The following is a 103,182-nucleotide window of genomic DNA, read 5'->3' as shown; positions in this document are numbered from 1 at the left end:
AAGTTAAGTTTTTGGGTCAACTTTATTTGGTGAATGGGAATATTTTATGATGTTCATGTCAGTGTCGCAGGTTTTATTTAACGTACCTGACCTCATTTTCACTGGCATTGCTCAGTGTAACCTTTTTGTGTTTTTGTCTATTTTTCTTAAACTATAAGCAATAGTTCAAATGAATTTGTTTAATGGCAAAATTGAAATCTGTACATGTCTGCCTGGCATGGTTCATCTGACCTTGACCTCATGGTTCATGCATGTTCATTAGTCATTGTTTAGTTTACTTGGTTATTATAAAAAAGAAGATGTGGTATGATTGCCAATGAGACAACTGTCCACAAGAAACCAAAATAACACAGAAATTAACAGCTATAGGTCACCATACGGCCTTCAACAATGAACAAGCCCATTCAACATAGTCTTATAAAAGGCCCCGAAATAACAATGTTAAACAATTCAAACAAGAAAACTAACGGCCTTATTTATATAAAACTAGAGGTTCTAAAGAGCCTGTGTCGCTCACCTTGGTCTTGTGCATATTAAACAATAGACACGGATAAATTCATGACATAATTGTGTTTTGGTGATAGTGATGTGTTTGTAGATCTTACTTTACTGAACATTCTTGTTGCTACAATTATCTCTATCTATAATGAACTTGGCCCAGTAATTACAGTGGAAAATATTTTCTAAAAATTTACAAAAATTTATGAAAAATGTTTAAAAATTAACTATAAAGGGCAATAACTCCTTAATGGGTCAATTGACTATTTTGGTCATTAAACTTATTTGTAGATCTTATTTTGCTGAACGTTATTGCTGTATACAGTTTATCTCTATCTATAATAATATTCAAGATAATAACAAAAAACGGCAAAATATCCTTAAAATTACCAATTCAGGACAATAACCTAACAACGGGTTGTCCGATCCATGTGAAAACATCAGGGCAGATAGATCTTGACCTGATAAACAATTAAACCCTGTCAGATTTTCTCTTAATGCTTCAGTTTTTGAGTTATAAGCCAAAAACTGCATTTTACCCCTATGTTCTATTATTAGCCGTGGCAGCCATAATGTTTTGGTTGATTGGCCAGGTCACGCCACACATTTTTTAAACAAGTTACCCCAATGATGATTGTGGCCAAGTTTAGTTTAATTTGGCCCAGTAGTTTCAGAGAAGAAGATTTTTGTAAAAGATAACTAAGATTTACGAAAAAATGGTTAAAAATTGACTATAAAGGGCAATAACTCCTTCATGGGTCGACTGACCATTTTGGTCATGCTTACTTATTTGTAAATCTTACTTTGCTGAACATTATTGCTGTTTACAGTTTATCTCTATCTATAATAATATTCAAGATAATAACCAAAAACAGCAAAATTTCCTTAAAATTACCAATTCAGGGGCAGCAACCCAACAATAGGTTGTCCGATTCATCTGAAAATTTCAGGACAGATAGATTTTGACCTGATAAACACTTTAACCGTCGTCAGATTTGCTCTAAATGCTTTGGTTTTTGAGTTATAAGCCAAAAACTGCATTTTACCCCTATCTTCTATTTTTAGCCATGGCGGCCATCTTGGTTGGTTGGGCGGGTCACGCCACACATTTTTAAACTAGATATCCCAAAGATGATTGTGGCCAAGTTTGGATTAATTTGGCCCAGTAGTTTCAGAGGAGAAGATTTTTGTAAAAGATGACTAAGATTTACGAAAAATGGTTAAAAATTGACTATAAAGGTCAATAACTCCTAAAGGGGTCAACTGACCATTTTGGTCATGTTGACTTATTTGTAAATCTTACTTTGCTGAACATTATTGCTGTTTACAGTTTATCTCTATCTATAATAATATTCAAGATAATACCCAAAAACAGCAAAAATTCCCTAAAATTACCAATTCAGGGGCAGCAACGCAATAACGGGTTGTCGGATTCATCTGAAAATTTGAGGGCAGATAGATCTTGACCTGATAAACAATTTAACCGCTGTCAGATTTGCTCTAAATGCTTTGGTTTTTGAGTTATAAGCCAAAAACTGCATTTTACCCCTATGTTCTATTTTTAGCCATGGCGGCCATCTTGGTTGGTTGGCCGGGTCACGCCACACATTTTTTAAACTAGATACCCCAATGATGATTGTGGCCAAGTTTGGTTTAATTTGGCCCAGTAGTTTCAGAGGAGAAGATTTTTGTAAAAGTTAACGACGACGGACGACAACGGACGACAGACGACAACGGACGACGACGACGACGGACGCCAAGTGATGGGAAAAGCTCACTTGGCCCTTCGGGCCAGGTGAGCTAAAACAATGAACGAAAAACAAATATGTAACGCATACACAAACAAACTCTGTTTCTTAGAAACTATAAGCAATAGGTCAACTATCATAGGCGGATCCTGTGATCCTGCCCCACACTTTTTGTGGGAAAAATTTGGATGATTATATAAGAAATCACTGAAGCATGACTAGAGCGTTCTCCCTTTTTTTACAAAAAGTTCTGGATCCGCCACTGACTATTGAGTGTTTTGAATAATTGTAAGGTGTGCATGTATTTCTTGATATCCGGTCAGTTCGCGCCCAATACACTTTTGCACCCTACACGTTCGCACCTCGCACCCAAAGTCCGTTCCCATCTAATTTTAAAGCAAATTCTAGTTGAATGATTAGAAAATCATGATTGTTGTTTAAATTGCTTTGATGTAAATTCTGCATGAATTAAGCTTGGTATGATTAATTCTAGTTGAATGATTAAACTAGAGGCTCTAAAGAGCCTGTGTCGCTCACCTTGGTCTATGTGAATAATAAACTAAGGACGCAGATTGATTCATGACAAAATTGTGTTTTGGTGATGGTGATGTGTTTGTACATCTTAATTTACTGAATATTCTAGCTGCTTACAATTATCTCTATCTATAATTAACTTGGCCCAGTAGTTTCAGAGGAGAAGATTTTTGTAAAACATTACTAAGATTTACGAAAAATGGTAAAAAATTGACTATAAAGGGCAATAACTCCTAAATGGGTCAACTGACCATTTCAGTCATGTTGACTTATTCGTAAATCTTACTTTGCTGAACATTATTGCTGTTTACAGTTTATCTCTATCTATAATAATATTCAAGATAATAACCAACAAGAATGTGTCCACAGTACACGCATGCCCCACTCGCACTATAATTTTCTATGGTTAGTGGACCGTGAAATTGGAATAAATTCTATAATTTGGCATTAAAATTAGAATGATCTTATCAAAGGGAACATGTATACTAAGTTTCAAGTTGATTGGACTTCTACTTTATCAAAAACTACCTTGACCAAAAACTTTAACCTGAAATTTGCACTATCATTTTCTATGTTCAGTGAACCGTAAAATTGGGGTCAAAACTATAATTTGGCATTAAAATTAGAAAGATCATATCATAGGGCACATGTATACCAAGTTTCAAGTTGATTGGACTTCAACTTCATCAAAAACTACCTTGACCAAAAACTTTAACCTGAAATTTGCACTATCATTTTCTATGTTCAGTGAACCGTAAAATTGGGGTCAAAACTATAATTTGGCATTTAAATTAGAAAGATCATATCATAGGGCACATGTATACTAAGTTTCAAGTTGATTGGACTTCAACTTCATCAAAAACTACCTTGATCAAAAACTTTAACCTGAAGCGGGACAGACGGACGAACGAACGAACGAACAGACGGACGGACGAACGGACGCACAGACCAGAAAACATAATGCCCCTCTACTATCGTAGGTGGGGCATAAAAACAGCAAAATTTCCTTATAATTACCAATTCAGGGGCAGCAACCCAACAATGGGTTGTCCGATTCAACTGAAAATTTCAGGGTAGATAGATCTTTACCTGATGAACAATTTAACACAGTGTCAGATTTGCTCTAAATGCTTTGGTTTTTGAGTTATAAGCCAAAAACTGCATTTTACCCCTATGTTCTATTTTAAGCTGTTGCGGCCATCTTGGTTGGGTGGGTGGGTCACGCCACACATTTTTTAAACTAGATACCCAAATGATAGTTGTGGCCAAGTTTAGTTTAATTTGGCCCAGTTGTTTCAGAGGAGAAGATTTTTGTAAAAGATTACTAAGATTTACGAAAAATGGTTAAAAATTGACTATAAAGGGCAATAACTCTTAAACGGGTCAACTGACCATTTCGGTCATGTTGACTTATTTGTAAATCTTACTTTGCTGAACATTATTGCTGTTTACAGTTTATCTCTATCTATAATAATATTCAAGATAATAACCAAAAACAGCAAAATTTCCTTAAAATTACCAATTCAGGGGCAGCAACCCAACAACGGGTTGTCCGATTCATCTGAAAATTTCAGGGCAGATAGATTTTGACCTGATGAACAATTTTACCCTCAGATTTGCTCTAAATGCTTTGGTTTTTGAGTTATAAGCCAAAAACTGCATTTTACCCCTATGTTCTATTTTTAGCCATGGCGGCCATCTTGGAAGGTTGGGCAGGTCACCGGACACAATTTTTAAACTAGATACCCTAATAATGATTATGGCCAAGTTTGGTTTAATTTGGCACAGCAGTTTCAGAGGAGAAGATTTTTGTAAAAGTTAACGACGCCGGACGCCGGACGACGGACGCCATGTGATGAGAAAAGCTCACTTGGCCCCTCGGGCCAGGTGAGCTAAAAATGAAGATTTTATATGAAAAACAAGAAGCGACAAGAAGACTATTAAGCAACAAGAAACATTTTTTTTAATAAAATATAAATAAATATGCATTTATACTTTTTTAATATACGGGCAGAAATAAATTGATACTGTTTTTTTTTTATTATATGCCTAGTATATTGATAGATGAAGAAATTTAACATTTGTGAAGAAGAAAGGGATTGTGTAGGGAACTTTCCTTTGAAGGATTTATTCGAAACAAAAACATGAAATAACAGTACAATTCATTGTTTTTAGTAGGAAATAAACTCATCATAGATACCAGGACTAAATTTTGTATATACGCCAGACACTAGTTTCGTCTACAAAAGACTCATCAGTGACGCTCGAATCCAAAAAAGTTTAAAAGGCCAAATAAAGTATGAAGTTGAAGCGCATTGAGGACCAAAATTCCTAAAAGTTTTGCCAAATTCAGCTATTAAAAGGTAATCTATGCCTGAGGTAGAAAAGCCTTAGTATTTCAAAAATTCAATATTTTGTAAACAGAGAATTTATAAATGTAACCATATCAATGATAATTCATGTCAGCACAAAAAGTGCTGACTACTGGGCTGGTGATACCCTCGGGGAAATAAATCTCCACCAGCAGTGGCATCGACCCAGTGGTTGTTAATAAACTCATCATAGATACCAGGACTAAATTTTGTATATACGCCAGACACGCTTTTCGTCTACAAACGACTCATCAGTGACGCTCGAATCCAAAAAAGTTAAAAAGGCCAAATAAAGTATGAAATTGAAGCGCATTGAGGACCAAAATTCCTAAAAGTTTTGCCAAATTCAGCTAAGGTAATCTATGCCTGAGGTAGAAAAGCCTTACTATTTCAAAAATTCAATATTTTGTAAACAGAGAATTTATAAGGGAGCTACCATTTGATTTTTATGGGGGGGCTAGGATGAAAAATTTTGTCCTGCCTTTTTTTTTAGCTGTAATCTCTGTCCTGCCTTTTTATTTTTCACTCTGTTCGGTCCTGCCTTTTTTTTTTTAGTTTATCCTGACTTTTTTTTACCTAAATTGTCGTCCTGACTTTTTTTTTGCAAGTGTCTCATCCTGCCTTTTTTTTTACTCAAAACTCCTGTCCTGCCTATTTTTTTCAAATTTCATCCTAGCCCCCCCATAAAAATCAAATGGTAGCTCCCTAAATGTAACCATATCAAATCTGGGCTGGTGATACCCTCGGGGAAATAAACTCCACCAGCAGTGGCATCTACCCAGTGGTTGTAAATAAACTCATCATAGATACCAGGACTAAATACAACATTATCTTTAGAACATTTTTCTTTTTTTCACCACATTGACAATGATTGTCAGTTTATCTTCTCTTTATGAGTACGACTGTCCCAGAAATTACTATAGCTATGTTTTCTATGATTATGTCAGTCATGTCAGTTTCTTTGAAGTTTAATTTAGTATGGAAATGCTTCACCAGAGGCGGATTTAGGGGGGGTGCTTTGTGGGAAAATTTGGTTGATTATATAGGGAATCACTGAAGCATGACTGGATCAGGCCCCCTCTTAGACACCCCTGTTCGATTTGACACATGTTTGACATCCTTTTATAAAACAGAACTAAAACATTTTACCAGGTTTTAATGGTTAGATCAGGTTTATTTTATTAAAGTGACTTAAGTCATATGATACTTCAAATTTGAAGCAAAAGTTAAGATATTATAAATCACTTGAATGGTTATGTTTTAATGTAAACATGCTTTTAAAAGAAGATCCTTTATCTGATCAAAATCTTCAGAAATGTACTGCTATACATTGTATGTTGTCTTTCTTACTCTAATTGGTTGATAGCTTTTTCTTATCTTGCAGCATTTTAAACGCTGTCCAACACTGTAGAATAGAATAGCATTCATGGCCCAAATCTCTTTCTTGTGGCAAGCCATTTTAACATTTATTTAAACTTCAGGATATCTTATATTATATACAATATCTCAGAACTGTAGTTTCTAAGATATCTGTTTGCTTATCCTACATTTCAAAGAGGTATAGGGGGAGGGTTGAGAGCGTTGACCCCTCCCAATCCAATGATAAGTGATCTTAGGCTGTTTCCTGCTCTTTGGTCAGGTTGTTGTCTCTTTGACACACTCCCTTTTCCCTTTTATTATTCTTAATGTTTCATGCATATACATGCAGGAACATTCTGCTCACACCAAAATATGATTTTGCATTCATTGTGACACTTTTTATATCATTTTGTGCATATATCCCACAAACCACATATAAAATCCTCATTTAGGGGAGGATACAAAAATAAGAAACACAAATAAAACATATATTTAATAAACAGATACTGTAGCTTTGAAAGTATTATTTATAAATTATTCATAATATATATGAATGTACATTTGTATTAATAAAAACCTATACTATTTTTAACAGTAAAGAACTAGCAGTAGCTAGCTTACATAATTATGTACATTATTTGCAAAATGAAAAAAAGTTTATAGTAGATGTATATTCAGGTAATTAATAAATAAACTAGATGTGTCAAAGCGACACAAATGGCCCTGTCACAAAAAATTGAAAAATCTGCAATTTCAATAACACATGAGGACACAAACATGATGGTTGTCACACATATCAAAATCTGGAGGTGTATAGAAAAAAAGTCTGTATAACTGTGATTTTCAACAAAGTTGTAAACCCTTAATTTTGGCAAAAATTAGTGGAGCAGAACGAAACTTAAACTTGATTTGTAACTCATCATGAGTAACTCACATACCAAAAATCAGTCCAATATCTGAAAGGGTTTAGAAAAAAAGTCTGTATAACTGTGATTTTCAACAACTTATCAAAGTCCATAGCCCGTAATTTCTGCAAAAATTAGCCGAGCAGAACAAAACTTAAACTTGATCTGTTACTCATCTTTGTTAACTCACATACCAAAAATCAGCCCAATACCTGAAGGCGTTAAGAAAAAAACTCTGTATAATGGTTTGTTGCGGAATGACAGAATTTCGGACAAAGGTAAAACTATATGGCACTGACAACTTCGTTGCGGGGCCATAAAAAGTAAATCCTATAATGATAGTTGAAAAAAAAGCAAGCTTTTTAAACAAGGTGCTGCACAAGAACATGATGCACACATGTGCCTGTATCACTGAATCTGGTGAACAAAATAATTAGCCAGTTTACTTATAAGAACTTTTATATGCACATACTTTGGATACTCCTTGCATTGCTGATCATTTTTGCTACAAAAATGCTTACTTGGACCCCCCTTTTTGGCCCCTAATTCCTAAACTATTGGGACCATAACCCCCGAAATCAATCCCAACCTTCCCAACGACGACACAGACGACATGATAGCACATACGGTACATTAAGGGAATAACTCCTTAAAAGAGTGATTGAACAATTTTATCTATATTGACTTATTTGTTTATCTGTCTTGCTGACCTTTTTTTGATATTTTTTTAAAGCAGTTATCAAGATAATGGACAAAATTTGCATTTGACCACTATCTGCTCTATTCAGCCATGTTGACCATGTTGGTTGGCAGAAAAAGTATGTTGGACAGATTTTTTTAAAATATACTGTATTTGTGGCCAATTAAAAAAAATGTACACTACTTTAAAGCTTTAACATACTATGTCGCTAAAAAGACTATTAATTAAATATGAATTATTTTATTTTAAACTATGCTGAAATTTACACACACAATACTTGTGACTTTGAATATGCCATTGACTACACTTAAGTTAAAATAATAATATGCTTTCTTTGGTATTACAAAATTAATTAATTTTACATTGTAATAAAATATATAGGTAAATCAGTTATCTCCCTTCAGTCCCTCCTCTAACCAACAAAGAAGAGCAATGTATATCTAAGAACACTTAATTCGCCTTAAGCTAATGTGGGGACATAAAAGGTTACAATAAACAGGAAATTTTCTTCTTTGAAAATCTGGAATACAGAGATAACAGTAAAATGTCTCTCAAATACTTCAAAAAGATATTTTGATGTAACGTAAATATTCACACTGTAACTCCATTGAAGTTTAGGAATTACATTTATTGATCATCAGCTTGCACTTGTGACTTTGCCTACTTCTGTCTTGTCATCAGTAGTTCCATGAAAATGAATTTTTATGTTGGTGAAAATAAATGGGGAATTTGTCCATGGGACACCGATCAGATGATTCATTATAAAGGCACATAACTCAAGAACGGTAGAAGTGACGCTTCCAATATTTGTACTTGATCTGAGCTTTGTGGTAATAAGCATTATGTATAAGGTACATAACATTTGGTAAGTAATGGAACTGAAACATACAAGTAGCAATTGTAGTGGATAAATATATGTATAGTACACATTTTTACTGTTTTTTGTTTATTAAGAAATTTTTGTTTTGGATTTAGGGTTATACAGCTAACATCAACTTCACTACAGTTACTTAAACTGTCGCACATGAAATATAAGACATTTTGACTGAATCATTCGTTAACTGTTTTAGACAACTTAAAAACTATGAAATGTATTTCTAAGATACTGACCAAAATGCATGATTTCATCAAAGCAACTCTAGCATTAAAATGATACCACATAAAACTCATACCCCAATAGACAGCACAATTTAGGTTAAATTAACATTAAAAAAAAAAATCTGAATATTGTAGGGCTGTAGCAGCTAAATATATTGAAAGTTACTGTGCTTATCCAGTGACCTTTGGGGTATCACATTAGCAAAGACCAAAACAGTTTACCAAATTGCAGTCAGATTTCTACTCCAACTAACTGATCAACTGGTAAAATATTTTAGCAGATTGCTCAAGTGAAATGTTGTTAGTATGAAGTGAGTGCTGTAAATTAAAAAGTTATACTTACCATCCAGATCCAGTCAGTTGATACCTTTGTCAATCATTTCTAACACAAATAATATCTTACTATAGTATGAGTCACTGAATAAAATGGTCTAATTTTAACATGGAAACTTCTATCATAAATAAATATTATAAATGAATAGTTCAAAACATTGTTTTGTAGGTGTATATTCTATAGCTTTGTCTTCTAAGATGAAGTTATTGTGCAATTGTGATTCGAATAACATTTTGTATACAAATTACTGATCTGCTGGCAATAAAGGGAAATAATTTACATTACAAATAATCAGCAAAATTTTGTTCTGTCTGACAAATATCATATTTCCCCATTTATTTCTGTTATTATTTAACTTTTATCCTCTGTTCTAAAACGAACAATGAAACTTATTTAATGATGAAAGACAATTAACAGCTGTTTTGCAAAATGTTGAATTGTTCAAAGTATAAAGGATTGTCTTCCAAGGAGTACAAGATATCTTATAAGCAGTATATGCAAAACCTTTCTAATTTGTGTTTTACATGCCCTTCAATTTCATACTAATTTTGCATTTCATTTTTTTTTTATGAATCTTTTGTAGGCAAAATCATAAGCCTCGTATCATTGATTAAATTTTATGTGTACATTTGAACTCAATATAAATTATTTCCCTTTAATGACAGCAGATCAGTAATTTGCATAAAAAATGTTATTCGAATCACAATTGCAAAATAGCTTCATCTTAGAAGACAAAGCTATAAAATATACACCTACAAAACAATGTTTTGAACTATTCATTTATAACATTTATTTATGATAGAAGTTTCCATGTTAAAATTATACCATTTTATTCAGTGAATCATACTATAGTAAGATATTATTTGTGTTAGAAATGATTGACAAAGGTATCAACTGACTGGATCTGGATGGTAAGTATAACTTTTTTATTTTACAGCACTCACTTCAAACTAACAACATTTCACTTGAGCAATCTGCTAAAATATTTTACCAGTTGATCAGTTAGTTGGAGTAGAAATCTGACTGCAATTTGGTAAACTGTTTTGGTCTTTGCAAATGTGATACCCCAAAGGTCACTGGATAAGCACTGTAAATCGATGTTAAATATCGCATCAAAATTAATATGGTTGTGCTCAATCTTGACGTAAATAAGGCTGTTAGTTTTCTCATTTGATTTTTTTTACATTGTCATGTTGGGGCCTTTAATAGCTGACTATGCGATATGGTCTTTGCTCATTGTTCAAGGCTGTACGGTGACCTATAGTTATTAATTTCTGAGTCATTTTGGTCTCTTGTGGAGAGTTGTTTCTTTGGCAATCATACCACATCTTCTTTTTTTATATTGTAATCTTAGATGCATCTGTGATTTCAATGAATAACATTTGCTGTGGGGGTGACATTGGTCCCTTAAAGGCTTTACATCAATACTTTAAAAAACCAGATGCTCCCCAGGGCGCAGCTTTATACGACCGCAGAGCTTAACCTGAACAGTTGGGGCAAGTATGGACACAAAATTCAAGCTGGATTCAGCTCTAAATTTGGATTGTGATTAAATAGTTGACACAGCATAGGTTTCAGACACAGAATGAATGTGGTCTAATGAACTTAAAAAAAATGTTTTGCCTTTGAGCAATTCACTATGCCTTTCCCTTATTCCAAAACTGATCTCAATTCAAATTTCTAGTGGAGTTTGCAACAATAACTACTCATTTAAATACATCATAAAATATTAAAATGTAAAAAAGTGCTTGTAATCAATGAATGGTAAAGATTGTTTTAATGTTTGTAATACTATTAGTTGGTAGTAAAAGTGAATATACATTGTATATTGTATACAAGAGTGCACACACTGAAATGTCTTGCCTTCTTTACTAATCATTGATATTATGTTGATAGTCCTAAGTATAAAGCTTTATTACAACTGTCACATAAACTTAACATTAACCAAGATAGCTAAACAAAGACCAATGAACCATGAAAATGAGGTCAAGGTCAGATGAACCATGCCAGGCTACAGCTAACAAAGCTTCCATACAACAAATATAGTTGACCTACTACTTATAGTTTAAGAAAAATAGACCAAAACACAAAAACTTAACACTGTGCAATGAACAGTGCAATTGAGGTCATGGTCAAATAAAACCTGCGGGACTGACATATAGATCATAATATATTTCCATAAACCAAATATAGTTGATAAGTTTGTTTCATAAACTTATGATAAATGGTAAGAATTTGCCCTTTTATCATAGAGCACTATGAATCATGTTTTGTTTTTTCATGTGCCGCTACAGGTTAAGCCGTTCATATAATACCAGTGTTGTATGTAAACATTAACTTCATTGTCAGTCATTAAAATTTATAAAAAAATTAAAAATACACCAATAAATTCCATTTTTTATGTGGGGAGTATGAATTCTAACTTTATGCTAAAAAGTTCTGTAAGAATATTTTTATTTTGATGCAAAAGGTTTAAAGCATTTTTACTGGAACCATCAGAAACAAAAGTAATTCCGCAGGTATTCATTAAAGTGTAGTCTCCTTTAGAATTCATTCAGTTGATGAGTGAGAATTAAAAAAAAAAAGGTAAACAAACTCCTTCTAATTCATAATAACCGATATTACAATAACATTTAACCAAAGTTTTTTTATACAAGGAACAATGCTCACAAAATATTATATTGTCTGTTTCGTGTGGTTCCTTAATAGCTTACAACATGATTTTCTTTATAAGAATTTGGACAACTAGTGCTTGCAATATTAGATGTGATAATAGTAAAACATATTATACTTGTCAACTATGATGAATTACCATACACTTATGTCTATAATGAAATGGAAATAAAAACCTCTTCTACTGTAAAAAGTCTTTAATTTAAAAGACAACGGACAACTGTCAAATCTGAAATAAAAAAGCTTTGAAGTATGCCCCATACATACACAAACAGGGTCTAAAATGTTTTAAAATAACAACTTTTACAAGAGCTACTTAATATTATTTGTCTTCTTTTAACAATTTGTATTTAATTCTTTTACTAGGACCAGGTCCATCTGCATCCTCTTCAGAATGAGTCCTTTTCCTGGATTTCAATGGCCCTGGTGCTGACGATGGGAATGGTTGTAACAACCATTGAACATTGTTCTTCAAAAATTCTTTAAGTCCAGGTGGTAATTCTACAGCAGTTAAAACATCTAAATGAGACGGAATTACTTTTCTCAAAACTTGACAACACATAAATTGCAATGAGGTTGGAAATGAACAACATCTAATTATTTTCATTCCACTTCTAGCTGCCGTTGATGAAACCACTGGATAAAGAATCTTCCCTTGCAACCCTGTGTAGGCTATACCTGAAATGTAAACAAAATAATTTCTAAATGATAAAAATTGAGAGAAATAACATGTGTGAGTACAAAGATCTAACAGAATACTGGCTCTGACATCCCACAGTACATAAAGGTCTGAAACAGATGTCCCAACAGACAGAGTCATCTGAATTGTCAGATGCCCTTTTATCACCATATATGACAGATACCTTGAATAGGATACATTCAGTTCATCATACTAATAAAAATAGCAATAATCTTCCAACCCAGCTGTTAACAATTCTACTTCCAAGACATTTAGGATATTGTAATGACTCTAAACAGCATGTTAATATTTTTTTTATAACTGATGCTCAATTAACTAGTAATTCGACTAAAGAAACACCAGGCACTACAATATTTGTACATACAAAATTTGGTCTATGGATTAGAGTGCAAGTAAATAGAATAGAATTTCTTTAAAAAAATTAAAACTATTTCTCTGACTCAGGTTTGAAGGTAATAAGAAACCAATAGCTTCTGTTTCCTTAGGAAATAAACATAGCAATAAGAAGGGCCCAAAAGAACAAACCATTTGGGAGTATATTGCATGGCAATACATAGTCCCCTACCAGGTAAAAATTACATTATACTGGAACAAAATACAAACTTGTTCTGTAACTTGTCATGGTGTAAACAGTGTGAAAAACTGATTGTATGAGTTAAATTTTCATGTCCAAGGACCATAACATGCACAAAATTATCAGACCAAAACAAAAATTTGAACTTGATCTGTAACTTGTCATGAAAAAACTATATACCAATTATCAATCAATATCTTCAAGCATGATGAAAAAAAGTGTGGAAAACACTCTAAACATTGGAAAGGATTATAGTTCTCTAAAATTAGATATGATGTAATAGAATGTATATCTATTTTCAAATTATAATCAAATATAATTAATAGTTCCAACTAATATAGCTTTGTAACTTATCTATAAAATGTCAACAACTTTTATTTACACAATGTAATGTAATGAAATATATACCTTAGGCAGCAACCATTTGATTTTCTGGGTGGGGGGGCTATGGTTTTTTTTGGAAAAAAAAGTTTGTTTCCAGTTTTTGGAGAAAAAAATAATTTGTTTTTGATTCTGAGAAAAAAAAATTGTTTGTTTCACCCTCAGCTGCCACTATATGTAATGCTAAAATTGAAAGAAAAAAATTGTTTTCGACTTGTTGCGAAAAAAATAGATTGTTTTTCGCAGCAGGCGAAAAAAAAAGTTTGTACAGAAAAAAAAAATAGCCCCCCCCAGAAAATCAAATGGTTGCTGCCTTAATAAAAATAGATTATTATCTAATTAAAGGATTGCACATAACATTTTTTAAATTGTATATTAGTCTAGTCAAAATAAAGTTTAACGTCAAACTAATTGCAACAAAAGAAATTTTTGGTCAATTTGAATTATAATGTATGTCTAAACAACATATTATTGCGAACCCTATGATAGTTTTCCATAGATTCACCTGCAAGTTACCTGTCAATTTAAACTTTTGGCAGTTCTATTGTCCCATCTAACAAATACAACAGGTATTGTTCTCTGTGTAGTTTATTCACTGGGACCTTTAAATTTCTTCCAAGAGAAATATATCACTCATTGATTAATTTACCTGAACAAAAAATTGAACTGTCAATGATGAAAAAATACTTATACCAATACTAAGTAAGGACTCACAAAACTGCATGTGGTGTTGTATTTATTCAATACCAATAACTCGTTTTTAATGTGTTCAATATTAATAGTGATTCAAAAATTAAAAGTTGATTTCTGATCAAATATTCAATATTTTTGTGTGTTTGATAATTAAAAATATGAATATTATTATTTTTAAATTAAGGTCTTTATAAACATAAGTCTATAAATGAACAACAAAAAAAAAACATGTAAATTCATAGGAAAATACTAAAAAATGTGTCTGAAATAAACTTTTTATTATTAAACCAGATTTTATATTGAACAGATTGAAAATATATTAATGATATATTGAATAAATATAATATTGTATACAGTTTATGTGAGTTTATAGAAGTATTTCAATAAAAAAAGAAGGTAATTTTTTGGTCAGGTAAATTAATCAATGAGTGATATATTTCTCCTAGAAGAAATTTAAAGGTCCCAGTGAATAAACTTCACAGAGAACAATACCTGTTGTATTTGTTAGATGGGACAAAAAAACTGCCAAAAGTTTAAATTGACAGGTAACTTGCAGGTGAATCTATGGAAAACTAAGATAGGGTTCGCAATAAAAATCGACAAAAATCGATCAGCTAGTATTTTCTTAAAATCGATTTCACATTTGCTAATAACCTTCGTGTAAATTATGTTCGGGCGACCATAGAGTGAAAGAGTTCACAAAAGGGAAATAACTGCAATGTAGCAGACGAATTTGTTATTTTGTATTGACGATTTTGCCAGCATTAGTAAGTATTTTAATGAAATAAAAGACTCTAATAGGTATTGTAGGTATATGTATAGTGTGAAATTCATATATAAACATTCAGGTATGACAATTGTTTGGTCTGTACAATATTTCAATCGATAGTGTACACCTTGACTCCTGCGTCTTCTTCTTGTGAATTAATATTGATTTTAAGCTCAGAAACTGTCATAAGTCGTTTGGTTATTAATAAAACCAATAACTCCTTGCTAAAATTAATCCAAAACATCGAAAAAATAGCATTAAATGACCACTGCTAGCCTACGCTATTTCCGATGAAAAAAAAGTATGGAAAGTCGTTAGCGTCATTATATATTTGCAATTATCGAACTGAACGGTGAAATTTAAATGTTTTAAGGGCAATTCTGTCCATTGCAAGTGAAATATTTTCCATCACTATTTTATTCCATTTGATATCTATTAATATAGCACTCTTTAATAAATTTTATAGTGGAAATTGCCGATTTATTTCCGTTTAATTTCGTTTATATTTTTTTTTGTATTAACTTTTGACGTCTCCAAAGGGTATTATTTATCAAATTGCGTCTTCATACGATGTGAATAAATACATACTATTTAATAGGCAATTGAATAATTGATTATTTGTTTTATATTATTTAAAATCCTGTAAATACAACCAAAAAATAAAAAATCGTGACTCAAAATGACATACATGAATATAGTCAATGAAACAGAAAATTTAAAAGGTTGACTTTTAACAATTTATTATTATTATTTCAGATGGCACAATGGACAACTGTATCTTTTGTGACAAGCTCCTTGAAAACGGCGAACAAACAGTTAAACTTGGAAAGAAAGGGTGTGATAACATCAATAAAATCAGCTCCGACAGACAACAAGACATAACAACTGTTCCAGGTCTTACAGTTCACCATGATTGCAGACGTGATTTCATTAACCTGAAATGGACAAGATGGATAATAGATGTGGATGTAGACATGGAAACTAGTACTCCGGAAAGAGATTTAAGGTCCAGCAAACCAATTTTTAAATTCAAAGAAAACTGCTTGTTCTGTGGCCAAACAGCAAAGAACTACAAAAGAAAAAGAGGATATGACGTTGTTTGTGTTAGAACTTTAGAATTTAAGTCTTCAGTTGAAAGTTCATGCAGAGAGAGAAATGACAAATGGGGAGAAGAAGTCTTAAGCAGAATACAGATGGCTCATTCTGATTTGCATGCTGCAGATGCGGTGTATCATGCACAATGCAACTCAAACTTTAGGACCAGCAAGCAAATGCCACAAACTATTGCCAAAACACCAGAAGACAATTTGAAAAAGAGAAAAATATCCTACAGGGTAACGCAGGAAGACCAAAAAATGACATAGTGGAAAGCGGATTCCAGGCAATTATGTTGAGAATAGAAAAGAACCAAAAGCAAATATCAATCGCCGATATAGAACGTGAAATGGAAAAGTTAAGTGGTTTAGATAATACTTTAATATCTTTTTGGTAATACTTTTGGATTAATATAGCTCTTCATCTTTTATAAAAGCTTTGGATTTCAAATATTTTGGCTAAGAGCATCACTGAAGAGACATGTATTGTCGAAATCCGCATTTGGTGCAAGAAAATTGGTACTGTTAATTTTATTAATATTTATTTGTCCATATGAAGAAGAAAATTCAGAATTACTTTGGTAAATCAATATTGTTTACAGAAGAATAAGGAAAACCAAATGTCCTGACATTTCGAGACAATATTTCGCCGATATTACATAACTTTTATAACCGTATAGGAAAAGAAAATAAGGAAGAAGAAAAAAAATCTATTATATCAACTGCAGCACAGCTTATAAAAGAAGACATCAAGCTAGTAACATCAAAAGACATTTACTACCCGTCTGAAGAAGAGTTGGAGTCCGAGACCACAAATGCTGACTATGTCCCTCGATCCCTACGAATATTTTTGAACTCATTTTTTAGCGAAGCAGATTGTGTCACTAAAATTCCATATGGGGATTCGAGCTTTGCTCTCACCCCATATGGAATTTACTGACCCCATATATACCGTATTAGGTCACTAGCACACTATGTAACTAATACTACTAAATTCGAAATCTGTATATAGAATATAACAGAAAAGAATATTTCATTTTCCAAATTATAAAGGATCTTTAAAAAGCACATGAATCAAGAACAACATTTGATGGTACTAGCTACTACTGATGACACCCCCGCCCAAACATTTCGATAGACAGGAAGTTTTAGAGTTGTGAATCTGAAAAATCATCACACAGTATAACTGACTTATATAAACCTTGAAACCAAATTTAAGAAATCATTGTATTGTAGTTCCTGAGAAAAATGTGACGAAAATTTTCAACTTGGCTGTCATGTAATGAGTAATGAATTTGAAACTCATCACACGATTTAGCCGACTTCAATAAACCTTTAAGAAATCCTTGAAATGTATCTCATGAAAAAGATGCAACAAAATATTTATGGGTCGGATGGACGAACTGACGTATGGGCGGTTGGATGGATGGACAGACAGAGGAAAAACAGTATACCCCCACTTTTTCGAAGCGGCGGTCTAATGACTGGGTCAACATTAAGTCATTACAATACAAATATGATTTAATTATCTTTATAGCACGATAAGCTTCAGTCAAAATCGGAACCAAGACAAAATAGAAAAAAACAAACCTAACACATTGATATCAAATAACAGTCAATATAAACATGTACTACATAATTCAAAAGAACTCACAATGAAATCATAATTTTCCACCCAATAATAGTAAAGTTTTCTTGTGTTAACACCGAAAATTTATCATATTTATCTAACTTTTTAAAGTTCTTACATGTGCTAGAAATAAGATAAGATAAGATAAGATAAGATATTTTTATTTCCAATTATGGGCCCCAAAGGGCATAAACATTACAACATCAATAATTTTTTTGTTATATGAAATATGGTGAAAGAGTTCCTCCCTCAAATTATTATGAAGTGAGCATTCGATTGAAAAATGACGCTCATCCTCAACTTTATCACCTGTACAATACAATTTTTTGAGTATCTGGCATTTTCAATTCTTAATGCAATGGAAGAGCTCTTATTCTGAATTAACATATGAACTTCCTTTCTTAAAATCAAAATATTAATATTTTTATATTAATACTAAAGAATTTCTTTTAGAAAATGAGTTATCTCTCTTTGTATAGAAATATGGTTTAACATACTACTCTTACATTAGATATGGAATTTTTTTTATGGACCATAACACTGGACTGAATCATCATGAAATATTTACAACTGAACATCAACAAGCAACCAACCATCTATACATTTTTTATGGTCTTTTAAGCACAGCCTTATACTACTGTAATGGTCAAATTCTGAACAGTTGGGGCAAATTTGGACACAATATTCAATCTTGATACTGTCTGAATTTGGATTGTGATCAAATTTTTGACAAAATATAGGTTTCCAACACAAAATAAATGTGGTCAAAGATCTAACAAATCTATTGCCAATACTGTGCAAATGAAGATTTCTTCTTGAAATTTTTCAAAAATTTGAAATTTGAAAATTTTTTATAAAAAAATATGAATCCCTTAAAAATAGAAACAAACAAGAGGCTGTCACAACGACAGCAAACCGGATTTATTAATATTTATTTGTGTCATGGCAATATCACAAGAACCATTACTGATGAATGGTGAAAGTGAAAATCGTCAATATCAAATTTGACCTCCATTTTGTCATCAGTATCAACATATTAAAATTTGAAAAGCTTAGATTGAATGGTTCATGAGTAAATGCAACAACGTGAATGGAAACACCATTTTTCAATCTTTCAAGAACCATAACTCCTGAACGGTAAAAGTCAAAATCGTCTTTCTTAAACTTGACCTCTATTTTGTCATCAGTAACAACATAATAAAATTTGGGAAGCTTTGGTGGAACAGTTCATGCGTAAATGCACGGACACGACTGGAAACTCCATTTTTCAATCTTTCAAGAACCATAACTCCTGAACGATAAAAGTCAAAATCGTCATTATTGAACTTGACCTCCATTTTGTCATCAGTAACAACATATTAAAATTTGGGAAGCTTTGGTAGAACAGTTCATGCGTAAATGCACAGACATGACTGGAAACTCCATTTTTCAATCTTTCAAGAACCATAACTCCTGAACGGTAAAAGTCAAAATCGTCTTTATTAAACTTGACCTCTATTTTGTCATCAGTAACAACATAATAAAATTTGGGAAGCTTTGGTGGAACAGTTCATGCGTAAATGCACGGACACGACTGGAAACTCCATTTTTCAATCTTTCAAGAACCATAACTCCTGAACGATAAAAGTCAAAATCGTCATTATTGAACTTGACCTCCATTTTGTCATCAGTAACAACATATTAAAATTTGGGAAGCTTTGGTAGAACAGTTCATGCGTAAATGCACAGACATGACTGGAAACTCCATTTTTCAATCTTTCAAGAACCATAACTCCTGAACGGTAAAAGTCAAAATCGTCTTTATTAAACTTGACCTCTATTTTGTCATCAGTAACAACATAATAAAATTTGGGAAGCTTTGGTGGAACAGTTCATGCGTAAATGCACGGACACGACTGGAAACTCCATTTTTCAATCTTTCAAGAACCATAACTCCTGAACGGTAAAAGTCAAAATCGTCATTATTGAACTTGACCTCAATTTTGTCATCAGTAACAACATATTAAAATTTGGGAAGCTTTGGTAGAACAGTTCATGCGTAAATGCACGGACATGACTGGAAACTTCATTTTTCAATCTTTCAAGAACCATAACTCCTGAACGGTAAAAGTCAAAATCGCCATTATTGAACTTGACCTTCATTTAGTTGTCAGTAACAACATATTAAAATTTTAAAAGCTTTGGTTGAACGGTTCATGAGTTAATGAACAGACAACATTTGATTGCCGCCCGCCCGCCCGGCCGCCCGCCGTACATCCCCAAATTAATAACCGACATTTTTGTCACAAAAATCCGGTTAAAAATCACCACCCCAACTTATTGCAACCCCCCTTGGAGCAATAAACCCAAGACTCAATTCAAGCCTTTGTAGTATGAAACCTTGTTGTACAATTTCAGTGAGATCCATACACTTAAACTCAAGTTATTGTCTGGAAACTAGAAAAATGCTTGTTTTTGGCCCTTAATTCCTAAAATGTTGGCTCCATAACCCCTAAAATGAATCCCAACCTTCTACTTGTGGTACAATTTCAGAACAATCTAAATACTTATACATGAAACTAGAAAAATGCTTGTTTGGCTCCTTTTTGGCACCTAAACAGTTGGGACAATCATCACCAAAATCAATCCTTCTTTTTGTGGTATTAAAACTTCAGAAAAAAATTCATAAAGATCTATTTACTTAAACTTAAGGTATTGTCCAGAAACAAATGTGTGTTCGGACGATGACAACGACGCCTACGACATCATACCATTATATAGCAAATTTACCTGACCATATCGGGAAATAGGTATTTAGTCGGATCTTAACACGTACTTGTGATTTGTTTAAAACTGGTTTTCATAAAAATAAACGAAGAAATGTCGAAATGTTCAGGACTTAATTAAATCCGTATTTCGGTAAGATGGTGCAAGCATACGATTTTTATTGAGTCTTACACTTTGAGAAGCGAATAATCTTTAACTTTTATATTCAAATCTTGTGTAAAAACGTTAATTTTGAGCTATGAAAGTCAAGTGGCTCGAGCATTTTTCTGAGGAAGTTTTAAAAAATTGCAAAGAAATATTTTTACAGTGGGTTAGCTTTCATTAGTCTTCACTATTTATAGATTAACAACTTTTGGTTATATTTATAATTTAGAATCATCATTGAAGGTGGCGCACGATTGCACAGTTAATTAATTATATTGATGTGCCATTTGTATGCAAGAGTGACATTCCCTTGTATTAGGTGCCAATTCGAAAAAGTTATGCGAGTATTGTCTCCCCTTAACAGGTTCATTTTTTTATAATTAAGTTTAGGTTTCGAATATATAATTTTGAATAATTACAAAATGTATCAATTCCATATATTTCAGTTTTTGTTATTGGTGTATCAAAAAGATTGAAGCATTTAAAATGATTACATACCAATATAAAGAACTGTTCATCATTTTTGAAAAAGACTATGAATGAAAAGGAATTATTTATCTTCCCTTGATGATAGATTGATTGAGAAATTAAGAACCAGAGTTATCTAATGGTAATCACAGAGAGGGACTAGGAAGAAATTTTTAATTGTAGCTTATTCAACGTTAAAACAATTTTCCACTATAAACGAATGTTACTTTATACAAATATAAGGACTTTGTTAACTAAATCTACAAATTTTATTAGATATTATGATTTTTTTATTGCAATAGATTAATATGCTACATTATATGATCCCAAACTTTTTTTTGAGGTCGTATAAAAACTGTCAAACCAGCCACATAGGGGTATTGATTGCATGACTACAATCATGAAGCTAATTGACAAACATTTCTAGTCTAGATTACCTTAATAGCAATGCTGCTAAACAGGTTTTCATGAAAAAGTTTGAAAATAATTATCAAGCAGTGATTTGCTGATTCTAATTGGCATAAATTGATTTTATATAATATTGTAACCATTCACTTTGCTTTTCTTCTCCTAAGAGAAACAACATACTACTAAGGTTCTAACAATATAAAACTCGATGTGTCAAAGTGACACGAATGGCCCCTTCTCAAAAAGTTGAAAATCTGCAATTTCAATAACACATGTGGACACAAACATGATGGTAGTCTCACATATCAAGAATAAGCTAAAAATCTGGAGACGTATAGAAAAAAGTCTGTATCAAACTGTGATTTTCAACAATTTTCAAAATTCTAAACCCATAATTTTGGCCAAAATTAGGGGAGCAAAACGAAACAAACTTGATTTGTAACTCATCATGGTTAGCTCACACACCAAAAATCAGCCCAATATCTGAAAGCATTTAGAAACCAGATGCTCAACAGGGCGCAGCTTTATACGACCGCAGAGGTCGAACCCTAAAAAGTTGGGGAAAGTATGGACACAACATTAAAGCTTGATACAGCTCTGAATTTGGATTGTGATTAAATAGTTGACACAGCAAAGGTTTCTGACACAGAATGAATGTGGTCTAATGAACTTAAAAAAATGTTTTTTTTTCCTTTTGAGCAATACACTATGCTGTTGAATCTAAATCCCCTCAAAAAAAATATTTGAAGAAAATTTCTTTTTAATTTCTGTATATGAAATCAGAAAAATGTTACCCCCTCCCAATTTTTTTGTCACCTCCTCCGTTTTATTCAAATAATATCTCAATTCAAATTACTAATTGAGTTGGCAACAATAACTTCTCATTTAAAGACATAAAATATTAAAATACAAGAGTGCACACACTGAAATGTCTCGCCTTCTTTACTAATCATTGATATTATGTTGAAAGTCCTAAGTATAAAGCTTTATTACAACTGTCACATAAACTTTACATTAACCAAGATAGCTAAACAAAGACCAATGAACCATGAAAATGAGGTCAAGGTCAGATGAACCATGCCAGGCAGACATGTACAGCTAACAAAGCTTCAATACAACAAATATAGTTGACCTATTACTTATAGTTTAAGAAAAATAGACCAAAACACAAAAACTTAACACTGTGCAATGAACCGTGCAATTGAGGTCATGGTCAAATAAACCTGCGGGACTGACATATAGATCATAATATATTTCCATACACCAAATATAGCTGACCTTTGGCATATAATATTAGATAAAAAGACCAAAACTTAAAAACTTAACTTTGACCAATGAACCATGAAAATGAGGTCAAGGTCAGATGATATCTGCCCGCTAGACATGCACACCTTACAATCATTCCATACAACAAATATAGTAGACCTATTGCATAAAGTATGAGAAAAACAGACCAAAACACAAAAACTTAACTATAACCACTGAACCATGAAAATGAGGTCAAGGTCAGATGACACCTGCCAGTTGGATATGTACATCTTCCAGTCCTTCCATACACCAAATATACTAGCCCTATTGCTTATAGTATCTGAGATATGGACTTGACCACCAAAACTTAACCTTGTTCATCCACTGATCCATGAAATGAGGTCGAGGTCAAGTGAAAACTGTCTGACGGGCATGAGGACCTTGCAAGGTACGCACATACCAAATATAGTTATCCTATTACTTATAATAAGAGAGAATTCAACATTACAAAAATTCTGAACTTTTTTTCAAGTGGTCACTGAACCATGAAAATGAGGTCAAGGACATTGGACATGTGACTGACGGAAACTTCGTAACATGAGGCATCTATATACAAAGTATGAAGCATCCAGGTCTTTCACCTTCTAAAATATAAACCTTTTAAAAAGTTAGCTAACGCCACCGTAGCCGCCGCCCCCAGATCACTATCCCTATGTCGAGCTTTCTGCAACAAAAGTTGCAGGCTCGACAATAAAATGACATACAGTCATGGTTAAAATTAATATTAATTAACAGTAACTTCTAACAATAAATTTACTACTACACATCTCAAGACAATCGTTTCTTAATACATAATTATAATTGTCAAGCAGTGTAAGGGAAGTAATCAAGTATTCAAACACATAAATAACAGTGTTCTTTAAATTTAAATTGGATTACCTCCATTTCACTGCTTTTAAATTGTCTATATTGTCCTTAAACCAGAAAAACCCTTGTTTTCCCCCTTTTTTGCCCCTAATTGCTTAATGATTTGAGCCATAACCCCCAATAACCATCCCTTTGAAGTATGGAAGCTTGTGGTATAATTTCAGAGAGATTTATACACTTAAACAAAAGTAATTGACTGAAAACTATAAAAATGCTTATTTGGACCCCTCACTTATTAAAAAACCCTGCCCCCCCTAAAGCAAGAACCCCAAAGCTCAATTCCAGCCTTTCCTTTCCAGTAAGAAACCTTGTACAGTAGAACCTGTTTAAACGGAACCTCTTCAGGACTTAAGATTTTGTTCGGTTTTGGTTGATATTCGGTTTTATCAGTTTCACAACGCATGCAATTTGATATGATGGTGCTTAAGAACATATTTGGTTTAGACAGGTTTTCGGTTTATACAGGATTCAGTTTAGTCAGGTTTCACTGTAGTATAATTTCAGAGAGATCCATACACTTATTGACTTAAACACAAGTTATTGTCTGTAAACTAGAAAAATGCTTCTTTTTGGCCCTTTTTTGGACCCTTATTTCTTAATGTTCAGAGATATAAACCCCAAACTGAATTAAGCCTTCCCTTCTTTATATGGAACCTTGTGGTACAATCTCAGAGAGATCCATACCCTTAAATACAAGCTATCGTCTCGAAACTAGAAAAAGCTTGATTTTGCCCCTTAATACTGCATGATTTAAACAATTACCCCCAAACTCAATCTCAGCCTTCCTTTTGTCATACGGAACCTTGTGGTACAATATCAGAGAGATCCATAAACTTTCACACAAGTTATAATTTGTCCAGAAACAACAAAAATGCTTGTTTTTGGCCCCTTTTTGGTCCTTAATTCCTAAACTGTCGGCACCATGACCCTCAAAATTAATCAAAACCTTCTTCTTGCGGTATTAAACATTGTGGTATAATTTCAGAGCAATTGAAATACCTATACATAAGTTATTATCCTGAAAGTAGAAAAATGCTTGTTTTGGCCCTTTAAGGACCCCTAATTCCTAAACGGTTGGGATTTCATAGAGATCTATTGACTTAAACTCAAGTTATTGTCCGTAAACTACATGTGTCTATGGACAACGCAGACAACGAAGACAACATCACACCATTATACAGCACGAAAAAAAAATTGTTTGCAGTCGTATAAAAAGGTCTGTATAACTGATTTTCAAAATATTTATCATAGTCCAAAGCATGTCATAACAGCAAAAATTAGCTGAGGAGCAAAACTTAATCTTGATCTGTAACAAATCACATACCAAAAACCAGTCCAATATCTAAAGGCGTTTAGAAAAAAAGTCTGTATAACTGTGATTTTCAACAATTTATGGAAGTCCAATAATTTGTAACTTGTAATTTGGGCAAAAATTAGCGGAGCGGAACAAAACTTAAACTCCATCTGTAACTCATCATGGTTAACTCACATACTAACCAGATGCTCCACAGGGCACAGCTTTATACGACCGCAGAGGTCGAACCCTGAACAGTTGGGGCAAGTATGGACACAACATTTAAGCTTGATACAGCTCTGAATTTGGATTGTGATTAAATAGTTGACACATCATAGGTTTCTGACACAGAATGAATGCGGTCTAAGAACTTAAACTTAAAAACTTAAAAATTTTAAATTGGACATTTACCTATTATGGTCCATTATCCAAAATCTAAATACATGATTAGATTCAGCATATCATAGAACCCCAAGAATTCAATTTTTGATGAAATCAAATAATGTTCAATTTTAGACCCTTTAGACCTCAATGTGGACCAATTTGATAACCTGGCCATTTGAACTAACTTGAAAACTGGGCCCACAATCAAAAATCTAAGTACATGTTTAGATTCAGCATTTCAAAGAACCCAAAGAATTCAATTTTTGTTAAAATCAAACTAAGTTTAATTTTGGACCCTTTGGACCTTAATGTAGACCAATTTGAAAACAGGACCAAAAATTAAGAATCTACATACACAGTTAGATTCGGCATATCAGAGAACCCCAATAATTCATTTTTTGATGAAATCAAACAAAGTTTAATTTTGGACCCTTTTGGACCCTAATTCCTAAACTATTGGGACCAAACTCCTAAAATCAATCCCAACCTTCCTTTTGTGGTCATAAACCTTGTGTTAAAATTTCAGAGATTTCTATTAACTTATACTAAAGTTATTGTGCAAAAACCAAGAAAAATGCTTATTTGGGACCTATTTTGGGCCCCTAATTCCTAAACTGTTGAGACCAAAACTCCCAAAATCGACCCCAACCTTCCTTTTGTGGTCATAAACCTTATTTTAAAATTTCATAGATTTCCGTTTACTTATACTAAATTTATTGTGCGAAAACCAAGACATATGCTTATTTGGGCCCTTTTTGGCCCCTACTTCCTAAACTGTTGGGACCAAAACTACGAAAAATCATTCCAAACCTTCCTTTTATGGTCATAAACCTTGTGTTTAAATTTCATAGATTTCTATTTACTTATACTAAAGTTATAGTGTGAAAACCAAATGTCTTCGGTCGACGACGACAACGTCATACCAATATACGACCAAAAATTTTTCAATTTTTGCGGTCGTATAAAAATCAGCCAAATTTCTGAAGGTATTTAGAAAAAACCTCTGTATAATGGTTTGTTGCGGACTGACGGAATTGGAGACAAGGGTAAAACTATATGGAACTGACAACTTCGTTGCGGGGCCATAAAAATAACAATTACTCTACATACCTAAAGGTTTTCTGTTCTTGTAGAAAGACAATGTTCCATGCCACATATCTAAATGTACCCCCACTATAGAACCCTGACCAAATTTGGAGGAATATGATTGTTTATGTTTCTTGTGTTGTAAGTGCCCAGTGTAAGATAGTCCCCAAGAATCTGAGTCCTGACCAATCATACTGCAGAATACATGTCGACACTTGTTCAAATCTATATCTGTTGTACATACGCCAACCATCTACAAAATAATATGCAATGTTCACTCATATAAATTTCATGCTTTAAAAGGGTAATTATATGCAATGTTTAACCAAGAAGATGTATTACTACAATATTCTATTAACCTATTCATTCATCAATAAAATGAATAACATTTTAAATGCTTATGTAATTTTCCTCATTTTGCAATTCCTTTGGCCAAATTATGGCCTTTACCATACCTACTGCTTTAGAATAAACAAGACAAACTACTACTTGTGTTACACAATGTTTGCTTCATGTTATAATGAATGATGCTAAGTTTCAATTGCATATCTGTAAAAAAGAAGATGTGGTATGATTGACAACGAGACAACTCTTCACAAGAGACCAAATAACACAGGAATTAACAATCAATAGTTCACTGTATCTGTTTATTGTCAATCCTCTCTCTATTAAACCTTGCACAGTGATATAAGAGCACAATATAAGATTATACTATTTTATCAAAGCATCATCCATGTTGTGATCCAGTTATATTTATGGATAGTAGGACATATTTCATGATCTAATTTTCCATATTACTTTCTTAATACCAACTGCCGTAAAACAATTTAAGACAGAGTATTTTTTCAATCCATGCATGCATGCATTGCCAGCTGTCATCACTGATGGGTTTTATTCATTTTAGTTGGAGGCACAGTGACCTGTAGATGTTCATAGGCTAATTGTCCTTTGGTTTTAGGTATATCATAGTTGTCTCATTGACAACCGTACCACATATCCTTATTTTCATAATAGGAAATTTATTTTTGATTTTGTTTCTAAAAAAATTTTTTTTTTCATAGATTTATCATTGGACTACACATGTACCCACTGGACCTACCATATCTGTACCATACACAGGTGTTGTCATTTTGATCTCCCAATAATACTGATCTTTATGTAACTTTGTATCCCCCCGCACAGCTGCAGTGCCACCACTGTAATCTATATGAAACATAACCTCTCTATCTCCTTCTTTTATAAAGCTTGCATGGGACTTACTCTCCTCATCCCATGTCCAATCAAAACCTGTTAATATACAATAGCTAAGTTAATTAATATAATACTCACTGGAACTTACTACAAATGCAACATATGATTTTTATATGTTGTTTCTCCACACTATATAAACCAATATAATTTGTTTTGAACCTTCTAGGTTCTCCCCAACTTAATGGTCTAAGCAGTTGATAGTCAGTATTCACTAGCCTGTCAACACTGATAAGTTGGACCCCTGACTAATTGACTGTATAAGAGTGACTGGAAAAACAGGTCACTCTTTTCTTCTCCCTACAGACAGTATAACTCTTGCGGTATCTGTTTGGTTGTGTAAAATGTTTAAATACATAGCCATGTCGAGTCAGAATGGGGTTATTCAATTTGATGCCTAATGTAGAGTGAAGAACCTTTAATTCTTTGAGTGAACCGTATGCAGCCTGTTGCAACCTAAATTTGTGTCTGTATAATTATATTCCATTTATCATTATTAGCAAAGAGTTAGTACTGAAATTTATGCTAAAGGCAATTTGTGTGTACCGTATTCTTGTTTCAAGGGTCTTATATTTTATCAAGCCTTAGTTGTGAAAAATACTCTAAATATGTAGTTTAATTTTTTTTTTTATTCATACACAGACTCTTACATGTATCTTCTTCTCCACATGTACATTCTTTTTCTTTGCCTTTCTTGTGACAATCACAGAATGCTTCTCCTTTTGACTTTACATTGATCATTTCAAGATTAATGCTGTCTTCGTCTGAAGATATGGGACTATCAAGGTCACTTGTTGAGTATCTAGAAAAAAATATTTTTTAAAGAAATGTCATCTGAACTATCTGTTAACATTTATGAGTAAACAAGAGACAATTTTCACTGTGTTACTATGTTAAGGTGTACTATACAAATTTATTCTTTTCCATGTATATATGTATAACAATGGACTTGCCCATGGTAATTCAATGTAATAACACAGATGTAATACATATATGGTATGCATGATTGGCAAATTATTATTATTTCTTCGAAACTACCAAAATCATCAAACAATTTAGACAAAATTATCCTGATTGTCACAACATACAATCCACAAGATTATAATATGTTTAGATTCATGCGACAAAATGAAAATAATTTACACAAAAGTGAAAAAAGTCTTACAATAAAAGAAGATTATCAACAGTAAAAGGCAGTGGAAAAGTCGAAAACGATATTTAACATTTTAAAAATTTGACTTTTGTTAGAAAATGTACCAATAAACAATGTATGACATGTCCAAATTTAATAAAGAAAGTTCAATTTATTTCAAAAATGGAAAGCATTTTACAGTTAAACAAAATACATGTATGTCTTGTACCTCATTCTTTTATATTCTTTCAAAGTTTCATTGTGTTCATTCTTTCATATATATAATTGAGGTAAACCAAAATTGAGAATGGAAATGGGATATGTGTCAAAGAGACAACAACCTGACCATAGAAAAAAACAACAGCAGAAGGTCACCAACAGGTCTTCAATGTAGCGAGAAATTCCCGCACCCGGAGGCGTCCTTCAGCTGGCCCCTAAACAAATATATACTAGTTCAGTGATAATGAACGCCATACTAATTTCCAAATTGTACACAAGAAACTAAAATTAAAATAATACAAGACTAACAAAGGCCAGAGGCTCCTGACTTGGGACAGGCGTAAAAATGCGGCGGGGTTAAACATGTTTGTGAGATCTAAACCCTCCCCCTATACCTCTAGCCAATGTAGAAAAGTAAACGCATAATAATACGCACATTAAAATTCAGTTCAAGAGAAGTCCGAGTCTGATGTCAGAAGAAGTAACCAAAGAAAATAAACAAAACTAGATATCATTGAGATGGGAGCCATCTCTGTGGGCCCCGCTGTGAATAATGTGCATTAAAAAATTGTATCTTTACCATAGGACATGGGTTTGTCAACTGAAATCAAAGTTTTTGACCTTGACCTTTGACCTAGGAAGTTGTAAATAAATTATGACACACCCTTTGGTGTTGGTTTATATACATGTCAAGTATAAACTTTGAAATGATAACGGTTCTCAAGATATAGAGCGGACACGATCTTTACCATAGGACATGGGGTTGTCAACTGAAACCAAAGTTTTTGACCTTAACTTTGCCCTAGGCAGTCGTTCATAAATTATGACACACCCTCTGGTGTTGGTTCATATACATGTCAAGTATAAACTTTGAAATCATAACGGTTCTCAAGATATAGAGCGGACACGATCTTCACCACAGGACACAGGGTTGTCAACTGAAACCAAAGTTTTTTTACCTTCGACCTAGGAAGTTGTACATACATCATGACACGCCCTCTGGTGGTGGTTAATAAACATGTAAAGTATAAAGTATGAAATCATAATGGTTCTCTAGATATGGAGCGGACACAAAGTTAAAGTGTTACGGACGGACAGACTGATCACTATAGGGCGACCCGCCTTTGACCTAGAAAGTTGTACATACATCATGACACACCCTCTGGTGGTGGTTAATAAACATGTAAAGTATAAAGTATGAAATCCTAATGGTTCTCTAGATTCGGACGGACGGACAGACTGATCACTATAGGGCGACCCGCCTTTGACCTAGGAAGTTGTACATACATCATGACACGCCCTCTGGTGGTGGTTAATAAACATGTAAAGTATAAAGTATGAAATCATAATGGTTCTCTAGATTCGGACGGACGGACGAACTGATCACTATAGGGCGACATGCCTAAAGGCGGGGCCCTAATGACAATAATACATAAATAACAACAGACTACTAGCAGTTAACTGACATGCCAGCTCCAGACTTCAATTAAACTGACTGAAAGATTATGATTTCATCATATGAACATCAGGCACAATCCTTCCTGTTAGGGGTTTAGTATGGTATCAGGTCCGCTCGCGCCCAATACACTTTCGCACCCTACACGTTCGCACCTCGCACGTTCGCACCCAAGGTCCATTCGCACTCTACACGTTTGAGCCCAATTTTAATCAAATTCCAGTAGAATGATTGGAAAATCATGATTGCTGTTTTAGATTGCTTTAATTGAATGTATTTGGCTTGGTATGAGTAAAATTTTGAAGATTTTAAATGAAAAACACAAAAGATAATTGTGTTTAACAGCTTGGTCCCTTTGATCTGAAACAATGAAACAGAGACATATAATACAATTGTATTATATAATACAATTGTATTATATAATACAATTGTATTATATGTCTCTGAATGAAACAATAAAATATAACAATACACTATTATAATCAAAACGTGATTAAAAAAAAAATCAACACCCCCAAAAAAACGTAGTCAGAAATTCAATTTATTTTGAAACAACTTGAAGTCAATGAAACAAAGTTATAGCAATACACTTACCAAAACATGATGAAGAGTTATTCAACACAAAATAAAACGTTAACCGAATCTCACTTTACTAGTATTTAGAAGGTTTTTTTTTACAATACACATTCCAAAACATGAAAAAGATTTATTCAACACAAAAAAATGCTGTCTCACTTTATATTGAGATAATGACAACAAACATACTTATAAGAATACACTTGCCAAAACTTGATTACAAAGTTATTAAACACAAAACCGAATGAAATTGGGCGCGAACATGTAGGGTGCGAAAGTGAAAGGGTGCGAACGTGAATGGGCGCGAACGTGAATGGGCGCGAACGGACCCGGATTCTTATAGTATCATACCATCATAACATATATGAGAAGAACATAACCCGTGTCATGCCAACAGTTGGTTTTTGAATAAATGTGTTTAGTTCCGATACAAAGACCCTATATATAAGTGAATCAATATTAACGCCAAAATATGCAATCTAAAGTTTAATGACCTGACAACAGTATCGTAACTATATCCCTTCTTAATAAGTCTATTCAAAGGTTTTGTTAGTTTTTGAGGTGATACTGACACCTTTGTGCTGTATAAAGAATATTTCCATAAAAAATTGGATGTAAAATACCTGAACGTTTAAGAAGTCTGCATGTTGAGTTATATTTACGAATGATGTCCTTATACCAATGATAAAATTTAGTAAATGTTTTGACTAGTTATTGATATCGAAAACCCTGGTGTAATAATTTTTCCGTAATACATACATTTCTTTCTGTAAAATCTAAAACATTGTTAGTTTAGTTAAAATGTATAAAAGTTTTATTGAGATTACTTTTGTCTATATGTATACTTAACTATTGAAAGATATAACAGTTCATACATGTTGTTTGCCAATTTTGCATAGTACACCTACATTTGTATATGTTATTACAGAAAAAATATGCCTGTAATAACTAAATGGTTTTATCACAGCTTTTCTATATCACTTCAAAGCATTTGCTCAGACATACATGTACAATATACATCATGCTTAATTACAATGTATTTTAATTTATTGTAAGAAATAATGATCAGAGCATGTAATGAGGTTCTGCGCAAGTTTCTCAGTAATTCCCAAGTGTCTTATATTATAAGTTACATTCCTTTAATAACTGAGCCTTGTTATCACAGTTAAGTTTATCCCTTAATAGCCTTGACTCATTGATTAACCATGGTCAATCAAAAATGTATAAATTTAATTAAAAAATTATTTATCAAGGCTACTGTATGCATTTAGTTCCTGCGGCAAAGTCTCAAGAGTTCCCTAGAGCCCACAATAAATAAAATAATTTTACAAATAACAAGCATATGTTATTACAGATTAAGAAAATTTAAGGAATAAAGAGTAGACAACTCATGAAAATATCTGTTATAACACACGCAAGTTATTTTCTGTAATAACCCTATAGAGTTATATCTCTGACTGAACTTGATTACAAAGTTATTAAACCCAAAACCAATTAAAATTGGGAGCGAACATGTAGGGTGCGAAAGTGAGAGGGGGCGAATATGAGTGGGTGCAAACGTGAATGGGCGCTAACGGACCACGTAAACAGGCGCTAACACACCCGGATTCGAAAAAACTGGAATCAGAAACAGAATAATAGATAAAAAACAATTTATGAGTATGGTGAAGAGGAACCCTGAGGATCCTGAACCGGAAAACATCATTTAGAAAGTAATGCTTGTGACAATTTATTACAGTAAATCACTTTACACAAATGAAAATGAAGATAAAAAATAAACAGCTGTGGAAAATAAGTTGAAATAAATGATGTTTTACTGTATTCTTAGTGAATCAGGCTGGATAGGGGAATTACTCAGCTGTTTCTCATCAACATTTGAGTCCATTTTCAAAGATTTCGATCGCCATTTTCACAATTTTTTGTTAAAATCATCCTCTTCACTTTGTCCACTGTTTACATGTAAAAATAAAATCGTTGCACTTTGAAGTTTCAAAGATTTCCATTGATTCCCCTTTGTTCAAACGCTTAAATGACAACGATTTGTTTACATCCGCTTTCACTTTCAGAATCATGTGATCAGCTGTGATACATGTAAATTGATGGATACTGTGTTTAAGGTTTGGTATTTAAAAAGGCTGCTTTGGCGTTACATAACTCGCATCATCTTATTGTATGCTATCAAAACACGTCTACACATTATATGTTTGCGCATGTAGAATCATGTAGAGAATAATTGAAATCAGAAGGAATTTTAGGTAAAAAATTTTATTATAACAAAAATCTCTGTATTAAAGGCTGTGGATTTTCTATAAAAATCTTGATTTATTTGCCACAAAGTCCTCTTTTTCTATTAAATGCAATGGAACAGTAAAAAATAATGCTTTGCATCAAGTTTCCCCTTGGAATATGTACAAAATGGCCTATCTCTATTATTCATAATATCTGTAGTTTTGATACAATTGAAGTTTGAAAAGTTCGTACAAAAATGGCTACAGAAGGGTACATAAACCTTAAATGACATTAAGGTTCATCACAAGGAATTGAAAAATATGGCCGTGTTTACACCTCCAAAATTACTTTGAGTACAGACAAACTGGTACATCCGGGAAAGTTTTAAGGCATAGCAGGAACTAGATATATAAAAGTTATATGAAGTCTACGTTTCAGAAAATTAAAAACTTACCTGGATTTTGATGTTAATTTTTTTCCAGTCTGCAGAAGATAGCAAAATAAACAAAAACCCGATTTTCATTTGATACGGTCCACTCAGTTACACAGTTTAAACCTGTTAAATCACCTATTGTTTACAGGTGTCTATTGTCCATCTATTTAAGGAATAACAGTACTGTAGTTGAAGAGTTGCCACCGTCAAATCTAGGTCGCAAATGCAGTTTTACTGGCGACGCGTAGCGGAGACAGTAAAACGGAGATTAGCGACCGTCAAATCAAAATTGACGGTGGCAACTCTTCAACTACAGTACTGTTATTCCGATTCTAATGCATTGCAAAAAGAAAAAATACGATAAAACTTGAAAAAATGTCTAAATTTGTCAAATAAAAAAAATCCGCGAAACTTTATGAATGATTTTGGCACAAAGACGTCATGGCTAAACGTGACGTCATACAAATGAAAACTTACAAACTGGAGGTTATTACGTTACCTGTACGCTTCAAATTCGGATTAAATTACATTAAAACGGCGAATTCGAGGTAGGTGTTGTTTTATTTTCGATTATATAGTAGTAATCGAACATTTGTTGATTCATCAATTCAAAATGGCGGGCCCTCCTTAGTTACGCCTGGTCAACTGTGGATTTGACGGCATCTTTAAGCCAATGAAAAAAATTGTTACATCCAAATTGCATTAGAATGTCCATTTAAATCATTACTACTCACAACATTGATTATATGAGGGGAGCTTCTCAATCGTTTTCACTACTTAGTTAATTTTTGCACCTTCTGCAGGAATGAAAAAAAATGGATAGCAAAATCTAGAAAAGTTTATAATTTTCTGAAACATAAAATGCATTTAAAATTTATATATCTAGTTCCTGCCATCCCTTAAAACTGTTGCAGGTGTATAGGTTAGTCTGTACTCAGAGTAAAATTTGGGGTGTAAATACGGCCATTTTAGCCAAAAGGTTATGATGAACCTTAATCATAACAAATGGACAAATATGTGCAGTTTGGAAAATTTCAATGCCTGGCATTCACTAGATATATAAAATTTAAATGCATTTTGTGATTCAGAAAGATCAAATCATTTCTTGATTTTTGATGGGCATTTTTTTCCTTCCTGATGAAGGTGTAAAAATAATCAATTAAACACATGACTGCTATATTTATGTAGTATATTTCATGTTGTTAAGGAATGACTGTAATATTTTTTCTGTCTATGAAGAAATAACAAAAAATGTGGTGCACACTGAATAAGGTGCGTACATCAATCAACAAATTTTACCACACGTGTTATGAAGCAGTAAATCGTTTAATGTTGTGTATGAAATTAGTTCCTTATCGTTATAATCCTTCAAATCATGGTTGTAAATATTTTTCATATTTATCAAACAATTTATTCTCTCATCATGAAATATCATAACCATGTTTAAGTTTTTTGTATGTTTTTCGTGTATAAAATGTACGTACTGGATTGAATGTCAAACAATTATGTGTGTGTTTACAAACAGGAGATTCAGTTATTTATAGATAAAAATTACCTGTGTACCGATATGCATGATCATTGGTGACCAGACAAAATCTAAATGCTAAAATAGAGAGTTCAAATCAAAAACTCGACGGGATTGACAGACATTTACTAGATTTGGATTGTCCAAACCAATCAATGAAATTTAATTATTAACCTCTCAGTACCTAATGTCTTCCAATCAGGTAGTAAGAAGCATTCAACTCACAGACTGCCAAACTTTCAATTCTTAATAACGTCTCCGAGGATATGTTGATAAAAGCCATATTGTTTTTTAATTGATTGTTAAAGCAAAAATGTTTAGGTCTCCCAACAGGGACTAAGTGCACTTATATATTCAGTGAATTTACTCTATTGATCAATGTTCCTGGTCTTATAATTACATAAATGTAGCTTATAAAATGGAAGACGTATATATGCTACAGAATAGAGAAAAAATGTTCAAATCAAAAATTAAGAATAAAAAAAAAATGTGTACAAAAATAAAGAGAATTAAAAACCAACTTTTCAGAGAACCATTGATGGTCTTTCCACCAGTTAAGACCTTTTTTTTATATGAAAATGTTAAAATTTGGTTTAAAATGTCAATTATAGCGTCAAATGACAGCTTATTGAATGCTTATTCGAAAAATATATGGTTTCTATACAAAAAGATATAAATAAGGGAGATCATTTATTAATTCCAGTTTAAAATATGTTACTTCCGGTAATTTTTTATTGTTTACTTGGCACTGATTCCAAAAATATATGGTTCTATATACTTTTTTATTAATTAAGTTCAAAATATAGCTACTTCCGGTTTACAAAAGGTCACTTCTGGTTGTCTTTTTCTAGATCAGATTGCTTGCAACCTAATTTAAAAAGTCCCATGTCTTGATCATGTATACATATGAGGTAAAAGCAAAGGTCAAAATCTAGAACGTTACATTTACCTATGACCTTGAGCTCAATTTCGAGGTCATCAACCAAGGACCTCAAATCAAAAGACTCTAGGCCTCTACTATATATTGTTAATGAGTTGTATTACCTTACAACTAATATTAGATATAAAAGGGGGCAAAACTGGCATCAAATGTCTAAGTACTCTTTCAACCTAAATTAACATGTTAGGACATGTCGCAACTAACAATTTAGTAAAAATAATTTGTCGATAAGTTATACCGCTTTTGAAAATAAGTGAAAATAAGCCAAAATCAAAATTATAATATGACCTTGACCTTTGACCTTGACCTTATTTTCAATTTTTTGGACCAAGGATCTCAAATCAAAAGACCCTAGGTCTCTATCACTTACGGTTTACCAGTTAGAAATGCATATTCTTATATCAAACATAAAAGGGGGGATAACTCTCATATGGAATCTATATACGGCTTGGGTCTAAATAAAACAGAACATCCTGAGGATATAACGAGCAATTTGGAAAAATAAATTTGTCGGTTTCTTATATGGTTGCGAAGCATTAGAGATAACAAGAAAAACAGTGTTCTGGGAGATAACTCTTATTTGGCAAAGTATTCGGTTAAGCAGAGTTGGTTTCAAAAGCGTATAAACTGTTCGATATCACATTCCAAAAATCTAAGCGACATCTTGCGAAACAAAAAAACAGCGAAGGAAAAAAATTAGGCGAAAGAAAAAAAAATTAAAATTAAAAACCAATTGTTCAGAGAACAATTGAAGGTCTTTCCACCAGTAAATATCTATTTTGATATTAGAATTTTAAAAATCAGTCTAAAATGTCAGTTCCTATGGCTTTATGATGTAAAGATATGAATTTTAAGCAAAGGTCATAATCTAGAACGTCAAATTTACCTATGACCTTGACCTCAATTTCAAGGTCACAAACTGAGGATCTCAAATCAAAAGACCCTAGGTCTCTCATATGTATGGTTAATAAGTTATATCCCTTTACGCATAATTTTAGATATGATAGGGGCTAAAACTCCCAGTCATTGTCTACTCACCCTTTCAACCAAAATTATTATGTTACGACATGTCGCAACTAACAATTTAGTAAAAATAATTTGTCGATATCTTATAAGGTTTATGAAAATGAGTGAAAATAAGCCAAAATCAAAATTTAGAATATGACCTTGACCTTTGACCTTGACCTAATTTTCATTTTTTTGGACCAAGGATCTCAAATCAAAAGACCCTAGGTCTCTATCACTTATGGTTTTCCAGTTTAAAATACATTTCAAACTTTCAAATACAAAAGGGGAAATAACTCTCATATGGAATCTCGATACGGCTTCGGTCAAAATAAAACAGAACATCCTGAGGATATAACGAGCAATTTGGAAAAATAAATTTGTCGGTTTCATATACGGTTGCGAAGCCTTAGAGATAACAAGAAAAACAGTGTTCTGGGAGATAACTCTTATATGGTAAAGTATTCGGTTAAGCAGAGTTGGTTTCAAAAGCGTATAGACTGTTCGATATCATATTCCAAATTTCTAAGCGACATCTTGCGAAAACAAAAAACAGCGAAGGAAAAAAATTAGGCGGAAGAAAAAAAAAAAAAAATAATAATCAGAAGAAAAGCAATAGATCTTTCCACGGAAAAGTGGAAAGACCTAATAATCAGAAGAAATCCAATAGGTCTTTCCACGGAAAAGTGAAAAGACCTAATTAAAAACCAATTGTTCAGAGAACAATTGAAAATCTTTCCACATGAAAGAAATTTTGATAAGAAGATAGTTTCTTCATACTGGTGCGATAAATAATGGTTAAATTATATTTTTTAGTGATATAAGGGAGATAATATAATGCTTCCAGTGAAATTAATGTCACTTTCGGTCTCATATGATAGCTTCTTTCACACTGATTCCAAAAATATAAAGTTTCTATATACTTTTGTATGTAGAATGGGAGATAATTGGCCACTTCCAGTTTGTTGGAAGTCATTTTTAGTCTTCAGTTATCAGTTTATGTATCTATATGACAAAATATATGGATTCTGAGTACTTTTATATGAAAAAATAGCAAAAAAAGGCTACTTTCGGTTTTCTCAAGGTCACTTCCGGTAGTCATTTTTCAAGGTCATTTGTCACCTTACCTTTTGTATAAGTTCAAATGCCTTTATAATGAACTTAGTTGAAGTTATAATCAAATAACCTCATATCAAGACATTTCAGGGGCACCAACTCCTATAAGATGCCATTAAATTGTATAATACTAAATGTAGCATATCTTCATTACAATAAAGCAGACATTTTGCACTTGTTCTTTTATATGTATCTTTTAAAGTGTCGGAGAAAATGCAAAAACAAGCAAAAGTCACAATTGAGAACTTGACCTTGACCTTTGACCTTGACCTCATTTTCTAAGTTAGGACCTAGGGATTTCAAATAAAAACATTCCAGGGTTATACGGTTAACTGTTTATGAGTTAAAAAAAACATACCAACAAATTTATTTTGTAAAGGTAGATAACTCCTATAAAATTTCATCGAATCACTTCGATCCTAATTAGCCAAAAATTACTGAGGAAGTAACGAACAATTTGTAAAAAGAATTTTGTCAATATCTTTTTTTGTTACAAAGGAGATGCACTCACTTGATAAACAGCGAATAGGGAGATAACTCTTATAAAGAAAATGGTTCGGCTTAGCAGGGTGAAATTTAAAAGTGCATAAACTACATGTATACGATACAATACAAGAAATATCTAAGCGACATATTGCGAAACAAAAAACCAATAATTATTTACTTTTTACAAATTGTGACTTGAGTGGAGAGCTGTCTCATTGGCACTCATGCCACATCTTCTTATAATGTTTGTTAACCTTTTGCAATATGTACATGTACACATGTACAAAAAGTTCTTTAGTCCATCATGTTAAGCTTTTACCCAAGAAAGGTCAAACTGTTTTTTTTTTATCACATAGAAGTGACTAAAGCCTTCAAAATCCTTGCTTAACCCTTGGTTTCAGTGAACCTGTTTGTTTTGTTCTTTCACAGAAAGAAAGAAAAAAAAAACTCAAAATAACAGGGCAAAAACATAACATCGTCAAATCATCACTATAGGTTGCACTTTGTAAATACAGTTTGACCATACACTGAGGTCTCTTTTGGGTAGATATGTAATATTGATGACGTATATTCATGTTTTTGTTTAAATGTACTGAAATCATTCTGATCGTTTTAATCATTTAGTGTACTTTATTTTTTAATTCATTTGATTGATCAGCTCAAATTTTGGGCACCATGATTGGTTAATAAAGTTTTCTTATTTTAGAGAAAATGTGGGAACGTAAACCAGTACATGTATAATGTACATTTATTTAAATCTGTGATGTTGGATTCTGAGGAAGTCCCAAAGTCAAAGGAGGGGGTAGGACAGACTTTTGGTATAAGTTTAAACTTTTCTAAAGAAGTTCATGACATATAAATGTTGAAAATATGTTGCACAGCCCTATGTTTTGACGTTTGCATAAAATAGTAGTGCATATATATTTACTTTCCATTTTAGGATATAATTTTTTTCGAAACTTCATAGTAAAAGTGCCATAGTTATGGTCATCAGGTGAGTTCCTATATTTACAAGGTGCAACTTTAAAGTAAAAAGCTGTACCATCCACAAGAAATTTAATTTAACGGGGTTTCAAATTGGGTAGAGGAAATTACAACTCTTGCTCACTAGCTGCAAGTTTTTGAAACTGGCAACAAAATAAAGCTGCTGGCAATTTTTCTGGCTCAAACTTTTTTGTACTGTAGTCAGAGCAGCTCTCTGCTGGATGCACAGGTTGTCTGTACTCTGAGTTACATGTACATGTGTGATTTTACGATTATTAAACACAGCCATACTTGTCAATTCCTTATGATGAAATATGGTAAATTTGATAAAACATCTTCCTGTATCTATACACCTGACAGGAGACAACACTGGTCATTTCAGTAGATTAACTGCAATATTTTATTACTTTTCAGTCAGTTAAAATTTAGATATATAAATTTCAATTCAATTACGAAGAAAAAGGTTTTACAAGTCACATAATGGCTGTTATTGACTTTTTTAATAGCAGTCTTTCTTTCTGAACGAATACTTAATTGTGAAACAGAACATAATTTAATGCCATATAACACAAGTTCATCAATTATCAAATTGAACCAGTGCATTACAAGTCAGTATATACCCTGTAATTTTATTTTATTGGAAGTGAACTTTCAGTACACACAGCATGTAAGCAATCAAATTGATTTTAATATTTATAAATACTTGAATGTTCATACAATCCATTTTTATATTTAAGCATATCTATAAAAGAACAAAATGGGGAAGTGGAATCAGTTAACATTGCTACTGTGGAAGAACTTCTTAATACAGAAACGGAAGATCTTTTTGACAATTTTTGAAATCGGTTTACCAACATTTTTTGGACTCATTCTCTTGCTGATTAGATTCAGAGTAAAGACAGAAGCAATTTTACATGGAGTTAATTGGACTGATTGTTCAGAATTTAAGGTTTTACCATTCACATCTAAAATTCCAAGACAGCTGGCATACACACCAATGAATCATGTCACCAATCAAATTATGAATAGAACAAAGAATATGTTGTCACTGACAGATGGTAATTGGATGCTACTATATAATATTTATACAGTAATTATGAGGAGAAGACATGTCAGTGGGTTAATTATCCACCAATGACCTATAGGATTAGGATATTTACAATGGGCATGATGGGGCAGCCAATATTTCAACACCATAATAGACTAACATCTTTTAGTTTAACACCTCATTGGTCTGACTATTCATTTCAGAGAAGGGACAAATGCTTATAAGTGTGTTTCACAACAAACAGCTAGTACACATCAAAAACTGTACCAGATTAATATTTGCTTCATGTAATTAACACTCAGTTTTCAATCACAAAAGAAAATATAAACTGAAAGTAATTTAAATGTACATTACATATTTTTGAAAAATCACTATTACGTGTGACTTACCATTTCTTTTTTAGTATGGAAAATCTCATATTTGAAATAATTAAATAGATTTGACTATTTTATAGAATTCATGTAGCATTTTCTTCAAGCAATGATCTGTTTAAATTTCTTTTATAATTTGCATCAATATCTGTGGTCCATTATGATCAAAATCAGAACAACCAAGAGCTTTTTGAAAATACCAAGTGTGCATGGCTCTTCATCAGGCGTACATGTAACAATATTGATTTAAACAACATTTCTGGAGTGTTATTTCAATAATATTTTATTACTAATATACTAAGTCAAGATGGATATCCAAAAAATTATCAAAATGTTCTTCAAAGAAATTCCCCTTCCAGACCTTTGATCACAATTTTCAATAAGTAAACAAAGTACATGGGATGACTGCAACTTATGTTGGATGATGAATAAATGACAATTGGTAATATCATACCTGCCAGACAGATATTTACACTTTACAATTATTCAATACACATGATATATATGACATAATCATTCGAAACATGAACATATATTATTTATTTATGTTCTTAAAAAATATTTTCATGAGTATTCATTAAAGAAATGTATAACAAGCGATAAGGATTGTTATTTTGCACTTGATAATGTCCGTGATTTTGAACAATATATATTCAATTATCAGTCAAAAGTGACAGGGACGTGTGCAGAAATTTCTGTGGCAACATAAAACCTGTATAACCTCTCAAAAGGTATAAGATGTGGTATGAGTGCCAATTTGTAAAAGTGAACTATTATAGGTTAAAGTACAGTCTTCAACACGGAGCATTGACTCACATATAACAGCTAGCTTATTATATAATAAAGGGCCCCAAAAAATGACCAGTGTAAAACCACTCAAACAGGAAAACCAACGGTCTAATCTATACATGTTTAAAAAAAAAACCAGAAACTAGAAACACTTATGGACACATGGTCCTAATAAGTATAATTTAAGATTATAGATTAACATTTATAGTTATCATGTACCAAATTACACAAGAAATTGTTTATGTTGAACCAATTAATTAATGGATGGAGTTTAATGCCACTTTTTTTATGTGCAAAATATAGTTCAGTACAGTAGTGTATTTTTAGTAGAAGAATTCAGAATTTCAATAATTTGAAAGAAAAATGTGTTTGTTACTAAAAATTTGTTTCCATTTTTCAGTTCAAGGTTTTAACACAGAAGAAGAAATGGTGGACTTCTTAATTTTTGCTAATTCTACAGTGAACAACACAAAAACATATTTAGGTGGAGTTGTCTTTCAAACTAACCTATTGGATACAAAACACATCCAATATTCCATCAGGCTTAGTTCTTATCCTAGAAATACGAAAAATAAAAATCAGAAATTGAACCCTATAAAAGATGATACTAACTGGTTTACACAGTACATGTTTCCATTGTATCAACGAATTGGACCAAGGAGTAACATATCTTGTGGAGGGGATCCAGGTTTGTAAAAATAATGGTTCAAGTTTCATAGCATATTATCATTTAACAAATTACACAAGAAACTTACTGTTGAACAAATTTTATCAAGTTGTTATTTTAAATGCTTTAGGCATAGCTTTGGTTCGGGTTATTTAAAAATGATTTTTTTTTTACTGATTTCACATTCAATTTGATAGTTTTTTCTGATTTCACATTCAATTTGATAATTTTTTCTGATTTCACATTGAAAAATGTAACTTGATTTTGAAGAACAGGAGCGTTCAAGTTTTAATGCCATTTAATAGAAATAAAAAATTCCACTCTTTGGATAAAAGAAATGTGATTTTTAAAAGTCAAACCATAAGGGAAGCTATGAATTTTTTTAAGTAACCTGTAAAAGGTTAGAGAAACAGCGTAAAGTGCAAAACACTTACTCCTTTAAACAAATTATAAAACAATACTTGAGACAGTCCCAATATTCAGTCTGAAATGATTGCAACTATTACTCTTATTTTAGAATGTATGATTTTAATGATTTGTATATTATATCTATTTGCTACATGCAATCTGTATCTGTTTTATATGTTTTAATCATGGTACATGTAAATTGAACTATTATGACTATACAATTGTGTTTATATGTTGTATGTTTGCTTTTTTTCTCTTATTATTATTTTTTTTTTTTACTTGTATTGTATATGAGGGCCTCAGGGAAGATTAGTAATTGTAACTAACTGTGTTTACCCTCTTTAAATAAAAAATTGATTTATTATTATTATTATTATTACATTTGTTATTCTGCAGGATATGTCAGAGAAGGATTTACAGCATTACAAACTGCCATCAGCCAGTCAGTTATATCCATCATAGCGAACGAAACTGGTTCCCAGACCAGATTGAAGCAGATAGAGCTTGGTCTGCACAGACATCCCTATCCTCCATACAATGATGACAAATATGTCCTGGTCATTCAGCAACAGTTTCCTTTAATTCTCATCTTAAGTTTTGTTCTGGTAGCCCTAAATATTGTCAAGGATATTGTACATGAAAAGGAAAGGAAGCTGAAGGTATTCTATTCACTATATATATGCAATTCTTCACTAATTATTTTTTTTTAATTATTGTGTGAGTTTTTCGTCATCACTTTGTATTTTAATTATATATATATATATAACACAAACAAATCATTTACCATAATATCAAATTATTGAGTTGGAACCAAACTTGATATCAATTATCTGAATTTTTATGAAATGATGATAATGACCAATCAAAATGGTCATTGTAACAATAAGTTTGATGGGAAATGACGATAATATCTTTCACTTTAAAAAAAAAAGCTTAACTATTTCAACTTCTAACAAAAAAAGTCACAGACCTTATTAATATTTAGACCAATTGGAAATGCATTCATTTTGTTTAGGTAATTTTTTTTGTTGGACTAATAGGAGAAAAAAAGGTAATGTCGAAATAAAAAAAGAACTAAATTACAGAAATCGTTTAAATTTTACAATAGTTTAGATTAGGTAGAGCGTATTTGAAAAAAATAATAAACAATATAGGTCACCAATGAGTTAAAAAAGATATTTCAATTTTAATGCAAAAAAAATGGCTTTTTTTTACCAAAGGGAGATAATTTGGAGCTTTTTTAATGATATAAACATTTTAAAAGTCATTTGTGGGTACACCTCTGAGGAGCCAAAAATTTCTAGAATTAAATTTGAAAAGACAAAAATAATATGGGATGTACATGATTCTTGTAAAATCATTTTTTGTAACCCTCACCCATTTTCTCAAAATTTTGGCTAAAAAGACTGACGAGATAGTTCATAAAACTTAAAAACTGAATTACTCAAAAACCATTTGTTGAAAATACACATTTTTTTCACAGAGATATGTTTGATTATAATGTTTTATAAATTCATTCATATTTTCCACTTGTATCACATGTTTTGGAAATAATTCAAGAACGAGATTTCAACAAGACTGAATGAGACTGAAAAGTCAGAAGAATGCATCCTTTATAGTTTAATAAATAAAATTTGTAATGAAAAAACATTTTTTTTGTACCTTGAGCCTCCTTAAGGGCTTTATGTTTTTCAGTCTGTGACTGTGTGTCTATAGATTCATTCAATCGTCCTTCCATTTGTTTGCTTGTCTATCTGTCCCACCTGAGCCTCAGGTTAAACATTTTTGGTCTAGGTAGTTTTTGATGAAGTTGAGGTCCAATCAACTTGAAACTTAGTATACATTTTTTCTATGGTAGGATCTTTCTTATATTAATGCCAAATAAGAGTTTCGACCCCAATTTCATGGTCCACTGAACAAAGAAAATAATAGTGCAAGTGGGACAACCGTGTACTATGAACACATTCTTGTTTAGAATATATAATATATTATGTGCATTGAAATACAATGGTCATGATAAATATATTACAACAAAATACAATTTTTGGAATTCATTGAACATCAACCCAACAAACAATGTTAGTGTGCTATACATAAAAAGGCATTACGGTGACATCTTAAATATACTTTAATCAATCATGGGCAAGCCTACTTTTGTGTTAAAACAATTTTAGTGCTTGTCATATTTTACAGACATTTATCTGTTGTTGAAGACTCTTGATTTCCTGTGTCTTTAGGAGACTGTCTCATTGATGTCTTCCCTTCCTTTTTAATTTCACCAGGAATGAAAGTTGCTTAAGGTCATATTTATGTTTTACTCTTTTAACAGGTCTAAAAACATAAACAGTCTCTAGTTTTAGAGGGATGCATAGTGAATTGGCAAACAATAGATCAAATGTATTTTAAATATTTAATTTTATTTGCTGAAGTTTATATTCCAGCAGCATATGTCTTCTGAGTGGAATTTGTTATCCACTTTTTTAAAACTTTAAAATTATCGTCTTTCATTGAATCATTGTAGGAATCAATGAAAATGATGGGATTGAGTAACTGGTTACACTGGATGGCCTGGTTTATCAAGTATACTGTATTCCTTTTTATCACAGTCCTCATCATGACCATCTTATTAGCTGTAAAGACTGATAAAGGAGCAGTTATTAATAAATCTAATCCCGTTATTATTTTTATCTTTTTGATGCTGTATGCCATTTCTACAATATCTTTCTGTTGTACTGTTAGTGTGTTTTTCTCAAAAGGTAAGTATAGAAAGCCTGTAGTATTTGTTAGTGGTTGCAAGCATGTTGTGTTTTTTGAATCAGGTATTATTATGTTGAATGAAGACATTGGTTTTTCTTTTGAATTGTTTCACTTTTTGCTGGAATTTTTTATAGCTTAAATATAGTACAGACAGAGGAAGCACTCCAATTTGCAACCTGCATGTTGATTAAATACTCAAAGTGTTGACTAATATAACTTTAAAGTTTATGTGATACCAGTACTAAAACCTTCTTTAATAAAGACTTTCAAAATAAAAATTCAATTATGATCAGTAAAGCTGTTGCTCTGCTTTTGCGACAATTGACGTTTCATTTTCCCCCAAAAAATCTTTCATTTGCACCAATAATACAGGAAAATAGTATAAAACAATTTATTTATTCAAAAAAGACTTTTGATAATACAATGTAACTTTAAAACACAGTTTTTGTTTGCATATCAAAACATATTCATCCGAAATCAGTCATCATAACCATAGTGAACACTATACATTGTTATAAATGAAATGATCAATAAATCTTAAAAAAAAACTACAGTAAAATTATATCATGCCTCAGTTCTAAGAACTATACACTGAAGTAAAAAAAAATGTTCTGGCACACAACTTGTAAGTCTAGATGTTCTCATGTATAATGTATATTAGATAACCTGTGTGTGTGGTCTTAAAAAAAAATGATGGCCAATGAGACAACTATCTGCCAAAGTTGAATACAGGGGATTAAAGAAATTAAAGGCTATCATACAGCCTTCAACAATGAGAATTATATAAATTTTCCTAATATGTTACCTGAAAAATTGTGCAAATGTGGTTTTTATTTCTTTGCGCTAATAAAAGATTGAATTTAGCAAAAATTGGTGCAAATGCAATGCGGCCCAGCAGCCAAGACATTCAAGAGTGTGCTTTCTTAAAGCTTAAATCTTAAGATAAGAAAATATTAGAATTGGAAAACCCAACAAGTTAAAGAAAGTATTATGTAAGTGGGTAGAAATTAAGATGAATAACATAATTTTTTAGCTAATTCTGGAGCTGCTGCAGGAGGGATACTCTTTTTCCTGACCTACATTCCATACCTGTTTCTACAACCTCGTTATGCTGATCTCTCCTTGACAACCAAACTAACTTCTAGTCTGATATCAAATGTTGCAATGTCTTATGGTGGACAGGTTATTGGAATGTTTGAAGGAACAGGTATAGATGAGTATTTTTAGTATTCAAAATTCCTCTTTTTCTTAACTATCTTAATAATATATACAAAGCTTGGATTTTTAAACAATCAAAAGTATATTATTTCTTTTGGATAAAGAAAGCAAAACACTATTTATGGAAACAAGCTGGTGAATGTGAACATTAAAACAACATATATGAATAATTGCAGGAGCTGGAGTTCAATGGAATACCTTGACTCAAGGTGCCTCTGTAGATGACAATTTCTCACTTGCCTATATAATGATGATGATGGTTGTTGATACTGTACTGTACGGTATTATTACATGGTACATTGAGGCAGTTTTCCCAGGAGAGTATGGTGTCCCGTTACCATGGTATTTCCCTTTCACTGTAAGTTTAAAGTTTATTTAATTGTATATATTTACACCAAACATCAAGCTTCAAGATTGCTATGCATATCCTTATAACAAAATAGTACATGTATATACTTTGTATCAAGAAGAACATTTAAATAAATTTAGGTATTTGGATGTATATTTGAAGTACTTTGATAAAGAAACTAATTAGATCACCAGATACCAGTATATAAATTTAAAAGAAGATATTAACTAAACCATTCACTTTATAAGCTAACAAACAAACTAACAGAAAAACAACATAGGAACCAGGACTTCCACAAATAATTATATTAGCCATTTAAAGTGGTCTCATCCAATATATGTTCTTCAGGACACAAATAATCATATTAGCCAGTTAAAATGGTCTCATCCAATATAGGTTCTTCAGGACACAAATAATCATATCAGTCAGTTAAAGTGGTCTCATCCAATATATGTTCTTCAGAACACAAATAATCATACTAGCCAGTTAAAATGGTCTCATCCAATATAGGTTCTTCAGGACACAAATAATCATATCAGCCAGTTAAAGTGGTCTCATCCAATATATGTTCTTCAGGACACAAATAATCATATTAGCCAGTTAAAATGGTCTCATCCAATATAGGTTCTTCAGGACACAAATAATCATATCAGTCAGTTAAAGTGGTCTCATCCAATATATGTTCTTCAGGACACAAATAATCATATTAGCCAGTTAAAGTGGTCTCATCCAATATATGTTCTTCAGGACACAAATAATCATATCAGTCAGTTAAAGTGGTCTCATCCAATATATGTTCTTCAGGACACAAATAATCATATTAGCCAGTTAAAATGGTCTCATCCAATATAGGTTCTTCAGAACTTCCACAAATAATCATATTAGCCAGTTAAAATGGTGTCATCCACTATATGTTCTTCGGGACTTCCACAAATAATCATATTAGCCAGTTAAAGTGGTCTCATCCAATATATGTTCTTCAGGACTTCCACAAATAATCATATTAGCCAGTTAAAATGGTCTTATCCAATATATGTTCTTCAGGACTTCCACAAATAATCATATTAGCCAGTTAAAGTGGTCTCATCCCATATATGTTGTTCAAGACTTCCACAAATAATCATATTAGCCAGTTAAAGTGGTCTCATCCAGTATATGTTCCTCAGGACTTCCACAAATTATCATATTAGCCAGTTAAAGTGGTATCATCTAATTTATCGGTAATTCATATATTTTCCCTTTGATTTTACTGCCTTATATTTTCGAGTATCAACGGCTGTATCACTGAAAATATTAGGCAATACAGTGTGTGACGTCATTATTACAGATAAACAGAATAATAGGTAGTTTCGTTTTTGATACTGACTATATTATGTGGAATATCTAGACGAGCCCGTTACTTTCCCAGTTATAATTCTACTTGATTACCTAAATAACCTTTTGATCTAAAGCTATCTCCCAATTTTCATCAGATGTTGAAATCTCAAATCAAAATGGTTTTCTTAACAAGATGTTAACCAAAGAGAGAGCAAGAGTCTTTGCAACTTCTAACAGGACAAAATAAATTATAACCTGCAATGCTTTAAGTGACACTCCATTCAATTTAGCACTTGAAATCTGGAAATGGAACACTAACAATATAAACAAGACTATCTTATCCCTACAATACTGATGTAATTTAAATAATTAAATTTGATTAATAAATAACACACTTACAAAAAAATTATCATCTCTGTTGATTTTCTGGTTTCATTTGTGAATCAAAATCATGAATACATAGAAAATCAGAAGTCTACATGTGCCTACTATAAATGCTATATACTATATTTTTATCAATTGAAACGGAATATGACAAAATAAAAGGAAAAAAACATTTGAAGTTAAAAATTATTTCATTTTCAGAGTTCTTATTGGTTTGGCACTGTAGCTAGTGATGAAATGGAAGGAGATGAAAACTATTTGAATACACGTTCTTCTGAATATTTTGAACAAGATCCTACAAGACTCAGACCTGGAATTCAAATAAGAAACTTGAAAAAGGTAATTTAGAAATAACTTGACTGCATTTCCAGTGAACAGATACTTCATTATATATCATTTATTATAATAGACAATTAGGACCAATTTATGTGTAATCCTTGACTGTTGATTGTTTTTTTTGTTTTGCATTTAATTCTGATTACATCTTTGCGATAATTATAAGTCAAAAAGAATAAAACATGTAAAGTATAACTTGCTACGTGGTATGGGTTTTGCTCATTGTTGTAGGCAACCTACAGGTAAAGGAAGATGAGGTGTCAATGCCAATAACAACTACAGAAAATAATCATACATCTATGATTAAATATCAATCAATTCACATTTAACATCCAATGGATTTAGTGTAAAGACGTTATATACAGGGGCATATCCAGGAATTTGGAAAGGGGGGGGGGAATTTTTAAAGATCGCCGAGCAGAGGGAGGCAAAAATTTTTGGGACCTTTTTGGGGCTAAAAACATAAAATAAGTGTAAAATGCACTTTTTAAACGGTTCCTGGCGTGGGGCATGTATATTCTACAATTGCTGTAAAGTGTAATGGTTGGACATTTTTTATGCTTTATTCTCCCTTTAATAGGATATTTATTGTCCAAAGCTATGTACTGAAATATTTGATGTGGGACTTGTCAGTAAAAAATAGACATGGAAAATTCTCGTTTGTTGTATGTTCAGTTAGCATAACCTCAGATTTCTTGTTGTAAACAAGAAATACCCCGGGCTATTCGCTGACAAAGTTGAAAAAATCACACAAGCAATTTTGATCCAAATGTTTGGTGAATATGCTTCAACCAATAAATTTAAGGGAAGTGATGGGTTCCAAATAGACCAAAGGCTACAAATGAGTCTGAAATGACAACGAATTTATGAAAGACGATCCACAAATGGAGACATAAAGGCTACACTAAGCAGTCTGGTTGCAGTCTGAAAAAAGTATTCACTATATCAGTTCGGCGAAACAGACATTCCGGTCAAACATGTAAACCTCGGCCTAAAAAAATACGCCCGTTTGTTATTCATCATGTTCATTCAATGCTAAATAATTCTGTTGGAAATTTTCGAAAAGTGGATAAGATTATTGTTTTCAATCCAGATATAAGAGCAGAATTCTTATTTAATGCAAAAATCAGAGTCATATTTTTTTCTCTCAAATACCTTGACTGCCTCCTTAAATCAAATGGTTCGTACCTTAGACTTTAAATCTATCTGTTCTTACTGGGGATCATTATTCAGTTATCATGTTATTTTAAAATAGGCTGGGCGTTTCGGGTTAAACATGTTTTTGTAGGTAAATGATATTGCAGTGGATTTTTTTTTCTATAGAGTGTAATAGAGTATTACTATTTGTTTGCTGAATTGTGAAATAGAAGTCACTATGTTCTTGCTCAATCCTGTGTTGCTTTGAAGGTATCATGTTTGTCATCCTCAGCCTAAGCAATGTTACGTTACTGTAATTTGAATTTCAAAATATCTGAGTGACGTTTTTTTGACGCACTGGTCAACTCCACCATAGCGAATCACATGACTTTGACATAATCAGTAAATACCAGCAAAAATATCTTTATAAGTAAAGAATTGTCGCATAAAAATTAAATACACGGTAAAGTTCGTGAAGTCTAGTCTGATTAATCATTTTACTAAAACGAAAAAAAGTCCAAGCAAAGGGCCCTCTACGCCTCCTCTGGCTCCGCCCACTGATATAAAGTCAGAGAAAAACATAACCTTGTGCAATGCCAAGATACTAGTATCGACAGATTGTAGAGCCATGAATGTGTATATTTAAATATTAAAATAATGCTTACTTTAATTTATTGATAACAAAATCAATATTAATGCCAATTGATGAAGTAGTAACCTTTCGACTAAGTTTATTCAAAGGATTGATAATTTTTACACACATCGTTTTCAAATTTCCAGGTTCTGTAAACAAGATTTCAGTAAAAATGAGGTTGGCTATCCCGTTTGAAATAAGTTTTCTACAGGTACAACCAAACTTCATACCAAATTTTTATATTAATGAAAGAATTAAGTAAAGGTTTTAAGTAATGTGTGATAATTAAATCTCTTACTTTAAAATTTCCCAGTTTTGACTACTGAGCTGACAATACCACTGTGACTGTTAGTCCTACCGTTGATTTAGATATGATCAAGGTAAACTTATTGATCTTTTAGATACACTTTTTTTTATATAGATAAGATTGTTGGTTTTCCCATTTAAATGGTTTTACACTAGTCATTTTTGGGGCCCTCTATAGCTTACTGCTAGGTGTGAGCAAAGTCTCCTTGTTGAAGACCCTACTTTACCTATAACGGTTTTACTTTTACAAATGACTTGGATGGAGAGTTGTCTCATTGGCACTCATTGGCACTCATACCACATCTTCTTATATTTATTCTTAAGGGTACCAATTCAACACTGTAATTATCTTTGAATATTGTCTTATCAATATATATTGATTTTGTTGTCAATATGAAAAGAACCAACAAAATATTATTTCTATACACATTATGACATACATATGTATGTACATTAACAGTCCTATAATCTGTTGATACCTTTATTTTTAGATTTCACAAGGTCATATTTTTCTTAGACTGTTAATGACATCTTTACACTAAATCCATTGGATGTTGATTGATATGTAAGTCCAACATACCGGTAACTGTTTAACTCTGTAACATTTTACATGTGTCTGTCCCAAGTCAGGAGTCTGTTATTCAGTAGCTATTGCTTATTTCTGTGTACATCAGTATTATATTTATATTTTATTTATTGTTTAGAACATAGATTAGGTTGTTATTTTTCTCATTTCAAATTGAATACAATTGTCATTTCAGGGCCTTTCGAGTATTGGTTTTGCTCATTGTTATAGGCAAACTTTAGTTGCTAATGGTTTACCTCTACATCATTTGGTCTTTAGTAAAGAGTTGTCTCATCAGCAAACATACCACATCTTCAAATGTTTATATGTAAAAAAAAAAATCTTCAGAAACATGGAATCAACAATCATTAAGAAGTATAATAATTATAGTAGCTTATAGATTTGATTTAATAGATATGAATTCTAAGCCTGATTTCAGAGATAAACCCACCAATCTTTTCTGAATTGCATAGAACAGAACTCATAAATTTAAAAGCAATTACTTTTTCTCATATAGTGAATAAAACCACTATTGATGCTTAATTTATTCAATTATTCCTTTATATAATGTCAACAGGTTTTCAAGACTAATGGAACAATGAAAACAGCTGTAGAAGGAATGACATTGAACATATATGAAGGCCAGATAACTGCTCTCTTAGGCCATAATGGTGCTGGGAAAACTACAACAATATCCATGTTAACAGGTAGAAAAGTTCACAGATTAATGCTTCTTTTATTTATACTGTAATTTGCATTTGTTAGATATGAAAATGTATACAAAACAACATTGAAAAACCTTGTCTTGTGAATATATTAATGTGCTTTTGGAAGTTTCAAAAACATTAAGGAGAAGGCTGTCAAACTATAAATGTCATTTAGTTTCTGTAATTGAAAGCACAAAGTGGTTTCTTGATATTGCAGTCAAAATTGTTAGTTTTGTTTATATCTCAAACTTGATTTCTTAAGCAGTGATATTTGCTGCATGTACATGTATAAGGTATACACTGCTGAATCAATTTAAGTGAAAATCCAGGCAGACATAAGTTTTGTGTCTTCTCTTTTATTGAATGTCCTTATTTACTTTTAATTTATTTCCTTTTTTTGGAAAGTTTGCTATAGCTTACTATAAGGCATCGGTCTCTAACCGGAAAAGAGACAGACTATCTTACTTTAGGAAGTGTGTCCTACTTCTAGATAATGTAGTACTGGTGTTTGAAAACTAATAATAGAAAGATGCTTTTGAAATTTTGAGCTCTTCTATTTAAATAGCATACAGCTTGAATTAAAATATACTGAATTTTCATCGATAAATCAAATAATTCAACTTCATTTGAAAATGCCTAACAAACACTACTTCGCGGATCTGCGCTACGAGGAAAGTAAAATCAATACACACACGAGACAGCAGTTTCTACGTTATGATTTTATTGGTATTCTCCAGACATGTGTCAGATCCATATATGTGTGCCTCTAAACGGGAGTACTATAATCCCGGTTTCAAAGGTTTTCTACCTTCCTCCGGTTGAAGAGAAAATTAATACCGTGTTTAAAATATTTCATGAATGAAGACACAGTCAATGAACATTTTTCGTCGCTTACTACGATTTTTACAAATGTTTATTCAATATGTAAAAGCCAGAGAGTATCGGAAGTATCATGGTATCTCATCTCATCTCGGCCATTAACAAACTCAGACTATAATTAAAAACCAAGATCTTTCCACCAGTTAATATCTATTTTGATATTAAAAATCAGTCTAAAATGTCAGTTCATATGGCTTTATGATGTATAGATATGAATTTAAAGCAAAGGTCAAAATCTAGAACGTCAAATTAACCTATGACCTTGACCTCAATTTCAAGGTCACAAACTGAGGATCTCAAATCAAAAGACCCTAGGTCTCTAATATGTATGGTTAATAAGTTATATCACTTTACACATAATTTTAGATATGATAGGGGAAAAAACTCCCATTCATTGTCTACGCACCCTTTCAAGTAAAATTATTAAGTTACGACATGTCGCAACTTACAATTTAGTCAAAATAATTTGTCGATATCTTATACGGTTTCTGGAAATGAGTGGAAATAAGCCTAATTCAAAAATTAGAATATGACCTTGACCTTTGACCTTGACCTAATTTTCATTTTTTTGGACCAAGGACCTCAAATCAAAAGATCCTACGTCTCTATCACTTATGGTGTTCCAGTTTGAAATACATCTCAAAATTTCAAATACAAAAGGGGAAAAAACTCTCATATGGAGCATTCATATTGCTTCGGTCGAAATTGGACAAATCATGCGAAGGATATAACGAGCAATTTTATAAAATAAATTTGTCATAATCTTTTACGGTTGCGAAGGAGTCGTGGACACAAGGAAAACAGTGTTTGGGGAGATAACTCCTACAAAGAAAACTATTCGGTTACGCAGGGTAAATTTCAAAAGTGCATAAACTGTTCGATATCATATACCAAATATCTAAGCGACATATTGCGAAACGAATATTTATCGCAAGAACAAAATTAGGCGGAAGAAAAAAAAAATAATCAGAAGAAAAACTATAGGTCTTTCCACAGAAAAGTGGAAAGACCTAATAAACTCGGCCTTTTACATATTCAGCATTAGAAATCAGACTATAACAAAATTCGTAATTATACTAATTGCTATTAAGACTCCTAAACAAAGTTTTTGCTCAGTTCTGATTATTTTTCTTCTTGTTCGATTTAGTTGTATTTTGAGGGGCCAACAGAAGGGAGGAATTTACTAAAGAACCCTATGGGATTTTTAAAATTTTTTCAATAACAATAATAAAAACAGTAAGTGACAGACACAGATGGTTTTCAGTAATGATCACAGGACCATAAAACAAATCAAATTAATTAAATTTAGGTTGAGTCCATGGTGTCAACCCCCCCCCCCCCCCCCAACCCCCAACCCCTCATGTTTGAGAACTTAAAAACAGTCAGATCCCCACCCCTAAACCATAAATATTCTTATATGTTACAATAAAACAAATCAAATGAAATAAAAGGTGAGTCCTCTGGGGTCACTCTCACTCCCTGGTTGTTTGAGAACTTGTTAACAGTTGAGATCCCCACCCATATACCATATATATTATTGTATGGGACAATGAAATAAATCAAATGAAATATAGAGGAACTCCAGAGGGGTCAGTCACCCCAACCTTTCTTTTTGAAAACATGTAAACAGTTGAGATCCCCACCCCTAAACCATATATATTTTTGTATGTGGCAACAAAACAAATCAAATGAAATAAAGTGTGTGTCTGTTTGGGTCAGCCCCCCCACCCCCTCATGTTTGTGAAATTGGAAACTGTCGAGATCCCCACCCATAAACCATATATATTTTTGAATGGGGCAACAAAACAAATCAAATGAAATAAAGTGGGAGTCCCTTTGTGTCAGCCCCACCCCCTGTTGTTTGACAACTTGGAAATGGTCAAGATCCCCACCCCTTAACCATATATATTTTTGTACTGGACAATAAAACAAATCAAATGCAAAAGAAGGCGAGTCCCTAGGGGTCGCTCCCACCCCCTTGTTGTTTGAGAACTTGTAAAGCGTTGAGATCCCCACCCCTAAACCATATATATTTTTGTATGTGGCAACAAAACAAATCAAATGAAATAAAGTGTGTGTCCGTTTGGGTCAGCCCCCCACCCCCTCATGTTTGTGAAATTGGAAACTGTTGAGATCCCCACTAATAAACCATATATATTTTTGTATGGGGCAACAAAACAAATCAAATAAAATAAAGTGGGAGTCCCTTTGGGTCAGCCCCACCCCCTCATGTTTGAGAACTTGGAAACAGTTGAGATCCCCACCCCTAAACCATATATATTTTTGTATGGGACAACAAAACAAATCAAATGAAATAAAGTGGCAGTCCCTTTGTGTCAGCCCCACCCCCTGTTGTTTGACAACTTGGAAATGGTCAAGATCCCCACCCCTTAACCATATATATTCTTGTACTGGACAATAAAACAAATCAAATGCAAAAGAAGGCGAGTCCCCAGGGGTCACTCCCACCCCCTTGTTGTTTGAGAACTTGTAAACGGTTGAGATCCCCACCCACACACCAAATATATTTTTGTATGGGACAATAAAATAAATCAAATGAAATATAGAAGAAGTCCACAGGGGTGACCCGACATCCCTTCTTTTTGAAAACTTGTAAACGGTCGAGATCCCCACCCCTAAACCATATTTATTCTTTTATGGGGCAACAAAAAAAAACAAATGAAATATAGTGGAAGTCCCTCTGGATCATCCCCAACCCCTCATATTTGAGAACTTGTAAACGGTTGAGATCCCCAACCCTTAACCATAAATATTCTTGTATTGGACAATAGAAAGAAGAAAATGAAATATAAGGAGAGTCCCTCGGTGTAACCCAACCCCATCCTGTTTTGAGAACTTGTAAACAGTCAAGATCCACCCCCTTCTTTTCGAAAACTTGAAAACTGTCAAAATCCCCAAACTGAAACAACATATATTCTTGTACGGTATAATAAAACAAATCAGATGAAACAACAGGCTAGTCCCCTAGGGTCACTCTTACCCCTACCTCCTGCCTGTTTGAGAACTTGTAAACTGTCTAGATCCCCACCCCTAAATCATGAATATTACTGTACATGATTTCAAGAAGATGACGAAGGGACAAAAAGGATAACTCTTTCTAAGGCCTCATTATTTTGTCAGAAGCTTGTACATTGTGGATGTACTGGGGAATGCGGTTCAATGCTAAAAAATGCCACATCCTAAGCATCAGAAACAAAAGCCATAAAATCTACAGTTTGAATGGACACATACTACAACAAGTCAAGCATAACCCGTACCTAGGCCTACAAATTTCGGAAGACCTCAAATAGACCACCCACATATTAAACGTGCCAAAGAAAGCAAATTCAACACTAGGCTTTCAAAGAAGAAACATGAAATACTGCCCACAAGATTGCAAAGAAAACAGCTTACATCTCGCTCGTTGATCAACGATGGAATATGGAGCCATAGTTTGGGACCCCTACACGGTAACAAACATAAATAAGATAGAAATGATTCAACGTCAAGTGGCAAGATTTATCACCATAGATTACAATATGCTTGCCCAACTGGAACTACAATACCTCAAGACAATTGCAAGACGAACAAGCTAGAAGTGATATTTATGTACAAAGTGGTTTAGGGGCTGATTCCCGCTATTGAACCAGAAAAATTTCTCACAAAAGCACATCCTAAGAGAAACATAACTGCCAAGAAGTTCGAAGAATACCACGCAACAAATATTGTGGAAAAGCAAGAAAAGAATCACTCTAAGTGTTTTGACATTCCACTAAGCAAAACACCATTATACTCAAACTCATTCTTTGTAAAGACAGCAATCGCGTCGAATCAGCTAGACGACACTGTAGTGCGCACATCAAGCGTAGAAAGCCTCAAATCTACTCTTACGCCTCGTCAATAAATCGGCGGCGCACTCTCAAACCGTTATATTAAAGCCAGAATTGGTATCGACAAGGTATTCATAGAGATAGAGATACAGATACATAGGTTTTCGCGGTCGTTGTTAATGTAGAAAATCGGGTCTCCCGTTCACTGCTTTGCTTGCATGTGGTGGTGACTGTAAATAAACATGTATTTTAAGCCAAATAGTAGTAATTTGAAAAATGTTTTAATACTTCAGTAATTTTATTTTGTTTTATCCAATCTATCTTAAACATTAAATCCAATATATTGATTGAGGACTCATTTTTGAAATTTACACCATATTGGCTCTTTTTTTTTTTTACCGGAAGTGTGATTTAAAAATTTACAACAGAATAAAATTAGTGGTTTTGAGGATAAATAGAAGCCAATATTTTAATGACAAAAAAAGAACAAACACAAAACATTTTCTTTACATTTTGAAAAAAAGTCAAATATTAAAATAGAAAATTGATATTTCTATGTCCGCCATTCTGGATATTACCGGAAGGAAGGTTTGTAAAGAGATACTTCTTATACATTGTATCCATGAGTAACCCAAATAGTTCAGTCGTTATATTCCGCTTACTACATTAACCTCGCAAGTAGGAGAGATCGATTACGGGGAGGGAATGAATTATTCGGGTTAATCCATGAGAAGCACAACAGAAAGGTTCCTGTCCAATGCAATGATAGTACCAATACATTAAAACACATTTCAATTACCCTCCCTAAAAATAAGCTTATTCTAGTACTATATCCGCCATGTTGGATTTTACAGGAAGTAGGGTTTTGAAGACATCTTATTATATCATATATATTCAAAAGTAGTATATAACAAAGGTTGGTACCAAATATTATGTTTGTAGCATGATAATAACACCTTTTCACATACTAGCCTTCGATATAAGACTGATTTAAGTATGATGTCCGTCATTTTGAATTTTACCGGAAGTGAGACATTTTTTTCAAATACCTCCCTATCTGAAATAAAAGAGTAATAGTTGAGGAAGGTCTATGCCAAATTTCATGCTTGTAGCAGGATGTGCACAATTCGTCTGAAATATGCTTGTAGCCGCCGGACTAATAGAAGTCTATGAAGGTTAATGACCACAGTATACGTAGGATGGTTAGGATTGATTTTGGAATTTTGGTCCAAACAGTTAAGGAATAAGGGGCCCTTAAAGGGTCCAAAAAAGCATTTTTCTTGGTTTTAGCACAATAACTTGAGTATAATTTAATAGAAATCTTTGAAATTTTAAGACAAAGTTTATGACCACAAAAGGGAGGTTTGGATTGATTTTGGGAGTTTTGTCATGAACAGTTTAGAAATTAGGGGCCAAAAAGGGCCCAAATAAGCATTTTTCTTGGTTTCGCACAATAACTTTACTATAAGTGAATAGAAATCTATGACATTTAAACACCAGGTTTCTGACCACAAAAGGGAGGTTTAGAATGATTTTGGGAGTTTTGTTTCAAACAATTTAGGAATTAGGGGCCAAAAAGGGCCCAAATAAGCATTTTTCTTGGTTATCGCACAATAACTTTATTACAAGTGAATAGAAATCTATGACATTTAAACACATGGTTTATGACCACAAAAGGAAGGTTGGGATTGATTTTGGGTGTTTTGGTTCCAACAGTTTAGGAATTAGGGGCCAATATATAGGGTTCAAAATTAAACTTTTTTGATTTCATCAAAAATTGAATTATCAAATTAAGTTCCTTGATATGCAAAATCTAACCGTGTATTTAGATTCTTAATATTTGGTTCTGTTTTCAAATTGGTCTACATTAAGGTCCAAAGGGTCCAAAATTAAATTTAGTTTGATTTTAACAAAAAATTGAATTCATGGGGTTCTTTGATACAATGTATGCTGAATCTAACCATGTATTTTGAGATTGGATATTGGACCATAATAGGTAAATGTCCAATTTAAAAGTTTTTAAGTTTAAGTTCTTAGACCACATTCATTCTGTGTCAGAAACCTATGTTGTGTCAACTATTTAATCACAATCCAAATTCAGAGCTGTATCAAGCTTGAATGTTGTGTCCATACTTGCCCCAACTGTTCAGGGTTCGACCACTGCACGTGTATAAAGCAGCGCCCTGTGGAGCACTTGGTTTCTTGATCAAATTCCAATTTCGAAAGGATAGCGAAATTTAAATTCTTGTGTTGTTCTTTTATGTATCATTCAGAAGTAGAGAATACAATTTTTCCATTCTCAAGTGTCAATATTAAAGATTACTAGTACTATAGAATAAGAAAATATAATGTATAGGGAAGAAGGGAGAGGGTGTAGAAAATACTGTTACTATGTCGGGGCCTTTTATAACCAACTAAACGTTATTTTTTTTCTCATGGTTGATGGCCTTATGGTTGCCTACTATGATTGCTTATATCCTCACCATTTAATAAGGCAGCTGGGGTGTCAAAAAATTTCAGGGATAAATGTTATGTAAGCATCTTGTAAAAGACTTTTCAGTCAAATTTCAATATAAAAAATGAGGAAGGCGGATGTTGTTTTTCCTTAACAATACATTGAAATTAACCACATTTAGGGTGTTTTTGTTTTATTTATATAGCATGTATTGGGAAACTTAAGTTTACCTTATTGAAGAAACATTAAACGATAGAATTTACCAAAAATTTGAAGAGATAATTTTGTTTATTAATACTTTCTGAAATATATAAAAAAAAAAATAGGGGGTCACAGGCCTAATTTTCTTGAAAAAATATATTTAGTTCAGTTTTTAAATTTTAAGTTGTAAGTATTATATTGTAAATTAAAAATATACTTAGTAAACTATTTGTAAAACAAATAAGTATTTTTGCAACATAACCAGAAAGGACGCTCAGAAAAACACACCCGATAGATCTACCTTAAACTGTGGCTAATAGTTGTCCAATTTTCAATGATACCACATCTCCTTATTTTTATATCACATAAGATACATGCACAATACACAAGGTAAACTTGTAAAGCTTACATTATGAACAGTCTCCTTGCAAACTTCCGAAGCAAGGTTGTCGGCTCTCCGAACTTTCTAGAGGTCCCGATTCTATTGCCGAGTTTATGAGCTTCAATCCTTGCTTAGAAGTGGTCTCCTTATATTATACTGGGTAACATTCTAATAATTTACACAAGAAACATTTTTTAGCATCATACTGGATGATTACATTCCCATAACATTGCCCTTTGTACATTCGTAAAGCATTACATACGTACATTCGTATAGCATTACATATGTACACTTATATCATGACACCAGTACACTTATATCATGACACCAGTACATTTATATCATATAACTATAATACACAAAGCTTTAGAATTACACTTTACAATACGGCTATAGCATTACAATATACACAATGCTAAGGCATAACACAGGCAGTGATCTAATGGAACCCCCCTTTTTTAGGGACGATCAATGCATTTGAATGAGGACATGTAGTTGGAACCCCCCCCCCCTTTTGTCCTGGGTTAGGAACCCCCCCTTTTTAAAATAGCTGGATCCACCCCTGTCCAGCAAATATTATACCATGTATAATGCCTTGTTGTGTAGTTAAAGAAAAGGGAAAGTCAGCGAGAAATTAAAGGACATTTTCAAGTAAAATTGTAGAATCACATGCATGTGTATGAACTTGACAAATAGAATGGGTTGTATATGCAATACCTAAAAATTAGCGCCGGAAATGGTGAGGATGAAAAGAAGCTATGCCAATATTCAAACCAAATTTTTTAACCATGTATAGAATAATTCTGTACTAATCTGGAACTCGATATTTGATTTAGAACAATACAAATATTTTAAAAAAGATGTGGAACCCTGTCTAATCAAGAAAAGTATATACAGTAACTTTCTTTCACTTGCAGTATATTTATTTGCCATTTTGCATTTTTTTGACTGCAGAATTATCCTTAAACATTTTTCAGTTTGTATCATTATCAACCATGTCAACCAATTACACTTTTATTTTTTTATCATTTCCAATACTTAGGAAAAAGTGTTTAACACACTCACAATTTTTATGACAATACTGTATGGTACAATGCAATGGGTATTATTGTGCGTTATAGAGTACAATGTGTGGTGACGTTACAGTAGACATCAATAACGTCGTAGAATTTTTCAAGAGAATATAGCTTGAAAACTAGCACTGTTGTTAAGAACTTTCTTTGCACGAATGGATTCATTGTTTATTTTTTAAATCACATTTTGAAAGTTTAAAAAAAATCTTTTGACCAGCGAATTAGAAAATCATGAGAAAGTAAAAATATCTGCTGTTTTTTTATGATTTTCCCTATATATCTTTTGTATTTCTGGCGTATCATGCTGTTAGTTTCAACAGCTTGTATCTGAAAAACGAAAACGTTTACCCCCTTTTTTTAAATTTTATATTCTGATGTATTTTTAGAAGCAAAATCCACATGTAAAATTTTTAAAAAAATCTGTGGAGTTGTTATATTACATACACTTCGCCTTTATTACATATTCCATTTGATATTTGTTTTAGGTTTTTTCCCTCCTTCAAGTGGTACAGCTAAAGTAAATGGATATGACATCAGGAAAGACATTACAAGTGTACGCAGTAGTCTTGGTCTCTGTCCACAGCATGACATATTGTTTGATTCACTCACAGTAGAGGAACACCTTCAATTCTTTGCTTGTGTAAGTAGGTGAAAGATCTATTGAGTACAAAAAGAACTTAGTAGGCCTCAGAAGAAATATGTATAAACAGTTGAAGTAACTGAGATTTCAAATATAAACAAATATATATTCAAAGAATAAGATTTACTACTTGTCACTTTTAAAAAGGGTTTTAAAAAGCAACAAAGAATGAGTTTGTGATTACGTCAGTTTACGGGGTCAATGATATTTTTTTGATTATTATGCCCTCAGTACTACCTCTGTCATGGTTTATTGAAATTGCAACTTTTCTTATTTAACATATAATAAAGATGTGGTATGATTGCCAATAAGACAATGTCTTAGTTTGTGATAAGGTCAATTTTTGAAAAACCACTTGTGGTAAATCATTTATACTAAGTATACAGTTGTACCAGTATCTTATTTCCATTGAGATTTTTCCCACCCTCAGTCATGGTCTATTTTTGCTTAGTTTATATGTTAAAATTTATTAGTTTAAGGTGAACCACTTATGATAAGTCCAGGATATTTGGATTGCAGTTGTATTAGCATTGACAGATGTTATTTCCATGGAAATATTTGTTGCTATACCTTCAGTCATCACACCTGTCTACTGACCTTTTTTTGGGAGATTGGGAATCTGGGAAATCTTTTTTTAAATTTTGGGATGACAGGATTTAAATTACCTCGGGATTTCATGTTTTTAAGCCCGGGATTTCAGGATCAGGACCCCTCGGACTCCCTCTGTGTGTTTCCGAGTTATAAACGTAGTAAAGGAAGATAATCCAAAAGTAAGTTTCTGACTGGAAAGTATAAGTATAAATAAAATTCCCTTACAGTTACACAAAATTCATTGACATTGTAACTATTTTAAGAGCTTGAAATATTAACACAAGCTTGAAACAATTTGAAAATTTCTTTGAAAATTTATGAAGATTTTTTTGTCCTTTTGCTTTGAAACTGCAAGAGCTACTAGTATATGAACAAAAGTAGATATGGGTATATGTCAATGAGACAGCAAACCAATGACGAATATACCCAAATGACATCTATAGAGAACAACAGCACCAAACAAGTATACAATGTCAACATTTATTTTTTGATATAAACAATGATATGATTTTATTTAGGAGGGATAATTTTCTGAAATTAATAATGAAGGAACTATCTTAGAATAATTTAATTGTAGATGTAACACATCTTCTGATTGGCTGACGTCGTTTTGTTTATCATATCATAGACACAATATTGTAATATGACCATGATGTCATCAATGTTTTTTATGATTTTCGCCGGTTTGAAATGGAATTTAGAATTAAATTAAAAGAAATAACTGTTATATTTTATAAGTCTATACGCTACACGCGTTATTCAGTGTGCACCACATATTTTATGTTAATTCTTCATAGACAGAAAAAATATTACAGTCATTCCTTCATTAACAAAATGGTGAATTGTCAGCAATAAAAGGCAGTTTCTTACCATTGTTTATTGTGATGTACAAGTAATTTGCAGTTGATATTTTAGTTAAAAGGTTGTCCTAAAGACAAAGTAAAGAATGAAGTTGATTCCATGATATCACAGATAAATCTGAAAAACAAAAGTTCAGCAGCCAGTAAAACATTGTCTGGTGGTATGAAGAGAAAGTTATCTGTTGGAATAGCCCTGATTGCAGGATCAAAGGTAGGTTAGACATTATCTGGTGGTATAAAGAGAAAGTTATCTGTTTAAATAGCCCTGATTGCAGGGTCAAAGGTAGGTTAGACATTATCTGGTGGTATGAAGAGAAAGTTATCTGTTGGAATAGCCCTAATTGCAGGATCAAAGGTAGGTTAGCGGTTGCTGAAGAGAGAGTTATCTGTTGGAAAAGCCCTGATTGAAGGATCAAAGGTAGGTTAGACATTATCTGGTGGTATGAAGAGAAAGTTATCTGTTGGAATAGCCCTGATTGCAGGGTCAAAGGTATGTTAGTGGTTGATGAAGAGAAAGTTATCTGTTGGAATAGCCCTGATTGCAGGATCAAAGGTAGGTTAGACATTATCTGGTGGTATGAAGAGAAAATTATCTGTTGGAAAAGCCCTGATTGCAGGGTCAAAGGTAGGTTAGTGGTTGATGAAGAGAAAGTTATCTGTTGGAATAGCCCTGATTGCAGGATCAAAGGTAGGTTGGTGGTTGATGAAGAAAAAGTTATCTGTTGGAATAGCCCTGATTGCAGGATCAAAGGTAGGTTAGTGGTTGATGAAGAGAAAGTTATCTGTTGGAATAGCCCTGATTGCAGAATCAAAAGTAGGTTAGTGGTTGATATGTGTCACACCACCAATTTAAAATTCCTATATTTTGATTCAAACAATTTTTTCAACTTTTTACAGATCTCATTATATATTACCTTAAGTTTAACTTCATGAAAACCATGTTTATCCTGAATTATTCATGTATCAACTTTCTACATACCAATTTTCAACTCACTTTTAAAGTCTTGTAGTGAAACATGACATTCTTAAAATCGCATACTGTTGAAAAAAGCTGTGTGGTTTACTAAAAGTCTGTAGAACTACATTGTAATGCAGGTTCATAATTTTTTAAGTGAGACCTTTTATATATATATACCTAACAATTTGGTATGTTTTTTTGTTGTTGGACCTTGGTGAATTTTTGTTAATTTGGCAATCATACCACAAATCCTTAATTTTGTATTTAACCTTGACCTGCTTTTACGGCTGTATTTTTCAAGTTATAAGCCAGAATCGGTATGTGTATGATGCTTTCTCCAAATGATATTTTGATAGATATAGAATCCTATGCACTTTATTTTAAGATTGTAATTTTGGATGAGCCCTCCTCTGGATTAGATCCTGATGCTAGACGACAGATCTGGACCGTTTTACAGAAAAACAAGGAAGGAAGGACAATGATTCTTACCACTCATTTTATGGATGAAGCTGATCTCCTTGGTGACAGAATTGCTATTATGGCTGACGGAGACATTAAATGTTATGGAACTTCACTTTTCCTGAAAAATAAATATGGTTAGTACTTTTGATGTTGATTCATTTATGTTTTGGAGTGGGGGAGAGAATGGGGATAGAATTGTGGTTATTTTGTGTGTACACAATTATGCGCTTCAAATAACAATGAAATGTTATGATTTTTTTACTATACTGAATTAATGACTCTGTCTGTATCTACAACATTATTAATACTACAAGTATGAAACAGGGATTAAACACAAATGCTATTTAACAGTTTCTGTATATTTTCCATTGGTTGTGCAGGTTTGAAAAATTAAGTATGAAAAATTCTTTTTTTTATATCCAACCCTCATCCCTAAAAACAACAATACACTAAGTGAGAGTGCTAGCAGTAACTGAAAGCTAGATCATAGCCAATAACAACAAATTAAAATAAGTCATGTATCTAAGACTTTAATATCAATCAGTACATAATGCCTATTTCTCATTAATTAGGAGCTGGGTACCACATGGTCATTGTTAAAGATGTCACATGTGATGTCAACAGGGTGACAGAGGTCATCAAGAGTTATGTCCCTTCTGCTGAAATGGAGAACAATGTTGGTGCTGAGCTGTCATACATTCTTCCCCATGAGAGTTCCCACAAGTTTGAAGAAATGTTCACTGATATTGAGGAGAATAAAACAGCCTATGGTATTGCTAGCTATGGAGCATCAGTCACAACTATGGAAGAGGTTTTCCTGAGGTAAATTAATTTAAATATATCAGATAGAAATGTGATATGTGTTGCAAAGTTCTAAGAAAGCAAACTAATAATAACCTGTGAAAATGTGAACTGCTGGAATTTAATTTAGTGTTTTAATAAATGAACATTCTTTGTTGATTTAAATGCATATGCTGCATCTTAAAAAATATTGCCCCCAAATCTTTTTTGTATACCGGTATTTGCTTAGTTAAAGGGGCACTAGCTACAAGATATATAAAAAATCAAATATATTTTTATTTTGCTCAATCATTAATGAAATACAAATAGTGAAATAATAATTCGCTTTAAGAAGCCAGTATGGTTCAATTTTGTCAAAATATGCTAAAAAACATTGATTATGAATTATTCACTCACAAGTGAATAATTCGAACTCATTGAATCTTTATTCATGTGAACTTCAATTTAACTCCTTAGCTTGAGATGAATAACACGTGAATTGTATGTGTAAAGTTATTTAAAGGAAAAGAATGTCACCATTGAAAGTGAAACAAAGGTAAATCATTTGATTGACTGATTCGATCCACAAAAAATCATTCTTATACAGGTAAAAACGATGATAAACATTTATTTTTCATCTATAATATGAAATTAAAAAGACCTAGAATAATCCAAAAGCACAAGTTTGCTTAATCTATTTATATCTATATTTATGTTAACATCGCTTATATGGTCATCTGATAACTTTAGAGGTCAACTCGATAATTAATTAGATGGCGTCTTGAATAAAATACACACGTAACGAAGCTATGTATTTTCATGCTTGTGCCCTGTTAATTGTTTATTTTAGACTTTTAATAGTTTGGATAAATGTTTTTCATTGTTATAAATCAAATATGAGAATTAGATTAAAATCAGTGAACATAAATTTGACAGCTAGTGCCCCTTTAAACGCACAACAATTGTAAAGTTTTATGTCCAATATAAAAAAAATGTAATTAACAATATAAAAAAAAAATTACACAAAATGTCTTCAAAATAGGGTTGGAGAAAACAGAAGCATAGAACTACCTCAACACAATGGAGCAGTTGGAACCAAAAACAATGTCAGAATGGATTTATCTGTCAATGCAACAGGTAGAGATACACCTCGTTTCATATTAGGTGCTTATTGCCATAATTACAAATACTTCAACATGAAAAATTATTGCTTTTGTTACTGTTCCTCTTGAAGATAAAGAAGATACTTACAAAAGTGAAATTACTACCGGTATTTGCATTTCTATAAAAAGATATATCAAAATGAATGTTTAAAAATTCTGATTAAGATTTTTTAGGGACCTAAATCAACAAGTTTTGAAAAAATATTGCTTGAATAATTTACTTTGTAGGCATCCATCATGAAAGATAATTTTATCATAGCTCATTTCTTCTGTACTTGCATGAAAATACAGATATTGTTTTATTTAAGGGTATAAATGAATACTTTTTTTTTTAATATAGGATTTTGCTATTTTTTTTTATAAATGAACTTTATGATATACCGAGGATTTGTATAGTAATCTTACTATACAAATCCTTGGATATACTTAAAATAGAAAAATCAAATAAAAAAATGGGGTCACCGTTCATTTAAGTTCACAATCTGCCTTCAAAAGAAGCATCCATTTTTGTTAAGGTACTTTTTTTCTGATGAACTAATAGGAGAAATAGAGGTAATATCGAAATTAAAAAAGATTTTTTTTTCGGAAATCGCTTCAATTTCACAACTGTTTGGTTTAAGTACAGCTTATTTGAATCACCGATGAGTTTTATTTTAAACATATGTTTATTTGCTGAATTAAAGCAAAATGGATTAGACACAAGTAAATCATACTCATGAAGTCTTCTCCACCGATGAGTTACCAAAGATATTTCAATTTTTATGCAAAAAATGGTATTTTTGCACCAAAGGGAGATAATTTGGAGCTTTTTCAATGCTACAAACATTTTAAAGTCATCTGGGGCCAAAAGAAATTGATTTTTTGGTTCGATTTTTGTACCATATCATAAAGTAACAACAAATTTTAGTGTAATATATAAAATTTATAATGAGAAAAAAAAATGTTAAAATTTTTGCTGAAATTTTTGTACCTGCGATCCTTATGTGTGGATCATCACAATGTTGTTTACTTTCAAAATAATATGTTCTAGTATAACTAAGGAACATAGTTTTTCATATTACTGGTACTCAGTTTGATTTATTTTTTTGCACAAATGCCAGCTCCATGAAGACAAATATAAATTTGTGTGTCAGGACTGATTTAACTTACTGAAATAAAGCCACTTTTATAATTTTCAGACAAATAACATAAGGAACTTAAGACCAATTAATTACATGTTCGTTTTTAGAATTTTGTTAGCCCTTACATTACTGAATAATTTGTTTAGGATTAAAAGTTTTTTTTACATATTTCAAATTACCATAGAATATTCATTATTATTAACTGATAAAAGCTTTCAAATTTCCAGTCTAGACACTGTATAGTTTGAATGATTTTAATGAAATGTTAGTAATTTTGATGTAATGTAATTTAAATTGAAAAATTTATTGTAATTTATTGTAATTCTATTTTTAGAGGTTACTAGTGGCATGAAGAAAAATAAAGGAACAGCATTATTTTTGCAACAGTTTTATGCTATGTTCATCAAAAGAGCTAAACATACAATGAGAAACAAAATTGTCACTATTACACAACTGGCCATTCCATTGTTTTATACAATTATGGCACTAACTGTTGTCCGTACATTTCCTGGGCCAGGTGATTCTCCACCATTGAAACTGAATGTTTCTGCTTATGGTAGAAATACAATTGTTTATAATGAAAGAGGTGGACAAGGCGTAAACTTGATGGGACATTTCTTTGAAATGCAGTTTGAAAAATCCCCTGATGATGTTGTGAATGTAAAGAGAGACAGTCAGTTTAACAATATTGATGATTACCTTTTCCAACAGGGAATTGATGGTCTAGGATACTATAATCTTCATTACATTGTTGGGGCCAAATTTGTGAATTCAAATGTGACAAACAAAATTAAAGCTACAGCATACTTCAATGACCAATCATTTCACTCATCGGCCATCTCCTTGGCCACCATGTTCAACTCGGTTATTAAATTTGTAATGAATGGTACTGGTTATTCATTATCAACAGTCAACTCTCCGTTGCCAAGGACACAGACACAAAAGATTCGAGATGAAACAAAAGGCAGTACAACTGGTTTCACAATATCTTTCAATTTTGTATTTGGAATTTCTTTCCTATCCAGCAGTTTTGTATTGTTCCTCATCAAAGAGCGGGCAACCAAGGCAAAACACATTCAGTTTGTTAGCGGAGTAAGCCCAATCAATTTCTGGCTTTCAACTTTTTGTTGGGATATGATAAATTACATTATTCCTTGTATCTTTCTGATTATTACATTTGTGGCTTTTAATATAACAGCATACCTAGATCCTGTCAGCCATGTTGGACATATGGCCCTGTTGTTGATACTGTATGGATGGGCTATGTTACCATTCATGTATCTGTTGTCATTTATATTCACTGTTCCTTCTACAGGATTTGTATGGCTGACAATGTTCAACATATTATCAGGTATTTAGATGTTAAACTAATACAAATGTAATTGGTTCATTGACATCCTAAATTTTGAAATGACAAAAAATTTATAAAGACGATGTTTGTCAAACACCTGTACCTATAAATTTAATGAATATCATCACTATATTATATTGCAACTGGTAAGCTGAATTTATATTTTGTCAACAGTTATTTCAGAAATTGTCACTTGTTTAAAGCAGAATTGCTGAAGAAACAGGTTGAATAAGGCAACTTTGTCCAGGTGCTTATTCAGACGGGGTAAAAAAGAGTAATTTATGGGTAAATAACTAAATTCTTCTACCTATTTTGTCAAATTTGGTCCTACAAATCCTAATTTTCTGTTTGACTGTCCCTCTGGTATATTTACTCCCCTCTTTCAGGAAAACTCCCTGCTTTTATATGTGACTTTAAAGTTTAAATGGAAAGAAGAGATTAGGATCTACTTGCTTTCAGTATGCTCTATATGAACTTCCACTCTATAAACAGTATTGTATATCAGCCCTTGGAAATTTAGATATATTCACGTTGCAAATATTTCAGAGTGAATGATAAACATTGCCACAAAAAAATAATGATAAACAAAGACAATGACATCATGTAAAGTTTCTTTATTTTTTTTAAAAAGAAATACAATTTATATTTTTAGGTGATGCAACAATCCTTGCTGTAGGTATATTGGGTATACCACAGTTGGATCTGGAAGATCTTGCTAAAGCATTGGAGTGGGTCTTCTTGACATTCTTACCAAATTTCTGCCTTGGACAGGGATTAATGGACTATTATATGAACTATGAATACTTGGAAGTGTGTAAACCTATAATAGGACTTTGTAAAGCTTTCCCCAACCCTTGCTGTAAAGGTAAAAGCTGCATAGTTTTACTTAAATGACAAATTTTGTATATAATCAGTCTATGGAAGAAGCAAACTGATAAAAAAGTTTCTTAAATGAAATAGCAATAATGTCTAATAGGAACTAGTTGCATTGTGGGAAATCTAAATTGATTCATAATTCTCTGCAAAGACATATAAATTTGTGGATTTTTTTCTACTAAAGGCGGAATAAAAACAAAATTTTGAAAGTTAGTCTTTATTCGGTAAAATAAAATCTTAGTTTTATTGAATGTTCGACATTTGAGCCAAAATTGTACAGAAGAAAAATAAAGCATGCAGAAAGAAAAGAAAGAAACTCAAGGTAGTGTGATCTGACTCGGATCATCCCTTTTAAAACAAAGGAGTTGGGATGTAATATTAGTATGAATTTTGGTGGATGGAGGGAAAAGTACATGTTTATAAATACTTGATTTCATGAGTTTTTCATAAGTCAGAATTCAAGCCTATAGAAAATTTGTATTTCTTTGAACACTCAGATTTGTGATTTATCATGTAAATCTATGAAAATTGGTACCCAACAAATAATGAATATAGCTTATATTTTATTTCTTGCCCCACCAGTCTCGAAATAGCAGTTATGAAAGTTATTTGAATGTTATAATACAAACACCAGCTGAAGGACGCCTCTGGGTGCAGGAATTTCTTGCTGCATTGAAGACCTGTTGGTGACCTTCTGTTGTTGTCTGTCCTATGGTCAGGTTGTTGTCTCTTTGACATATTCCCCATTTCCATTCTCAATTTTATCACAAATAAGGACTTATTATATTGTGATTTTGTGCTGATATTAGATTTGTTTTGATATTTCTTTCAGATGTAAATATAGGAGATGATAAATGTGGACCTGAAGGATGTTTTCCTTTGAGTAGTAATTATTTAGGTTGGGAAAAGAATGGTATTGGTAGAATGTTGGTTTTCTTGGCAGTACAAGGAGTTGCATACTTCAGTCTCCTTTTATTTCTTGAATCCCGATACTTGAACAGATTTCAGTATGCAGTTGGACAAAGAAAAGAAAGAACTTACTCACAGTTATCAGATGATTCCGAAGTTATCAATGAGCACACACCACTTTTAGGACCAAACCGTAATGTATCCATAGTTCAAGAAGATACAGATGTTGCCACAGAGAGAGCTAGACTTGCAAATGCATCATTGAGTGAACTATTTAATACAGACTCCCTCATTATGAAAGAATTGACTAAATATTATGACAACAATCTTGCTGTTGATCATACAGCTGTTGGGATTCCTGAGGGAGAATGTTTTGGTTTACTTGGTGTAAATGGTGCTGGTAAAACTACAACATTTAAAATTTTGACAGGCGATGAAGTAATGTCATCTGGCCATGCTTATTTGGATGGTATAAGTGTGACAGAAAATATTACAGAGGTTTGTATATTTAAATGTTATATCATTTTCCTGAAAGCTTTTGTTTTAATTGCCAAGCCCAATCATATTAGCTAAAGGAGAAATAAGTCTTCCTGACCGTGAGGAACAATCTATATTTATCTACAAAATTATGTAAATGCAAATTATGCCTTCAAAATATTATGTTCTTATGACACCTTTTTTCGTTCAGTTTTGTACACAAATCAGGCCATCAGTTTTATCTTTTGCATTGTTTTTCATTTGTCCTTTCAGGGCCTTTTTATAAATAGCGTCTATGTGGTATGGGTTTTGATATTTGTTGAAGGCGGTATAGTGACCTACCAGTATATCTTTTAACTTCTATGTATTTGGTCTCTTGTGGAGAGTTGTCTCACTGGCAATCATACCATATTTGGTTTCTTGTGGAGATTTGTTTCATTGGCAATCATTGGCAATCATACCGTATCTTTATACTTTTATAGTAAGGAAAACAACTGACTGATCATTAAAAAAGTTTCTGCAAATAAATTCACAATGGCTGCATGACATTAGAGGAGAAAAATTTGAAGAAGAGTTTGACAGGTCACATGTTCTTATAGAGATTGGTTAAGAAAAAAGCTCTGTGCTTTGAAAAGTTAAAGACATGGATTTAATTTTAAGACAAAATATTAAGCAATGAGTTTGTCTCAATTCATGAATACTTTTTAAGCAATTTGATACAAATCAAATGATGAAATATGTCACTATAAAGGCTTTAACATTTGTTTTTTGTGTTTCAGGTGAGACAACGACTGGGTTACTGTCCACAGTATGATGCCTTGATTGACCAGATGACAGGGCGTGAGACACTGTACATGTTTGCCAGATTACGTGGGGTTCACGAGACTGTTATACCAGAGGTTGTTGATGGACTGATAACATCACTTCTGTTAAAGAAACATGCAGATAAATTAGTTAAAGCATATAGGTAAATAGAAAATAATTGTACTGATCTGTGCTCTATCGGTTACAGTGTTTATCATAATGGTAAAACTTGGTATATTACGGTACACTGATGTCATGTCTGTTTGTTCATCCACATCTGATGATGAGTCCAGTTTGCTCTACTGAATAAGATATAGCTCCTTTAGACCAATTCTCTAGAATTAAGTTTGATACTTTCTTATAAATTAGCGATTCACAATTTAATACTAACAAGCTAAGGAAAATATTGAATTTCTTTATTAACATCCTCTTTGTTTTTTTACTAAACATAAATTCATCCATACTGATGTCCTTTATATATATAAGATGTGGTATGAGTGCCAATGAGACAACACTTCATCCAAGTCACAATTTGTAAAAGTAAACCATTATAGGTCAAAGTACAGTCTTTAACATGGAGCCTTGGCTAAATATTAGCATAGGTTAAGGATGGCATATACTATATAACAATATGAACATTTGGAAGGATAAGCTGGATAACCAATGGGACAAATATCAAACCATTTCCATATGATATGGATATAATCAACTACAGGTCACTATAAGGTTTTCAACAAATTTAGCAATGAGCTAAGTCCATACAATCTGTATTCAATAGCTTTGACATGACAAAATGTGGAACTATTCAAATGAGAAAACCAATGGCACTAAAAAATAAAGTGACAGACGTCAACCAACACAACAACTGAATTACATGCTCCTGACGTAGGACATGCACATGCAGAATGTGGTAGTGTTATAGAATCTTTGGAGGCTCTCGACTCTCCTTATATTGGACAGTATATCAGTTGAAAAGGTCTCGGCACATTTGAGCTAAAAAAATGAACAAAAAGACAATGGACACAAAATAACAATATAAAAGTACACACAGCTACTGAAAGCTTGTTTAAAATGAAAATTAGGAGATGTCATATGATTGCCATCAAAGCCAATTGCATCTAACAAAAAAACATGTTTCCCAGACTAAATGTATATTTTAAATTATTGTTTCTTTTTAGTGGTGGTAACAAAAGGAAATTGAGCACTGCCATAGCATTAGTTGGCAATCCTCCAATAGTATTTCTAGATGAACCCACCACAGGAATGGATCCAGTAGCCAGGAGACATCTATGGGATGTTTTATCCAATATACGTGATTCTGGAAGAACACTTGTCTTAACATCACATAGGTAAATAGATTGCAATTGAGTGGTCCAATTTAAGTTACAATTGTCATATAACGTTGTTCTTTAAGGAGGAGCTAGATATCATGTTTTTTAAAGAAAAAAATGAATGCTATTACTTCAGTTAAAAGAAGATATTATTGCAAGTTTAAACATATCATTAGAATATTGATGTATAATAGGGATGGCAACGAGTACGTACTCGGTCGAAAGGCTGAGTAGTCGAGTACAGTTTTAGTACTCGGATACTCGATTGTCTGTTATACGTCTTGAGATATTTCCACTCACTTTAGTTTCGTTGAACTATCCCATTCGTAATAACTAAATACATTTTTTAAAATCAATGAACAACATAAATATGTTTATCCTTGCGATACAATTTGTTATAGTAGTACCAGCAACGTCCTTTCATTCCGAGGGAATGTTTTCATGTGTACTACTTGTAACAAAAAATTAACAGTCAACCCAATCTTTCGTCTGAAATTATTGACCAGATCATATTTCTAAACAAGAACAAAAAAAAAAACCATTCAAACATTCAAAGTGACCTGCTGTGATCCCTACGCCACTGATTAAAGACAATTTTAACGGTGTTTGTAACGGATCAACAATTTCATTGATTAATTATTTACTCATTACAAGCCGTAAAAACGTACCTTTGTTTGTTAATCAAGACTTCAGTAAACGTGATTGGTATGAGATATACATTTAATTCAATTTAATTACTCTGTGTTTAAAACTTAACTACAATTGTTTAATTTACAATTGAAAGATAGGCGAAAGTACGAGAGCGACATTGAAACACAAAAGTCGAAATTAAAGTGACAACGTCATGGCTAAAAAAAAAGACATCAGACAAACGATAGTGCAAAATAACAGAACACAGAAAAAGTAAGACTGAGCATTACGAAAAAGCAGAAGTCATTTGAAGTCGATTTGTCAATTTGCTGTTGACAATTTAATAGACACGTCGTATTATAAAAAAAATACGAACTTCTCAGGAACATATGATACATATATTGTCTACTTTGTCGGACTTTATATGCAAACATTTTTGATTTTACTGGAATTTGGTTCCTGAACACACTTGTACACAAACAATAATTGTTATTATGATAGTTCTTTTTGTAGAAACGGCAATCGGGAGTTCATTGTTTAATTGACACAAAAAACATTGGATCAAGCTATGTTTGTAGTATGTTTGTCTTTCTCTAATATGGTTATGAAAGGTAAAAAGAAAAACACTGCATCCCACTTGAAATCTAAACTGTTCAATAGACGTTTAAGATTCAGCCGAGTACTTGCGAGTACTCGAGTAGTATGACCGAGTATCCGAGTATTCAATTTCAGATCTTTTGACATCCCTAATGTATAATTTTAAACATTAGACATACCTTTTTTTTATTTCTATTGTTAAGTTACCACTAAAATTTATTTTAATTTTTGTCTCGCCTGCAACAAAAGTTGTGGAAGGCAAAACATAGGTGTTACTTTTCTTGTGACAACTGTTGTTAAGTTTTCTGCTGAAGTCAGTTTGATAGGAACTGGTTTTGGTAGAATTAATGATATTTTCTATATAAGTTGCATTTGTATCAGTACATATGGGTTCAACAACTATTTTGAGGCCCTACTCCACAGCTTTCAATTTGAAACACCACTTTCAATGTTAGGTAAGATAGATAGAACTATAGTTGTGATAGGTCAATGATATGTATGGTAAAATTGCATTACTATCACTAAACATCAGTTTGACAACTATTTCCAGGTCCTGTTCCAGTCACACTCAATTAATGTCATTTTCAAATGTCAAGTTTTCTCTGAATTTAGTGTGATATGAACTACTTTTGATGGACAATGATATTTTATATAAAATACTATCAGTTTGAGGATCATTTTGACATGCTTCCCTCTATATAACATGGATCAGCAACATTGAATTAATTAGCAATGTTGCTTATCCTATTCTTTTTCTGAATGTTCTGCCAACATACAAGACCTATCTCTCTGTCAAAAGTTTATTTAATTTGAAAGTTAAGGTACCAATGGAAATATAATATTAAAAGGGTTGTGTCAAAACAGATTTCAAGGTGCCATACCATATGAAACTGCTTAAATGATTCTATCAGCTGAAATTTGAAAAGCAAAACACAAAGTGCACATTAAATGAAAAGGGTCAATATGACATGTTTATATTTTAGTATGGAGGAATGTGAAGCCTTGTGTACTAGACTGGCTATCATGGTCAACGGACAGTTTAAATGTTTAGGTAGTCCACAACATCTAAAGAACAAGTTCGGTGAAGGGTATTCACTACTAGCTAGAATCGGAACACCACCAGATGGCACTGAACCAGATATTCAACCATTAATGAGATTCATCAAAGACAAATTTCCCAACAGCGAAATTAAAGATATACATCAAGAAATGATTCATTATCATGTTAAAGACACAAAACTGACCTGGGCCAAGATATTTGGATTAATGGAACAAGCAAAGATTGAATACAATATAGAAGACTATTCTGTTAGTCAAACAACATTAGAACAGGTTTTCATTAATTTTGCAAGGTCACAAATTCCACCGATAGAAACAAAAGTAGGATGTTTCCAAAAGTGTTCTTTTGTGTGTGGTTTATGTTGTTGTAACAATTCTTAAATTGTTTATTACTTTTAATGCTGACTGTGATACAATGTATAATATAAACTATATATGTCTGAAGAGTATTAAAAACATTAGTGTTTTTAAAAAATAGAACTGATAATCATGCATGGATTTTATTGGATAAAGCTGAATACATAATTTTAGAATTAAGAACCAAAGATTGGGTTTTTGCAATTTTACATATTGATTTTATAAAGGATTAAGGTTTTAAAACATTAACTATACATGTATATATTTATTTATAAATTCAACTAAATTTTTATAATATACATGTACTTAAATTTAAATGTGGACACTTTTAGTTTTTCTAGTCGGAAAGTAAAACAACTTCTTGGCAATGAAACTTGACACAGTCAATGATTTGCGGTTTATTATCTCAGTTGATTTAAAGATAGTATTTGGATCATATAAATATTATTCAACATTCTTGTATTTTAACTCAATTAAAAAGATGTTATTTATTTGAATACAGGGAATACTTTTTGTTCATTATAGGACTGTTCTATTTTGAAGTGTGGCGCCTAAATTTGTTTAATACTCATACTTCTATTATTGTGTTCCTATGGTACCATAACAGTTTTAGTGGAACAGTCCTGCATAGTTTCAGCATTATTATGTATGATATTTGTAATATTTTGTACCAGACATGTATTTGTTTTTAGTATTTTTTGTTATCTGTGATCAAATAAACAATTCCATCGATCTCCATAACAATTATCTTTTAACAAACACAAAGTAATATGTGTGTTTAGGTTTCCTTTTTAGTAATTTATTTAAAATTAGATATAATTTACATGATTAATCTGGGGGGCTTCGGTGGCCGAGTGGTCTAAGTAGTTTTGTAGGTTGTGAGTTCGATCCCCGTTTGTGCACTTGACTCCAATCTCAATTGAGTAGGATTGTCAGTTTTCCTATCGAAGGTCTGTGGTTTTCTTGGGGCACTCTGGATTCAACCACCAATAAAAACTGGCTGCTAAAACACCAAAAATCAAATCAAATGATTAGTCTGTATTTAATTGAAGTAACACAAAACAAGAATGTGTCCCAAGTACACAGATGCCCCACTCGCACAATCGTTTCCTATGTTCAGTGGACCGTTAAATTGGGGTAAAAACTCTAATTGGGCATTCAAATTAGAAAGATCATATCATAGGGAACATGTGTACTAAGTTTCAAGTTGATTGGACTTCAACTTCATCAAAAACTACCTTGACTAAAAACTTTAACCTGAAGCAGGACGAACGGATGGACGGACGAACAGTACGACAAACAAATGAACAGATGGACGAACGAACGGACCCACAGACCAGAAAACATAATGCCCCTCTACTATCGTAGGTGGGGCATAAAAATGAAATACTAATTCTTTTTCTTTTTAAAACATTATACAAACTCCTTTCTTACATCACAAATGAAGGCTGGAGAGCAAATGCAATGGAATTTATGATATAATTAATTAATATTTACAAGGAGCAGCACTCTTAAAAATATTTGATTGTTAGTGATTTGGGAAATTCTCTGAGACACTGCTGACAAAACCTCTGATTTAAGTTTTATATAAGAGGCTGTCAGAGTGACTGGAAATCCTTGCAAAGGTCTAACCATGAACAGTTGAGCAAGTATGGACACTACATTTTAAGCTTAAGACCGCTCTGAATTTGGATTGTGATTGAATATTTGACCCAGCATAGGTTTGTAACACAAAATGAATGTGGTCAAAGAACTGAAATATTTGAAATTGAACATTTAAATATTATGGTTACAATATCCAATATCTAAGTACTGTAAATTCAGAAATTATTGTGAGGTTTTTATTATTACGAAAAATGCAACAGAGTTGTAAACGCAATAATTTAAACTCGCATTTTGAAATATTTTATATGAATTAATGGGGCTCGCTGGTATAAATCTTTTTTTTTTTATAATATAGGATTTCGCTTTATTTTTCTATAAATGAACTTTATCTTATGCTTAATAGAAAAATAAAATTAAACCAGATGCTCCGCAGGGCGTAGCTTTATACGACCGCAGAGGTTGAACCCTGAACGGTTGGGGCAAGTATGGACACAACATTCAAGCTGGATTCAGCTCTAAATTTGGATTGTGATTAAATAGTTGACACAGCATAGGTTTCTGACACAGAATGAATGTGTTCTAATGAACTTAAAATTTTTGTTTTCTCTTAGAGCAATTCACTATGCTGTTGAATATTAATCCTCTCAAAAAAATGTTTGAAGAAATTTTCTTTTTTATTTATGAAATTTCAAATGAGAAAAATTGAACCCAATTTTTTTAATCACATCCCCCTTTCCCTTATTCCAAAACTAATCTTAATTAAAATTTCTAATGGAGTTTGCAACAATAACTACTCATTTAAATACATCATAAAATATTAAGATGTAAAAAAACTGCTTGTTATCACTGAATGGTAAAGATTATTTTAATTTATCAGTTGGTAGTAAAAAGTGAATATACATTGTATATTGTATATAACAAAGATTTAAGTTGATTCTGGACAAAGAAAGATAACTCCAATTAAAAAAAAATCTTGCTATTGCACAATATTTTGCAATTAGATATTTCTTGCTTACTATTCTGGACAAAAAAAGATAACTCTAATTAAAAAAAATTTGCTATTTCACAATATTGTGCAATTACATATTTCTTGCCATTGCGCAATACTGTGCAATTGAAAAGACTTGCTATTGCACAATATTTAATATAATAATTTTAGATCCTGATTTGGACCAACTTGAAAACTGGGCCCATAATAAAAAATCTAAGTACATTTTTGGATTCAGCATATCAAAGAACCCCAAGATTTCAATTTTTGTTAAAATCAGACTAAGTTTAATTTTGGACCCTTTGGACTTTAGTGTAGACCAATTTGAAAACAGGACCAAAAATGAAGAATCTACATACACAGTTAGATTTGGTATATATATCAAAGAACCCCATTTATTCAATTTTTGATGAAATCAAACAAAGTTTAATTTTGGACCCCGATTTGGACCAACTTGAAAACTGGGCCAATAATCAAGAATCTAAGTACATTTTTAGATTCAGCATATCAAAGAACCTAACTGATTCATTTTTTGTCAAAATCAAACTAAGTTTAATTTTGGACCCTTTGGACCTTAATGTAGACCAATTTGAAAACAAGACCAAAAGTTAAGAATCTACATACACAGTCATGACAGTTAGATTCGGCATATTAAAGAACCCCAATTATTCAATTTTGATGAAATCAAACAAAGTTTAATTTTGGACCCTTTGGGCCCCTTATTCTGTTGGGACCAAAACTCCCAAAATCAATACCAACCTTCCTTTTATGGTCATAAACCTTGTGTTTAAATTTCATAGATTTCTATTTACTTATACTAACGTTATGGTGCGAAAACCAAGAAAAATGCTTATTTGGGTCCCTTTTTGGCCCCTAATTCCTAAACTGTTGGGACCTTAACTCCCAAAATCAATACCAACCTTCCTTTTGTAGTCATTAACATTGTGTTTAAATTTCATTGATTTCTATTTACTTAAACTAAAGTTATTGTGCGAAAACCAAGAATAATGCTTATTTGGGCCCTTTTTTGGCCCCTAATTCCTAAACTGTTGAAACCAAAACTCCCAAAATCAATCCCAACCATTCTTTTGTGGTCATAAACCTTGTGTCAAAATTTCATAGATTTCTATTAACTTAAACTAAAGTTATAGTGCGAAAACCAAGAAAATGCTTATTTGGGCCCTTTTTGGCCCCTAATTCCTAAAATGTTGGGACCAAAACTCCCAAAATCAATACCAACCTTCCTTTTGTGGTCATAAACCTTGTGTTAAAATTTCATAGATTTCCATTCACTTTTACTAAAGTTAGAGTGCGAAAACTAAAAGTATTCGGACGACGACGCAGACGACGACGCCAACGTGATAGCAATATACGACGAAAATTTTTTCAAATTTTGCGGTCGTATAAAAATGGGGTCACCGTTCATTTAAGCACACAATCTGGCTTCGAAAGAAGCATACATTTTTATAAAGGTACTTTTTTTCTGTTGAACTAATAGCAGAAAAAAAGGTAATATCTAAATAAAAAAAGAACTAAATTACAGAAATCGCTCAAATTTTACAATAGTTTAGTTCAAGTACAGCTTATTTGAAAATAATAATCAAAAATATAGGTCACCGAAGAGTTAAAAAAGATATTTCAATTTTAATGTCGAAAAATGGCATTTTTGCACCAAAGGGAGATAATTTAGAGCTTTTTAATTGGTGTCATCCTGGTTTGCCCATTTTAATTACAAGCCTATGTATACATAGGGGGATTGTTGTTTTTATGCCCCACCTACGATAGTAGAGGGGCATTATGTTTTCTGGTCTGTGCGTCCGTTCGTGCGTCCGTCCGTGCGTCCGTCCGTTCGTCCGTTCGTCCGTCTGTCCCGCTTCAGGTTAAAGTTTTTGGTCGAGGTAGTTTTTGATGAAGTTGAAGTCCAATCGACTTCTAACTTGGTACACATGTTCCCTATGATATGATCTTTCTAATTTTAATGCCAAATTAGAGATTTTACCCCAATTTCACGGTCCACTGAACATAGGAAACGCAGAGGTTGAACCCTGAACGGTTGGGTCAAGTATGGACACAACATTCAAGCTGGATTCAGCTCTAAATTTGGATTGTGATTAAATAGTTGACACAGCATAGGTTTCTGACACAGATTGAATGTGGTCTAATGAACTTTTTTTTTTGTTTTGCCTTTGAGCAATTCACTATGCTGTTGAATATTAATCCTGTTAAAAAAATGTTTGAAGAAATTTTCTTTTTAATTACGAAATCTGAAATTAGAAAAATTGAACCCCCCCCCCCTCCAATTTTTTTTTCACATCCCCCTTTCCCTTTTTCCAAAACTGATCTCAATTCAAATTTCTAATGGAGTTTGCAACAATAACTACTCATTTAAATACAGCATAAAATATTAAAATGTAAAAAAAGTGCTTGTTATCACTGAATGGTAAAGATTGTTTTAATTTATCAGTTGGTAGTAAAAGTGAATATACATTGTATATTGTATAAAACAATGATTTAAGTTGATTCAACTACTATTCAGGACAAAGAAAGATAACTCCAATTGAAAATTTCTTGCTATTGCACAATATTGTGCAATTAGATATTTCTTGCTATTGCACAATACTGTGCAATTGAAGATTTCTTGCTATTGCTGAATACTGTGCAATTGAAAATTTCTTGCTATTGCACAATACTTAGTATAATAATTTTGGATCCTGATTTGGACCAACTTGAAAACTGGGCCCATAATCAACAAGAGGCTGTCACAACGACAGCAAACCGGATTTATTAATATTTATTTGTGTCCTGGCAATATCACAAGAACCATTACTGATGAATGGTGAAAGTGAAAATCGTCAATATCAAATTTGACCTCCATTTTGTCATCAGTATCAACATATTAAAATTTGAAAAGCTTAGATTGAATGGTTCATGAGTAAATGCAACAACGTGAATGGAAACGCCATTTTTCAATCTTTCAAGAACCATAACTCCTGAACGGTAAAAGTCAAAATCGTCATTATTGAACTTGACCTCTATTTTGCCATCAGTAACAACATATTAAAATTTCAAAAGCTTTGGTTGAATGGTTCATGAGAAAATGCACGGACACGACTGGAAACACCATTTTTCAATCTTTCAAGAACCATAACTCCTGAACGGTAAAAGTCAAAATCATCTTTATTGAACATGACCTCTATTTTGTCATCAGTAACAACATATTAAAATTTGGGAAGCTTTGGTAGAACAGTGCATGCGTAAATGCACGGACACGACTGGAAACTCCATTTTTCAATCTTTCAAGAACCATAACTCCTGAACGGTAAAAGTCAAAATCGTCTTTATTGAACTTGACCTCTATTTTGTCATCAGTAACAACATATTAAAATTTGGGAAGCTTTGGTAGAACAGTTCATGCGTAAATGCACGGACACGACTGGAAACTCCATTTTTAGCTCACCTGGCCCGAAGGGCCAAGTGAGCTTTTCTCATCACTTGGCGTCCGGCGTCCGTCGTCGTCCGGCGTCGTCCGTCGTCGTTAACTTTTACAAAAATCTTCTCCTCTGAAACTACTGGGCCAAATTTAACCAAACTTGGCCACAATCATCATTGGGGTATCTAGTTTAAAAAATGTGTTCGGTTACCCGGCCAACCAACCAAGATGGCCGCCATGGCTAAAAATAGAACATAGGGGTAAAATGCAGTTTTTGGCTTATAACTCTGAAACCGAACCATTTAGAGCAAATCTGACATGGGGTTAAATTGTTTATTAAGTCAAGATCTATCTGCCCTGAAATTTTCAGACGAATCGGACAACCGGTTGTTGGGTTGCTGCCCCTGAATTGGCAATTTTAAGGAAATTTTGCCGTTATATGGTTATTATCTTGAATATTATTATAGATAGAGATAAACTGTAAACAGCAATAATGTTCAGCAAAGTAAGATCTACAAATAAGTCAACATGACCGAAATGGTCAGTTGACCCATATAGGAGTTATTGCCCTTTATAGTCAATTTTTAACCATTTTTCGTAAATCTTAGTAATCTTTTACAAAAATCTTCTCCTCTGAAACTACTAGGCCAAATTTATCCAAACTTGGCCACAATTATCTTTGGGGTATCTAGTTTAAAAAATGTGTCCGGTGACCCGGCCAACCAACCAAGATGGCCGCCACGGCTAAAAATAGAACATAGGGGTAAAATGCAGTTTTTGGCTTATAACTTAAAAACCAAAGCATTTAGAGCAAATCTGACAATTGGTAAAATTGTTTATCAGGTCAACATTTATTTACCCTGAAATTTTCAGATGAATCTGACAACCTGTTGTTGGGTTGCTGCCCCTGAATTGGTAATTTTAAGGAAATTTTACTGTTTTTGGTTATTATCTTGAAAATTATTATAGATAGAAATAAACTGTAAACAGCAATAATGTTCAGCAAAGTAAGATTTACAAATAAGTCAACATGACCGAAATGGTCAGTTGACCAATATAGGAGTTATTGCCCTTTATAGTCAATTTTTAACCATTTTTCGTAAATCTTAGTAATCTTTTACAAAAATCTTCTCCTCTGAAACTACTGGGCCAAATTAATCCAAACTTATCCACAATCATCTTTTGGTTATCTAGTTTAAAAAATGTGTCTGATGACCCGGCTATCCAACCAAGATGGCCGCCATGGCTAAAAATAGAACATAGGGGTAAAATGCAGTTTTTGGCTTATAACTCAAAAACCAAAGCCTTTAGGGAGCAAATCTGACACGGGGGTCAAATTGTTTATCAGGTCAAGATCTATCTGCCCTGAAATTTTCAGATAAATCGGACAACCCGCTGTTGGGTTCCTGCCCCTGAATTGGTAATTTTAAGGAAATTTTACTGTTTTTGGTTATTATCTTGAAAATTATTATAGATAGAAATAAACTGTAAACAGCAATAATGTTCAGCAAAGTAAGATTTACAAATAAGTCAACATGACCGAAATGGTCAGTTGACCCATATAGGAGTTATTGCCCTTTATAGTCAATTTTTAACCATTTTTCGTAAATCTTAGTAATCTTTTACAAAAATCTTCTACTCTGAAACTGATGGGCCAAATTAATCCAAACTTATCCACAATCATCTTTGGGGTATCTAGTTTAAAAAATGTGTCCGATGACCTGGCCATCCAACCAAGATGGCCGCCATGGCTAAAAATAGAACATAGGGGTAAAATGCAGTTTTTGGCTTATAACTCAAAAACCAAAGCGTCTAGAGCAAATCTGACGGGGTTAAATTGTTTATCAGGTCAAGATCTATCTGCCCCGAAATTTTCAAATGAATCGGACAACCCGTTGTTGGGTTGCTGCCCCTGAATTGGTAATTTTAAGGAAATTTTGCTGTTTTTGGTTATTGTCTTGAATATTATTATAGATAGAGATAAACTGTAAACAGCAATAATGTTCAGCAAAGTAAGATTTACAAATAAGTCAACATGACCGAAATGGTCAATTGACCCCCTAAGGAGTTATTGTCCTTTATAGTCAATTTTCAACAATTTTTATAAAATTGTAAATTTTTACTAAAATTTTCCACTGAAACTACTGGGCCAAGTTCATTATAGATAGAGATAATTGTAAGCTGCAAGGATGTTCAGTAAAGTAAGATGTACAAACACATCACCATCACCAAAATACAATTTTGTCATGAATCCATCTGCTTCCTTTGTTTAATAGTCACATAGACCAAGGTGAGCGACACAGGCTCTTTAGAGCCTCTAGTTCAATCTTTCAAGAACCATAACTCCTGAACGGTAAAAGTCAAAATCGTCATTATTAAACTTGACCTCCATTTTGTCATCAGTAACAACATATAAAAATTTCAAAAGCTTTGGTTGAATGGTTCATGAGAAAATGCATGGACACGACTGGAAACACCATTTTTCAATCTTTCAAGAACCATAACTCCTGAACGGTAAAAGTCAAAATCGTCTTTATTGAACTTGACCTCTATTTTGTCATCAGTAACAACATATTAAAATTTGGGAAGCTTTGGTAGAACAGTTCATGCGTAAATGCACGGACACGACTGGAAACTCCATTTTTCAATCTTTCAAGAACCATAACTCCTGAACGGTAAAAGTCAAAATCGTCATTATTAAACATGACCTCCATTTTGTCACCAGTAACAACATATTAAAATTTGGGAAGCTTTAGTAGAACAGTTCATACGTAAATGCACAGACTCGACTGGAAACTTCATTTTTCAATCTTTCAAGAACCATAACTCCTGAACGGTAAAAGTTAAAATCGCCATTATTGAACTTGACCTTCATTTAGTTGTCAGTAACAACATATTAAAATTTTAAAAGCTTTGATTGAACGGTTCATGAGTTAATGCACGGACAACATTTGATTGCCGCCCGCCCGCCCGCCCGCCCGCCCGACTGCCCGGCCGCCCGCCCGACTGCCCGGCCGCCCGCCGTACATCCCCAAATCAATAACCGACATTTTTGTCACAAAAATCCGGTTAAAAATCTAAGTACATGTTTAGATTCAGCATATCAAAGAAGCCCAAGAATTCAATTTTTGTTAAAATCAAACTTAGTTTAATTTTGGACCCTTTGGACTTTAATGTAGACCAATTTGAAAACGGGACCAAAAATGAAGAATCTACATACACAGTTAGATTTGGCATATCAAAGAACCCCAAGGATTCAATTTTTGATGAAATCAAACAAAGTTTAATTTTGGACCCCGATTTGGACGACTTGAAAACTGGGCCAATAATCAAAAATCTAAGTACATTTTTAGATTCAGCATATCAAAGAACCCCAACGATTCAATTTTTGTTAAAATCAAACTAAGTTTAATTTTGGACCCTTTGGACCTTAATGTAGACCAATTTGAAAACAAGACCAAAAATTAAGAATCTACATACACAGTTAGATTCGGCATATCAAGAACCCCAATTATTCAATTTTTGATGAAATCAATTAATTTTGGACCCTTTGGGCCCCTTATTCCTAAACTGTTGGGACCAAAACTCCCAAAATCAATCCCAACCTTCCTTTTATGGACATAAACCTTGTGTTTAAATTTCATAGATTTCTATTTACTTATACTAAAGTTATAGTGCGAAAACCAAGAAAATGCTTATTTGGGCCCTTTTTGGCCCCTAATTCCTAAAATGTTGGGACTAAAACTCCCAAAATCAATCCCAACCTTCCTTTTGTGGTCATAAACCTTGTGTTAAAATTTCATAGGTTTCTATTAACTTTTACTAAAGTTAGAGAGCGAAAACTAAAAGTATTCGGACGATGATGACGACGAGGACGACACAGACGACCACGCCAACGTGATACCAATATACGACCAAAAATTTTTCAATTTTTGCGGTCGTATAACAATTTTGTCCTCTACATTTGGTTGTAGACATTTCATCATGTACCAGGTCAACCGGAAATAATCGTATTTTAACCGCTAGTTGCCTATTTCAGACTTTTCCTATGAAAAAGTACCTATAATTGTATTTTTTTATATCAGTTTGAAGCATAAATTACATGAACCAGGAGTGACATTTTCCAACACTTTTTTTAAATTGCATTTTTATTATCGAGGTGGAAAGACGTTCAGTTGTTCACTGAAGAATTGGTTTTTAATTTTTTCCAAAATTTTTATACCCTTGAGCCTCCTTAATTAGGTTTTTCTCTCAAAATCGTTAAAATTAAAATAGCATTTAAGTCTAAAATGACAAAATTGCAATAATAAATGCATGCAATAATTTCTGAATTTAAGTACATTGTTAGAATAAGCATTTAAAAGAACCCCAATAATCCAATTTTTTATGAAATCAAACAAAAGTTTAATTAAGGACCCTTTCGACCTTAATGTACCAATTTGATCAAGCAGCCTACAATCCTAAATTCATTTTTTTTTTTAAATATATCAAACAAAGTTTTATTTTGAACCCTGATTTGGACCAACTTTGAAACTGGGCCCAAAAATCTTAACTATTATTTTCAGAACTCCGGTTTGGATTCAGCATTTGAAAGAACCCTCTATATATTTAAGTTATGTAAATGAAACAGTTATTTCCACTTCTCCGCAATGTCTCATACAGGAGACAATAAGATGAAACATCCACTGAAACCTAAGTATATAATCCCACTTGTCACTATATATATGCTGAACATTAAATGAGTTTTTATATCATGAACCATCTTATCATCTTCACTTTCCATTCATGATATTGCACATCTTCTTAATAACCATTGAGCAAATATCTAAATAATCCTGTACCACTTTTTATTTCTGTGAAGGCAATAAACTAGTTGTGATTCAATATAAATTTACAAGAAACAAAATTAATATTCATTTTTATTCAGTTTCACTTATCATTGAAAGAATTATGAAAAAAAATATCTTTTTTTGCATATGTTCTGCCAAAGACTTTAGTCTCTTATTTAATCTAATTCATATATAAATGTTATTTTGTTTAAGCTGATAGATGATAAAAGCCAAGAAGCTTATACAAAATTGAACAATTTCTGTTTTAACAATTACATTGTATCAGTATATAAATATGCTTCATAAAAGTTTCTAATAGAATTTATATCCTGTAAGATATCAACCCAATTGGTTGATAGGTGAATGGCTTTTCCTGTAAAGAAAATGTTTCCCAGCCTCACATAAAAAATCACTTATCTGTTTTAAACAAATAACATTTTCAATGAAATAAAAGTAGAATAACAAATGCAACAATGATGAACTCCAGAAAAATTCAAAATGGATAGTCTCTAAACAATTGTACTTCTATTCTTCTAGAAGTTTGAATACACTCTCTTTTAGTCGCCTATAATTGTTAAAATCTAGGAAGAATGGGTGAGACACTTTTTGACACTGCTTGGCATCATAGGGTTATTGGACATGGATCCATCAAAACATGCCCAGTATGATTAGCTCAGTTTTTACGAGGACTACTTAAGAATGGTCCAATGAATATTTAGTCCTATTTAGACTTAATTGTCATAAAAGATTCAATAAGGTGATCAATATTTTATGAATGTAAAGAAATTAAAAATAGATCTTAAAAAAGGAAATATCATTATGTACAGATGTTTGTTTGAACTACCTGTCATTGTTTTGATTTTTAATCCACAATTCAAAAATTTTAAGACAACAAAATTTGATTCATTTAGTTTTGGTTTTATAGAATTTTTAATAGCAACATAGAGGACCCCTCAGTAACTTCTTAAAAATATTATACAAAATGTTGCATGTATAGCATCTTAGTATTTCCTAAATGATATACATGTATGTTGTCAACATTTTACTTTGTCGTATTATAATACTGTGTTTCACAAACACTTGCATTCATAAAATGCAGCAAATTGTCCAGAAAAATCTAAGTCAAAACACTACAGAAAATCTCGATCCACTAATATTAGTTTTTCAATCACTTTGTTTAAGGCAGTCATTGTGGGTGAAGATTTACAATGTTCTAAAAAACTCTTTCCCTCCTCCATACACTGTGTTAGTTGTGGGTCCAGTGGAATGGATCCTGTAAAAATAATTAATACCAGTACATTAACAAATCTTATTAAATTTGAGAGGATCAGACTGGTAAATGTGAAATTCATAGAATTTATAACCCTTCTGCGTACATGCACATTTTAATTGACCCCATCCATTTTTTTTTTACACCAGAATGACAATTTTGTATAAAAGGCTATTTTATACTTTATTTGCTACCAGATACTTTTTCATATATATACCAAATGTGTGTCTTTTATCCATACAAGATTGGTGAAATTTTACATTTACCTGTTCCTATTATGTACATAACAGAAGTTCTTCATTATTTTAAATTAGATTTGGAGGATTATTAGTATACTTAAACATTACAACATTCATCTTCTGAACCTTCCAAATTTAGTGTAGAAACAAAGTTAAAATTTGATTTGATTTTTGGTATTTTAACGCCACTTTTAAGCACCCAATAACGCTATTTCGAGGCGTCCAGTTCTTATTAGTGGAGGAAGCAGGAGTGCCCAGAGAAAGTTTAAAAAAAGTTTTGATTGTGACTGAACATTAGCTTCACTTTTACATATGCTCAATTCTTTAATTCAGTTAATACATAGTACTTTGACATAAAATGGGCAATTCTTTAACATACCGTAAAGCCAGTCTATTCCAAAGTGTTTACATCTTCTCAACCCCTATATGACAATTATATATATAAAAGCAGGTATGAGATGATGTAAACACATGAAGGGCAACCAATTATTCGATATGCTAGCAGTTAATTATCCACACTAGTAAATGGAATGACAGGTGTTTTTACCTTTGGACCATCCAGATTATGGAACCAAAAACTGTAGCCAGTTAGAAAATCATGGAACAATTTGCTTTTCATTAGAATTTGTAGTACAAATATTTTCAACGTTTCAACACAAGAAAATATCACATAAATATTTGTTTTATGAATAAAGAAGCATTTCACCATATTGTCATCCGAAAGAAAAAAACCCACATTGGACCTGTTGCAACACATAATAGCAAAATAAAAGGAAAAACAAATATGATGCTTTCTTAAAGTTTCACGTTGTGGTATTGGTAGTTCGATTTAAAATCAATTTTTGCTCACTTTTCCAGCAGAATAAAACGTTAGTATTTTTAAGTTAATATTTGTTTATACAAATTGAACATCAGATCTATTTTCCTTTTTTTGGTGAATTTACTCTTGAAGATCCTCAATGCATATTTAGATTAATTATGAGATACTAACCTAAGAAAGGAATATGGTATTTTTTAGCCAGGGATTCTCCTCCACCTTTGGAAAATACATTTGTACACTCCTAGAAATAAAAAAATAAATCAACAAAAGTGAATGTTTCCAGAGAACTCTCCTAAAACAAGCATTAAAGAGTTTAAATTAAACTTTTCATTTTAAAAATGTTAGTTGTGGAAAAGACTGGTTGTAAAATGAACAACTGTTAACATAAGAGAAGATGGACTATTTGTCCCATTCTCTTTGCCAAAATCATCTGAAAATTATAGAACTGAGCTATTTTTAAGGAAAAGATATTATTATTGTTTAATTTCTTCTTTCAACATCACAAAGACCAAAGAAGTCCCTTGTGTTCATTCATATAACAGAACAAAATACTCTAACCTTTTTTAAAAGAACGTTGACAGAAATTTTTTTTCCATACACATATTTAGTATTAAAAAAATATTATTCACAATAAAATTCACTCAAATATGTGTGATTTATTTCTAAAAAGTAGACAATACAAATCTTTTAATATTCTACTTACTGTACAATGAGGACATACAAATCCACTCATATTTTCGATAAGACCAATAATTGGTATGTGTGTTTTTTTACAGAAAGTTAACTCTCTAACTACATCGCCCACAGCCACTGCCTGCAAAATATCAAATAGATTGTCAAACAATCATATGTATTACATCTGAAAGAAATAAGTTTTTTTTGGTTTACAAATAAAGAATTCCTCAGATTTTGTAACCTTGAACTATATGCCATCAATTAAAAAGACAGAAATGTCTAGTCTTTGGAATTTTAATAAATGTTCTTCTACTTAAAAATGTTGCAGAAAGTAATTTGCATTTTTCGCTGCTTAAGGGGGCTTGTGGGTCTAAATAATTTTTTTAATTTAATATATTTTGCTATATTTTTCTATGAATGAACTTTATCTTATACTTAATAAGGGCGCAGCTTAATACGACCGAAGAGGTTGAACCCTGAACAGTTGGGGCAAGTATGGACACAACATGCAAGCTGGGTTCAGCTCTAAATTTGGATTGTGATTAAATAGTTGACACAGCATAGGTTTCTGACACAGAATGAATGTGGTCCAATGAACTTAAAATTTTTGTTTTTCCTTTGAGCAATTCACTATGCTGTTGAATATTAATACTTTCAACGAAATTGAAAAAAATTCTTTTTGTTTATGAAATCTGAAATGAGAAAAATTGACCCCCCCCCCCCAATTTTTTTTTTTCACATCCCCCTTTCCCTTATTCCAAAACTGATCTCAATTCAAATTTCTAATGGCCCCTAGCAATAACTACTCATTTAAATACATCATAAAATATTAAAATGTAAAAAAAGTGCTTGTTATCACTGAATGGTAAAGATTGTTTTAATAATCAGTTGGTAGTAAAAGTGAATATACATTGTATATTGTGTAAAACAATGATTTAAGTTGATTCAACTACTATTCTGGACAAAGAAAGATAACTCCAATTGAAAATTTCTTGCTATTGTGCAATATTGTGCAATTAGATATTTCTTGCTATTGCTCAATACTGTGCAATTGAAAATACTTGCCATTGCACAATACTGTGCAATTGAAGATTTCTTGCTATTGCACAATACTGTGCAATTGAAAATTTCTTGCTATTGCAAAATACTGTGCAATTGAAGATTTCTTGCTATTGCTGAATACTGTGCAATTGAAAATTTCTTGCTATTGCACAATACTTAATATAATAATTTTGGATCCTGATTTGGACCAACTTGAAAACTGGGCCCATAATCAAAAATCTTTTAAGTACATGTTTTGATTCAGCATATCAAAGAAGCCAAAGAATTCAATTTTTGTTAAAATCAAACTTAGTTTAATTTTGGACCCTTTGGACCTTAATGTGGACCAATTTGAAAATGGGACCAAAAATTAAGAATCTACTTACACAGTTACTGTAGATTTGGCATATCAAAGAACCACAATCATTCAATTTTTGATGAAATCAAACAGTTTAATTTTGGACCCTGATTGGGACCAACTTGAAAACTGGCCATTAATCAAAAATCTAAGTACATTTTTAGATTCAGCATATCAAAGAACCGCAAGGATTCAATTTTTGATAAAATCAAACTAAGTTTAATTTTGGACCCTTTGGACCTTAATGTAGACCAATTTGAAAAAGGGACCAAATATTAAGAATCTACAGTTAAATTCGGCATATCAAAGAACCTAAATTATTCAATTTTTGATGAAATCAAACAAAGTTTAATTTTGGACCTTTTGGGCCCCTTCTTCCTAAGCTGTTGGGACCAAAACTCCCAAAATCAATCCCAACCTTCCTTTTGTGGTCATAAACCTTGTGTTTAAATTTCATTGATTTCTATTTACTTATACTAAAGTTGTTGTGCGAAAACCAAGAATAATGCTTATTTGGGCCCTTTTTTTGCCCCTAATTCCTAAACTGTTGGAACCAAACCTCCCAAAATCAATCCCAACCTTCCTTTTGTGGTCATAAACCTTGTGTCAAAATTTCATAGATTTCTATTTACTTAAACTAAAGTTATAGTGCGAAAACCAAGAAAATGCTTATTTGGGCCCTTTTTGGCCCCTAATTCCTAAAATAATTGGACCAAAACTCCCAACCTTCCTTTTGTGGTCATAAACCTTGTGTTTAAATTTCATAGATTTCTATTCACTTTTACTAAAGTTAGAGTGCGAAAATTAAAAGTATTCGGACGACGACGCAGACGAAGATGCCAACGTGATACCAATATACGACCAAAAAAATTTTCAATTTTTGCGGTCGTATAAAAAGCGTGTAAATGTATGTTAAATAAAATTGTATGAAAAAATTTTAAAATTCATCACAACTTATATTACATTTGTAATTCATTTCTAATATTGTATATTCATAATCAGAAAATTGTATATTCATTCGTTATTCAAATATTTCTCCAGTCTTTTAAGCTAACTTAGTTTAAATTCTAATGAATTGCTTCTTTCCATTAAAATCATGACCTACCATAAATAATAAACAAAAAATTATAATCTAAATACAGCAATAAATTCATTTAAAAAAATGGAAATGTGGTATAATTGCCAATGAGACAACTATCAACTAAAGTTCAAATAAAGTGGATGTAAGCATACACCCTTCAACAATGAGAAACCTATACCCTATAGTCTGCCATGTGTTTATTAATGCAAATCACTCATTACTATTAATGCAATTGCACAAACATTTGGATGAGGAAAATATCTACAGAAATTATGAATGCTGGTTTATATTATTGCAAGCCTGATATTGTTGCATTCTTTGCATTAATAATAACAGCGTCTTTAAATTAAGTAATGAATATTAAAAGGCTAGATATCATAGATTATACAACAAGAAACTAACACTCAATTGCTCCTCAGCCGCCCAATAACAGAGTCATTTTGATTGGTGAGTCAACAATAATGACTATATATCACAACATATAATGCCTTTTGTTGGTTGAGCACCACTTATAGGAATTATGACATTTTAATTGCTGTGTACTAGATTTTAAAATAAAGTTAATTCATCTGACCAACTAAAGTGGTATTGAGTGTATACACTTTCAATGACTTTGTGCTTCCTCAAATTGCTGATTCAATTGTTTTCCGACACTTACTTGAAATAACAGCAGCTTTTACTACTGAAAGAGTTTGGAAAAAAAGACAAAACACAATGCACAGATCAGACCTTAAGCACAAAGGTTGTGGAGCATGATACATACTTGTGGTGTTGTAACGAGGATAGCTCCGTCTGGATTATAAGCCTTGAGGTTATCAATAACACACAGATGTTCATCAGATGTTCCTGGTGGTGTGTCAATGATTAAGTAGTCAATATCTCTCCATACAACATCACTCAGAAATTGCTTTATCATTGCTGGAACAAAATAGCACCAATACATCACAATAGATATCATATAAGTAATATCTATAAACTGGTAGCCTAATAATAGCCATGTGTCATTCATTATTTCTTTTAGTTTTACATTTTTGTCATCTCATGGTGTTATATAGCTTACTTATACTATAGATGATTTCTTATCTTCATTGTTAACAAAAGAATGGTAGTTTTTTACATCCTTATTCTTTAAAATAAATGTAAGTTGACTCATGGTCAACCATACCATACCCCCTAGGTTTTACACTATGTGGTAAAGTGACCTTAAGAAGTCAACCATCAATCTATTATTTGTTTAGTTTTCCTAGAAACAAGTTCAAGGTCAAGTTCTCCATCTATATACATTAATGAAAGATATATTGTATGGACACTTTGTCAAGAAACCTAACATGAAATACCATTCATTAATAACTTAGTCTAATAAACCATTCTTATACCGTTTATTCTCTTCAAAGTATGAAGAAATGTATGTAACACCAGACAGGGTGATGTACACCACATATTTCTATGTCACCCCCCTCGCTGCATTGAGGATAGGAGAAGAATGAAATCTATGATCTGATCTTAAATATTTATATCTTTAAAGTGTAAATGATTCTATTATTTCTACACCGAATGACTTACCTGTTTTCTTTGGTCCTCTCCAAACAACAGCGTCGTCCTTACCGTCTAACAAAAAAGCTATTGACATGACACCTAGCTGTTGTTCCTTATCAACATAAACAGGTAACCACCTAGTGTGACAAAAATCAAATCAGTTAAATTGCTACTTTCAAGTGGTTAAAGAAAGCATGAATTCATTGCAAACATATGAAATATTTGGAGCTTGGTTCCAGTGACTTCAATATTTTAAATGTACATGTATTAGTTTTCAAAAAAGTTTTTTTTTTAAATTTCTGTAATATCTACATAATTAAATTCATTTACTGGTACATGTGTTTACTTTTCGTGGAAGCATTTTCATTTATAAATATTTCATTTGTATCTTGGGTAATCGATAAACCAAGGTAATCAAGATAAACAAGGAAGAGTTTGGTACGTGTACACTTCATTTGTACCTGTCTCAATTCAAGATTCTTGTCCATGTCTTTTCCTACTTTTTGTCTGTTAAGAATAAATACTTTCTCTAGAACAGTAATTATTTAGTTTGTTGTTGAACATTTAGGTCAACCTCTATATATTTTGGAAAAAATCTTAGTTAGCAGCTGCATTGAACCCATTCACTAAATTGACTGACAGAGTCTAAGTTCAAAATGGTTAATGAGAAAGATGGGAGCAATTTCATGGTATAATGTGTTAATTTGGTTTAGAAAATGCTGGTTTTATTTCATCACCAGGAAAATTTTGTTGAGACATGAAAGATAGCAAAATTTTAAACAAAATATAGACATAGTTTTTTGAATTGTTAAAAGGGAAGTACAAATGTCTTGACAGTAATGTTGATTATTGTTTAATTGTGTAACATACCCTTCTGGACACTGATGAATATCTTTGCCTTCCACAGCAAACATTTTTGGCACACTTGGACCACAAAGGTCTACATCTAATAGACCAATCTGTTAAAACACATTTAAATATTCTTTTTATCAAATATATTGGCAACATTAAATAAAGGGCTGCGCTTTAGCGCATGATACGCCCGTTGCTCTTTTAACTTGTCTTTTATGCTTTAAATGAATTTATATCATCAACTAGAAATATATATACAAATCAAAAGGGATGTTACTTTAATATATTCACCAAAGTTTCATAAAATCCCCCTTTTTTAGGTATAAAAATTCATTACTTAAGAAAACGTAAAATCTAAAATTTATAAAAATGGAAAGGGAGCTTATGTCAATAGATATAAACAATTTATCAAAGTTGCATAAAATTTTGTGAAAGTGTTAGTTATTGTCCAAAAATTCGAAAATCCCCCCTTTTTTAAGCATAAAAATTCATAACACGGAAATGTAAAATCTGAAATTTATAAAAATTGAAAGGGAGCTTACATCAATAGATATAAACAATTCACCAAAGTTTCATGGACATTGGTGAAAGCCTTTTTGAGTTATTGTCCGAAGTGTTGAAAATCCCCCTTTTTTTTATGAATAAAGCCCCATAAATCCAAAACTTAAAATCTGAAATTTATAAAAATTGAAAGGGAGCTTACATCAATAGATATAAACAATTCACCAAAGTTTCATGGACATTGGTGAAAGCCTTTTTGAGTTACTGTCCGAAGTGTTGAAAATCCCCCTTTTTTATGAATAAAGCCCCATAAATCCAAAACTTAAAATCTGAAATTTATAAAAATTGAAAGGGAGCTTACATCAATAGATATAAACAATTCACCAAAGTTTCATGGAAATTGGTGAAAGCCTTTTTGAGTTATTGTCCAAAGTGTTGAAAATCCCCCCTTTTTTATGAATAAAGCCCCATAAATCCAAAACTTAAAATCTGAAATTAAAAAAAAACAAAACAAAAGGGAGCTTACGTCAATAGATATAAACAATTCACTTAAGTTTCATGGAAATTGGTGAAAGTGTTTTTGAGTTATTGTCCGAAGTGTGGACGACGGACGGACGGATGGAAGGACGGACGGACGGACAACGGTAAACCATAATACGTCCCGTCTAAAAGACGACGGGCGTATAAAAACAAGCCCTTAGAAACGTCCGTTGTTGCTATATTCTTAAGACAATAATGGGACTGACATTAAAACCCGCCGTTTACAAATGACACTTTGATAAGTCCAAGAAATGTGATTTGTATACATTTAAACTGTCCTACAGAGCATTTCATCAACACTACCATTCCAATTATAATTCTGTGATTAATATTTACCACATGCTTTGGTATCTGATAACAGGTTATTCATAAACACTTATAGTTATCAAATTTTATATTCATAATTAACCATCAGTTCAAAGGGAAATACCTCAATCATATAATAAATACCACTTTTGGCTCCTGAAAGGTCTATAACTCAACAACGAGAACAACTAAAATTGTGAAAATGAAATTTACCTTCATTTAGTCACAGAAAAAAATATATTCAAATTTGATTTGGATTTTTTTTGTAGAAGCCTTTTCAGATACTGTTTGGCAGCCACCAGCCCGCCCCCTACCATACAACCCCAAATCAATAATCAATTTTTCCTTCAAAAAACTGGTTAAAAATGGTTAAACTGCTCAACTTACAAAGATTGCACACAGTAGTGCTAAATATTAGATATTTCTGACAAATGGTCTCAGAGTTGTAATCATAGTGTAATTGTCACAATACTAAAAAAAAAGTCGTGTCACATAATTCTGTAGGAGTGTTGAGACCAAATTATTTTTATGAGAGTATAATATGCTCAACTGCATATATATGATGGTGAACAATTCATCCAAGCATGAACGTATCTATAAATTGGTATCAGAGGAGTTGCATTTACAAGGAGTTATTGCCACAATAATGAAAATTAGTTTCAATGTTGAAGGGCAATAACTAAATTGAATAAAAAAACCAAAGGATATTGGGTATCCATCCATGACACACAATCAGTACATACACAGCAAGAAACATACAAAAAACAAAGGAACAGAGCTTTTACAGCTGTTCTTCTCATTGTTGATATTTGAAACATAATCACTGATCCTCTAAATGAAGTTGAGGTAGGGTGGACCCTTCCTGACAGACATGTAGACGTTGCAAGAAACACATATATCAAATATGGGTATCCTATTACTCATAATAAGAGAATTTCATTTTGACAGATGGAAACTTCGTCACACAATGTAAATGCATACAAGGTATGAAGCATTTAAAATATCTTAAAACTTCTGACATATAAAGCTTTATAAAAAAATTTTGGTTTAAGATTGCCATCCCTATGGACTTTTGTCTCAGACAAGATAATAAAATTACACAATTGCACTAGAACAACAGTTGAAAATTCCACTTAAAATAATCTGTTTAGGATTTTGACAATTTGTTTGTTTAGGTTCTTTTTGGATTTTATGCTCCTAGATCATTTGTAGATGATTTATGCTCCTAGATCAAGTTTAGATTTGTTATGCTCCTAGATCAAGTGTAGATTTTTTATGCTCCTAGATCAAATGTAGATTTTTTATGCTCCTAGATCTCAGATATTCTATGCATTTTGCTTTTCAAACCTACAGTATTAAAAATCATTCTACTAAACTTGCACTACACATTGTGTCAATGAAGGGCTGGCAGTTAACTATCAATTCAAACAATAAAACTGAATGTTTCACTATCAACATAAGTATATACTAAATCTTACTTTTTTGCCCTTTAGTTTCAATCCTACTGCTAACTGTGTAGCCACTGTACTCTTCCCAACACCTCCTTTTCCAGATAATACCAAGATAACATGTTTAACACTTGACAAATGGTCTGACAGATTCACTTAAAACAAAAATACAAGTTCTTTTAATGCATATTTAAAATGTATTTATAAATTCTGGTTTTTTTTTTATCATTCAAGCAATGTCACAAGTTTGAAATTCAAAACCTATTAAATTCAACAAAAAGCCTCTCTTATCAGTGATTTTTTTTTATCACTTTGATGATGTAAACTTCTATAGTCTGAAATAATCAGATAATAAATCCTACAAAATTTTAATTGTTTGACAAAAATTCTAAGTCAATTAATCTAATTTCGGGTTTTCCACACATACACAGTGTACCCTTTGATAAGATAGCTTATGAATAATGTGATAAATTGGAGCAAAATTGCCTAATGATATAACCTTACTTCTGACAAAATATTTTAGATCATCACAATAGAAAGTTTGTTAGTATGAAGCATGTGCAGTATAAACATTATACTTCCAATCCTTTCATATTCATATTCCACTTCTATCATTGAAATTGTTCACATGTAATTCTTTAAACATATATATGTATATCAATCAAGTTTTAAAGGGGCAATAGCTACGAGATATATAAAAAATCTAAAGTATGATTTGTTTTGGTTCAAAGTGAAATAGTGAAATAATAATTTGCTTTTATCAGCTAAAATGGTTCAATTTTGTCAAATTAAGCAAATAAATATTGATAATGAATTATTCACTTGCAAGTGAATAATTTGAACTCGTTAAATCTGTATTCATGTGAACTCCAATTAAACCCAGTAGAAAGAGGTAGAATAACGCATGCATTGCCCATGTCTGGTTATTTAAAGGAAAAGAATGTCAACATTGAAGTGAAACAAAGGTAAATAATTTGATTGACTGATTCGATCCACAAAAAATCGTTCTTATAAAGGTAAAAACGACGATAAACATAAACATTTAATCTAGAATACAAAATTTAACAGACCTATAAAAATCCAATTGCACGAGTTGCTTTATCTATTTATATCTATGTTTATGTTTACATCGCTTATATGGCCATAGAAGGTCAACTCGATAGTTAATTAGATGGCGTCTTGGCTAAAATTCACATAAAATGAAGCTACATCTTATTGAGACCATGTCCTGTAAATTGTTTATTTTATACTTTTGGTAGTTTGGAAAAATGTTTAACTTTGTTATAAATAAAATATGAGAATTTGAGTCAAATTGGTGAACATGAATTTGGCAGCTAGTGCCCCTTTAAGGTTTGTATATAAATTGTCATTGGTAAAGTATTTATAAATATACTTCTTCTTATAAAATATCATTTTATTTCTATACGAAACAGACATAAATTTGAATCAAAACTGATACTTTTCATTAAAATATGTTGTCAAAAAGATTCCATGATTTGTCTATTTTTATATGAATTAGTGACTGGACTGTCTTATCTCCCTTTGAAACTTCTATTTCTAAAATGATTGAAAAAAAAATCATAAATTTTGATTACACTGCACTTGTTTCATACTAACAATCTTTCACTAGCATGACCTGAACTATTTTAACCGGATCAGTTGGTAGAGGTGAATTCAAACTTCAGCGATTGTAGGTTAAAAGCCACGATCTAAATTTGAACCAACTAAACTGGACATGTACTTACATCATCCATGCAATATCATCCAATGTCAATGATGGTAAGTTTGCTTTCATTTTTCACTTTTTTACACTAAAATTGATGACTGCACTGTTGTATTACTTTGCATGTTTGAAAGGCCTTGCCCTTTCACAATAACTTTAAAATGATTTACAAAATTGCAGATTGTTGAATTCAACTGATCAACTGGTAAAATAGTTCAAGTCAAATATACTTATAATGACTTATATCATATTTTGATCCATCCTATTTGATTTGAATTGACGAAACAGATTGTTATCAAAGTAATTAGACATATCAAAATTTTAAATGAAATTAAAAAGATGGAGAGCAATTTTTTTTCAAGTAAAAACCCGAAGTTTTGAATCAAGCATTTCTAAACTAATGTGTGCTCAATCAGAAAGAAATGAGTAACTAGTAGATATCAAGTAAAACAGGCTTTTAGATTTCCAAATACAGTAGAAATCTGCAATAATATACTGTGGGTTAATCCTAAACATGTAAATGATCAGTGTATAATACCCCCTGCAGCTGATACCTACCTTCTGATGCTACATGTATGCTACTGGTTGTTAGGAGGAGTGGTGATGAATAGTCACTACCTAGCCGCCTTTTTTTAACTGGGACAGACATTTGAGCTACCTCGTTATCTGGAGATGACAAAACATATCTAGTTTTACTAGTTCTATTTGACTGTGGGGAATTACGCATTCTTTATTATCAATCATTTATTAATACCAAAGCCCAACAAATTTAAACAAGACATCTTGTTTTACTGGTTTTGATTGAATGTAAAGGGGATTAGCATTCATTTCTATGAATTATTTCTGAGCTCCACAGCCAAAAAAATGCTATTTATATATTATTTATATTATCATTTATTATCATGGATTTTTTATGTGCTATTTACTTTACTTTCCCCTGTTTCACATACAAAATTATATAGACATATAAATGAAGACCGTACTTTGACCTATAAATATAATGGTTGACTTTTACAAATTGTGACTTTTTAAAATGTTTTCTATATTTCTATGAAACAGACATCAGTTTGGACTAAAACATGTAACATTCATTAAAATTGATATGTGAAGTAAAAGTATACTGTAAATAAGATTCCATGGGAGGTAATTTGATTCTTTTCACACAAATTAGTGATTGGACAATTATCTCCCTTGCACAATTTCAAGAAAAACATATTCTAGAGAAAAACATTTTTCTCAGGGTGATTGAAATATCATTTTGAAGACAACATTGTAACAATCGTCAATTTACATTAAAGAGATAATTTGAAAACTTGAAATTGGACCTTATCATAGCAATATTTCAAAAATTACTATGATACCTTTCATTTGCCTTTTACGATTGATATACATGTACTTGTAAAGAAATACATATATACAGTATCAATCTTTGGTGTGGAATTCAAATCGTCATGGGTTGTAATTAAGTTAATACAGTCTTTTAAGGTGGCTCGTGGGTACAAAAATTTCAGCAAAAATTTGAACCTTTATTTTTTCATTACAAATTTTATTTATTACACTATTAGTTATCATGTTATTACTTTATGATATGGTACAAAAATCAACCCAAAAAATCGATTCGGTTTGGCCCCAGATGACTTTTAAAAGGTTAATATCATTGAAAAAGCACCAAGTTATCTCCCTTTGGTGGCAAAAATGCCATTTTTTGACATTCAATTTGAAATATCTTTTTTAACTCATCGGTGACCTTTATTTTTTATTATTATTTTTCATATTAGCTGTACATAAACTAAATAATTGTAAAATTTAAACGTTTCTCTGTAATTAGGTTATTTTTTTATTTCGATATTACCTCTATTTCTCCTATTAGTTCAACAGAAAAAAAGGACATTAACAAAAATGTGTGCTTCTTCCGGAGGCAGGTTGTGAGCTTAAATGAACGGTTACCCCATATTTTTATTTCATTTTTCTTTTAGGTATATGATAAAGTTCATTTTATAAAAATTATAGCGAAATCCTATATTAGAAAAAAAAAAAGATTTTTACCCAGGAGCCCCCTTAAGTTATAATTATAACTTTATATTACACTGCACTTGCTTTAAATACAAACAAAATTATTACACCAGGGTTTTCAATATCACAAACTAGTCAAAACATTTACTAAATTTTATCATCGGTATAAGGACATTATTCGTAAATATGGCTCAACATGCAGACGTCTTATACGTTCAGGTATTTCACATCCAATTCATTATAAAGCATAAAAATGTCAGTATTCACCTCAGAAGCTAACAAAACCTTTAAATAGACTTATTAAGAAGGGATATAGTTACGATACTGTTGTCAGGTCATTAAAGATTGCATATTTTGGCGTTAATATTGATTCACTTATAGGGTCTTTGCATCGGAACTGAACACATTTATTTAATAAAGGGCTGCGCTTTAGCGCATGATACGCCCGTTGCTCTTTTAACTTGTCTTTTATGCTTTAAATGAATTTATATCATCAACTAGAAATATATATACAAATCAAAAGGGATGTTACATTAATATATTCACCAAAGTTTCATAAAATCCCCCTTTTTTAGGTATAAAAATTCATTACTTAAGAAAACGTAAAATCTAAATTTTATAAAAATGGAAAGGGAGCTTATGTCAATAGATATAAACAATTTATCAAAGTTGCATAAAATTTTGTGAAAGTGTTAGTTATTGTCCCAAAATTCGAAAATCCCCCCTTTTTTAAGCATAAAAATTCATAACACGGAAATGTAAAATCTGAAATTTATAAAAATTGAAAGGGAGCTTACATCAATAGATATAAACAATTCACCAAAGTTTCATGGACATTGGTGAAAGCCTTTTTGAGTTATTGTCCGAAGTGTTGAAAATCCCCCTTTTTTTATGAATAAAGCCCCATAAATCCAAAACTTAAAATCTAAAATTTTATAAAAGTTAAAAGGGAGCTTACATCAATAGATATAAACAATTCACCAAAGTTTCATGGACATTGGTGAAAGCCTTT

The 103,182-nt window shown here is 32.2% G+C and overlaps 3 protein-coding genes across 10 annotated transcripts; 1 reads left to right on the top strand and 2 right to left on the bottom strand.

The window, feature by feature from the left end:
* Nucleotides 1-10,722: 10,722 nt before the first annotated feature.
* On the bottom strand, nucleotides 10,723-33,455 carry LOC139488794 (SPRY domain-containing SOCS box protein 3-like). 2 transcript variants are annotated; one of them, XM_071274712.1, is made up of 5 exons: nucleotides 33,236-33,455; nucleotides 28,686-28,837; nucleotides 27,887-28,074; nucleotides 26,812-27,040; nucleotides 10,723-12,899 (listed from the first exon to the last, which is right to left on the bottom strand). In XM_071274712.1, the coding sequence occupies exons 1-5, from the start codon at nucleotides 33,301-33,303 to the stop codon at nucleotides 12,544-12,546; spliced, it is 993 nt and encodes a 330-aa protein (XP_071130813.1). In that variant the 5' UTR covers nucleotides 33,304-33,455; the 3' UTR covers nucleotides 10,723-12,543. The 2 variants fall into 2 exon arrangements, with proteins under 2 accessions (XP_071130813.1, XP_071130814.1); XM_071274713.1 differs by lacking the exon at nucleotides 10,723-12,899 and adding an exon at nucleotides 16,062-16,273.
* A 15-nt stretch (nucleotides 33,456-33,470) lies between these two features.
* LOC139488793 (phospholipid-transporting ATPase ABCA3-like) lies at nucleotides 33,471-77,651 on the top strand. Of its 7 annotated transcripts, none has more exons than XM_071274706.1 (21): nucleotides 33,491-33,535; nucleotides 40,093-40,146; nucleotides 40,874-41,194; nucleotides 42,745-43,032; nucleotides 43,816-44,078; nucleotides 45,941-46,175; nucleotides 47,210-47,383; nucleotides 47,571-47,752; nucleotides 49,646-49,783; nucleotides 53,000-53,129; nucleotides 62,435-62,589; nucleotides 64,096-64,251; nucleotides 65,384-65,594; nucleotides 66,033-66,282; nucleotides 67,283-67,404; nucleotides 68,859-69,875; nucleotides 70,528-70,740; nucleotides 71,584-72,158; nucleotides 72,917-73,104; nucleotides 74,120-74,290; nucleotides 76,483-77,651. In XM_071274706.1, the coding sequence occupies exons 3-21, from the start codon at nucleotides 40,894-40,896 to the stop codon at nucleotides 76,937-76,939; spliced, it is 5,226 nt and encodes a 1,741-aa protein (XP_071130807.1). In that variant the 5' UTR covers nucleotides 33,491-33,535; nucleotides 40,093-40,146; nucleotides 40,874-40,893; the 3' UTR covers nucleotides 76,940-77,651. The 7 variants fall into 7 exon arrangements, with proteins under 7 accessions (XP_071130810.1, XP_071130805.1, XP_071130812.1 ...); XM_071274707.1 differs by lacking the exon at nucleotides 33,491-33,535 and adding an exon at nucleotides 33,551-33,673; XM_071274709.1 differs by lacking the exon at nucleotides 40,093-40,146 and having other exon boundaries at nucleotides 33,471-33,673; nucleotides 67,283-67,377.
* Nucleotides 77,652-87,844: 10,193 nt separating this feature from the next.
* On the bottom strand, nucleotides 87,845-100,823 carry LOC139488792 (cytosolic Fe-S cluster assembly factor NUBP2 homolog; the record flags this gene model as incomplete). Its single annotated transcript, XM_071274703.1, is given in 8 exon segments — nucleotides 87,845-89,040; nucleotides 90,268-90,337; nucleotides 90,800-90,910; nucleotides 94,015-94,169; nucleotides 94,815-94,924; nucleotides 95,658-95,746; nucleotides 98,465-98,589; nucleotides 100,716-100,823. Coding segments are annotated over 8 exon segments (911 nt in total), but the record flags the coding sequence as incomplete, so codon positions are not given.
* Nucleotides 100,824-103,182: the final 2,359 nt, after the last annotated feature.

The sequence above is a fragment of the Mytilus edulis genome, chromosome 9, assembly GCF_963676685.1.
Source record: "Mytilus edulis chromosome 9, xbMytEdul2.2, whole genome shotgun sequence".
In the NCBI taxonomy this organism is placed as follows: domain Eukaryota; kingdom Metazoa; phylum Mollusca; class Bivalvia; order Mytilida; family Mytilidae; genus Mytilus; species Mytilus edulis.
This window is presented reverse-complemented; position numbering and strand designations above follow the sequence as displayed.

What these genes read in the sequence shown, in the direction of transcription:
- LOC139488794 (XM_071274712.1), bottom strand. Translation starts at nt 33,303, where the DNA reads ATGGACTCAAATGTTGATGAGAAACAGCTGAGTAATTCCCCTATCCAG. An exon ending in CCTGATTCACTAAGAATACA is followed by an intron (nt 28,838 to 33,235) that starts GTAAAACATCAT and finishes ATTTTTTTCTAG; the next exon opens with ATACTCAACAAGTGACCTTG. An exon ending in ATGTGGAGAAGAAGATACAT is followed by an intron (nt 28,075 to 28,685) that starts GTAAGAGTCTGT and finishes GTATATTAACAG; the next exon opens with GTTTTGATTGGACATGGGAT.
- LOC139488793 (XM_071274704.1), top strand. Translation starts at nt 40,894, where the DNA reads ATGGGGAAGTGGAATCAGTTAACATTGCTACTGTGGAAGAACTTCTTA. An exon ending in TGGAATGTTTGAAGGAACAG is followed by an intron (nt 47,384 to 47,570) that starts GTATAGATGAGT and finishes GAATAATTGCAG; the next exon opens with GAGCTGGAGTTCAATGGAAT. An exon ending in TGACAGAAAATATTACAGAG is followed by an intron (nt 72,159 to 72,916) that starts GTTTGTATATTT and finishes TTTGTGTTTCAG; the next exon opens with GTGAGACAACGACTGGGTTA.